This window comes from Hemiscyllium ocellatum, chromosome 15 (genome assembly GCF_020745735.1).
Source record: "Hemiscyllium ocellatum isolate sHemOce1 chromosome 15, sHemOce1.pat.X.cur, whole genome shotgun sequence".
Classification (NCBI taxonomy): Eukaryota; Metazoa; Chordata; class Chondrichthyes; order Orectolobiformes; family Hemiscylliidae; genus Hemiscyllium; species Hemiscyllium ocellatum.
In genome coordinates this window covers 9,539,608-9,645,497 of record NC_083415.1, presented here as the reverse complement: position 1 = coordinate 9,645,497, position 105,890 = coordinate 9,539,608, and the positions used below count along the sequence as shown (strand labels likewise).

The 105,890-nt window shown below is 42.7% G+C and overlaps 1 protein-coding gene across 6 annotated transcripts; it reads right to left on the bottom strand.

Annotated features, from left to right (window-relative positions):
• Nucleotides 1–16,109: 16,109 nt before the first annotated feature.
• LOC132822696 (bactericidal permeability-increasing protein-like) lies at nucleotides 16,110–76,120 on the bottom strand. Of its 6 annotated transcripts, none has more exons than XM_060835950.1 (17): nucleotides 75,947–76,120; nucleotides 75,385–75,485; nucleotides 74,673–74,839; nucleotides 72,641–72,755; nucleotides 61,539–61,667; nucleotides 43,580–43,735; nucleotides 41,168–41,231; nucleotides 40,984–41,044; nucleotides 39,823–39,914; nucleotides 38,685–38,861; nucleotides 36,736–36,795; nucleotides 36,416–36,583; nucleotides 36,256–36,323; nucleotides 27,849–27,891; nucleotides 24,581–24,644; nucleotides 20,688–20,764; nucleotides 16,110–16,526 (listed from the first exon to the last, which is right to left on the bottom strand). In XM_060835950.1, the coding sequence occupies exons 1-17, from the start codon at nucleotides 75,956–75,958 to the stop codon at nucleotides 16,485–16,487; spliced, it is 1,596 nt and encodes a 531-aa protein (XP_060691933.1). In that variant the 5' UTR covers nucleotides 75,959–76,120; the 3' UTR covers nucleotides 16,110–16,484. The 6 variants fall into 6 exon arrangements, with proteins under 6 accessions (XP_060691933.1, XP_060691934.1, XP_060691937.1 ...); XM_060835951.1 differs by having other exon boundaries at nucleotides 74,673–74,834; nucleotides 75,437–75,485; nucleotides 75,947–76,119; XM_060835954.1 differs by lacking the exon at nucleotides 75,385–75,485 and having other exon boundaries at nucleotides 75,947–76,116.
• Between the last annotated feature and the right edge of the window lie 29,770 nt (nucleotides 76,121–105,890).

Below are 105,890 nucleotides of genomic sequence, written 5' to 3'. Positions count from 1 at the left end.
GGCCTCCCAAGCCTTTTCTGGCAGTGAATTCCGTAGATTCACCACTCTCTGGCTGAAGAAGTTTCTCTTTATTCTCTGTTCTAAAAGTTCTTTCTTTTACTCTAAGGTTGTGCCCTCAGGTCCTAGCTTCTTCTACCAATAGAAACATCTTCCCAACATCCACTCTGGCCATTCTGTATTCTGCAGGTTTCAATTAGGTTCCTTCCCCCTGCCAATCATTTTAAACTCCATCACAGACCAGAGTCCTTAAACATTCCTCGTATGTTCAGCAGTTCATTCCTGACATCATTCTCGGGAATCTCCTCTGAACATGCTTCAAGGCCAGTACATCCTTCCTGAGATATGGGGTTCAAAGCTGTGCACAAAACTCCAAATGTGGCCTGACCAGAGCCTTAGAAGTATATCCCTGCTTTTATATTCAAGTCCTCTCAAAATAAATGCCATCATTGCATTTGCCTTCCTAACTACTGGCTCTACCTGCAAGTTTACCTTGAGAGGATCAAAGAATATTACAGCACAGGGACAGGGACAGGCCCTTCAGCCCTCCAAGCCTGCGCTGATCCAGATCCTCGATCTAAACTGGTCACCTATTTTTCAAGGATGTGTATCCCTCTGCTCCAGGCCCATTAATGTATGTCTAGATACATCTTAAATGATGCTATCGTGCCCATCTCTACCATCTCCGCTGGCAATGCGTTCCATGTATCCACCACCCTCTGTGTAAAGACCTTTTCACGCATATCTCCATTAAAGTATTCCCCCCTCACCTTGAACTTGTGACCCCTAGCAATTGAGTTCCCCACTTAGGGAAAAAAGCTTCTTGCTATCCACCCTGTCTATAACTCTGATTTTGTAGCCCTCAGTCAGGGCCCCCTCAACCTCCGTTTTTCTAATGAAAATAATCCTAATCTACTCAACCTCTCTCCATAGCTAGTGCCCTCCTCTGCACCCGCTCCAAAGTATCCACACCCTTTTGGTAACATGGCAACCAGTCTCTACGCAGTATTCTAAATGTGGCTGAACCAAAGTCCTATACAACTGTAACATGGCCTGCCAACTCTTGTACTCAATACCCTGCCCGATGGAGGAAAGCATGCTGTATACTTTCTTGATTACTCTATCAACCTGCATTGCCATCTTCAGGGTACAATGGACCTGAACACCCAGATCTCTACACATCAATTTTCCCCAGGGCTTTTCCATTTATAGTATAGTTCGCTCTCGAATTGGATCTTCCAAAATGCATCACTTTGCATTGGTCTGGATTGAACTCCATCTGCCATTTCGCTGTCCAACTCTCCAATGCTGCAAACATATATGTTAAGGCCCCAGCTATTTCCTCTCTGGTTTCCCTCATTAACCTGGGATAGATCCCATCTGGAACTGGGACTTGTGCACCTTAATGCCTTTTAGAATATACAACACTTCCTCCCTCCTTATGCTGACTTGACCTAGAGCAATCAAACATCTATCCCTAACCTCAGCATCTATCCTGGACCTCTCCTCAGTGAATAGTGATGCAAAGTACTCATTAAGAATCTCAACCATTTTCTCTGACTTCCCCCATAACTTTCTTCCTTTGTCCTTGAGTGGGCCAACACTTTCTCTAGTTAACTTCTTGCTTGTTGTGGTTCTGTTCGACGAGCTGGAAGTTTTTGTTGCAAACGTTTCGTCCCCTGGCTAGGAGACATCATCAGTGCTCTGGAGCCTCCTGCGAAGCGCTTCTTTGATGTTTCTTCCGGTATTTATAGTGGTCTGTCCTTGCCGCTTCCGGGTGTCAGTTTCAGCTGTCCGCTGTAGTGGTTGGTATATTGGGTCCAGGTCGATGTGTTTGTTGATGGAGTTTGTGGATGAATGCCATGCCTCTAGGAATTCCCTGGCTGTTCTCTGTCTGGCTTAACCTATGATAGTAGTGTTTTCCCAGTCGAATTCATGTTGCTTGTTGTCTGAGTGTGTGGCTACTAGGGATAGCTGGTCGTGTCGTTTCGTGGCTAGTTGATGTTCATGTATGCGGATTGTTAGCTGTCTGAAGGATTCTGACCCCACACCACAACTCACCAATAGAATAAATAACACATTAAGGAATCTACAAAAAAACGGACAGATAACCAAAGCTGACCTAGGAAGAATGAAACCGGAAAGCAACAACACCCCCAGATTCTATGGACTACCCAAAGTACACAAACCAGACATCCCACTCAGACCCATAGTATCACTAACAGGGACACCAGCATACAAACTGGCCAAAGAACTACAACAGAAACTGAAACACCTGGTCAGCGGATCCAAACACTCCATACAATCAACACAGGAATTCTTGGACACCATCAGGAATACACACATAGACAAAGAAGAAACCATGATCTCATTCGACGTGACAGCACTGTTCACTTCGATTGACAAAACCCTAGCCAGTGAAACAATAGCCAACCTACTGGACATGCAGAACAGAAAACAGGAGGCGGAACCTATCAACAAAGACAGCATACTTAAACTACTGGACTTGTGCCTCACTACACACTTTACATTCAACAATCAGATATCCGAACAAATCAACGGAACACCCATGGGATCACCAATCTCGGGACTCATAGCAGAGGCAGGACTCATAGCAGAGGCAGTTATGCAAAGGTTAGAACAAACAGCCCTACCACAAATTCAACCCAAACTCTGGGTCAGATATGTCGATGACACGTTTGTAATCATCAAAAACACGGAAATAGAAAAAACACCGGATCATCAACGCCACACTCACAGGAATCCGATTCACGAGAGAAGAAGAAAAGGATAGCCAACTCCCATTCCTAGACGTGATAGTACAGAGAACACCGAACGGAGAATTCACCACAAGGGTACACAGGAAAACAACACACACAGACCAAGTCCTAAACTATGAAAGTAACCACCCCAACACACACAAACGAAGCTGCATCAGGACACTATTCAAAAGAGCCACAACACACTGCAGTACACCAGAACTGCGAAAAGAGGAAGAGGAACACCTATACAAGGTATTCGCCAAAAACGGATACCCGAGCAACTTTATCAACAGATGCCTAAGAGATAGACCACGGAACGAGGACATGCCACAACCAAAAAGACTAGCCACACTACCATACATCAGGAGCATTTCAAAACTGACAGCCAGACTACTGCGACCCTTAGGACTCATAACGGCACACAAACCAACAGCCACGCTCAGACAACAACTTACTAGAACAAAAGAGCCAATACCCAACATGAGCAAAACTAATGTAGTTTACAAAATACCATGCAAGGACTGTACAAAATACTATATAGGACAAACAGGAAGACAGCTAACAATCCTCACCCCTTTTACCTCCCTCTCTTTCCCACCTGAAGCATTTAATATCCTGGGATATTTAGTTCCCAATCATGCCCTTCCCTCAACCAAGTCTCAGTAATAGCAATAACATCACACTCCCAGGTACTAATCCAAGCCCTAAGTTCATCTGCCTTACCTATTTCACTTCTCGCATTAAAACAAATGCACTTCAAACCACCTGTCCCCTTGCATTAATCATCTGCTCCCTGCCTGCTCTTCCCCTTAGCCACACTGACTTCATTAACTAATTCCTTTCAGGCTTTAGTTACTAACTCCTTACTGTCCACTAACCTCCTCATTTGGTTCCATCTCCCTGCCATATTAGTTTAAACCCTCCCCAACAGTGTTAACAAAAGCTACCCCAAGGACATTGGTTTGAGTCCGGACCAGGTGTAGACCGTCCAATTTGTATTAGTCTGACCTCCCCCAGAACCGGTCCCAGTGTCCCAAAAATCTGAACCCTTCTGTCTCTCAAGCCATGCAAGCATCCTGCCAATCTTTCATTTCTACTCTGGCTAGCACGTGGCACTGGTAGCAATTTTGAGATTACTACCTCTCTGAGGTCCTACTTTTTACCTTGGTTTCTAACTCTCTAAATTCTACTTGTACGACCTCATCCCATTTCTTACCAATATCTTTGGTGCCTACATGCACCACGACAACTGGCTGTTCACCCTCTCCATTCAGAATGCCCTGCAGCTGAACTGAGATATCCCTGACCCGTGCACCTGGGAGGCAACATACCGTTCGGGAGTCTTATTTTTGACTACAAAACCGTCTATCTACTCCCCTTACAATTGAATTTCCTATGACTATAGTCCTTCCATTCTTTATTCCACCCTTCCGTACAGCAGAGCCAGCCATGGTGCCAAGAAACTGGCTACTGCTGCCTTCCCCAGGTGAGCCATTTTCCCCAATAGATTCCAAAACGGTATACCTGTTTTGGAGGGAGATGACCATAGGGACACATGCACTGTCTTCCTGCTCTTTCTCTGACTTTTAGTCACCCCTTCCCTTTCTTCTTCAGCAATCCTAATCTGCAGTGTGACCAATTTGCTAAACGTGCTACCCATGACCTCCTTAGCATTCTCCAAAGTGAGAACAACCACAGCTCCAGAGTGGTCTAACAAGAGCTGCAACTGGACACAGTTCCTGCATGTGAAGGAGTCATGGACGTCAGCTGCGTCCCTGAACTCCCACATTGAGCAAGAGGAGCATAACACAGCTCTGAGATCTCCTGCCATTTTAAATCTTAAGCTTAAATTAGTCCAACTATAATATCAAATGATAGATAAATGAAAAAAGGAAAAAAAGAACATTTTTTACCGATCACAGAAAAGAAATAGAAACATCCTGGACTAGAACTCTCAAGTTCCTTTGCACTTCAGACTTCTGAATTTTCTTCCCATTTGGAGAATAGTCTGTACCTCTATTCTTCTTACCAAAGTGCATGAGCTCACATTTTCCCACATTGCACTCCATCTGACACTTCTTTGCCCACTCTCCTAACCTGTCCAAATCCTTCTGCAGCCTCCCCGCCTCCTCAATGCTTCCTGTCCCTCTACCTCTCTTTGTATCATCTGCAAATGTAGCCAGAATGCCCTCAGTTCCTTCATCTAGATTGTTAATGTATGAAGTGAAAAGATGTGGTCCCAACACTGAGCCTTGCGAAACACCACTTCTCACTAGCTGCCATCCTGAGAAAGACCCTTATATCCCCACTCTGTGCTTTCTGCCAGACAGTGAAGCTTCTATCCATGCTAGCACCTCACCTCTAACACCATGGGCCCTTATCTTACTCAGTAACCTTCTGTGTGGCACCTTGTCATGTCTCAATTACATTTTCATATTCTGTGATGAGAAACAAGACATGAACTCTGTTATTCCACAAAATTTTTTTACATTCTGAATTTTTACACATGGACAGTTTTGTGTAGCTTTTTCCAGAGTGTTTTTCTATTGTTTTTCTAACAAAAGAATGACTTAAAATTCCTTTTAAATAATTACAGATGCAAAGAAAATATAGAAATGGCAATGGGTCTTCACCAGCTTGAAATAATCAGCTTCATATGGTAGTGCCAAATTTGAGTATTACTGAAAAGAGAATGTTTTTTATTCATTCATGGGACATGGGTGTTGCTGGTTATTGCCCATCCCCATCCCCACCTGTCCTTGAGAAGATGATGGTGAGCTGCCTTCTTGAACCACTGCAGTCTACATGCTGGAGGAAGAACCACAATTCCCTTTGGGAGGGAATTCCAGGACTTTGATCCGGTGAGAGTGAAAGATTGGCCTTATGGTTCCAAGCCTGGATAATGAATAATTTGGAGGGGAACTTGCAGGTGATGGTGATCCCAAGTATGTGCTGTTCTTCTCCTTCCAGATCAAAATGGTTGTGGGTTTGAAAGATGCTGTCTTGAGTGAATTTCTGCAGAGCATCTTAGTCTGTCCAATTCTACTTGAAACATCCTTGCTACTTTCTCACAACTTACATTCCCAACTATTTCGTGTGGTCAGCACATTTGGATGTGTTACATTTTATTCCCATATCTAATCATTTATATAAGTGGTGAACAAGTGTGGCCCTAACACTGTTCCTTGTGGTAACTCATGAATATCAGCCTGACATCCTGAAAGTGAGCTGTTTATTCTGGTTGTCTACTTTCTGTCTGTTTACTAATTCTCTATCCATATTAGTCCTGTATATTCCCCCAAATCCATGGTGTGGTATTATCTATTATCTCTCGCTCATTGAATTGTGGGATTAGTGGAATTGCAGGAAACATGTTTCCGCTGATGGGTGAGTGCTGAACCAGAGGACACAGCTTAAAAATACGGGGTAGACTATTTAGGACAGAGATGAGGAGAAACTTCTTCACCTGGAGAGTGGTGGCTGTGTGGAATGCTGCCCCAGAGGACAGTGGAGGCCCAGTCTCTGGATTCATTTAAGAAAGAGGTGGATAGAGCTCTCAAAGATAGTGGAATCAAGGGTTATGGAGATAAGGCAGGGAGCGGATACTGATTAGGACTGATCAGCCATGATCATATTGAATGGCGGTGCAGGCTCGAGGGGCTGAATGGCCTACTCCTGCACCTGTTGTCTATTGTCTCTTGTCTATTACATTTTCTACTTTCCCACCTGCAGGAATATTTTTCTGAATCTAGAATTTTGAAAGATGAGCACAAATCCATCCACTAGTCCTATGGACACCACCAAGTCCTCTGGTCCAGGTGAGTTATCAACCTTTAAACCAGTTAACTTTTCAAGAACTATTTCTTTACTAATACTAATTACTTCTGGTTCCTTGGTTACCAAGTATTTCTGGGAGACTTTCTGTACCTCCCTTAATGTTGCTGAAACTTTTCATCTTGTGTTCATCAGGACATACTCAAGAATGTTAACTATGAATTGATCACAACAATTTATCAGATTAGCGGTGAGAAAGCAACAGGAAACATAGGCTCCCCAGTCCAAAGCAGGGAGCAAAAAAAAAACAGTTGCCTGTTCCTGAACAACTAAAAGGAATACTGTAGTTCTTTCAGTTTCAGTAATTGGATGGTGTATATAAGTGGCATGGTGGCTCAGTGGTTAGCACTGCTACCTCATAGTACCAGGGACCTGGGTTCAATTCCTGCCTTGGGTGATTGTCTGTGTGGAGTTTACACATTCTCCCTGTGTCTGTGTGGGGTTTGTTCTGGTTTTCTCCCACAATCCAAAGGTGTGCAGGTCAGGTGAATTGGCCATGCTAAATTGCCCATAGTGATAGGTGCATTAGTCAGGGGTAAATATAGGCTAGGAGAATGGGTTTGGGTGGGTTACTGTTCGGAATGTCGGTGTGGACTTGTTGGGCCATCTAATCTAATCTTGTCCCAATCTTGGGATTGAGATCTCTGGTCTAATAACCTGAAGTGAATTGGGTGCTCACAGTGCTTTTAAACTGAAAAGAAAACCTTCAAGTTTCACTGAAAGAAGACATGTGTGGGAGTACTGGGGTGGATAAAGTGATTTTTAAGAAAGAAGAAAGACAGCTTCCACCTGCTTCTAGACTGGTTTGGTCAATAGGACAGCTGATATAGTTTAGACATCAGGTTTTCAGTTTTGTTACACCCTATTCTTTGTATTTTCCAGGTTTTCAGTTTATAGTCGATCACACTATGATTGCTTTGCTGAGTTTCAAAGAGTCAAGATCAATAAGGCACTGTTTGGATTCTTTGATTAACAGGTTAAGAGATTATTAAAGGACTAGGTTAGTAAAACAAACGTTTTTACAACAAATGCACCAATTGAGTGGATTTATTTTTCTGCAAAATTATCTTTAGGTATGCAGTATGTTTGAATTGGAGTAGATCGTTAGAAGTTTGCTTTTCTTTAATAATGACTATTTTAAAGACGGGAGCAAGAAGAGTCATGGGAGATGTATGGCAAGAACATGGGGATTTAAAAGAGCATGAAAATGGACATGGGTGTGTGTAAGGGTTTGAGGGCCTGATATTTGTCATTAATATTGGTCCAGTGCCCCAGTGAAGAAAGGTTAGGTTCTCAATCCTCCTGAGAGAAAGTAGGATCACGGATACTGTAAAGTCAGTTGAAAAGTGTGGTGCTGGAAAAGCACCGCAGGTCAGTCGACATTTTAGGCATAAGCCCTTAGAGGAGGAAGGGGGCTCAGAGATAAATGGGTGGGTGTTGGGGTGGGGCTGAGGGAAGGGAGGTGGGAAGGCAATAGGTGGATGAAGATGGGGTGGGAAGGTGACAGGTCAGAATTACCTCCCACCTGCATTCACGTATTGCCTCCCCCCGCTCCATTTATCTCTCAGCCACCTTCCCCTTCCACATTCCTGATGAAGTGCTTATACCCAAAATGTTGACTCTTCTGCTCGTCAAATGCTGCCTGACCTGCTGTACTTTTCCAGCACCACACCTTTCAACTCTCAACACTCCTGGAATAGCTATGCAACTATCAGATTGGTCCTCTGATAATTGTTAGAGGCATTCCAGGTACTTCAACACTTGGATTATATCAATTGACTCCCAGTGACCTAAAAAGTCCAATTAGCTGAATAGGATGGTAATTTTGAGATGATGGACAATACTCCTGCATAGGCAACTGTGATGATAGAGAACATTTACATTGTATCTGTGTCCTGAGTACTACTTGCTGTCCTGCCTATTATTACTTTTTTCTTGCCAGCAGCTGGCACTAAGCCTGAGATTAAGATTCAAATGATCTCTGAATTGTGGAGACATTCTAATCTCAAGTTTCGAGAGAGAGAGCAGTAGAGAATGATAAACCAGCCCAAGCACACCCAGTCAGGAAGCCAAAACTACTAAAGGAGAGTGTGATTAGATCAAGGACAATTGTCTGAACTTGCTTCTGCCAGTTTGAAAAAAATATCCACCAGGCCAGACCTCTCGTGAGGTAGAGGAAATGGTAATCTAACAAGAAAAGTGTATAATTTATTGCATGATGGCAATTAAGTATAAATTACATTGGATGTTATTACTGAGATTGACGGAGAACTTAATGCTGGGTCTTTATTCCTTCAAGATCCAAAGTTGCTCCCACAGCCATGTTCATGTGGCAGCATTATAGTGGGTGGTGCTTAAGGCACTCCTGAGTATTAACCCTTTCTAATACGGGAAGCAATGCTTCCATCTTACTGCTTTTTTGCAGCTGAGACAAAAAAAAGTAATAAGGCTTAAAAGCCAAATTTAGAAACTTTCAATGAGAGACTTAACTCAATCTGAAAGACTCTATTTTAGGAAGTTTGGTAGAAGGAACACTGTTAATTACATAGAGTAGCTGAAAGCCAGCATGATAGGTTTAATAATATAGCTTAAAAAGCATTAAAGTGAAACATAAAGGCTATAGTATGAATGCGTTTGGAAATGACAGGTCAAAGGACAACCATATTTGATGAAAAATAATCTCCCAGGGTAGCTTGACCTAATGGAAGCGGTGTTCTAGCCCCATGTCCTGAATCTTCACCCCATGCTGCACAAAAATTGCACCTTTGGTTTCCACGCTTGTTAGATATGTGGGTCACTTAGTAACACAGCTTATCAATACTGTTTTTGAATTCCCAAACCATCTTTTATTCACAAACACAGATAAAACTCTTTCTTCTCTCTGCATATGATACAGAACAAACTGGGATGCTTGATTATTTTCTTTGGCTTAAACCAATGTTAGAATATTTTATAACATATTCCATTCCAACAAATGGGCTCCTTGGGATTTCCTTGAGCAAGTCTACTGTGCCAACTTTCACCCAGGGAGGAAATATTTGCCTGTTAATAGATGATTGTTGTTATTATTACGAAAGCTACATAATTTATTGAGACAGGATACCAGTTTATTATAAATAAAGGATCATAACGTAACTGGGAAAGTTGCTCATGCTATTATAATTGCTGCTTTTAAATTTGCTCTTTCAAATCCATCAATTCTGAACTTACAAAAATTGTCAACACCTGAATCCAGCTGAAGTTCTGGCCTATATTCTTAAATTAGCAATGTTTTTCACGCTGTCTTCCTAAGTTTACAGTTAATTTATTATTTTCTCGCCTTTGGTTAGTTAGTTTGTTAGTGCAAATTATAACTTAATTGGAGTTTTCTGGAGATTTGAGGGAGGGATGATTTTCAATGTGAACTTAACTGGTAAATGCTGGAGGAATGGTAAAATCAATTATTTTTAGAATTAAAGTAGTATTTGACTCAAATTAGCACCAACAGTCCCAGCAAATTAGGTTGACTATGGGAAGCAGGGAATCTCTACAGTGGCTGAAGTTGAAGCTGAAGCAAGGAAAATGTCGATGATTGTAGGGAACAAATCATCACAATTCCACAAGTATCATTCCAAGGGTTCCTCTGGTCGGCCTCCTTATCTCTACCTTCTTCCATTGTTTCATTGACAAACTTTAACAGAACTATCATCGATAAGCCTTTACAATTGGCTTCCTAGATGAACTGAGCTATCACTAAGCAAAGCCTTAACCATCTGTTTGCAAACCCAGCAGGGTTGGGTATGCCTCAAGACTTCTCTACAATCTAGAAGGTTCGCATGAGGAATATGATGGATTATTTGCCACCAATGTGGATGGGTGTAGCTACTAAAACGTAGAAGTCATAGAAGCCCTAAAGTGTATTCAGCTCACCGTGTCTGCACTGACCCTCTGAAGAGCATCCCATCTTATTCCTGTCATTTAACGTGGCTAATCCCCCTAGCCTGCACATCCCTAGGCACTATGGGATAGTTTTGCATGGCCAGTCCACCTCGTCTGCACTTCTTTGGACTGTGGGAGAAAACAAGAGTATCCAGCAGAAACCCACACGGACACAAAGAATATGCAAACTTCAGCAGCAACCCAAGACTAGAATTGAACCCATGTCCCTGGCATTGCAAGGCGGCATTGCTCACACTTAGCCACTATGCCACCCACATTCATGAAGCTTAAAAGGATCCGGATAAAAGAGTTCCTTCGATCTATCTTAACGAAAGAAGGTATGTGTGGAGTTAGGTTGGGGATAGTCATAACCTTATCAAATGGTGGAACAGGCTCAAGGGGCTGAATAGCCTACTTCTGCTTTTATGTTCTCTGTTGGTCTTGGACAAAAGGCTCTGAGAGTGTAGTATATTTGGTGTCAAAATGGACAGGAACTGAATGGGGACTATTTAAATTGATTTATGGGAGGCTCATTACCTATTTAGTTAAAGGCCACTCAGCTTTCAGTTTAAATATCTCAATATTCAGTGGCCCTTTAGAACCAGCTGTCAACATAAAAAAGCTAATTGAGAATCATTGCCAAGTTTTACATTTTAAGTCTTTCTCAGTCTCTCCGTGTTATAACTACTATACAAGTGGAAAAGGGAATTGTAGGCAATCATTGAGGGTGCTACTCTTCCACATTCTGCCTTCTATAAACTAGAGACCATCCAAAAATCTGTTGCTCATATTCAAACTGAAAGCAAGCTTATTTTTCCCATCTCACCCGTGCTTACTGAGTACTTTGGTTTGTAGTTAAGCAACACATTGATTAAAAAATTCTGATTTTTTTTTCAAATCCCCATCCCTAGCTCTATAATCTACTACTTCAGCTAGAAATAAGAATGTGAAAATAAAGAGAGCAATGGTTCAGAGATTATCAACTCGATGGTTCTCAGGAAGGCAATGCAATCTACTACCTATAACTTTAGCAACTAACTGCACAATGGGATGCAGTTGCAAAATGCAATACCTCAATATTTATCTAAAATAAACTCAACCTGTTGCTCATCAGGCTATTGGCTCATCTGATCAAGGTCTCATTGTACTCTGAGGTAACCTTCGCTGTCCATTACATGTCCAATTTTGGTGTCATTTACAAACTTACTAGTCATTCCTCTTATGTTCACTTCCACATCATTTTTATAAACGCTGAAGGCAGTGAACCCAGAACCAAACCTTGTGGCACACTGCTGGACACAGGCCACCAGTCTGAAAAGCAACCCTCCACCAACAGCCTCTGTCTTCTACCTTCAAGCCAGTTCTCTATCCAAATGGCTAGTTCTCCTTGTCAAACACCTTACTGAAGTCCATATAGATCACGTAAACCATTCTGCCTTCTTCAATCCTCTTTGTTACTTCTTCAAAAAACTCAATCAAGCTAGTGAGACAATTTCCCATGCACAAAGCCATGTTGACTATCCCTAATCTGCTTTTGCTTTTCCAAATACATGTATAACCCATCCCTCAGGAAGCCCTCCAACACGGAATTACAGGGAAGATATTTAAAGGAATTAGAGAACACAATATATGATTGTTTAGATAGATAGAGAGACATATTACATAAGAGGGCCTGATAAAAAGTCCATATTTTACAAACTTAATTGTAATTTTCTGAGAAACGTATGAAAATGGTTAATGAGAGAAGCCAAATAGTTATTGTTTAGTTGGACATTTAAAAACATTTTTGATAAGGTACCTAAAAAGATTTCACTAGAAGATGAAAGCTTTGGAATTGGTGGAAATTAATAGTGCTGGGTTGAGAACTAGCGAGAAGACACAGGGAGAAAGTGACTGATCTCCAGTAGAGTGACATTGACAGAATCTACACATTCAAGGTTTGTGCGAAGATTTGTAGCTCGGGTGCTCGTTGTTGTGGTTCTGTTTGCCGAGCTGGAAGTTTTTGTTGCAAACGTTTCATCCCCTGGCTAGGAGACATCACCAGTGCTCTGGAGCCTCCTGCGAAGCGCTTCTTTGATGTTTCTTCCGGTATTTATAGTGGTCTGTCCTCGCCGCTTCCGGGTGTCAGTTTCAGCTGTCCGCTGTAGTGGTTGGTATATTGGGTCCAGGTCGATGTGTTTGTTGATGGAGTTTGTGGATGAATGCCATGCCTCTAGGAATTCCCTGGCTGTTCTCTGTCTGGCTTGCCCTATGATAGTAGTGTTTTCCCAGTCGAATTCATGTTGCTTGTTGTCTGAGTGTGTGGCTACTAGGGATAGCTGGTTGTGTCATTTCGTGGCTAGTTGATGTTCATGTATGCGGATTGTTAGCTGTCTTCCTGTTTGTCCTATATAGTGTTTTGTGCAGTCCTTGCATGGTATTTTGTAAACTATATTAGTTTTGCTCATGTTGGGTATCGGGTCCTTTGTTCTAGTGAGTTGTTGTCTGAGCGTGGCTGTTGGTTTGTGTGCCGTTATGAGTCCTAAGGGTCGCAGTAGTCTGGCTGTCAGTTCTGAAACGCTCCTGATGTATGATAGTGTGGCTAGTCCTTTTGGTTGTGGCATGTCCTCGTTCCGTGGTCTATCTCTTGGGCATCTGTTGATAAAGTTGCACGGGTATCCGTTTTTGGCGAATACCTTGTATAGGTGTTCCTCTTCCTCTTTTCGCAGTTCTGGTGTACTGCAGTGTGTTGTGGCTCTTTTGAATAGTGTCCTGATGCAGCTTCGTTTGTGTGTGTGTTGGGGTGGTTACTTTCATAGTTTAGGACTTGGTCTGTGTGTGTTGTTTTCCTGTGTACCCTTGTGGTGAATTCTCCATTCGGTGTTCTCTGTACTATCACGTCTAGGAATGGGAGTTGGCTATCCTTTTCTTCTTCTCTCGTGAATCGGATTCCTGTGAGTGAATCTACACATCTGCAGATGACAGTAAGTTCTGTATGAATGCTTCAGGTCTACTTCATCAGCCTTATGTTACTGTGAGTGAGAGAGTGTGAGAGAGAGCAAGCGAGAGAGAGAGAGAGACAGAGAGCGGATGTGGAGAAGCAATAGCTATTGCTGGGAAGAGTGGGGTGAATTGTTTTTTTGAGTTGACAACTAGTGAAAGTTCTTGTAAAAGTTGATTTTCTGTTTGAAAGGAAGAGGGCAGGACTGACGAAGTTTCAGAAATTTAAGAAGCAAGGAATCACCAGGGTGGGCCTTTCTGTTGAAAGTTGATCTAGAATATCAGACTGAGTGGAAAGATTTTCAAATGACACTGGGAACTTTGACGTGGTAGGGCAATGTGAAGTGAGCCTGCCTGAAAATTTGGATAAATTTGGCATTTGATCTTGTATTGCATACCATAAAGCAAAAACTATCACATTAGCATAATTAGATTGTATTAATTAGCTTATACAAAAGTACATTTTCCTTCTTTAATTGTATTAATTGCCAGTTAACTAAGATTTAACTATGTTGCTCTCAGTACATTTGTCACAGTAACAGTCTTAACGTGAAATTATTTCCTCAGGCACTTCCTCAGCAATCATCAGCTCACTGGCACGCAGTTTGGGGTCAATCAGAATCACTTGGCTCCTGATCTCATTACAGCCTTGGTCTTAGTATCAGCAAAACAGATGAATTCCTGTTGTGAGGTGACAGTGCAAATTGACATATTAAGTTTTTTTCAAATGAGGACCTGTATCTGGTAGGGGGAAAATACCGCTTCTTAGAAAACATAGGCGCATCAAGGAATGCAGGGTCAGAGAAATCTGCTGGTCACCTACAACTGCCTAGCTGGTTAAGAGAGGAATTGCGCAGATTTGTTTTAACCCAGTTTGCCCTTCCAGCAAATCACATGGGTCACAGCTGTATGGAATGGGTTGAGTTGACCAGGTGGTCTTTGTGCCTTTGAAATTGTTGAGATGTTTTAATCATCGTTAAGTTTTGCCAAGATCCAAGCCAATGCTGAAATAATTGGTGATATACCATTACCTAGACTGATCACAGTTTGCCAATGTATTTCTGACAAATGTTGCCTGTTGTGCAGGGTTTTAAAGATAAATGGAGGATGAAAGAGCTTTAGAAGCGGCTAAGCTTGTTGAAGGCATTTGAAGGCTGGTGGCTCAGTGTTTAGCACTGAGCCTAACAGTGCCAGGGGCCTGAGTTTGATTCCAGCCTTGGGTGACTATGTGGTATTTGTGAATTCTTCCTATTTCTTTGTGGCTTTCCTCCAGATGCTCTGGTTTCCTCCACAGTCCAGAGGTGTGCAGGTTAGGTGGATTGGCTGTGCTAAATTGACGGCAGTGTTCAAGGATGTGCAGGCTAGGTAGATCAGTATTAGGAAATGCAGAGTTACAGGAAAAGGGTGGGGGGGGCGGGGAGGTGGTGGACGCTCTTCGGTGGATGGTATGGGTCGAATGGTCTGCTTCCACCACTGTATGGATTCCATGATTAATACACACCTACTGTTATATCAGTAACACTAGGGGAGATAATGTTCCTTTTGTCTCAGAACAATTGCTGCAAATGTTTATTATGTTGGACAGAACAGCTCACCTTAAATTTCAGATGTAAAATATTTTCATGCAGTGTGCATTTGCTCTGTCACAATTCTTTTTTGTATCACTTTCCATTTTTAAATTTGTTCTCAGGATACAAACATCGCTGACAAACCAGCGTTTATTATCCAGCTGTTGTTGCATTGAGAAGTTAGTGATGGGTCACAGCATGACTTGCTGCATTATGACAGTACACCCACAACATTATTACGTGGGGAGATCCTGTAATATATATCCCACGCAGAATGAAAGAGATTATGAAGGCGATTTGCCTGCTCCAATGCATCCTTCAAACCTTGCATCCTGCTAAACTTTGATTACAAAACCTCTTAAAAGGATAGCATACTTAATCACTAAATAAACGCCATGGGAAACCTATTAGTAAGCAATTAAATCATGCTATGTTTAATACAGTGTGATAAAGTACTCCAACATTTTACTGATGCTTTTCATCAGCAAATTTATGTTTTGAACTTTGGCAGAACAGCATCACAAATATCTTGAGCAATGAACTCCAATGAGTATTTTTATAATAACATAGCCTTTGATAACGTGATAGTTAATAGTTTGTGTTCATTGTATTTTTGTAAATAAGCTTCACAAGAAACAGTAGATGAAAGGTTGAAGGAAATTATGTTCTGCATGTGTTAAGTTAACTTTTCAAATCTAGTGCTCTTCCATATGTGTATGGAGAAAGTTTTATAAACTGGCTCACACAGATTCCAGTAAAAGGTGAGGTCTGCAGATGCTGGAGATCAGAGCTGAAAATGTGTTGCTGGTTAAAGCGCAGCAGGTCAGGCAGCATCCAAGGAACAGGAAATTCGACGTTTCGGGCACAAGCCCTTCATCAGGAATCCTGATGAAGGGCTTGTGCCCGAAACGTCGAATTTCCTGTTCCTTGGATGCTGCCTGACCTGCTGCGCTCACACAGATTCCAATCTATATTTGTTAGAGACCGAATTTCCCCCCTTCACAAACATACTTAGCAAATCAGCCATTTACAAGCTTAGAGAGAGAGTAAATGCTATTTGGAAACAGTTTATTTACCCTGAAAAGTACTGTATCCTACTCCTGCAATGGGACGTAATCTGTTCAAAAGAAGGTGGCTCCCCAGCAACGTCCCCTAGTCAGCAACGTCCACACCCCATGAATGTATACAAAATTGTGGCTTTGTTTTATCTCTTACTTCTGATGACAAAACAACAATGACTGGAATTAGTTTTACTTTTTTGCTTTTTTTTTCCATTGTTTGTCTTGCTTAATGAAAAGCATCAAGTTAGAAATTTAGCAGAAAATGTGCAAAATACTATAAGCAGTTCTCAGTGTAAGAAATGATCGAGTTGTTCCACGTCTGGTCTTGTTTCCATCATTCTGTGTTTGCAGTAAACAGCGGCTGGCTAAGAACCATAATGGATGTCAGTTGCAATCACCAGAACATCCTGAAAAGAAACAGCAACATGACAACGTTATAAATTATCTCCTTTCTCTCGGAGTACACCACTACTGCATGCTTTGAAACATGGCTTCAATGTTTAATTCGAATATCCTAGCTGCATACATTTCCATAGGTTGCCATATACATATTCTCTTTAGTTCCCTTAGCACTGAATGAAAGGGACAGAATCATAATGTCATGCAGTGCCAGAGGCCGCCATTTGGTTCACTGTCCTTCTTTGAAAGAGCTTTCCAATTAGTCCCATTCCGCTGCTCTTTCCTCCTGTTGTTTTTACCCTTTACAAATAGTTATTCAGTTCTCCTTGGAAGTTACCATTCAATCTTCTTCCACTCCATTTTCTAGCATTCCATTTCAGATTGCAACTCAGGATATAAAGTAATTTATCTTCATTGCCCCCAGAGCTTCTGTCAATTATCTTAGATGTGTGAACATTAGATACGATCCATTCTGTCACTGGAAACAGTTTCTCTTTACCTACTCTACCTAACTCACTCATAATTTTGACAAAGTCTAATGAATCTCTGCTTATCCGCCTCTGTTCGAAGGAGAACAATCACAACTTCTCTAGCCCCTGCACATAACTCAAGTGTCTTGTTCCTGGTACTGTTACAGTAAATTCCCTCTTAGATAAATTTAAATTGTGATTAAACTAAGGCATTAGCATAGCAGAAACAGAACTGAGTCAGGCTTCAAAAGTGACTGCAGTTAAAGAAAGACAACACCGAGTTCATGTGGTTTCCACACTCAGATCTCCGAGTGCACAGGCAATTTGAGGAATACTCTAAATTGGGAAAAGCATTGGAAGGTCACCCTTTTTTTTCAAAATTCACTCATGAAACATTGGAGTCACTGACTGCACTAGCATTTATAGCCCATCTTTAGTTGCCTTCAAGAAGATGGTCATGAGTTGCCTTCTTTAATTCATACACTGTATATTGATGCACAATGCCCTTAGGGAAGGAACTCCAGGATTTTAAGCCAGCAACAATGAAGGAGTGGCGATATACTTCCAAGTCAGGATAGTGAGTGGCTTGGAAGGGAACTTGCAGTTTGTGGTGTTCTTATGTATCTGCTATACTTGTCCTTCTAAATGGAAATGGTCATAGGTTTAGAAGGTGCTGTCTAAGGATCTGTGGTGAATTTCTGCAGTGCATTTTGTAGATAGTACAGACTGCTACCATTGAGCATCAGTGGTGAAGGGTGTGGATGTTTGTGGATGTGGTGCCAATCAGGGCTGCTTTGTTCTGGTTGGTGTCTAACTTTTCAAATATTGATGGAGCTGCACTCATCCAGGCAAGTGGGGAGCATTCCATCACACTCTTGACTTGTGCCTTGTAGATGGTGGACAGGTTTTGGGGAGTTAGAAGATGAGTTACACGCTGCAGGATTTCTAGCCTCTGATTAGATCTTATAGCCACTGAATTTTTGTGGTGAGTCCAAATGAGTTTCTGGTCAAGGTAACCCAAGAATGTTCATATCATTGAATATCATGGGCTGGTGATTAGATTGTCTCTTGTTGGTGATGGTCATTGCCTGAATGTTACTTGCCACTTGTCAGCCCAAGCCTGGATATTGTCCACACCTTGTTTCATTTGAACATAGACTGCTTCAGTATCTGAGGAGTTGCAAATGGTGCTGAATATTGTGCAATCATTGGCGAACATCCCGATCTTACATTGGAGGGAAAGTCATTGATGAAGCAGGTGAAGATGGTTGGGCCTAAGACACTAACCTGATGAACTCCTGCAGAAATGTCCTGGAGTTGAGATGACTGACCTCCAACATCCACAACCATCTTCCATGTGCTAAGTATGAGTCCAAACCACAGAGAGAGTTTGCTGCACCCCCCTCTGGATTCACATTGATTCCAGTTTTTCTCTGTCTCCTTGATACCAAACTCGGTTGAATGCAGGCTTGATGGCAAGGGCTGTCACTCTCACCTCACCTCTGCAATTCAGCTGTTTTATCCATGTTTGGACCAAGGCTATAATGAGGTCAGGAGCTGAGTGGCCCTGGCGGAACCCAAACTGGGTGTCACTGAGCAGGTTCTGTTTGATAGCACTGTTGATGACACCTTCCATCACTTTACTGATGATGGAGAGTAGACTGATGGGGTGGGAATTGGCTGGGTTGGATTTGTCTTGCTTTTTGTGTACAGAACATACTTGGGCAATTTTTCACATTGTTGGCAGATGCCAGTATTGTAACTATACCAGAAGAGCTTGGCTAGGCGGGTGGCAAGTTCTAGAGCACAAGTCTTCAGAACTATTGTCAGAATGTTGTCAGGGCCCATAGCCTCTGCAATATCCAATGTCTCCATCCATTTCTCATTGTCATGTGGAGTGAATCAAATTGTCTGAAAGCTAGTATCTGTAACAGTGGGCACCACTGGAATACGCTGAAATGGATCATCCACTTGGCACTTCTAGTTGAATACTTCTGGGAATGTTTGAGCCTTATGTTTTGTTACTTATGCTATTTAGCATGCAAGTAGTCCTTTTTGTATCTTCAGCCAGCAGATTGGTAAGGATGAGGTCCAGTATGTTTTTCCCTTTTGTTTTTCTCTCATCACCTGCCATAGACCCAGTCTAGCAGTTATGTTCTTTAGATTAGATTACTTACAGTGTGGAAACAGGCCCTTCGGCCCAACAAGTCCACACCGACCCACCGAAGTGTACCCCACCCATACCCCTACATTTACCCCTTACCTAACACTACGGACAATTTAGCATGGCCAATTCACCTGACCCGCACATCTTTGGAATGTGGGAGGAAACCGGAGCACCCGGAGGAAACCCACGCAGACACGGGGAGAATGTGCAAACTCCACACAGTCAGTCGCCTGAGGCGGGAAATGAACCCGGGTCTCTGGCGCTGTGAGGCAGCAGTGCTAACCACTATGCCACCGTGCCGCCCACCGCTTTAGGACCTGACCAGTTTGAATAGTACTACTGCTGAACCAGTCTTGGTGGTGGACATTGAAATCCAACCAACCCGAGTACGTTGTGTGCCCTTGCCACCCTCAGTGCTTCCTCCAAGTGATGTTCAACATGGAGGAGCACTGATTCGTCTGCTGAGAGAGGATGGTATGTGATAATCAGCAGGAGGTTTCCTTGCCCACGTTTAACCTGAAGCCTTGAGATTTCATGCGGTCCAGAGTCACTGTTGACAACTCTCAGGGCAACTGCCTCCCAACTGTATTTAATCTGTTGCCATCTCTGCTGTGTCTGTCCTGCCGATGGGATAGGTCATTGCCAGGGATAGTGATAGTGCCTAGGACATTGTCTGTAAGGTATGATTCCGTGATATGTCATGCTGTCGCAGGGTCAACAGGGCTGTTTCTGCCATGGTCTTTTCTGATGCCTTGTTCAATGCTAGGTGGTCCTGCCGGTTTCATTTCGTTGTTCAGGCTTTGTAACAATTGATACAACTGAGGGGCTTGAGAGGCCATCTCAGAGGCCAGACAGGAGTTAACCACATTTCTGTGGGTCTGGAGTCACATGTAGTCCAGACCAGCTGAGGATGGCAGATTATCTTACCTGGAGGACATTAGTGACTCAAATGGCATTTTCTGATGGTTACAGTCATCATTAGATACTTAATTCCAAATTTTTAAAAATAGAATTCCATTCCACCGTCTGCCACGGCAGCATTCAAACCTGGATCCCCAAAATATCAGCTGAGTTTCTGGATTAACAGTCTAGCAATAATATCACTAGGACATCACCTTCCCCCATCTGCTAGTCTGAACGCCTGACCTGTTTTGCAGATGGGAATTGCTTTGATGTTGAACCATTTAAACAGACCACAAATACTCCAGGATGGAGTGATTATCAGCCCAACTCATTAAAAAAATTCTGTCATCTTTATTGCTATTTGATTTGATTTTGCCCAGTTTATACCAATATCTGGCTGCAAATAAGACAGTGTCTACACACCAGAATGTCATATGCTCATGAAAAAAGTTAGCCATAGACAGCATCCCAAGATGAGACAAGAAAGAAAAACCACATGAGTCTCTCTCATTTGTTTTTTTCAAGAGATGTCTCCTTGTGTATTCCTCCTGTTAGATACATTATTTAACTTTGGTATGTCAAATGTTATGACTGCCACTTTGAAGATCTTGTATCCTGCAGTTACTCACCTGGTTCACCTTAATAAGTGGATTTACGAAGCTTAAGTGATCCACATTGGGTAGTGGAAATCCAGTGGCCAATCTTTCTGTAAAGAAACACAAACAATTTTGTACATCATTCACAGAATTAAGTGTATCTGAGAAAAAGACACTTTTCCAATGCTTGTGATCTTGCACTCATCAGGACAATTTGCAAAAAATATCAAAGGAAAAACAATATTTGTACTGCATGAGAGGAGTGCAGATTGGCTAGGAATTGGACTCTGATTGGTTAAGACATCGCTATAGCGATTGCAATAGTTAATGATGATTGACACGCAACCGTCAAGCTTTGTTTATATGTTAAATCAGGCAGCTTGACCCTGATTGGTCAAGGTAATGCCTTGAGAAATGAATCCGAGAATGGCTGTTACCGATTTTGTTGAGTTGAGACAGGTTCAATGTTTGTACAAATTATTTTTGTCTACAAAAACAAGGCTGAGTTTCAGTATGTGGAGCTAATAGTTATGCAAGTATTTCACAATGTGAGCCCTGACATCCTTTCTTTATAGGGCTAAAGTGAGGACTGCAGATGCTAGAAACTAGAGTTTAGATCAGAGTGGTGCTGGAAAAGCACAGCAGGTCAGGCGCAGGAAAATTGATGTTTCAGGCAAAAGCCCTTCATCAGGCATAGAGCTCCACTCTGATCCTTTCTTTACAGACAACTTGCCACCAAGTCTCCTGTCAGACAGTATAAATGTTGTTTTCCCTTTAGCATTTTTTATGAAGGGTCCTGATGAGTGCAAGGTGAAAAGCTTTGACAAATAATGTCTTTTTTCAGCTTTCACATAAATCCCATCCAGTCACATTCCGAAACTCTTTCAACATTCCACTACACCCGGGTACTGATTTATTATGTTACAAGGGTGAAAGATACAAACAAAAACTTTGGGGTAAAGGAAATTGAGAATATAAGCTTGGTTAAAACTGGAAAGTTGTCGTTAATAATAAAAAACAAGGAAGTAAATATTATATGAGCTTATATCCCATGTGTACTGCAGGCAGGGCCTTGTACAAAAGGTATATAATATATGCATCAGTATCAGTCTGCAAGCCACATGGAGAAATTGGTTGGGTGAAGATTTTGCATTGAGTCGAAATTGTGATTATTTTAAACTGGTAGGAACCAGAAGGTATAACAGTTATGGACTTGGTTCCCAGTCCAGAACCTGAGCAAAATAAGTAAAGATGGAATGATGCCTTGACAAAACAGTGACCTTTTGATTAAGCTCATTTAGCTGTGTGTATGAGATTCCATGGCACTATTTTAAGAAATGCAGGCAGTTTGACTGATATTCTTCACTCAACGTGAACTGGTCACTTAAGTTTGAAGTTCAATTCGGCAAATTGACATCGGCATTTGCTTATGTAACAACAGTAACTTTACTTCAAAAGTAATTCATTGGTTGTGAAGCACTTTGAAATGTAATGAGGATGTAACAAGTCAGAAGTCACATGACACCAGGTTATAGTCCAACAAGTTTATTTGAAATCACAAGCTTTCACCTGACAAAGGAACAGCACTCTGAAAACTTGTAATTTCAAATAAATTTGTTGGACTTTAACCTGGTGTCATGTGACTTCCAACTTTGTCCACTCCAGTCCAATTTAGGCACCTTCACATCTCGAAGATGTAAGCCCTCATGTTTTTGATTTATCCCTTTAATGGGATGTGGGCTTCAATGGCAAGGACAGAACGTGTTGCCACTTCTAATTACCCTTGATTTGAGTTTGCTTGGCCATTTGTGAGAGCACTTAAGAGTCAATCATATGGATCTGGAGTCACGTATAGGTCAGATGAGGTAAAGACGGTAGATTTGCTTCATCCACATTAATGAATCAGATGCTTTTCCTTGGCCCAATAATCAATGATAGTTTCATTGTTGCCATTACTGAAATTAGTGTCTTCAGGCTGGAGTCAAACCCGAGTCCCTGGCGCTGTGAGGCAACAGTATTAACCACTGAGCCACCATGCTGCCCCATGGTGAATGGGTATAGCAATTTTCTATTAGTGATCTTCTATGGCACAATTTTCTAGCAGTTTTCCAAAGTGGGACTTTCTCTAGCATGAGATCGCAGAGGAACATAACTGTCACGTTATAGCAGAACATCCTATAATCAACAAAGAAACTGAAACACTTTGAGGACTATTGTGACCAAATCTGTACATTGGGTTATTGATTGCATGCTAGGTAACCCCTTCCTGATCTTTGATCCCATTTTAATCGGCGAAATGTAAGATTACACCAGCACAGTATAGAATTGATGTGCTCTCTGATCTTGTATGTTTCCCACTTCAAATGTTAAACTAAAATCATTCCCAAAGTAAGTCATCAAAATCTACAACACAATCTATAACAAAACTTTTGCGAGATACAGTCTCTGAAATGGAACACTGACCTCTGCAACAGAGCCAGTCGTATAATGTGTATCTCTCTAGATTTGGATACAGAAGATAGAAGACTGAGGGTGGTGGTGGAGGGTTGTTTTTCAGACTGGAGGCCTGTGACCAGTGGAATGCCACAAGGATCGGTGCTGGGTCCACTACTTTTGTCATTTATATAAATGATTTGGATGTGAGCATAAGAGGTATAGTTAATAAGTTTACAGATGACATCAAAATTGGAGGTGTAGTGGACAGCAAAGAAGGTTACCTCAGATTTCAACAGGATCTTGATCAGATGGGCCAAGGGCCAAGAAGTGGCAGATGGAGTTTAATTCAGATAAATGTGAGGTGCTGCAGTTTGGGAAAGCAAATCTGAGCAGGACTTATACACTTAATGGTAAGGACATAGGGAGTGTTGCTGAACAAAGAGACCTTGGAGTGCAGGTTCTTAGCTCCTTGAAAGTGGAGTCACAGGTAGATAGGATAGTGAAAGTGGCGTTTGGTATGCTTTCCTTTATTGGTCAGAGTATTGAGTATAGGAGTTGGGAGGTCATGTTGCGGCTGTACAGAACATTGGTTAGGCCACTGTTGAAATATTGTGTGCAGTTCTGGTCTCCTTCTTATCAGAATGATGTTGTGAAACTTGAAAGGGTTCAGAAAAGACTTACAAGGATATTGCCAGGGTTGGAGGATTTGAGCAAGAGGGAAAGGTTGACTAGGCTGGGGCTGTTTTCCCTGGGGCTATGGAGGCCGAGGGGAGACCTTATCGGTGTTTATAAAATCAGGAGGGACATGGATAGGGTAAATAGACAAAGTTTCTTCCCTGGAGTAGGGGAGTCTGGAACTAGAGGGCATAGGTTTAGGGTGAGAGGGGAAAGATATAAAAGAGATCTAAGGGGCAACTGTTTTACTCAGAGGGTGGTATGTGTATGAAATGAGCTCCCAGAGGATGTGGTGGAGGCTGGTACAATTGCAACATTTAAAAGGCATTTGGATGGTTAAATGAATAGGAAGGGTTTGGAGGGATTGGGCCAGGTGCTGGCATTGGGTTGGGATATCTGGTTGGCATAGATGGGCTACTCTGAAGGGTTTGTTTCCTTCTATACATCTCTATGACTCGGTGTCAGCCTATGAGTTTAATCCTATGGAGACATTGAATTCTAATTAATGACGCGCTTAGTACTGTCTACTTTCACCTTCGATTTTTTTTTCATTCATGAGTTGAGGGCATTACTAGCTAGGCAGCATTTATTGTCCATCCCTTATTGCCCAGAGGCAGTTAAGAGTCAACTAATGGACAATAATGAACTAAGTACGTTTTCCCAGCAATCGACAATAGATTCATGGTTATCATTAGACTCATAATTCCACCGTCTGCCGAGGCAGGTCTGGAAGTGGGGTCCCAAGAACATTGTCTGGGTCTCTGGATTAACAGTTCACCAAGAATACCTATAAGCCATCTTTGCCTCAAACTTACCATTGATTTTCGGTAACACCACTGCCTTTACTGCAAAGTTCAATAGACCCTGTAGAATAGTCACCTTCAATAAGAAAGGACAGATAATAAATTTAAACTTATTAGATTGGTTATTTTAACAGTTTTCTCTCTTTCAAATTGCTTGTAGAGTATTGTAGTGTGAAATTCATGACTAAATACAGCAGCACATGCTACAAGTAGAGAGCAGAGAGCCAGCACGAAGTTGGGTGAATAAGGTGCAAGTCTTATGGAGTTGCCTGTTTACATAGCCTCAGCCATGTGAATTGATTGAAATAAAGGCAATACACATTCCAAATAAAAACAAACATTTTTGAAAAGAAACTCAGTTCCATTGAAAATGCTATGCTAAAACCCATGAATAAACCAACTTTCTGTTATGTGTGTGGAGAGAAACTTTGACATGGCTCTGTATCTAAGGTTCCTGAAATGTCAGATACTTATTTTCATGAGTAGGGTTCTAGGATTTCTGTGGTTTGATCTGATTAAAAAAAAAAATTAAGGCCACAGATTTAAATAGAATCAATTAAATTCTGTTTTCATGGCATGCAACTTGAATTGTAAATTACTGTTTTCAGATCGGGTCCTTGATTCATCAATTCTTGCTTGAAACGATTATTAACTGTGCTACAATGAAGGCCAACACACGTCTTTTCCACCTCCACCAAATTTGGCAGTGTTTGACACCTCAAGTCACTGAAATCAAATCTGTGTGACGTCTTCTTAAGACGTATGTGAATTATCTCCACAACCATGGATTGGGATTAAGTGTTGATTTCACAGGTTTGTGCACTAGTGAATCTCACTAACAACTACAGCAGTGGTAGAGAGAGTTTACTTCATCCCAAATCTTGACCAGATTTTGTCTTTGTTTGGAATCGAGTGGTGTGGAGTGACACTGACATTTAACAGTGAGGAGTTCAGTAAGATCACAAACTGTGTGTTTCACTCATCAAAAAACTGCATCCCAATGACCTAAAGCTAATAGAGAGGTTTGCAGATTTATGTGTATCTTGAAAAAGAACTGATATCTGCAGTTACAGCTGAGAGCAAGTCCTGGAAGAAACAGCATTATTGCTTTCTTTACAGAGTAATCCCTCACTAACTTACTAGAAAACCTACAGCTACATTCATCTGTGTAAATGCAGGCCCAGGCTCAAAGACAGAAGTCACAGGCCCTGGTGCTGTTCCTGACCATGACTTGAACAAAGTTGCTCTAACCCGATTCGACTACAGCAGTCCTCCGAAGATCTTAGTAGTTGGGTTCTGATGGATGCCCTTGTCCCAGGCCCTCCCCTTCATGAGATATCCTGTGCAGTTTGTGATCAACATGCTTATAAACATGATTGAGCCCAGAGGGATTGCATCCGAGTAAAGACGGAAGAGAACAAGAAATTTACAGCCACACCACTCAAATCAGGAAATAAAATGTGTGGGAAAAGTGATGTTGATGTTTGAATGGACACAACTTTCTTATGACATCCAATCATTTAGTATTACAAAAAAAATCATTTTGCCTTATGGGAGATTCTAAGTCCAAAGGTATTGTCTCAGAGAAAGGAGATTTAAAACAGAGATGAGGTGGAATTACTCCTCTGAGTGAGTAGAGAATCTCTAGAATTCTTTACCATGGAGGGCTGTAGAGGCTGGGTCATTAGTATACACAATGCTGAGATAGACAGAATAAATAACTGAGTATATTAGTGAATTGATACAGAAGTTAAAATATGGAAGAATTTGAATGGTTAAGACATTGTTCAGCTTACTGTTTAGAATTTGGACATGAATGATTGAAACATTCAATGTCTCATTTATTAATCCTACTGGACCATCAGGCTGCTCTGTCATCAGAGAGAGACAGTTTGTGGTGGTTTCTCCTGAGGGTCACTACACTCCAGGTGAAGGGAGGGGTTAAGGAGCAGAGGGGTTAAGGAGCAGAGGGCTTTATGGTAACCTTTGCCAGTGTAGGAATTGAGCCCAGACTGTTGGAATTAATCTGCATTGTTAACTTGTCATGCAGTCAACTGAACTAATCAGTCCCCTGCTCATTTACTAAGAAGGGGAGAGGTTTATTTTGTACTCTTTTGAAATCACAGCTGTTAAATTAAAGCTGCCATGAAGAATAACACCAGTAGATGGAGCTGTAAGAAAAAGCAGCAAAAAGCATGGAATTAATTTTTTGTAAAAGCAGACTTTAGGTCATAAGACAATATGAAAGAGGAGTAGAATTAGGCCATTTGGCCCGTTGAGTCTGCTCCACTATTCAATCATGGCTGACATGTTTCTCAACCCCATTCTCCTGCCTTCTTTCCATAACCTTTGACCCCCTTACTAATCAAAAACCTATCTATCTCTGTCGTAAATACATTCAATGACTTGGTGTCCACAGCCCTCTGCGGCAATGAGTTCCACAGATTAACTACCCTCTGGCTGAAGAAATTCCTCCTCATCTCTGTTCTAAATGATCGTCCCTTCACACGGAGGCCGTGCCCTGAATCCTAGTCTCTCCTGTTAGCGGAAATATTTTCTCCACATCCACCCTATCCAGGCTTCTCAGTATCCTGTAAGTTTCAATCAGGTTCCCCCTCATCCTTCTAAACTCCATCGAGTGCAGATTCAGAGTCTTCCACCATTCCTCACATGACAAGCCCTACATCCCTGGGATCATTCTTGTGAACCTCCTCTGGATCCACTCCAATGCCAGCACATCCTTCCTTGGATACGGGGCCCAAGACTACTCACAATGTTCCAAAAGCATCTGACCAGAGCCTTATACAGCTTCAGCAGTACATCTCTGCTCTTGTACTTGAGCTACTTCAAAATGAATGCTAACATTGCATTCACTTTACTATCTTCTGGTTTATAAGCAGCTGTTTCTGCGTAGCTGCCAAGAACCCCATGTTCAGCTGAAATCCCCATGGACCCCTACTCATTTTCAAGTAGCAAAGCATGAGAGTGAGCAATTCAGTTCTAATCGGATGAATGACAGAAGCTGCTATGTTGAACAGTTGCAATACTTGAGTTTGTGATACCACCACGATCAGACTTCGGTCTCAGTGTGTTTACAGTCATAGACATCTCCACATACAAGTGAAATTAGTGGGTTGTTATGGCGCAGTCTGCCTACCTCTGAACCAAGGAGGCCAGTGTTCGAGTCCCACCTGATGTGCAACACCATCTTTGAACACATTGTTTAGAAAATACCTTCAAGTGAAATTTAGTGTAAGACCTTTTAATAAGTTGCACTTACCTTAAAAGGACCAACGTCAGAATGTTTAAGCGATAGGAGCAGCCTATACAAAAGAAACATAAAAGAATGGGATTCTGAGTCACAAAGGATTGTAAGTGTAGTTTAAAGGAATATTGATTTAATCTAAGCACAATGTACTTTATAACTTCTTCTTTGATGAAGCATCCATTGTGCAGTGGTGAAACGTACCATATTCCACCTCAGATTTAACCTGTGCTGGGCTAGTTACTGGTGAGATTTTTGAAGGATTGGCCTGTAAGGAAACTAGAGACATTTCTATCTATTTTATTCAGTTTTCCAAACAAATTGATTTAAAATGACAGCTGCCTCTCTTTAACACTATTAAACATGGAACTGTGTCTTGTTCAGAGAATAATTAGGTTTTCTTTTCCTTGGCTGTAATAATTTGTTTGGAATAGTAACGTATGCAGATTTACAGATAGCAGAAAAGAACATTCTCTGGATGCAGGACAGTTAGAGAAAATCATCATGGCGACTAAAGCTTACCTGGGCATATACCTTGATTAACTACATGCTTCAATTCATCCACAGTGGCCCACATCCTTGCTCAGACATCAGGCAACATTTGCTGCTGGATGTTCGCCACTAGCTAGTGAACTCGTGGGAGTCCCTTTTGATGCTTCAGCTGGGAACCATCTGATGGAATTAATGGTCATTCACTGCCCAGTACTGGCTGGTCCCTGGGATTTAAGATCCCAGGCAGAGAACCCCACTCCACCCAAAAGAACTGCCAGCCAGTTTTGAGGCCTCCATTACCTGTCAGTGGCCAGTGCTGTCCTCCCGACAGACACTTAAAAACGCTGTGGGACCCAAGCCACAGTTGAGAGAGGGCAAGAAGGGATTTCTGGATGAGAGTGGTGAAGGGAGTGGGTCATTAGCTGGGGGTGAGGGGATCAGAAGGAAGGCTGGGGTTAGGATGGGGGAATAGGTCCTTGAATTCTCACCTAACATGTTGGGGTTCCTTGATTGTAGACACAGTGAATGGGAGACCACTCTCACCCTGAAGCTTGAGCTCCCAACCGGGTGATTCCCAGGTTGTCACTGGGTGAAGTACCAGCTGTGGCAGTGGGAGATGCCAGGGGGCAGGGTGACAGCAGGCACACAGATACACAAGATGGCTGCTGAGCCATCAGTTGGCCATTTGACACACAAGATGGCTGCCAGGCCACAGTATTTGAAAGAGACAGCAGAGCAAATACAGTCACTGGCCGGGGCCACCAGAATGCCAGCACAATGCACACACAACCTGGGTGTGGGAGTACGTTGGGTGGGGGAGAGAATACACATGAGTAGCGTATACTGACCGCTAAAGAGTCTGAGTCCAGCCAACACCTTTGATAGAAATGCTAACAGCCTGATACAGACTCAATACGAAATGCTAATAGCCAAGGCTGCAGTAATCATCCTCCTTAGGAAGAGTGATTAACGCCCATTACTACAGCAATGAACTTTCGACCTGACATTGAAACTGACAAAGGCTGCGTTGGAACTGACACTGCACTGAAACTATCAACGATTCTGCAATGTTTACAATAAATAAACCATGTTACAGAGACAATAACCTCATCACTGACCTATTATTATAAAATGTATAAAAGTATAAATGTATAGTGGGCGGCACGGTGGCACAGTGGTTAGCACTGCTGCCTCACAGCGCCTGAGACCCGGGTTCAATTCCCGACTCAGGCGACTGACTGTGTGGAGTTTGCACGTTCTCCCCGTGTCTGCGTGGGTTTCCTCCGGGTGCTCCGGTTTCCTCCCACAGTCCAAAGATGTGCGGGTCAGGTGAATTGGCCATGCTAAATTGCCCGTAGTGTTAGGTAAGGGGTATGGGTGGGTTGCGCTTCGGCGGGTCGGTGTGGACTTGTTGGGCCGAAGGGCCTGTTTCCACACTGTAAGTAATCTAATCTAATCTATCTTAGAGAAGACTTGCAGCTGACCTCTGTTTTGTTCGTGTCTCTCTCTCTCCCGGAGCTCCGGTATTTCCTTGTACAATAAACTGTGTCATTGAACCCCGACTCTGACTCCGAGGCTGGTGAGTTTCCCCTCAACAAGTCCCTTAAGTGGGCATTTACTGTCTCCTAGGTACAGGCTAGTACCTAGGAGACAGCAGTGTGTCAGTGGCATCACCACATATCTTCCTGACTGATTCAACTTTCTCCCATCTCCAAACCCACTTTGGAGGTTTGGGGGCTTTACATCTCCCTGGACTGGACCATAGCAACTGGGCCCCCTTGGGAGATGATCTGTCTCTGTCAGTCTTCCAAAGACAGCAAAAACTACCCCCACTAAACTCAGAACTACAGAAGAGACTGACGCAAGATTCCTGACCAAAGGCATTGTGGTCTTACGTTCACTGACGATCCAATTGATATCCATTATCCCTCATCCAGTCATAGTTTAGCCATGGCTCAGGGACTATTTAGAGCTGCACAGTTCTTCTGCAGCTCCTGAAAGCTCCCCCAGTAAACTTGTTTGGTCAGTATGAAGGGAGATTGGACCTTTGAAAACTGCCCCTTGTATCCTTTCTTCCAACCCCCTCGACCCCTATCCCATTCCCTTCCATTACACTCTCCTCATAATCCCATTCTGCCCCCACCTACCTTTGGCCTGGTGTCCACTGGCAATTCTGATTGATTTATTGCCAGCTGCTATCAATGCTGGCACTGTCAAACAATGGGGAGAGAGCTGTTGGATTCTGATTGGCCTGTCACCTTCGAGGGAAGTGGGGGTGTGTAGGGGGCAGGATCTTTCACAAGTGGGCTACTGGAAACCCAAGGAAGTACCCACCTTGGTGACTTCGAGGTCATTCAACAGCCCCGTGAATGCTCAGAGTTTTTCTGCTGGATTTCTGACTGCTGGCTGAGACTCTCACCGTGACAATTGAATACAGTTATTGGATTCTCATCACTCCCAGTGGTACCTCATACCCCAAAGAACTGACTTCAAAAGCTCTTGTTTTCATCACAGCCCTCCATGTATTTTTTACTCATCTTCTTTTCCAGGCTTAGACACACCTTCATAAACTTTACACTCTGCTCCTGCCCTTTAGATGACCTCCTCTCACTATCTCCAGCCCGACTATCAATATCAGCAAAATATTCCCCTTCATCAATTGCCTTTGGTCTCCAGTTTAAGTCTTTCCCGTGTCCATCTTTCTCCCCTCTTTTCTGATCTTGTTCTACATCCTTTAGTTGTATAGTATTTTTTTCTTATCTTAAGCATTTCAGGATATTTTCCTGACTGTGAAAATGTAAGTTGTTGTTTGTGCAATCCCATTTCTGAGTCAGTATTTCTGTTTTATTTTCTTTCTCCCAGTTCTTCAATCTTTTCCCTGACTATGCTAGTACAGTGTTCAGTTAATGCCCATTTTTTTGTCTTTCAGACTCAGACAAAGTTTAAGACTTTGATCCTATTTTAAACATGCAGCCTTTGCCATTTACCAAAATAATTGCCTTTCCTTAACTTTGTTCCAAATTCTTCTGAGTTATGACTTCATCAGAAATGGTTTAGCAGAGCAAATTGGGAGCCAGTCTTTGAATTTGATCTTGTAAGATCATAGAGTCATAAAGTTATACAGCATGGAAACAGACCCTTCAGTCCAACTCATCTGTCGACCAGATATCCTAAACTGATCTAGTCCCATTTGCCAGCATTTGGCCCATATCCCTCTAAACCCTTTCTATTCATATACCCATCCAGCCTCCACACTCTCCTCTGGCAGCTCATTCTATACACACACCACCCTCTGTGTGAAAACGTTGCCCCTTAGGTCCCTTTTAAATCTTTCCCAACCCACCTTAAACCTATGTCCTCTAGTTCTGGACTCTGCCACCCTCAGAAAAAGACTTTAAAGTATTCACGTTATCCAAGATCCTCAGGATTTTATAAACCTTTATAAGGTCATCCCTTAGCCTCAGAGACTCCAGGAAAAAAAGCCCCAGCCTATTCAGCCTCTCCCCTTAGCTCAAACCCTCCAACCCTGGCAACATCCCTGTAAATCTTTTATGAACCTTTTCAAGCTTCCCTGTAACAGGAAGACCAGAACTGAATGTAATGTTCCAAAAGTGGCCTCACCAATGTCCTGTACACTGCAGCATGACATCCTAACTCATATAGTCAATGTTATGATAAATAAAGCCAAGCATACCAAATTCCTTCTCACCAACCTGTCTACCTGTAATTCCACTTGTAAAGAATTATGCACCTCCATCTGTAAGTCATCTTGTTTCGCAACACTCCACCAGAGCCTTACCATTAAGTCATAAAGGTCTACCCTGGTTTGCCTTACCAAAAAGCATTTATCTAAATTAAACTCCACCTGCCACTCCTCAGCCCATCTGATCAAGGTCCCATTGTACTGTCAGATAACCTTCTTCAGTGTCCACACCACGGTGGCACAGTGGTTAGCACTGCTGCCTCACAGTGTCAGAGACCCGGCAATTCCCGCCTCAGGCATCTGTCTGTGTGGAGTTTACACATTCTCCCTGTGTCTGCGTGGGTTTCCTCCCACAATCCAAAGATGTACATGTTAGGTGAATTGGCCATGCTAAATTGCCTGTAGTGTTGGGGGAAGGGTTAAATGTAGGGGAATGGGTGTGGGTGAGTTACTCTTCGGAGGGTCGGTGTGGACTTGTTGGGCCGAAGGGCCTGTTTCCATACTGTAAGTAATCTAATCTAATTTATTTTAGTCCCTATATAAGAGTGGAATATGACAACCAAAGAAATTAACACTCCATATGAAGGGACATTGTAGTTACTTTCCAAAATAGGATGTAGCAATGGCATAGGTATTAAAATACCTCTTGCTTTAATTCTCTATTTCTATTCTGGATCCCAATTTGCTTACTTTGTTCTTTCTATTTGACATATTCTTCCTATTTTTCTTCTGTTACACAATAAATATTAATTTTGTTTAATGTCAATAGTAAGTATTTCAGTTCAATCTCTTCTCAGTTCCCCTCTGCTTGTTCTGCTTTTGGAAAATGCTTCTTCATAATATCTAAGGCTTTTTTTACTTTGTACTGTGGTTGCTGAAATTCCCATTTCTGGCAGCATTTCTACACTCTTTCTAATTCAAGTATTTGGTCTTGAGCAAAACAATCTCTCAATCATTGATTAGATTCCCTACAGTGTGGAAACAGGACCTTTGGTCCAACAATTCCACACCGACCCTCCGAAGTGCAACACACCCAGACCCATTCCCCTATACCTACTACTATGGGCAATTTAGCATGGCCAATTCACCTAACCTGCACATCTTTGGACTGTGGGAGGAAACCCACACCGACATGGGGAGAATATGCAAACTCCACACAGACAGTTGCCTGAGGTGGGAATTGAACCCAGATCACTGGCGCTGTGAGGCAGCAGTGCTAACCACTGAGCCACCGTGCCGCTGCTGATTTCAGTTTTTAGTTCTGAGTCTATCTCCTACCCTGTCTAACTTGCATCACCTGTTTCCAATTAAGGCATTTTTGGGCATTTACCTTCTCTGTTGACCATCCTTCCATGTGAACATTTAATTTTAAATAGCTAAAAGAAAGAGGGCACATGACATTTTGCAGCAATTACAAACTTATACTGAAGTAACTATGAAAGGCAGTATCCTGTCAGCAAGTCTCTTTTTTTCACACGTGCATAGTGATTGACACTGATCCAGCTCCCTCAGAGCCAGCTCTCAGTGAACAAACCTCTGACACTCCTGTTTATATCTGTCAGTCAGACCAGATTAACAGCTCCAGTCAGGGAACTTATGTTCTACAATGTCCATCCGGCTGACTTTATTATAATTGCAACATATACCTCCTTTTTAAAATATCAAAAAGAACAGACCTGCTTCTACTGTGCTTATCTTCAACATAAAACCAACACTTGAAACACAATTGCTTATTTCTTAAGCCTCCGGTTGGCCTTACACAATACTACTCCAGCTGATACCTGTAGTACTGGTGTAAGTTCTGTAGCCAAAAGCCAGAAGAGTTCTGACAATGAAGCATTCTGTACCAATGTATCTGATGTGGTTTTCTTCATCCTCATGGAAAGGCTTACCCGAACTCCCACACAAATGGCTGCTGAGGCGCTGGACAGTGCAAGTTCCATTGCCCACACATCTCCACACACATCCCTTCCCCTTGTTCCCAGATTCACAATAAAGTTCTCCCTGCTCTTCATCTTTTAACCCACCATCCTCCAATTTCAAGAGATCATCATTATTTTAATATAAGTAAAGGAAAGCAATCCAATACGATGAAATGAAACACTGGAAGATTGGGGACCAGGCCTTTTGCTGGTGCAGTGGTAGTGTCCCTGTCCCTTGACCTGCAGACCTGTATTTTGAGACCAGAAGTGTGTCATAACATCTCTGAACAGGTTGATTAGAAAAACAGGTTAAGTTTGAAAAAACAGGAAGGTTGGGAACCCTGCCTCAAGGTCACCAGGCCCTTCATGATGTTTTTAGATTGGGTATCTTTCTCTCCTTCTCCCCCTCGGTGTTGTGCCTCTTTTTTTTGTTGGTGGCCGTCCCACCACGAGTTTACATCTTCAGAGGAGCAGGTGATGTGGCCATCATGCAGCTGCCTCTTTCCATGCTGCTGTGAGCCCATGGGGGCCTGGCGAGTTTTCCTCTTCTGGTTATTTCTCACCGGTATCCTCTCCCCTGTGGGAATCAGTTTAGCTCAGTTGGCTGAATTGTTGATTTGCAAAGTAGAGTGATGCCAACAGCGTGGGTTCAATTCCCATCACTGGTTTGAGGTTACCATCAAGGACTCTCCTTCTCAACCTCTTCCCTCGTCTGAGGTCTGGTGGCCCTCAGGCTAAATGCCCACCAGTCGCTTCTCGCTCGAATGAGAGAACAGCCCCTATGGTCTAGTAAGACTATGGTGACACAACAACCTCCCCCCTGCCTCCTTTGTTTCCTCCTCCTTTATTGACTCCATCTGTTCGGGAGGAGGCTGAACTTGGGTACCTTTTCCTTCACTCTGGCCTGTCCCTCCTTCTGGGTGCTTCTAACTTCAGTCCCCTAGTTGGAGGGTGGCATCTTACTGTCCTTTGGAGATCAACGGGCTTGTGCTGGCCATCTGAGCACCCTCCGAATGCCTCATACTTGGAATAACTTCATGTGTGAGCTACATTGTGAAAGCTAGAGATTGATTGTCCTTACCCAAGGTCCACGTTTTTGTCGGAATCATTGAAAAAGAAACATGAGACAGAATCCAGGCAATATATTCTGAGAAAGACAAGACGGAGGTCAATTATCTTTCCTGAACTTATCATGGATCTGTATGCAGAGCCTAGTCCTTCTTGGTCCACGGGACTCAGTACTTGGACCAAGTGCAAAAGCATAATGTGAATTGACAGTGTGTGTGGCAGCTGATTGTCCAAATGCACAGACCGTTCATTAGAAAAATAAAGCTGTTACCAACTGTCATTTACTGTCAAAAAAAAGGATGTTGTCACTGAGACACAGAATGTTGATTCAAGCCTCACTGCAGGGAGCTGAATGAACTGACACCACATTGTAGTATCGAGAGAGTTTCATTGTCAGTTTGAATAAAATGTTAACCTGAGAATATAACTATACCTCAAGCAAGACATATCCAGAATCACTATTCGAAGTGCCCTGTATCCCGATCAATAGCTCATCACCAGAAGTTTCCAACAAGCCCCAAGATGTCACTGGGCTGTTGGTGAGAAGGGCTCTACCTGTGACATCCTTCATGTCTGTGGTGGGGCGGGGGGGGGGGGGGGGTGGGTGGGAATGATGTGCAGATTGTCAGACATCTCCTTGCCTTTGCACACTGAGACAAACGTCGACTGCGCTTGGAGGACCATTGACTCGGTAAACAGAGGCTCTTTGGTTTGCCTGATACTTGTTGGTCTTCCAGAGCAAGGAATCAACCCCGACTGAGTGTTACAGCCTGGCACACTCCAAGGTCCAGGATTATGTGCTGAGGGATGCAGTAAAGCTTGGGGCAGCTGCCGCTAAGGTGCAGTGAGGTAAGATCACCATCTGTGGTCTCTTTGCTAAAGTTAATTGAAGCTCTGTTCAGTTATCAGACCTCCTGATGTCTCAAATAAATGTAAGTATAGTCTGGTGCAAGCAAGAACGGTCTTTGGTTTGTTTGATGGATAGCCAAACTCCAATGTTTGCTTGTTTCTTCTTATGCTGCAGTACAGAACCGAACTGCTTCAGAGATTGTGTGTGTACGTAAAATAAAACGTATCCCTCAACCAATATCATTAGAAGAGGTTATACAATACTGATCCAATTTCTTTATTGTCTATAAATCTTGCTTTAGTAAATTGGTTTCTGTGATTCTCATATATTACACCACAAACTGACTCCATAATAATTGATATATAAATGAAAGTCCTTCTTTCTTACCTGTTGAGTTTCAGGGACCCAATCAGTTTCATCTTAGAGATAGCCACCTGAGCAGACACACTGGCAGACTGTTAACATTTGAAACACAGAATAAGTTTTCTCGCGGCAATTGTCAACATATTAAGAAGTTTCCACAAGATAGGGTTATAATTGTACTCACAATGTCCAGGACAAACAGTGGTGCGAGAGATGAATTAGGGAGGATTGCAAATGTATTGATAGCACCAGATGCCTGAATGGTAATGTTGTTCGGTGTAACCTTCAGAACAGGCTGTTGGTTGGCATGGAAACTCATTAACATCAACATGTTGGGGTAGAGTTTCTCCACCTAAAAACAGGTACAAGCTATTAGTATTTGATTCTCCTTCCTCTTGAGGACAAGGTACAAAGTGTTATCCTTTGAAAACAGTGCCTGAGATGCAGGTTGTAGGGATCCATTAATATCAACTTAAACATATTCAATCCTCAATAAGTGCTTACCTGAGGTATAACAGCTCCGAAAGTTGATGTGTTTAATCTGATAGGAGATTGTTTTGGAATCTGAGAACAACATAAAGTCCATTAACCAAACATGTTCCAGTATTTTATGTGATTATCTTATCAAACATCGTGTAATGGGGACAATACATTAATATTGTGCCATTAAAACACACTACGGTATTAAATCCCTCTTGGCAAGATGTGTAGAAGATGAAACTGAATGTACAGTAAATATATGTTATCTTTCAGATCTTGTAATTCCAATAAGAAATCAAAAGATGTAAGAACACATAAACGCAAGAAACAGGGGCAATCCAAGCCTCTAAATCCTTATTTTATACAGCAATCCCACTTTCCTGCACTATCACTGCATCTTTTGATTCCCTTAAAGTCCAAAAATCCATCCATCACATCCTTTGTTATGCTCAACAACTGTGCATTCACAATTCTCTGGGGTGCACAATTCTGAAGATTCACAACCTTTTGAGAAAGAAACTGCTGTTAATTTCACTCCTGAATAGTTATTCCTTATCCTGAGGCAATAACCCTCCAGCACGAGACTTTACAACACAGAGATACATCTTCTCTGCATCTCTACTGTCAATCCCTCTGAACATTTTACCAAGTTCCAGAGAATTTCGTTCCATCTACTCCATCTCTTCGGACAGAGCAGCCCTCTCGACATAGGAATTTGTTGTACTTCCTTGAAGACAAGGATATTCTTCTTAGGTAAGGACTTGACAACTAGTCTAGGTGCTGTAGCACCAAAGCCCTCAAGATCCCCTCATTCATTGTGCTACAACCCATTGGAGACCATTTTCCTTTGTGACTGTTCGCCTCACCTGCATGGTAACTTCCTGTGATCCGTGTACTGTACGAAGACACCCAAATCAGTTAAAAACCTGGATTTAGTAGGTTTTCAGTTTTAAAAAGAAATTCAGCTTTTCTATTCTTCTAAACAAAGCAGAAAATTGGACATTTTGAATCTTGGAAAATAGGGACAGCTTGATAGTGAATGTTAGAATTCCATTGTGATTCATATAATTGAGAAGCCATCCTAAAACCCATCTCTGGTACTGTATTCTACCTCATATTTGACTGAGCAGACTGTTGTGACAGCAAATGGTGAAATAGTTTGAGACTACTGCTGTTGTCATTTGCTAAATGAAAATCTGGATGAAACGTTAAAGTATTGAAGATTCAAGGCCTAGGTTTGTATGTTTTGTTGATATTTTAAGTTTGCAAAAAAAACCTCATCTTTCATACATCATTAGATGAGACCCAGTTTTAATATTGAAACTCTGCACCCAAATTGGACCATCTAGACTAAATAGAGGTTAATGGCTGACACCTCAGATTCATTTAATATTTTAGACCTTCAGCAGCAGCAAAGAAATGTTCCTCCAATGATGTAACCTTCCAAAGATTGTAAATATTCCATTCCAAGTAACATTATCCAGTCAGTGGGGAAGCAGAGATTGAATGATACCATGGCTGAGGGGTGACCTTATAGAAGTTTATAAAATCATGAGGAGCATCGATAGAATATGTAGCGAAGGTCTTTTTCTCCAGGTAGGAGAGTCCAAAACTACAGGGCATAGGTTTAAGGATGAAAGGGGGAAAATATAAAAGGGACCTGATGGGCAAAATTTTCACACAGAGAGTGATGCATTTATGGAATGAGCTGGTAGATGATGTGGTGGAGGCTGGTATAATCACAACTGTTAAAAGGCATCTGGATGGGTACATGAATTGGAAGGGCTTGGAGGGATGGTGGTCAAATGGGACTCGATTAATATAGGATATCTGGTCAGCATGGATGAGTTGTATTGAAGGGTCTTTCTCCATGCTGTACAACTCTATGAGTCCATGTTGTTCTCTAAACAGGAGAGCAGTACATCAGGAGCTGCCCTGATTGTGAGCACATGGAAAGGATAGTTTGTACCTACCATATCATCAGTGATGTTCATGTTCAAGGCACCAGCTCTATAATAGGCAAATCCTGCTGAATTAGCAAAGAAGTCTGACAGTCCCAAATACATCATGTGATCAGTTTGTTCAGAGAGGGGAACTTGTGGGGGTTTGAAGGGAGGTTCTTCATGCTTTGCCACACTGTAAAATTCACCCTGTTAAAATGATTTAATGCATCAAACTTCACATACATAATACATATTTATCATTGTTCATCATTTAGATAATATGCCACTTATTTATTCTTGTTGCTAAAATGGACAAGTTCAAACTTTCCTATTAAACTAATGTGTCAACTCTTTTTGTAGTCTCTAGCTCCTCTTTACAACTTACTTTCCTACCAATTTTGGTGTTTCCACAATCCATTGTATGTTTATTTAATCAAAAAATTCTAATACATAACTTCCCTTTCAAAAAGCCATGTTGGCTCTGCCTGATCAAATCATGATTTTCCAGGTATCTTGCTTTTCTAGTTTCATCCTTCATAACAGATTCTAGCATTTTCTCTATGACAGACTTAAGGCCAGCTGACCTATAGTTTCCTGCTTTCTATAGTTTGGCTTGTCCTAGGATTTCCTAGCCCCAAACAGAGACACGCACAAGAATTCCTAGAAGTATGGCACTCCAACCAGAACTCTATCAACAAACACATTGACTTAGATCCCATTTACTGCCCCCTGAGAAAAAGAACAGGAAATGACATCACAGAAAATAACATCACCAACCCAAGGAAACCTAAGCACATAAATAGAAATCGGGCCATACCATCAATGCTTCATCCGGAGGCTCACTGTTGATGTTACCTAGTATGGAGTTGAAACATCTGAAAATGAACCTTCCAGCTCAGCGAGCAAACCTCCATCCAGAACCTCAATCTGAACTACAAATTGTCTCAAAACCTGCTAATATAGTTTCTCTCATATACACACGTACAAATGCTTTCACTTACATACACAAACGTACATATACTTTCACACACTACAGAAAAACACATTTACACTCACATATACACATTCATACACTCACAAACAGAGATATACACATACAAACTTACATACATACACAAACATACACACACACAAACACACACGCATACACGCACACAACAGTGGATACCTTAAAATCCAGGTCCATGAATTTGTTAGTGATCGCAATTGGATTAACCAGGGAATATTCAATCACCGCATATTTGTCAACATGGGAGGCAACTTGGAACATAGAGAGAAAGGAACATTGAATATCAGATCAAATTCCATTGAAAGTTTGAAAATTATTGGCTTTGAATAGGAACACATTACCTGATTCTCATGTTGCCATTGTATCTTTTAAGTTTGTGCCTTGTTCTCAAACTTTCACCACTGTTAATAATTTTCCCTATCTACTCTGTCCAAACCCATGACCTGGAACACCTTGATCATAACTCCCCAGAAGCATCACCTTTCCAAGGAAAGCAGTGACAACTTCTCCAATCTATCCACATAACAGAAGTTCCTCCTTCCTAGATTGATTCTATCTAAGGAACTTGGAGTTTTCTACTAAATTGTTTTATAAATTTATGAAATTCTGAACTCTGAAGTCATGGTTTTCCCATCAGTTGTATTATTGTCTGAATAGATAAGGGAGATTCCAACACTATGACAACTGTCAATAAACAATTTTATCTAAGGAGGTTGAGAGGGTGTGTTTGTGTTTGTGCATGCATGTGTGCATCTATGTGTGCCTGTGCTTGTGTGTTGGTGTCTGTGTCTGTTGGTGTGTGTGTGTGTGTGTGTGTGTGTGTGTGTGTGTGTGTGTGTGTGTGTGTGTGTGTGTGTTTGTCTGAATAAGAGTAAATCATTCTAATGGAAGTTTCTCTTTAAAAAAAACCCTTCAACTGATAGGTGGGTCATTCAATTCTGAACTGAGACACAGAGACTACAATGATCTGAGGCTGCGCATTAACTGAACTCATTAACAGTATTACATTTAACAATCCGGAGGAGAAACAACCAAGGTTCAGAAACACAGAAATGTTACAGTGCAGAATGAAGCCATTTGGCCCATCATGTCTGCACCAGCTCTTTTGTTCTAGGTGACTATCCAGTTATTCCAGCTGGATTGAGTTCAAATTTTTGCTGTTTTAGGTCTGTTTTAGTCTTTCTTTATATGCTGACCTAGACGAAGGTGAAAATTTAGCTATTTGGGCATGGTGGTCTAGGACAGCAAACCTGCTACCTGAGCATTTCGAAGACTGTGTGGGGGCTGCTGGAAGAGAATGGGGAAAATAAAGCTGCCTACCCTTCATGTTCCTCAGATGCTCCTCCAGCCCATTGATTGCATTGGACACTTTTGGACAAATCTGTGTCAAAAACAAAGGAAGTAACAATTACAAGATTCACAGATACGTGGTTTGTAGAGTGAATGTTCTCTCACTGTACACAGATAGACAGCTATGTTATCTGATGGGCAACTGGAATTGTACCTGTTGGATAAGAGAGGAGCGAATGGGGTCCTCCAGGGAACTGGAGAAGAGATTGTACAGCCAGCTGTAAATAAATAATTAAAGAGTTACATCCGGTTAAAGTAGAAGGAAAACTTTGTACTGTGTTTTAAGCAGCTTAAACAGTAGGAGGCACTTACAGTAATTCTCAAAAATGCTACCAAACACACATCATTAAGTGAAAATTTACATTTAAAAAATCCACCAAATTGGCTGACAGCCATTCTCTCTAAGTCACCAAGTTTCATTGTTAAATCTAAAGAAACCACAATGACATTAATGTTAACCCATCAATATCAAATAAACACCAATCTCATTGATGACTGCCCGAAACCTTCTCATGTCAGAACTGTTTAAAATGAAAAGTAAGAAACGTACATTGATAAAAGGTGTTATGGCCCCCAGGACATTCCAAAACATTTCATGGTCAATTGAGAATTCAGGAGAGAGGGTGGCATAGAGCTAATGTCACTACGGTTAGAAAACCAGGCACAGAACTAAAGCGTTGGCCGCTGTGGGTTCACATTTCATTGGAACAGCTAGTGCAATTTAAATTCAATTAAGAGCCTATAGAGATGACAATGAAACTAATCTAATGATGTAAAAGCTCTGCTGGTTCACAAATGTCCTGCCTGCTGTCCTTACCAGCTTTGACCCTCCAGACCCACAGCAATGTGGCTGACTCTTAACTGTCCTTCAACTCATCTACATTCAAGTAAGTAGCTCTCCCACCACCTTCAGGGCAGCATGATGGCTCAGTGGTTAGCACTACTGCCTCAGCGCCAGGGACCTGGGTTCGACTCCACACTCGGGTGACTGTCTGTGTAGAGTTTGCACATTCTCCCAGAGTTTCCTCTGGGTGCTCCGGTTTCCTCCCACAGTCCAAAGATGTGCAGGTTAGGTGGATTGATCGTGTTAAATTACCCGTAGTGTCTAAGGATGTATAGGTTAGGTGGGTTAGCCATGGGAAATGTAGGGTTACAGGGATAGGGTAAAGGCATGGGTCTGGGTGGGATGCTCTTTGGAGGGTTGGTGCAGATTTGATGGGTCAAATAGCCTACTTCCACATTGAAGGGATTCGAGGTTACAGACCAAGCCAAAATGATGTCTCACAAACTTGAATCAGTCCACGTCCTATCTGGACAGTGTGGCTGAAAATAAAGATTCTGCACCCTGCCTCTCCACTCCCCCTCCAATCCCCAGAGGATAGTCAACTTTAGGTCACCTTACTGGGCAGCTCCTCAGTAGTGCCATAAAGTCAGTAGTGGGCACTGCTGGTACTGCATGAGGAGGCCCCAGGGAACCTGGCCTCAAGTAAATTCAAGTAGAGGATCAGGGACAGTTGGGAAGCTCCTTGAAGAAGAGGTTGGGGGGAGGGGGGGGGGTGGTGTTCAGGAGCTTGGTTTAGCAGAGCAGGCGGTTGGGAAGGAAGATGAAAGCTTTCTCTGGAAGGTCCCTGACATGCAAAGGGCACTCCCTAAGGACCATACCCACTTCCTTTTGTGGGCAGCATATTATCAGGGTCAATTGAACTTTTAGCAAACTCAATTGCCCCCCTACTTATTTATTTACCATTGGGCTCTGACATGGGCAAGCTCCCACATCTTGTATAATGGGGTTGCGATTTTTGGATGGTTGAGAAAGTGGTGGCTGGGGGCCCAACCAATATCACATGCCCACTGGACTGCTGGGAAGGACATGTAATATTCAACGATTTGTTACTGCAATGTAAGAAGCCTGGTTGCCGAGTTGCACATAGCAAGTTTCCATAAACATGCATGAGATGCATTATCAAGTTCTTTGTAAAATTTTTTAATGAGCCATGTTGGTTGAGGCATAAAGATGGGTGAGAAAACTGGGAGAAGTCTTCAATAAGTCTGGTAGAGCCACCTAAGAGGGCAAGAATTCCATCAAGAGCCTATTGTAGATCAGGTTAGTGCATCGCGGTGCCCTCCATTAAAGGAAGCTTCATCACTATCTAGCCTCAACTATTCATTTCAACAAAGGGCAGAGGGCTTCAGGGTGGGGGATGGGAGGGAGAGGCGAGGAAGGGGCAGAGGGACAGGGATGAGAGAAAGAAGAGAGAAAGCGGAAAGACGGGAAGGAGGGAAGGGAGAGGTGAACAGAGAAAGGGAGTGGAGGGGAGCATGGGAGAAGGAAGTGAGAAGAGAAGGAGGGAGGGGCAACGTAGTGAGGAGAGGGAAGGGGCAGAGTGGGGGAAGAGAAGTTTTAGGAGAGGAGAAGGGAGAGGAGGGGAGCTAGAAGGGGAGGGGGAAGGAGGAGAGGGGCAGAAGGGGAGAGGAAAGAAAGGGGAGAGGAGGGAAGTGGGGGAGAGGATGAGGAGTGCAGTGGGCAATTAATTGCATAATCCCCTTTCAAGTGTTGCACTATTACCTAGCTCCTCCATGAAACTTGATGTCTAAGCTGCCAATATAAGCTGTACAGCCGGCACTGTGCACTGCTGGACGCCCAGTCTCATCCCGAGTCATTCCTATTGCCTCAGATATTGACAGGCCTTTCACCGAGAGGTCAAAGGAACCATGGTCCGATCTGTGGGGAAAAACACACAGGAGTAGTTACAAAACACTTCGAGGAGAGAAGGCCACCCAAATATGACCTAATTAATTAACTGCACTCCTATGTTAGTGCCCCAAATGTATGTGAAGTTTTCCATTCCAACCTGTGAGCAAATAGAGAAATTCGGCTGTAGGCTATGGTTGTGAATTGTATTCACCATTTAGCCATCAGCTCTCAGTCGGTGTTTATGCCCCAGACAAGACTCCTTTTGTCCTTCCTTACCTCACCCTATGAGATGTGACCCAATGGTAATGAAACTGTTAGCTAGTTATAGCAATCGGTCACAATTATTCACTCTATATTGGGAGAACCTTGGGAACCATAACATTAAAATTGCTTGTGTCTCCTGTTATGAAGTCGAAAGAATGTATGGTTACTTTAAGATAGAACATGCTTTTCTGAATTTAAAGTACATCCCCAGCTGCCAGCTAAAGGTCGAGCTGTTCCGAATGAGACAATTGGCTGTTAAATGGCGACCTGAGTTTTGGTTGTTGTTTTGAAAACAAGTCGAATTTAACCAATTAGTTTAAATTATGCTCAGGATACCTAAAGCCCATGGAATTTGAATTTTATTGTTTTGACACCTGGAAACCAATCAAATTATTTGAACTTAATGTGTCATGGTGGGGGGGGGGCATATAAACCCAATAGTTTGAAAGTTAGAGGGAGAGTAACTGCCACTGAACAACAGGATAATGCCGTAGAGCTAACTGCATGTCTAACATCTTGCTCTCAAAGAAATTAGAAAACACTCTCTGTCAATAGGTACTTTTCTCATGTAAAATACACTCACAGTAAAAAGAAAGAAGATGACCCAAGAAGATCAGATGTAAGAATGAAGACAGTGGAGAAGACAGAGACTTAAGATTAAGTTAGTGTAATGTTTAATTATTGTGCTATTGGAACAGCATTTATGGAAAACAAAAAACATGAAAGCATGGGAAGGGTTAAAGCATGAAGACCACTGACAATCTGTGTTCTGTGGAAGGCAGGGTGGGATAACTATAGTGGAACATTCTTACACCAATTGGCAGAGTAAGGTTAAGGCTGAAAGGTCACTATAGCGAGATGAGATAACACAAGTTTCTCTGTTAAGTGTTATTATGATGGGATTGGGACAATAAATGTTTGGGACATGATATTAAAGTATCTAATTAATAGCTAGTGGAGTCAGCTTGAGACAGGAGACTATTGTAACGGGTGGAATAGCTCAATATCTATCATGACAGGTTAGTCTGCAATGAAAGATCACTAGTAGCACAGTTAGCAATAAATATCTAACCGTGACATTAGAATAACATTAAGTTGAGTGTACAACTAAAGAGATAATGGGAACTAACATCACTGGTTTATTGTGTAGCTAGAGTGAGGTACTTTGATTAATATAGTTGGACCTGCTGATAAGCTAACAGAAGCATGATAAAAAAAGATATAAAAATCCACAGACCCTGAGGTTTGTGGGCATTCGAGAATCTGCTTTCTCAGTGTCACGGTTTTTTGTTTGCAAATAAAAGACCTACTTCTTGAAGAACTCTTTGTGACTCCTGGTGGTTCACTATATTATCTCCACAACAAATTTGGCGCTGCGATCAGGGTAGTGCAGAGACCCACCTGGACAGAGGGCGGCAGTAACAGGGCACTTCTTGGTCCAGTGGGGACACTCCCAAAACTGACAGAATAAGGGTACCCAACAAAAAAAAGTTAGCATTTTTGCTGTGAATTTGTACGATATTCTGTTGGCTTCAAGTGGTCCTTGGCGACTCAGAGGTGCGGGAACCTGCCAGAGGGTCTCTTCGATCCAAGATCCAAAGGCGAGGGGGAAATTGCTGCTGAAGGAGACGTGGAGAATTGGTCAAGAAAACTGAGCAGTGGGGTAAGGGGTGAGTAAGAATAGAAAGTAGCAATTGTTGAGTAAAAAATCCACGTGGTGTATGTAAGACCCTATAGACAGATAGGGCAGAAATAAAAGATCTATAAATTGATAGGGTAAAAATATAAGATCCTATAAATAGATAGGGCAGAAAGATAAGACCCTATTGATAGATAGGGCAGAATAAAAAGGGGAAATTATTTTATAAGATCCTCTAGATAGGTAGGGCAGAATAAAAGGGGAAATTGTTTTATAAGACCCTATAGATAGATAGGGCAGAATAAATAAGTGAAATTGTTTTACTAGAAGTGCTGATAGACCTGCTTTGAAAGCCAGCAAATTGGTTTGGATGATTAAAAGTAAAATAGCAGAGAAAAGTCATAGTGTTATAGTGTTACTAGACTGTTAAATGTTTTCGGATCAGGCCTGTAGGATAATAGGATTTTTGGAAATGAAGAAAGGGTCTGTTTAAGTAAGGCTCTGGCTGAGAGAGATTGATTTACGGCTGAGTTCTTGTGTGTGTGAGTGAGAAAGAGAGAGACCGAGCGAGCAGCTGCAGCTTGCAGGATATTTCTGTGTGTGCGTCTGTGTGTGAGAGAGAGAGTTCATAGTTTGATCATTGTGATCTGATTTGTATGCATAATTGTTTGTTGGTGGTTAAATATTTGTGTTTTGTTTACCTGGAGCTCGGGATCCAGGGGTATTTTGATTTTATTTTGCACTGTAAGAATTACAGATAGTTTTTTTTGAGAGAGAAATTTCTCAAGAAACCGTGAGTGATTGATGCATTTTGAAGGTGCAGTGTTAGATTGGTTTAGGTTGAATGAATGAGAAGAGGTTGTTTGTATTAACTAGCTGCAATTGAGGACACTTAGAAATTGATAGATTGGTAAGGGACAATTGCAAGTTATAAAGTCAGGGATTGCTTATACTATTGAACAAGGCACTACCGGACTTGAATGGTATGAGGAAGTGATTTATGAGAGCAAAGATAATACATGAGTTGGACTGAAATATATCATAGGATGGATAAAGGGACTGCAGTTGAGATACTGAGTAAGAAATTTTCAGCGGCAAGAAATGATATTGTAAAAATTTCTGAAAAATGGGAGAAAAGAACTAAGGACTTATTGACTAAATGGCCAAAAGAAGACCTTTGATATACATGTGTGCAATGAGATGGAAGGATTAATTAAGAACTATGAGCTGAAAGATAAATCTAAAAATAGAAACCAAAAAAGGGATCAGAAGATGGAAATACTGAAACTTTTCAGGAAAGAGGGTGAGGAACTGAAGGTAGCTTGTTAGGTACCTGTGGTGAGTAGGAAAGCTGCAAAAGAACAAGCTGAGCTGTTACAGGAAACAGGAAAACAAGAATCAGCTCCTCCCGCCTCACCCCCTCTATACCCAGATGTGGAGGAGTTGAATAGACCTCCTCCCTACTCGAATGAAGAGGCATTGAAGAAGTGCCCAGTAATAAAGGGAACAGTAGAAATAGAGGGACAGTTAGAATGGGATGGAGGTGTGGAAGACAAAAATGAATTGAGGGAAAGGAGAAAAAGAGAGAAAAGGGACATGCAGAAGCAAATAGAAACTATATGATGAGAGCAACAAAAGCTGAAACATGAGATTAGTGTGCTGCGTGGGCTAAGGGAACAAAAAGCAATTGAGGAATACTCATTGTGATACAAACGTAGAGCTGAAGAGAAACGCAGTGAAAGTGACGCAGAGCAAGTAGAAAGGGATGATGAGCAACAAGGAAAGAGAAAGGCCCCAGTACCTAAAGAATGTGAGGAATTAGAAATAGCATTGGACTCAGAGCCCGAGGGGGATTTATTGAGAAGTAGTGTCAATAAAGGGAGAAAGGGCCAACAGGGAAGGATGCTCCCACTCCTTATAAAAGAGGGGAGAAACCCACAATATACATTCCTGGGGAACTCAGGATCTGGGAGAGCTGAAGAATGTGCTGCCCAGTTTACATGAGGGAGCGGGAAAGTGGATCAGGGCTTTTGAAGATGAAATCACAGGGCAATTGCTGGCTATAGGAGACTTGAAGGCACGGCTGGTGAGGTTGGTAGGGCTCCCAATGTTAAAGGAAATAATGGTCCGAGCCAGTTTGAAAAATGCAGCAGACAGTCCAATGATTGATGGGGTCGGGTTTGATCGAATGAGACAGAATGTATGGCAGGCCTTAAGAGAATGTTATCCACCCAAAATGGACCCCCAGACCCTGCAAGGGGATCCACTGGGAAAAAGTGAAAACCCGGCTGCTTATTTGGAGAAAGAGTTAAAGAAGTGGAAGCTGGAAACAGAGTAAGACATAGATACTAATCAGTTGCTGACCACAATGTTCTGAAATTCCATCGTTGAGGCAATGCCCTCCCAAGTCAGGTCAAGACTGTTGAGTCTGACATCATCGATGAGCCACCAGGAATTTAAAGATCATGTGGCTCATGCAGTTGAAAGGTTTCGAAAAGACAAAGAGAAACTGTCTGAACAGCAGGAGGAGGTGCAAAGGAAATTGGTGCAAATGCAACTCGAAGAGCTTAAAAAGAAAGATAAAGAGAAGGCTAAAAAGGTGTTGCCAGTAAGAACCAACACAGTAATCAACACTGGCGTGAACCAAGTGCTGGCGCAAGGGGGGTCCTATCAGGTAGCCAGACAGGGGCCAGAAAGTCCTATGCCAGCAATGGAGGTTTTTAGAGAAGCTTTCCCGCAGGTGACGTATCTGGGGCAGGACAGATTTAAATAGCAGCCTAAACAGAACTGGGATCCCCAAGGACAGGGATGTAGGAATGGGGGACTAAGGTACATGATAAATAATCAGGCTCAAGGGGGGCCAGAAATGATGTGCTGGGGATGCCATCAACCAGGCCACTTTAGGAGGAATCGCCCTTATTGGACCGGGCCCTCTCTGCCCTACAGCAGGCCTAGATGGTGGGAATCTCCAGTGGCCACTTCCCAGACACCTATAGGCCGAGCAGGACCTGTTAACCTGTATGGGATGTGTCAGGGATGCCCTGAGAACCTGGGTGGGAAGGGGCACTACCCTATTGTAGCATGGGAGGCTGATCAAGAACCAGTAATACAAGTTAATGTAGAAGGGCCGCAGACACCGGTGATGCTAGATACTGGAGCTACATACACTTGTGTACAGCCACGGTATGCCTCTCACCTTCCCATGTCAAGTAAATTTGTTAAAACTGTAGGGTTCTCGGGGAAATCACAGTTAACCCGATTTACAGCTCCAGTAAGATTAGATTAGATTAGATTACTTACATTAGAAATAGAAGGTAGGGAGATAGTTCTGCCAATATCAGTGTCTAAAAAGACGCCAATTAACTTGTTAGGTAGGGATGCTTTACTACAGTTAGAGGTAAGATTGGAGTTCACACAGCAGGGCTTGGTCATAGAAAAGGCGAATATATAATTACTGATGCAAGAAGTTAAAGATGTTAATGTTTATCGGATAGGGGATATAGCAAGTGATATACATGACATTTGGGGGATGTGGGAAGCAGAAGTGTTGATGATGTTGACTAAAGCAAGACCACCTAAGTCTGAGTTGCACTGTACAGTGATATTTGATGAGTCTCAGGATGAGGAGTTAGAGAGACAGTGGCAGTAGAAAGTCACTGCTCTGCAACATTTGAGATGTGGAGCAATAGCATTAGGGGAGCAGGGAGTGATCCTGCAAATAGAGAGAAATGTGATCCTAGAAAAGTGGTATAGAGTACCAGGTGCCGCACCACATGTAACCTTACTGGTAAATAAGGGATATCAGTCTACAGACTTAGGACCTATGAGCAGGCATGTAGAAACAGTTAGGAAATGGCATATGCTCACAACAGGGGTTTGGGAATCCGGGGATGGCGGCTATATTAAAATCCTAGCATGCTGCACCTTGACAGGGAATCCGAAGGAAGTCAAGGTAACACCCCAGTGGAGCATGTCAGTGACAGTGGAGGAAGATGATCAATATGGTAATGAGCAATTGGATGCTTTACCAGTCACTTTGTGGTCACAGCGTGATACAGATGGGGGGAGTGACATCAGCGAGCCTAGTAGAAATAAGGTTGAAACCAGGAGCTGGGACATTAGTGAAATTACTGATGAATAAAATTATCCCAAGGTTTGGTATACCGTCAGAAATTAGTTCAGACAATGGGTCTGTCTTCATTCAGAAAGTAGTTAAGTTGGTGCTGCAGTCTTTGAGAATCAAACAGAGGTTTGGGTGTGTGCATCATCCCCGGTCACAGGGTATGGTGGAAAGGATTAATGGAACATTGAAAGCCAAATTAAACAAGATCTGCACAAGCACCAACCTTAATTGGGTTGATGCGCTGCTGCTGCCGCTAATGAGTTATCGCATGCAGTCTAATGGCATGACCGATCTAACACCACATGAGATGCCCAGGTGGAGAGGCCCATACAAAGGGCCTGGCTTGGGGCGGTTAAGCTTGGAACTTAAGCAATATATGCAGCAGCTAACTATGACACATGAGACTATCCACCTGCAGGAAAGACAAAGGGAACCACCACCTGTTAACAAGGAAGGACCTATTAAACCTGGGGATTAGGTGTATGTACAGGTTTTTCGAAGACACTGGAATGAGCCGAGGACAGAGGGACCTTTCGTAGTGGCTCAGGCGTCACCTACCGCCATCCAGGTGGAAGGACGATAATATGGTACCACCTTAATCATCATACTAAAGCTCCCCCACCAGCACAAACTAACTCTAACACTGAGTTAAGTGGAGCTGAGGCTGAGGAGCTTGGAGACGGGCAGGTCACACAGGAGGCTAGTATCCCTCAGTCAGGTTCCGAACAAGGTACAGGTGACGTTCTTAGGGATACTGATCATTCCAGAAATGATTGGGATGGAGATGTGGAGCACAGTACTCCTGGCAGCGGGAATGGGGAATGATCCTGATACCCCCCCACCTCTCTGATGCCAGGCCCGCATACTCTGACTTGGAGACCATTAACTTGGCAGATCTGGACTGGTAATGCCAGGGTCGCTCATGCTGGGAGGCAAAGACGTATTAGAAGTGCAGACCTTGCTGCCCTAACATGGGTACGCCCCCGTGACAATCACTGGTATCAGTGGGCAAATTATATGGCTGTAATGATGGTTAGACAGGACGGTTTCTTGTGTACTAAGGCAACACCCTCATACTATGTTGTCCCTATGCCTTATAACTCGACCACCTGTACTCAATGGCATTTGCAGCACTCTAGCTGACCTCTTAATCTGGATGATTCATCAACTACAGGCAATCCCATTGCCCATTTTGGTGCCTCCTACTTCAGGCCTCTACATTCGATCAGCAGGATGATGTGGGCAGGCAGCAACTCCAACGGTGGTGTGGCTATAGTACCCTGTGGTCTACCAGTCAGACACATTCCCCGTGGCTGCTGTCAGGATACGGGAAGGGTTGAGTTTGAATGCTTTAAGTGAAATGGCTCCACACCAGTCGGCTATTTTAAGGGTCTGTCCGGGAATACGATTGAACTCGAGGAGGACGGCACATTTAGGGCTGTTTTAAATTCTCAACATGTCCCACTGGCAGACACAATGGCTGTGTGGTAAGAAAGGAGGGTTGCGCCCGATGCTGCCCGCTGACTAGAGTGGCGGCTGTGCCCGTGTAATGCTCCTATATGAGGTAGTTATATCACCACACACGTAGCTTGACGCTATGTCACAGTCAGCTTTGCGCCGAACTAAGCAACAGTATGTCCCTGATCTGATAATTCAGATTGATAGCATAGGACAGCCAAGAGGTATTCCTAAAGAGTTTAAAGCCTGCAATGAGATTGCCGTGGGCTGGGAGGCTCTCATCCCAGTGATAGGGGTTAGCAAGAATGTTGAATGGATTAATTACATTTATTACAACCAGCAGAGATTTATCAATTATACTGACGATGCACTTGTGGCCTTGGGAGAACAATTGGATGCTACTATCAAAATGACACGGCAAAACAGACAGGCCTTAGATTGGATACTGGCAGAAAAAGGCAGGGTTTATGTGATGTTTGGGGAACATTGCTGTACGTTTATATGTAATAACATTAGCCCTGGGGGATCTTTTACTTAAGCAATGGAAAAACTAAAGAATCTAAGACAGGAGCGAAAAAACGATGCAGGGTTTGTCATCAGGCTTTTGATTGGCTGGATAGTACATTAGGGTCTTGGGGAGCATGGTTTGTCAGGATTAGTCTTATTATAGGTAAGGTTATGCTTGTTGTTGCCTTCATCTTTTGTTGTGCTTTACTTTTTATTAAGTCCTTTTTCGTTCACATCACTACACGGCAACTTGTGATCATTTCAGCTACCCCAGGAAGTGCTTACTCCTCGGATGGAACCCCACCGCTCTATTATTATGATCTAACAACTGCCATGGTGCAAGGAATATGTCCACGTGGGGACGTCAATGATACTCTGAAGAACGCTTGGGTCCTAGATTGTGAGGGATCTTGGGTCTTTTTTCCTGTTCTAGTTATTGGAGGACAGGTTTTTGGCCCAAGGGACCACAGGAATGGAGGAAGAACCCTTTAGGTCTCAGACTCTGAAAATTATTTAGTCCGTGTAGGGACCTAAATTGTTTTATTGGGCATAAGAGAGGCTGAGCTTATTGTCTTCTTTCTCTGGGTGAGACCAGTAGGTCTCAAAGTAGGGAATATGGAATATAAACAACATGAGAGCGTGGGAGGGGTTAAAGCATGAAGACCACTGACAATCTGTGTTCTGTGGAAGGCAGGATGGGATAACCATAGTGGACCATTCTTTCACCAATTGGCAGAGTAGGGTTAAGGCTGAAAGGTCACTATGGCGAGATGGGATAACACAAGTGATAAAGCAAGTGTCTCTGTTAAGTGTTATTATGACAGGATTAGGACAATAAAGATTTGGGACATGACATTAAAATATCTAATTAATAGCTAGTAGAGCCAGATTGAGACAGGAGACTATTGTAACGGGTGGAATAGCTCAATATCTATCATGACAGGTTAGTCTGCAATGAAAGATCACTGTAGCACAGTTAGCAATAAATATCTAACCGTGACATTAGAATAACATTGAGTTGAATGTACAACTAAAGCGATAATAGGAACTAATATCACTGGTTTATTGTGTAGCTAGAGTGAGGTACTTTAGTTGGACATGCTGATAAACTAACAGAAACATGATAAAGGATTGCAGGTTAGGAAGGTGGTGCTGAGTTCGAGGGATTTGACTGAGACAAGGTGGGGGGAGGGGAAATGAGGAAACTGGAGAAATCTATGTTCATCCCTTGTGGTTGGAGGGTTCCTAGGCGGAAGATGAGGCGCTCTTCCTCCAGCCGTCGTGTTGCTATGGTCTGGCGATGGAGGAGTCCAAGGACCTGCATGACCTTGGTGGAGCGGGAGGGGGAGTTGAAGTGTTGAGCCACGGGGTGGTTGGGTTGGTTGGTCCTTGTGTCCCAGAGGTGTTCCCAAAAACATTCCACAAATAGGTGGCTTGTCTCCCCAATATAGAGGAGGCCACATCGGGTGCAGCAGATGCAGTAAATGATGTGTGTGGAGGTGCAGGTGAATTTGTGGCGGATATGGAAAGATCCCTTGGGGCCTTGGAGGGAAGTAAAGGGGGAGGTGTGGCGCAAGTTTTGCATTTCTTGCTGTTGCAGGGGAAGGTGCCGGGAGTGGAGGTTGAGTTGGTGGGGGGTATGGACCTGACGAGGGAGTCACAGAGGGAGTGGTCTTTTCGGAACGCTGATAGGGGAGGGGAGGGAAATATATCTCTGGTGGTGGGGTCCGTTTGGAGGTGGCGGAAATGACAACGGATGATACGATGTATGTGGAGGTTGGTAGGGTGGTAGGTGAGGACCAGTGGGGTTCTGTCCTGGTGGCGGTTGGAGGGGCGGGGCTCAAGGGCGGAGGAGTGGGAAGTGGAGGAGATGTGGTGGAGGGCATCGTCGATCACGTCTGGGGGAAATTGCGGTGTTTGAAGAAGGAGGCCATTTGGGTTGTATGGTATTGGAACTGGTCCTCCTGGGAGCAGATGCAGCGGAGACAAAGGAATTGGGAGTATGGGATGGCGTTTTTACATGGGGCAGGGTGGGAGGAGGTGTAGTCTAGGTAGCTGTGGGAGTCGGTCGGTTTGTAGTAAATGTCCGTGTTGATTTGGTCGCCCGAGATAGAAATGGAAAGGTCTAGGAAGGGGAGGGAGGAGTCTGAGACAGTCCAGGTAAATTTGAGGTCGGGGTGGAAGGTGTTGGTAAAGTGGATGAACTGTTCAACCTCCTCGTGGGAGCACAAGGCAGTGCCGATACAGTCATCGATGTAGCGGAGGAAAAGGTGGGGGGTGGTGCCAGTGTAGCTGCGGAAAATGGACTGTTCCACATATCCTACGAAGAGACAGGCATAGCTGGGGCCCATGCGGGTGCCCATGGCTACTCCTTTGGTTTGGAGGAAGTGGGAGGATTGGAAAGAGAAGTTGTTCAGGGTGAGGACCAGTTCAGTCAGTCGAAGGAGGGTGTCAGTGGAAGGGTACTGGTTGGTACGGCGGGAAAGGAAGAAGCGGAAGGCTTTGAGTCCTTCGTGCTGGGGGATGGAGGTGTACAGGGACTGGATATCCATGGTGAAGATAAGGCATTGGGGACCGGGGAAGCGAAAATCATGGAGCAGGTGGAGGGCACGGGTGGTGTCCCGAACATAAGTGGGGAGTTCTTGGACTAAGGGGTCAGGACCGTGTCGAGGTATGCAGAGATGAGTTCTGTGGGGCAGGAGCAGGCTGAGACAATCAGATAGTAAGTAGTTAAGAAAAAGGCGGACTTGGATTTGTGCATAGTTTTTGTTTAGTGTTCACTATTAGAGTTAGGAAAATAAATTTTTATTTTCTTCTAACAGTGGAACTTAGGAGTTCTCTGTCACTCCCTCACATTTTAAGGTGAGACAAGCTTTTCTGGGTGTTCGGTTTTAATTAACAGAGAGGCTTGACCTTTGTGTTGTAACACTCTCAAGCATCATACTGTCACCATAAGTAAAGACTCAAATTACTCATATATACAATCCCAACCAAGTTATTTTCTTCAAGCAGTCTAATTTGCATTTATCATAGAGTCACAGAGATGTACAGCATGGAAACAGACCCATCAGTCCAACTCATCCATGCTGACCAGATATCCTAAATTAATCTTAGTCCTATTTGCCAGCATTTGGCCTATATCCCTGTAAACTTTGCATATTCATATGCCCATACCCAGCACTGCTTGTGAGCCAGGATTGTTGCTCTTCTCAGAGTTTGAGCTATAGGGAGGAGCTGGGGCTATTTTCCCTGGAGCATTGGAGGCTGAGGGGTGACCTTATAGAGGTTTATAAAATCATGAGGGTCATGGATAGGATGAATAGACAAGGTCTTTTCCCTGGGGTAAGGGAGTCCAAATTAGAGGGCATAGGTTTAAGGGAAGAGGGGACAGATTTAAAAAGAATCTAAGGGGCAATGTTTTCACACAGAGGGTGCTGTCAGGAGGTGGGTACAATTACAACATTGAAAAGGCACAGCCACACTTCAGGAGCAGTGATGACCAACATCGGAAGGGGATGGACCTGAGAGGACAGAGAGGAACAACACTCCCGGCCCACAAGCAGTGCTGGATAGGCACTTAACCTGATCTTGTTGGGTTACCCTAAGGCCTGGGATCTCTAGGGGTTCAACCTGAACATCAGATGACTGCAAGAGGCTGCTTGCCTCATTAAAATACTTAAACTGTCGTCCTCAGCCTCAGAGCGTGTGGAGGTCTGGCCCAGCTCCTGTTTCTGTTAAAGCAGAGGAGGTTGGTGTAATGATTGTAACAAGGTCAGCCAGGTGAATCTCATAGAATATGAGTTCCCTGATTGGAGCAGTTAATCTGGTCCAATCATTGAGCCCTGGCTGATATATAAAATGGGGAGATCCTGATACTGTGATAGCTGACTCTGAATGAGGCAATACTGAATTCAAGGACAGATTGTGTGTAAACCAAGGGTGACTGGGTGACTGGGTGACTGGGTGACTGGGTGACTGGGTGACTGGGTGACTGGGTGACTGAGTGACTGGGTGACTGATACTGGCCTCTGTGAAGTTATTTCAGGTGAGCTGACTACATGCTGAAAAAAAAATTTATTTTTAAATATAAGTGTTTTGTTCAACATATCTAATTAATAAACCAAGGCACTTAGGGAACTAAAATCACATGCAATGTGCCTTAATGACTACTGCCCAGTAGCTCTGATCTCAATGATCATGAAGTGTTTTGAGAGGCTGGTCATGGCCCACATCAACTTCAGTCTCCCAGCCTGTTCTCGATCTCCTACAATTTGCCTACTGTTGTAACAGGTCCACAGTGGATGTCTTTTCCCTAGCCCTGCACTCATCCCTGGAACATCTGAACAACAAGGGCACCTACATCAGACTCCTTGTTTATCAGCTGCAGTTCTGCCTTCAACAGCATTACAGTATTCCCTTCAGACTGATCTCAAAACTCTGTGACCTCGATCTCTGTTCCACCCTCTGCAAATGGATCCTCAGCTTCCTGAACCATAGACCATAGTCAGTGTAGATAGACAACTGCACCTCCTCCATGATAACTCTCAATACTGGAGCCTCCCCAAGGGTGCATCCTCAGCCCCTACTGCACCCTCGGCTGTATTGCCAAATTCAGAACGAACACCATCTATAAGTTTGCTGATGACACCACCTCAGTTGGACAGATATGAAACAATGATGAGTCAGAATACAGGAAGGAGATAGAGGGCTTGGTGACATGGTGCAAAGGGAATAATCTCTCTCTCAATGTCAGCAAACTATAGACTGATCATTGACTTCAAAAAGAAAGGAGGACAACATACTTAGATACTCATCATCAACCTGAGCTACAAATCTCAAAAATCGCGAACCCTCACCAACTTTTACAGATGCACCATAGAAAGCATACTGTCCAGGTGCATAACAACCTCGTACGGCAACTGCTCTGCTCAGGACCGTAAGAAACTACAGAAGGTTGTGTGCATAGCCCAGACCATCACAGAAGCCAATCTCCCATCCACAGACGCCATTTACACTTCCCATTGTAGCAGAAAGACTGCCAACATCATTAAACACCCATCACACTCCAGTAATGCTTTCGTACAACCTCTTCCGAACGGGCATAAGATACTGAAGCTTGAACACACGCACCAACAGGTTCAAGAACAGCTTCTTCCCTGCCGTTATTAGACTGATGAATGGACTTTAACTTCAAATAATGCTGTCCTTGTCTCACGTGTATCCTGTGTGGTGTAATCTGAATGCCTACTTCACCTTATGATCCGTATGTTCCTGCTTACAATGATCTGCCTATACCGCTTGCAAAACTTTTCACTGTACTTAGGTACATGTCACAATAAATCAAATCAAAATCAATGTAAAATACAGTATATGGTTCTTGTTTAAAATAAAGTTTCATGCTCAGTTTGAGCTGCTGCATTCAATTACCTTTTGCTTATTTCTTTAAGCAGATCTCTAATTGTTCAAAGTTCAATTAAAATAGATACAATTGCCTGAAGCCAGATTTTTCATTACCTTTGAATGATCTTTAGGTCATCAATAACCATACAGCTGCTTTACTTGTTAATTATCTCACCACAGAAACTCTAAACTAAGAAAGATAACAAAGACAAATTCTTGAAATGTTCCTTCAAACCAATATAGAAGCTTACAAATACCTTTGAGATGTTTTTATGGTGATTAAATTCCTCCCATTGTTCCCACCCTTTTGTTTTGAGTTTATTTCCTTTTGAATGCCGGCTGTGTTGCTGCCAGAGCCAAGAAAAGAAAATCATAAGAAGCAATGTAAAACTAACACCTAATACATGGCACTGTGTTAACAACACCTCTGTCTACATCAATGGAGCTGAGGTGGAGATGGTCAAGAGGGTCAAGTTCCTAAGAATGACTATCACTAACAATCTGCCCTGATTCACACACATTAATGCAAAGGTAAAGAAAGCACAACAATGCCTCTAATTCCTCAGGAGGACAGGGACATTTGGCATGTCTATGAAGACTCTTACCAATTTTTATAGATGTACCATAGAAAACATTCTACCTGGATATATCACAGCTTGATATGGCAACTGCTCTGCCCAGGACCATAAAAAACTGTGAACACAGCCCAGTCTATCATGCAAACTAACCTTCCAACCATTGACTCTATCTGCATTTCTCACTCCCTTGGAAAGACAGCCAACAGAAGTAAAGACTTTCCCACCTGGTAATAATCTCTTCCAACCTCTTCTGTTGGGCAGAAGATACAAAAGCTTAATCACACGGACCAACAGATTCAAGTACAGTTCTTCCCCACTGTTATTAGACTTCTGAATGAACTTCTCAAATTTCACCTTCTCTCCAGCCGTATCATTGTATTCCTCACTCTGGTCTAATACCCTAATGCACTTTGTGTGGTATGATGTGCCTGTACTGCATGCAAAACAAAACTCTTCACTGTACTCAGCTATATGTGACAATAATAAATCAAATCAAATTTAAAAAAAAACAAATGATAGGGACTAGTCAGGCTTATGTCTCTTAAGTTGATTGGAATTAAAATAAAAGTTGAGGGCAGGGCTGATGCAAATGTGAGATTTTGATAAAATTATGAATTTGTCAGCTTTCATATTGGTTTGAAGGAACATTTTAAGAAATTATCTTAGCTATCTTCTTAAACGGCTTGCCTTAGACTTTCTGTGATGAGACAATTGACAATTAACAAGCTGCTTGCATGAAACTGGATGTTGATGATCTAAAGATCATACAGAGGTGCTGAAAAGTTTGGCTTCAAGTAGTTGTACTTAAAATTTGTGCAATTAGAGACCTGTTTAAAGAGACAAGCAAAAGGTTTAAGTGCAGCAGCCCAAACTGAGCATGAAACTTTATCTTAAACAACACCACCATACCCTTTCAATTCGTTTTAGTTTCTGAAGTGCCTTGGTTTATTAACTAGATCTGTTGAACAGAACACCAATATTTTACAAATAGACACTTCTTTCCTGACATTACCTTAGTATTGTTGAGTTGAATTGTTTCGTTCGTTATATCGATAAGAGAAGGCAGCATTGTTTGTACTTCAACACTGTATCTATAAGGATGTGTTTCACTCAATTGAATGTAATTTCTGTGACCACAAAGAAACATAGATGGTCATTTGTTTTTAGATTACTTACAGTGAGGAAACAGGCCCTTCGGCCCAACAAATCCACACCGACCTGCCGAAGCGCGACCTGCCGAAGCGCAACCCGCCCATACCCCTATATTTATCCCTTTTCACCTAACACTAGGGGCAATTTAGCATGGCCAATTCACCTAACCTGCATATCTTTGGACTGTGGGAGGAAACCAGAGCAAACCCACGCAGACACATGGAGAATGTGCAAACTCCACACAGACAGTCGCCTGAGGTGGGAATTGAACCCGGGTCTCTGGCACTGTGAGGCAGCAGTGCTAACCACTGTGCCACCGTGCCGCCTAGCCGACTGAAGTTACAGAGGTGTGGGGACCCCAGATCACCCTTACCTTAAGCTATTGGAAAAGGTTAATTTGGATTATTTCCAAGAGATATGGAATTAGGGACAAGAGTAGAAAGCTCAATGTCTTTGCTAGGAGTTAGTATAGCTTCTGTAGCATTATTCTTCAGTGACGCAGTTAAATGTAATATTTCAAAGACAGGAGAGGAAAGGCATCATATGGGTCAGCAATATTCAACAAAGCCTGATCTCTGAATGGGTTGATTAGAAAAATAGATTAAATGAAAAAAAAATCCATGTTGTCTTTATTGCTATTAAAAAGATCAATAATAACTTGCTTAATAAATTCGACTTGATTCATAAATGTTGGTTGTTTTACCTCATTTTGCCAGGCACAACTGAGGACCTTATTGTTATAAATTGTGAATTCGGACCTTATGTATTTTAAATAAAAGAGTTTTATACCTAAAAACTCTAAAAAACCTTAAATGGTTAACAGTTTGGGGAGAGTGGTAAGGGGATTGGGGGCGTAGGCAGGTAGTGAGGAGCTGAGTGAAGGAGCAAAACAACAAATTCATCAAACTGATAAACAAATAGGCTTCAATATAGAGTCAGAGAGTCATAGAGAGATGCAGCACGGAAACAGATATTTTGGTCCAACTTATCTATACCAACCAGATATCCTAAACTAATCTAGTCCCATTTGCCAGGACTTGGCCCATATCCTTTCAAACCCTTCCTATTCATATACCTATCCAGATGCCTTTTAAATGTTGTAATTGTACCAGCCTCCACTACTTCCTCTGGCAGCTCATTCCATACATGCAACACTCTCTGCATGAAAAAGTCGCCCCTTACATCCCTTTTTAAATTTTGCTCTTCACCCTAAATCTATGGCCTCTAGTTCCCCCATCGTAGGGAAAAGACTTTGCATATTTACCCTATCCATGCCTCTCATGATTTTATAAGCCTTTAAGGTCAGCCCTCAACCTCTGATGCTCCAGGGAAAACTGCCCCAGCCTATTCAGCCTCTCCCTGTAGCTCAAATTCTCCAACCATGCCAACATCCTTTTAAATCTTTTCTGAACCCATTCAAATTTCACAACATCCTCCCTACAGGAGGAAGACCAGAATTGCACACAAAAGTGGCCTAACCAATGTCCTGTACAACCACAACATGACCTCCCAACTTCTATACTCAATGCTCTGATCAATAAAGGAAAGCATAACAAATGCCTTCTTTCAAGAAGTTATGAACCTGCACTCTAAGGTCTCGTTGTTCAGCAACACTCCCTCGGACCTTACCATTAAGTGTATAAGTCCTGCTCTGATTTACTTTTCCAAAAACGCAGCACCTCACATTTATCTAAATTAAACTCCGTCTGCCACTCCTCAGCCAATTAGCTCATCTGATCAAGATCACATTGTACTCTGAGGTAACCTTCTTCGCTGTCCACTACATCTCCAATTTTGGTGTCATCTGCAAATTACTAATTGTACCTCCTATGTTCACATCCAAATCATTTATATAAATAATGGAAAAGAAATGTCAAAATCTAATATCTGAGCTACATACAGATTTCCACATTGCAGTTTCTTTGAACATTATATTCCTTATTCTGTATATGTGATAGTTATACAAATTTATACACCTTCATGGTGATTCCAAAGCTGTGAGTCAACAAATAATATCAAAGAATATAACTTAATCGAACCGGCTCTATCGTAATGATCATTGGTTGTGAAAATTGTCTGTGAAATTGTCTTGGAACTTGTGGGAGCACTGTCTAACATTATGTGAGCTGTGTATTATAATGTGTATTCCTTCTGATACATCATACATTCCTGTGAAAAATATAGAACAATAAGAATGTACAATCAGGATTATTATATTCTCCTTTTCCGTGTAAAATAAATCTGCAATTATAAATTCAGAATTTGTATTCATATTAATGCACTATATTCATTTTTAAATCAGTTTGGGGAGGGTAGGCACAATAAGACTGAAGGTTTACACATGAGGGATGTAAAATAGGCTACATTATTTTACAAGTATTGCCACAAAACCAAGAGCCAGCCCACACTTTGTAACTGTACTTTCTAATATAGTTCTGAACATTACACACTGGAAAAGTCCAAAATCCCGGTCAGCCCTGGGTTAAGTGGTGGGAGCTGGGCAGTCTGAGGATGATTAAATCTGGGCTCTTGTGTGCCCCAGAGGGTTTCACTCCTGATCAATGTCCAATGCTCAGGGCTCAGGCCCAATGAAAAACGGGGAGCTTTCGGATGAGGTACCAAAGGGCTGACTGCACCATGGAACAATTCAGACTTTTCAGGAGGGAGAAGAAGGAAAGGGATAGAGAAAAACCAAGAGGAAACACTCACATAAAAAGATACTTCACTCTCCAGTTTCCATTTATGTGAATATAGGCATTACTGATGGAAAGTTTAATGCCAGTGCCAGCATAGAATCCAATTGCAGACTGAGGCAGGCCGAAGTCATTGATGTGCATTCTGTAAAAGACATTTAAACAATAGGTTATTGTCTTATTCTCATCTCAGCTGTGGACAGGCACTGGATAAAGTAATATAAATAACATGAAATACAAATCTTTTATAAGTTACTTCCAGAGATATGCTCTGAAAAGTAAGCACACTTGAGCAGTAAAACACATCCTAATTTGGTCAATGCCACAAGTTCCCACCAAATTCTGTTCCTTCTCAGGAAATACTCCATGGCAGGATTAGGCTGAACATCAACACTTAATACACAGTATTTTCCCTAATGCAGAAATAGTATAAATGTCCTCATATACTTTACTGTATAGTTTTGTTTTTCCGATACAGATCGGGGTGAGTGAACACACAAACATAGGAAATAGGAGGAGGTGTAGACTACACGGCACTCTGAGTCTTCTCCAACCATTCACTATGATCACAGCTGATACCCCACTCCACTTCCCTGACAGCTGTTCATATCCCATATTCCCTGAGAAACCAAAAGTCTGGTTATCCCAACATTAAATATATTAGGTGATGGAACATACACAAATCTCTGGGATAAAGAATGCCAGAGACGTACAAACTTCTGAGATAAATAATTTCTCCTTATCTCAGTCCTAAATGACTGGCCCTTCACCCTAATACTTCCAGGCTTGAGATTTCCCAGTGAGGGGAAACAGCCTCCCATTGTCTGCCCTGTCAAGCCCCTCAGAGCCTTGTACAGTATATTTCAATCACATCATACTCCATTCTTCGAAACATTAACCAGTTTCAGCTCATTGTCACAACTCACTGGGGTAGTGCATTGGAAATCAATCCCAATATTTCACTAGCATGAAAAGGTTTAGTCAAATTATCCAATAGCAATTTGCCTGACTAATAAACTCAGGTTAAAATAATTCACTCACAAGTTGTTTGTATTGAACGAAAAGCTCACTGTTTACTACAAACAAGTTGTCTTTAATCAACAGCACTTGGAAAAAATGAAATGCTAACTCATAACTCTACAACTTTAACTTTACTCTTTTTAAATTCCACCTTCAAAAACAGACACACTGAGATAGATAAGACAGGTATCTTAATGGTGTCAATGGTGGTAAAAAAATGGAAACAGTTCGATAACACAGTCTGGACTGTAGGATTCGACCAGTTCCTTTCTACCTTTTCCATTAATTCCTTTCTTTTTGTTTGCAGTTGTCACAAGGTTGCTTGCACACTGATGTTCTCTTTTATTCACTGGTTGAGAATTTGTTGTTAAAAGTGATTTATTCCACCCTTGATATATGGTATGGTGGCTCAGTGGTTAGCACTGTTGTCTCGCAGTGTCAGGGAGCCAGTTCAATTCCATCTTCAGGTGACTGTCTGTTTGTACATTCTCCCTGTCTCTGCATGGGTTTGCTCTGGCTTCCTTCCACAATCCAAAGATGCAAAATTGTCCGTAGAGCTCAGGGATGTGCAGGTGGGATGGGTGTAGGTGTGATCCTCTTTGCAGGGTCATTATGGGCTGAATGGCCTGCTTCCACACTGTAGGGATTCTATGATTGCAGAGAAGGTGAGAAGGAGACAGCTAGCTGTTACAAGAGACTTTCTGATCCCTCAACACCAGACAGAAAAAACAGGGAGAGATGTTCTGACACTCTCTCTTTGCAGACTGGGGGTCCTCTGATGTTTCTTTTTATTACACGTTGCGCAGGGATAGGGACACTATCACTGTACCACAAAGACCCTAAATGTTCTTAGCTGCTCTGGCCCCACATCAGCCAATCAGACCATTACATCGCTGGTGTCTGCTTCTGCTCTTCTTGTTCCTGGAAAGTGAAGCTTTGGCCTGGATTTACCATTGGCCAGAGCCATTATTCCATTGTGGATGGGAGCTGCACATGGGGATCTTGTGGAATCCTCATCATAGCACTGTGTAAAGAAATTAACCAGGAAATTGAATTTTCCGCTGACATTTCCTCTATTTTGGAACCTTCCAAAAGTCTCCATTAAAATCAGAAAATTTGGAGGGTTCCAACTAAATTAAGTAAAATAGTTCCTAGAAACAAGTAACATTATAAAATATACAGTCCTGATGGGCTATTTAACAGAACAAATATTTAGCTCACCTTTAAACTGAAGAATATTTCAGCTGACAACTGTGAAAAGAGGCTGTCATTTGTCTTCCTCTGATAGTTCTGTGCTACATATATCACACACCCCAACCAACACTTTTCCCAGTCTACACACACCCCCAGACTGGACATCTCTGGGACCTGACACCTTTGCCCCCTCTTGAGACACCGTGTCTCCTTCCCAATTCTGCCCACCTTCCCCACAAATCATGCCTGACCCCCTTCCTGCTCTGCGTCCGATATCTGATACCCTCCTCCCCCAACTTCCTCAGCTGCCAGATCTGACCCCCTTCTGTCCCTCTGCACTCAGCCTTCCCTCCCTGATGCCTAACCTGGAACATGCCCCCACCATCGGACCCTACTACTCAACCTCTCATACCCAGCATCCACCCCCACATCCCTATCCTGATCACCCCACCCACCCTGACCTACTGTAACTACTGCATCAGATACCTTGGTCCTTGCCACCTTGCACCATGGCAGAACACCCACTGGGCACCTTGTCAACTCACACCTGGCACTCAACTCCCTGATACCTTAATCCCCATCCAGCTGGCATCCTATGTACTTGGTACTGCACCCTCGACCCATTTGGCATTCCTACCCTCCTGGCACCCTAACATCATACTTAGTATTTGACAGCAGCTGTCAAAAAGGCTGCCAGAATGTTTAAACTAAAGAATATTTCAGATGACAGCTGTGGAGAGAGGCTGTGATTTGTCTTCCTCTGATAGTACAGATGTTAGAATGGAAGTATGGTTCTGCATTTCTGAAGGAGCCCTGGTTGGACTCTCTTGCATCCACAGTACTGATGTGGTGAACCCTTGTGTACTGCTTCAGTGCAGGTTTACTGTTCTTTAAGTGTGGAAACAAAAACTGCACGCAGTTTTCAAGGTGCCGTCTCACAACTTCCTGTTCATTTGTAGCAAGGCTTCCTTCAAATCTTCCTGCATTAAAGGTCAATGTTTCCTTTCTTTTCTGAAGTTGCACTGCACCTGGAAGTTAACTTTCTCTATTCATTGTGTGTACGTGATCCAGACAAACTGCATGCCTTTTAAGACTTATCCTGCTCTTCTATTCCTATGATCAGATTAATTAACTTATGAACATATGAACAGGGAGAAGTAGGTTATTCAACCCTTTAGGCCAACACTACCGTGCAACATAGTTGCACCCCCCCCTCTTTTGTTTTACAAAAATCGATCCATCTCTGCCTTAAAAATATTCACCTATCAAGGTCTCTCAGGATCTTAAACGTTTCAATCAAGTCACCTCATACATTTCCTAACTCCAGCGTTTGCAAGCTTAGCCTGTCTAACCTTTCATTATAAGGCAGCACAAGCATTCCACGTATAGGTCTGGTACACGTCTCTGAAATGCCTCCGACATGCAGACCTTCCTTAAATAAGGTGCCCAATACTGGACACAGTACTCTGGATATGGTCTGTGTGACTGAAACATAACCTTCTTACTTTTCTACGTATTAAGTTCCTCTTGAGATAAATGATAACATTTTATTACCTTACTTAGTTATTTGCTGTACCTGCCAATGAACCTTTTTGATTCATGGACGAGGGCACTTAGATTCCTCTGCATCCCATCTTTAAGATAATATGCCTTTTTTTAATTCTTCCAATCAATGTGGACATTTTCACATTTCTCACATCTTTGCACATTCACTTAATTTATCTGAAGAAGAGTCATATCAAAATATTAATAGTTTGTCTGCCCACAGATGCTGCCAATTGTTCTTTGGGTTTGTTTCAGCATCTACAATATTTTTCTTTTAACCAATATATATATTTTTGAAGTCTCCTTATGTTCTGTTCATAACTTAATTTCTCACTGATCGTTGAGTCATTAACAGATTTGGTGCCTCTACCTATTGTTCCTTTGTGTAGAACTTATAAAGAGTTGAGATCCTAGCACCAATTCCTGTAGCACCCCACTCATTGCCAATTGCCAAATGAGAAAAGACTCATTGATGCCTAATCTCTGCTTCCTGTTGGATAACCAATCTTCAATTCATATAATAGGCTACTCTCTGCACCTTAAGCCTTCTCTTCTGCAAACACTTTAGATGTGGCATTCTATCAAATGACTTCTGATAGTCTAAGTATCAGATATCCACGAGTTTTCCATTATTCACAGCATCCATGACCTCCTCAGAGACCTCCAACAGATCGTTCAAACATCTTTCACAAAAACATGCTGGCTCTTACTGAATAATTAGAACTTTTCTAATTGTTCTGCAACAACATGTTTAATAATAGTCTTTGACATTCTCTCTATGACAGATGTTAAACTTACTGGCCTGTTTGGTTCTAGCTTCCAGCCTCATTTCCTTTTTGAATAAAAGAATTACATTTGCAATCTTCTGATCTAATGTGTCAGTCCCCAAATCAAAGCAGGTTTAGAAAATCAAATGTCCATCAGGACCCAAGCACTTGTTTGCAGGCAGTTCTAACATTTTACCCAGTTCCTCGTTTCGAGAGATTGTGATTTTCCTCAATTCCTCCTTCATTTCCACTTCCTGATTTATCAAAGCTTCTGCAATATTACTTTCCTCCTCTATCGTGAAGACTAATACAAAATACCTTTTCAATTCTTCTGCTATTTCCTTACTTTCCATTGTGAATTCTCCAATCAGACTTTCTATAGAACCAGCACTCACTGTCAACTCTTTTCTTTTCTAAATATTTGCAGAAATGCTTACTACCTGGCTTGATATTTCTCATTAGCTTTATCTTGTACTCTTACCTTGCCCCCCTTTAGTAATGTTTTGATCATTATTTGCTGTTGTTTTTGTTTTAGAACATAGAACATAGAAAGGTAGAGCACAGAACAGGTCCTTGGCCCATGATGTTGTGGTGAGGATTATTCATAATGTAAAACAAAATAACCTAACCTATGCACCCCTCAATTCACTGCTGTCCATGTTCATGTCCCTAATGACTCTACTTCCACCACCACCGCTGGCAATGCATTCCATGTATACACACCATGGGCAGCACGGTGGCTCAGTGGTTAGCACTGCTGGCTCACAGCACTATGGACTCAGGTTCGATTCTAGCCTTGGGTAACTATCTGTGTGGAGTTTGTACATTCTCCCCGTATCTGCGTGGGATTCCTACCGAGTGCTCCAGTTTCCTCCCACAATCCAAAGATTTGCAGGCCAGGTGAATTGTCAGTGCTAAATTGCCCATAGTGTTAGATGCATTAGTCAGAGGGGAATGGGTCTGGGTGGGTTACCCTTCAGAGGGTCGGTGTGGACTTGTTGGGCCGAAAGACCTGATTCCTGTAGGGATTCTAATCTAAACTCTGCATAAAGAACCTATCTCTGATGTCTTCTCTATACCTTCCTCCCAACCTTCTGCCCTGCTACCTGTTTGCACTTGTATATACTCCTGCTTTATGTTTGATACTGTCTTTAACAGATAAGATGGATCCCTTGGAATTTTTCTTACTCTTTGGAAAGTATATATTCTATGTGTCCTTAAATATGTCTCACTGTATCCCAATGAACTATCTTTTATCCCAGTCATATTTGCTAGCTGTACTTTCATACCGTCCTAATTGTCTTTATTTAAATTGTGAAATGCTCTCAGACCCACTCTTCACTTCCTCATATTCTGGTCACTAACCTCTCACATCCCATACTATATTCCATCTGCTACCTTGTAGGCAGCTCATTTAAACTCTTCATTTCTCTCAGGAATTGCTTTGTGTTCTCCTCACAGTTGACATTCCCACCTCAATTTGCATCATCAGCAATTTCGATGCAGTATTCTCTGTCTTGTCATTTATGCCATTAAATACTATGCACATAGCTAAGAGTCCAGAACTGATCCTGTGGCCACTTACTAGTCACAGCTTGCATAATAATCTTTTGTGTGGCACTTTATTGATTGCATTTTGGACATCAAAGCACTTCATAGAATCCCTATAGTGTATAAACAGGCCATTTAGCCCAACAAGTGCATACTGACCCTCCGAAGAGTCACCCTCCCAGACCCATTCCCCTAACCTATTACTCTACATTTAGCCCTGATTAATGCACCTAATCTACACATCCCTGAACACGATGGGCAATTTAGCATGGCCAATTCCCTAACCTGCACATCTATGGAATTTGGGAGGAAACCCACACAGACATGGGGAGAATACGCAAACTCTGACACAGACAGTAGCCTGAAGCTGGAAGCGAACCCAAGTTCCTGGTGCTGTAAGGCAGCACTGCTAACCACTGAGCCACTGTCCCATCCACATTACATCTATTGGTTTTGCTTTAACCATGCTATTAGCTATATCTTCAAAAAATCTCCAATAGATTTGTCAACAATTTCCCTTTTTTGCAAATTCATGTTGATTTTATCTGAACGTACTATGTTTTTTAAATTGTATTGGCTTCCTTAATGATTGATTTGAGTATTTTCACAATGATAATGTAATGTCAACTTTAACCAGTAGTTTCTTATTTTCTCCTTCTCTTCTTTCTTGAAAAACAGTGTTAACTTTGTTAACTTCCACTGGGCTTCTAAGAGCAGCACAGTGGCCCAGTGGATAGCACTGCTGCCACACAGCACCAGGGATCCAGATTTGATTCCACCTCAGGTGACCGTTGGTGTGGAGTTTGCACATCTTCCCTGTGTCTGCATGGGTTTTCTCCAGGTGCACCAGTTTCCGCCCACACTCCAAAGATGTGCAGGTTAGGTGGATTAGCCATGGGAAATGTAGGGTTACAGGGATAGGGTAGAAGATTGGGTCTGGATGAGATGGTCTTTGAAGGGTTGGTGTGGACTCATTGGGCTGAATGACCTACTTCCACACTGTAGGGATTCTATTCTATGATTATCAAATCTAGAATCTATGAAGTCCATGGGAACAATTATGCAGGGTGAACAGTGGAAGAAACTATACAATAGAACACAGCTTTAAGGTTCACAATGAATTATAGTTAGTATAGCAATTATTTCAAGGTGTCATATTGTCATACAGCAAGGTAACAGACCCTTCGGTCCATGCCGACCAGATATCTGAACCCAATCTAGTCCCATCTGCCAGTACCCGGCCCATGTCCCTCCAAACCCTTCCTATTCATATACCCATCCAAATGCCTTTTAAATGTTGCAATTGTACCAGCCTCCACCACTTCCTCTGGCAGCTCATTCCATACCTCTATGTGAAAACATTGCCCCTTAGGTCTCTTTTATAACTTTCCCCTCTCACTCTAAACCTATGCCCTCCAGTTCTGGATTCCCCGACCCCAGGGAAAAGATTCTGCCCATCTACCCTATCCATGCCCCTCATAATTTTGTAAACTTCTATAAGGTCACCCCTCAGCCTCCGATGCTCCAGGGAAAACAGCCCCAGCCTGTTCAGCCTCTCCCTAAAGCTCAAATCCTCCAACCCTGGCAACATCCTTGTAAATCTTTTCTGAACCCTTTCAAGTTTCAAATCTTTCCGATAGGAAGGAGACCATAATTGCATGCAATATTCCAATAGTGGCCTAACCAATGTCCTGTACAGCTGTAACATGACCTCCCAACTCCTGTACTCACTACTCTGACCAATAAAAGAAAGCATACCAAACGCCTTCTTCACTATCCTATCTATCTGCGGCTCCACTTCCAAGGAGCTACGAACCTGTACTCCATGGTCTCTTCATTCAGTAAAACTCCCTAAGACCTTACCATTAAGTGTATAAGTCCTGCTAAGATTTGCTTTACCAAAATGCAGCACCTCACATTTATCTGAATTAAACTCCATCTGCTACTTCTCAGCCCATTGGCCCATCTGATCAAGATCCTGTTGTAATCTGAGGTAATCCTCTTCGCTGTCCACTACACCTCTAATTTTGGTGTCATCTGCAAACTTACTAACTATACCTCTTATGCTCGTATCCAAATCATTTATGTAAATGACAAAAAGTAGAGGACACAGCACCAATCCTTGTGGCACTCCACTGGTCACAGGCCTCCAGTCTGAAAAATAACCCTCCACCACCATCCTCTGTCTTCTACCTTTGAGCCAGTTCTGTATCCAAATGCTAGTTCTCCTTGTATTCCGTGAGATCTAACCTTGCTAATCAGTGTCCCATGGGGAACCTTGTCGAATGCCTTACTGAAGTCCATATAGATCACATCTACCGCTCTGCCTTCATTAATCCTCTTTGTTATTTCTTCAAAATACTCAATCAAGTTTGTGAGACATGATTTCCCACGCACAAAGCCATGTTGACTATCCCTAATCAGTCCTTGCCTTTCCAAATACATGCACATTCTGTAGACTGAAAACTGAGATTGGTGAATAACATTTTAATTGAGGGACTGGGGGATTATTCTGCCTTAATGACAACACTGTCCTATTAAAATACCAGGCTTTTCCTGCTTCTACAGAAAAGATGTGCTTTTATATTGCACCTTTCACGACCTCTAGCTGTTCCCAATGCTTTTTAGCCGATGAAATACTTTGGATATATGGCCCCTGTTTCAGTAGGAAAAACATTAGAGAATTTATGTACTGCAGGATTTCATAAACACAGCCTGATAATCTCTTACTATTCGTTTTTAGTGCCATGTAATCTTTTACATCTGCTTGAGGTGGGCATGTAGCCTTAGTTTAGCGTCTCATCTGAAAAACAGCTCCTCTGAGAGTATAGTTCTCCCTCGATATTATACTGGACTATCAGCCCTCACTTTGTGTTGGTCTCTTGAACTTTTAACTTTGTGCATCTTTGCACTTTTTAACATCTTTAACAAGTTTGGAAAAGGTCCAAAAGAGATCTGCGTGTGACTATTTCAGATCACCACAGTCTGATCTCCACAAGCCAGGAGGATAGGTAAGGAAGGCATTCAGCCTCTAGAGTCTGGACCAGCTATTCTATCAGACCCTGATCGATATGTATCAGAGCATCCTACCCAGACCCATTCCGCTATCCCTGTAACCCTACATTTCCCATGGCTCATCCACCTAGCCTGCACATCCCTGGACTGTGGGAGAAAACCAGAGCACCTGGAGGAAACCCACACAGACTTGTGTTTCTGTATAAAATAGCAAATTGATAGGACGGTTTAATCCTGAGTCTGCCATTTAAAGTTTAACCATGAATGCAGGCCAAACACAACTGTAAACAGATAACAGGCAAAGTGAGAACTGATATTAACAAGATTTACAACAATTTGTAGCACATGTAACATTTTAATGTGCTTCGCAGATGTAATTATCAAACAGAATTAGACACCAAATCCCATGAGGAGAATGGGCAATCAAAAGTTTGAAAAGAGAGCAGTTTTAAGATGTATCAATGAGGAGAGGGGAGTGGACTGTCAGAAGGGTGTACAGATGGGGAATTGTGAAGTTTTGGGTCTAGGCAGCTGAAGATACAGCTGACAGTCAGGAAGAAAGGAAATTGGGGCTATGCAAAAGGAGTGCAGGGATCTTATCGAGTTGCAGAATTAGAGACATGGGCATGGACTTCACAAAATAAGAGGGCCAAGTACATGGAATGGTTCACTCAGCATGACCCAGGAGGCCTAGCATACCCCACAGGTATTTAGTCAGATTTGGTTTGCCTGGACCAGGTTTGAGATGCTGTGTAATTTACTGCTACAGTCATTTGTCTTTCTTCTTTTGATCATTCCTGGGATGTGACTGTCACTGACAAGGCCAGAACTTGTTGCCATCCCTAATTGCATTTGTGCTAAGTGGTTTGATGCAGTGGCTTTTTCATTGGCCATTTAAGACTCAATCACATGGGTGTGAGTCTAGAGTCACATGTAGGCCAGACCAGGTATGGGCGCAGTGAACTGGGTAGATTTTTACAACAATTGACAGCAGTTACCTGGTCACATACAATTACTAGGTACGTATCTTTTTCAAAACATTCTTCATTTTTTAAAATTTTAATCCAAATTTCACCACCTACAATGGTGGGATTCAAAGACATATCCTTTGGAGCCTGGGGCTCTGGATTGCTATGCTAGAGACATTGCCACTACCACCTGCAGCTCCCTATTTGGCATAAGCTGTGGTGGTAGGACTGTAGGTTTCTACAAAAGAGTAAGCTAGATAGCCCAAATGGCTTCTTCCTTTTTGTTTTGGTTCACTCTTGAGACATGGGGATCGCTTGCTGGGTAGACATTGATTCCCCATCCCTAGTCACCCTCGAGAAGATGGTGGGCAGCTGCCTTCTGGAACCACTGCCATCAGTGTGCTATACCTAGACAGTAAAGATCTACAAAAGGCTAGTTCCATTTTATATCATTCCTCTCTTCACACACATGAAAGTTAGACACAAACATTTTCCTAGTGGGAACAGGTTCGATGGCAGCTTTCAACAGGGAATTGGATAAGTATTTTAAAGGGAGGATTATGGAGTGAAGACCAAGAGGAGTGGAATTAATTGGATTGTTCTTTCATAGAGCTGTTACAGGTATCATGGGCCTAGTCTGACTGCTTTATATGTTGTGGGATTCTTTCATTTCTTGTTGAACTTTGTTTTATATTGAAAGCACCTTAGTTGCATGAACAGAGGACCTGATGTGAGGCACACGTTTAGGGAAATGATTCTTTTAATCACATCCGAGTAAGTTATCTAGTTCAGTTTAGCAAATCTAGTCAGCATGAACAAGTTGGGCCAAAGAGCCTGTTTCCGTGCTGTATACCTCTGTGACTCTATGTGGTGGATGATACAGTTCCAGCTGGAAATTTGCAGCTCCAATCCTACATGGTCACTTGGCACTTGAGAAACCATGCAACCTAACTCCATTTCAAGGTCATTCAAAATGGGCGAGGGGTGGGGGAGGGGAGTGGTTAATATGAAACAAATTATCCTTGTATGTTTTCCTGAAGAACATTCCACACACTCACCCTGTGACTTGATATTTGACGTGGCCAATCACAGGCAGGTGGGTTTCTCCGCTGACATCTGGAATCTGAATCTGCCTCAGTTTCTGCCGTAACACCTGGACTCCGACCTGTCGACCTGAGTGACAAATCAGATGTTAGGCAATACCAGAGCCTTCCAGTGCACATTGGAAGACAGACTTGTGAAGCCCATGCATTCAGCTACACACCAGACTTCTCCTCCATTAATGGTTACTACTATGGACTGCTACACTTGACCCAACTCACACTATCTGTTCCACTGAGAACTCTGTATACTCTATAGTCACTGGCCTTGCCAGATATTGCCTTGATGCTAAGCTGCTTATAGCCTCTTGAAGGGGAAAGAAAATGCAGAGATATGTTTTGATGAACATTATCACTGAATCTCTTTGATGCACAACATTAACACAAGAACTCAAGCTGCACATTATAATTCTAATGACATTTCTGGTTAGTAAATAAACAGTGAATCACGGATATGTTGTACAGTGATCTCAATATCCATATTCTCATAGACTGTGCATTTCTGCTTTAAATATTCAGAACATTTGTTGGTAAAATGTAAAGCAGAGTGTTTCTTTTTAATAATTATGAGTGATACTTCCTTGGTTACTGAATGTTGCTGGGTATTTCAGTCAACATGCATATGTTATGTTGTAAACACTGAAAATGCTAGCAACTGGTGAAGTTGACGGCCCTTCGACACAGCATCAACATCGACTTCACTAGTTTCCAAATCTCCTCTCCCCCACCTCATCGCAGATCCAGCCCTCCATCTCGGCACTGCCCTGTTGACCTGTCCTACTATCCATCGCCCTTCCCACCTATCCACTCCCTCCTCGCCTCTGACCTATCACCATCCTAGCTCCTTTCCCCCCAGCCTCACCCCCACCCTCCTATTAATGTCTCAGCCCCCTTCCCCCTGCACATTCCTGATGAAGGGTTTATACCTAAAACACCGACTCTCCTTGCTCCTAGGATGCTGCCTGACCTGCGTTTCCAGCACTACAGTTTTCAACTACGATCCTTACTTTTGAACTCAATCCATAGTGCTGGTAGGAAGGTGGTTCCAGGATTCTGACCCAGTGACAATGAACGCGATGTGGTTTTGAGTCAGGATGGTGTGTGACTTGGTGGGGAACGTGGAGGTGTTAGTGCTCCGTGCATCTTTTGTTCTTGTTCATCTAGGAACTAGAAGTTGGGAGGTTGGAAAGTACTGTTGAAGGAATTATGATTTGTAGACGCCGGTGTTGGACTGGGGTGGACAAAGTTAAAAATTGCACAATACCAGGTTATAGTCCAACAGGTTTATTTGAAAGCATTAGTTTTGGGAGCGCTGCTCCTTCATCAGGTGGTTGTGGAGAATAAGATTATTCTTATTCTTTGTTGAAGGAGTCTTGGTGATTTACTGCAGTCCACTTGTAGATGGTAGATACTGCATTGTGGTGGAAGGAATGAATCTTGAAGATGGTGGATGGAGTGCCAATCGAGTAGACTGATCATTGGAGCCGCCGCACACATTCAGACAAGTGGGGGATAGTCCATCACATTTTGACTTGTACCTTGTAGATGATGGACATGCTTTGGGGAGACAGGAGATGAGTTACATACACTTCCTAGCTTCTGACCTGCTTTTCTAGTAATTGTATAAGACTGATGTAGGTTGAGACTAGTGAATTATTTTTTTTAAAATCTGAAATCCCAGTCATTCATGGAAAGAATAAAGTCACAAGGCTCCACAGTTTGAAAAAAAAATTGTTGTAAAACAGCCAAATAAAACAAACAATAAATCCAAGAAGTGCAAGAAGAGTTGACATTCGAACAAAAACCATAGAATTATTTTTTACAAAACAATTAACATTTCTAAGCTCAACTATTTGAGACTCAGATTAATCTACACATGGACAAGTGTAACAGTTGAACATAAACACTCCACAAATGCTCAGAGACTGTCTGCACTTTCACAAGCGCACCCACAGTGATCAGACTACCAGGCTGGGTTAGGGAGACTTACCATAATCTAAGGCTTTCTGAGTTACTCTCACTTTCAATCCCGGGTTGGTGCAGAGCGTGTGTGAAGAAAGAAGTAGAAGGCTGACAGTCACAAGCCACACCATTTTCCCAATCTTCTCAATCTGTCCTACGCTGTGAGATGGGCTCTTAAGGTTTTTCTTATCTGTTCTGAACAAGACACAATTAATACGGAAGCAACACAGAGATGTTAGTTTCATTTTTAGTCACTGAGGAGGTTGGTTCATTTGCTCAGCATGAATGCTCCCAGTGGTGTTTCCAACCGCACATAATCTCTATTGGAAAGGCTGCATCTACCACCTTCTCTGGTCTCTACACATCTATTACTGAAACCCTTGCTGGTCAATTTGTCAATGCAGTACCAGACTCATTTCTTCCAACAATCTCTTGCTGGTCTTTTAACCTCCACTCTGTCTGAACTTCAGCTCTTGCATTTATTCACTGCTCCTGCTCTCTGTGACAATGTTTCATGTTTAAAATTCTAATTTATGCTTTCACAGTCTCCATGGTTTCCCAGCCTCAATAAATACTGAGAGACCTGCAATATCCACCCGCTGGTCCTCTCTCCCTAATGCTTCTAACATTGAGTCTTTTGCAAACCCACCTCGCAGTTGCTTTGTGACCTTCAGTCCTACTTTGCTGAAGCTTCTCCACCAACCCCCAACTCCTCTTTGAAAGCTTCCCTTGAAACTCACCTCTTTGAACAGGCCCCCCCCAATTTCTCCTTCTTTGGCTCAACCTCTGTACCTTCCAAGCCTCTGTCAAGCTTCTTGCAAACGTCTTCCAGATTGAGGTCCTAAAAGAAATGCTGTTGTTATTGGTGAATGAGGCACACTTTCATTGCCTGGGGGAGGTTGTGTATTCTGCAGTCTCGTCTGACTGAACCAGCCCTATTTCTTGTTATTTTAAATTGGGAAACACAGGTGAAGGGCTGTAGCTTAAACGCAGTAATCATCGCTGAAAAGGGAGGATCGGTTAAATACAGATACAGTCACTAAGTGATGCCGAGTGTAGGTTTTCGAAGCTTGCAAAAGATCACAGAGATAAACAAGGAGGCCAGACATGCTGAAGTCTTGGAAAAGTAATGAGCAAACTAGGAAATATGATGGGTCTTAATTGAATCAGATAGATTGTGTTTGAGAGGAAAATGATAGTTCACAGCAAGAGTGACCATAATTACATCAATAAAATCAAAAGAGCACAAAGGTCATAAGAGAGAGGCAACCTTGTATATAGTATTACAGTAGCTGAACAAACCAGTTCTGTCATCGCCTGAGATGAATTAATGCAATGCTTCCTGAAGAATCAGTTGCCACATTCTCTGAGGCGGCCTCCTCCAGTCTTTCTTTCAATCCAAACCCAGCCAATTAAGCAATCTGCAGGCTCTGCAGACTCGTCTCAAGTTGTTCAGTGTGTGTTTTCGAAAAAAGCTAAATCAATCTCTGAAACTTCCGCCCAACCTAGTGACTAATCTGAACAGCATTGTTGAAGAAAAGGATATGCAATAATAAAAATACTTAAATCAGGAGCTGAAACAAAAGCTTGTAAGTGGCTGGAATGAGCATGAGCTTTGTGAAACGCCTCACTAGTTATACAAGGGATAGATCAACATTGTGCATTATCTGAAGTCAAGTAGGGAAGCTGTGTTAATGATCAGTGCCCCACACCCATGCCTCAGGATAGAGGGTCATGTTTGGTTTTATGACTGTCTGCATTGTGCCTGTATGTCACAATATCTCCCAGACTTCGCTCAATAGACGATTGCAGAAAGGGTGCTGTGAAGAGAAAGATAATTGCAGTCTCCATGGTGATGATTAAAGGTGTTGGCTGTGTGGTTTTCACTACTGATGACATGGCACAACCTCCAGGGTGTGATTTGGGGTGGTACAGTGGTTAGCACTGCTACCTCACAGCGCCACGGGCCTGGGTTCGATTCCAGCCTCAGGCGACTGTCTGTATGGAGTTTGCACATTGTCTTTGTGGGTTTCCTGCTACAGTACAAAGCTGTGCAAGTTAGGCGGATTGGCCATGCTAAATGGCCCCAGAATGTGTGGGCTAGGTAGATTAGAATTTGGGATATGCAAGATTACAAGGATGGGGGTGGCTCTGGAGGAGATGCCCTTCAGAGTGTTGGTATGGACTCAGTGGACCAAATGGCTTGCTTCCACACTGGAGGGATTCTTTGATTTGTTGACTTTGAGATGTGCATGAAAGAGAGTTGAACATTTTATTTATGCTGCCTGGCTGTCCAATGCAGCCCACATACTGCTGCTACTTCCTTAAAATATTTAAGTGTTACCCATTTTATATTTACCTTAAGGAATTGGCCAGGGAGTAGCTGGAGGATACCACTTGCTCTGGTGGAGATGTATTGAGCATAACCTTATATTTAGAGCTGAAATTCTCGAGGTTACTGTCAAGATGCATTTCTTTACACAAAACCTACAGGAAATCTAGAATCCTTTCCCCCTCCCCCATAAAAAAAGAAAATCTCTACAGGCCAAGGGTCAATTGAAAATGTCACCATTGATTTTAAAACCTTGTATTACCTTTTCTGAATCATTGCCTCAATGATGGTGACTGCAGTAAACTCCATCCAACTTGATAGTGTGGGTCAGGGTGAACCGAAAGTCCAGCTCTTGATCCTGTTAGGTCAGACGTGTCATCTCACTCTCCTGATGGTCTTATTGCGTCTAACTCGGTAATGCAAATTGTATCAGTGCTATCATAGAACATAGAAAAATACAGCGCAGTACAGGCCCTTTGGCCCTTGATGTTGCGCCGACCGAAGCCTACCGAACCTACACTAGCCCAATAACCTCCATATGCTTGTCCAATGCCTGCTTGAGTGACCATAAAGAGGGAGAGTCCACCACTGATACTGGCAGGGCATTCCATTAACTCACAACCCGCTGAGTAAAGAATCTACCCCTAACATCTGTCCTATACCAACCCCCCCTTAATTTAAAGCTGTGTCCCCTAGTAACAGCTGACTCCATACGCGGAAAAAGTTTCTCACTGTCAACCCTATCTAAACCCCTAATCTTCTTGTACACCTCTATCGTGCAATAAGCTACGCTTTGCTGTTAAAGCAAGTTCTTCTTCTTGTTAAGACTTACCAGTGGCTCATCCTCTTGTCCAGTTAATTGCAGAAACACTTAGACCAACGATAGATAAACGCTTTGGTGATATCACCCTATCCCATCCACAAGCTGCCAGTGACTGGTTCCACAGATGATCAGCTGTGAGCTCAATTCTTAAATACCTCAAGGTACTAACAGTAAAGCAAATCAATTCATCCCAGGAGAAAATGTTTTCTTAAGACAAGTCAGGCTAAACATTCAGGGACATGAGTGCTTTATGAATACTCATGTATTCAGTCAGCAGTTATAACTGGTTGAGCAAAGAAGCAGGCAGCAGGGCTTGTGGAAGGTTCACTAATGTCCTTTAGGGAAGGAAATCTGCCAACCTTACCTAGTCTGGCCTACACGAGACTCCAGAGCCACAACAATGTAATTGAATCTCAACTGCCCTCTGAGCAATTAGGGATGGGTATTAATGCTGGCCTGGCTGGCAACACACTCATTCGATGAGTGAATTTAAAAAACACCCAAAAAAAATGCTCTAGGCTTAAACCTTCACATCAGGTCTGGTGGGAAGTACAAGGAGGACAGTGCAGGCTCATGGCAGAAGTAAAAGACCAGTCATGCCTTGCAGATAAAAAGTCATAGTCATAGAGATGTTCAGCACAGAAACAATCCCTTTGGTCTAACTTGTCTGTGCCGACCAGATATTCTAACCTAATAGCATGCCACCTGGCCCATAGTCCCTCCAAGCCCTACCTATTCTTATACCCATCCAGATGTTTTTTAAGTGTTGCAATTGTACCAGCCTCCACCACTTCCTCTGGCTGCTCATTCCATACACACACCACTTTCTGCTTTAGAAAGTTGTCCCTTAGGTCTCTCTTAATTTGGCTGTGAAATAGATAATTGAGTTGGTTGCTGTTTTGACAACAGTTTGAATTTAGCCAATCAGTTTACATTATGCTCCAGGATACGAAAACCCAATCATAGAGTCAGAGTCATAGAGATGTACAGCACGGTAACAGACACTTTGGTCCAACTCGTCCATGCCAACCAGATATCCCAACCCAATCAAATCCTACCTGCTAGCACCCGGCCCATATCCCTCCAAACCCTTCCTATTCATATACCCATCCAGATGCCTTTTAAATGTTTCAGTTGTACCAGCCTCCATCATTTCCTCTGGCAGCTCATTCCATACATGTACCACCCTCTGTGTGAAAAAGTTGCCTCTTAGGTCTCTTTTACATCTTTCCCCTCTCACCCTAAACCTATGCCCTCTAGTTCTGGACTTCCCTGACTCATGCAAAAGACCTTGTATATATACACTATCCATGCCCTTCAAGATTTTATGACCCTTTTTAAGGTCACCCCTCAACCTCCAATGCTCCAGGGAAAACACCCCCAGCCTGTTCAGCCTCTCCCTGTAGATCCTCCAATCTTTTCTGAACCCTTTCAAGTTTCACAACATCTTTCTGATAGGAAGGAGACCAGAATTGCACACAATATTCCAGAAGTGACCTAACCAATGTCCTGTACAGCCGCAACATGCCCTCCCAACTCCTGTATTCAATACTCTGACCAATAAAGGAAAGCATACCAACACCTTCTTCACTATCCTATCTCCCTGCGACTCCACTTTCAAGGAGCTATGAACCTGCTCTCCAAGGTCTCTTTGTTCAGCAACACTCCCTCAGACCTTACTATTAAGTGTATAAGCCTTGCTTTGATTTGCCTTTCCAAAATGCAGCACCTCACATTTATCTAAATTAAACTCCATCGGCCACTCCTCAGCCCATTGGCCCAAATAATCAATATCCCATTTTAATCTGAGGTAACCTTCTTCACTGTCCACTACACCTCCAATTTTGGTGTCATGTGCAAACTTACGAACTATACCTCCTCTGTTCACAGCAGTGGGCCCAACATCGATTCTTATGGCACTTGACTGGTCACATGCCTCCAGTCTGAAAAACAACCTTCGACCACCACCCTGTCTTCTACGTCAAGCCAATTCTGTATATGAATGTCTAGTTCTCTCTGTATCCCATATGATCTAACCTTGCTAACCAGTCTACCATGAGGAACTTTGTCGAACACCTTACTGAAGTCCTTATTGAATCATGTGCAGATTTGGTTCCTTACTCAATAAAGATGTTCTTGCTATAGAGGAAGTGTAGCGAAGATTTACCAGATTGATTCCTGTGAGGGTAGGACTGACGTACAGGTTGAATTGGTTCGGACTATACTCACTGGAGTTCAGAAGAATAGGCAAAGGTTAAAGGTTGGGATGCTACTCATTGGAACTTCGAAGAATGAGGTGATCTCATTCAACCACTTAAGATTCTTAAAGGGCTTGACAGAGTTAATCTTGAGAGGATTCCCCCCCTCATGGGAGAATCTAGGATCAGAGAGTATAGTCTCAGAATGAAGGGGCACCAATTTAAGATCATGATAGGAAGAATAGCTTCTTTCAGACAATTAAAAGCATTGGGATCACCTTGCCACACATATGCCAAGTAATGGCCATTTCTAATAGGATAGAATTAACCATCCCTGGTGGACATTCAGCAGCATGACCATCACTGAATCCAACACTATCAACATCCTGGGGATTATCATTGTCCAGAAACTCAACTGGATCATCCAGATAATTACTGTGGCTACAAGAGCAGGTCAGGAGCTTGGAATCCTGCAGCAAACAACTCATCTCCTGACTTTCCAAAGCCTGTCCACCACCTACAAGGCACAAGTCAGGAGTGAGATGGAATACTCCCCCCTTCACTTGGTGAATGCAGTTCCAACAACACTCAAGAAACATGAAACCATCCAGGACAATTCAACCCGCCTGATTGGCACCAAATCCACAAGCATCCACTCCCTACACCACCAATGCTCACTAGCAGCAATGTGTACCATCTACAAGAGGCTCTGCAGCAATTCATCAGGATTCCTCAGACAGTATTTTCCAGCCCCATGCCTGCTACCTTTTACTGAAGAACAATGGCAACAGATACATTGAAACACCACCATCTGCAGGCTCCCCTCGAAGTCACACACCTTCCTGACGTGGAAAGATATTGCCGTTCCTTCACCGTTGCTGGGCCAATACCCTGGGATTCCCTCCCTAAAGGCATTGTGGATCTACCTACAGCTTGTGGACTGCAATCATTCAGAGGCAATTCATTATCACCTTCTCAAGGGCAACAAGGGGTGGGGAATAAATATGGTCTTAGCCAGCGAAGCTTACATCCTGTGAATGAATTTTTAAAAAACCTGTGTATACATGTTGTCTCATTCCTCCTGAAGCAAGTTAGACAACTGTGACCAGAAATGTTGTGAATGAATTTGTCCAGGTGTGTCCCACAGTACTGAAGCAGTCATAGAGATGTACAGTTTGGAAACAGACCCTTCGGTCCAACCCGTCCATACTGACCAGATATCCAACCCAATCTCGTCCCACCTGCCAGCACCCGGCCCATATCCCTCCAAACCCTTCCTATTCATATACCCATCCAAATGTCTCATAAGTGTTGCAATTGTACCAGCCTCCACCACATCGTCTGGCAGCTCATTCTATACACGTACCACCCTCTATGTGAAAAAGTTGCCCCTTAGGTCTCTTTTATATCTTTCCCCTCTCACCCTAAACCTATGCCCTCTAGTTCTGGACTCCCTGACCACAGAGAAAAGACTTTGCCTATTTATTCTATCCATGTCCCTCATAATTTTATAAACCTCTATAAGGTCACCTCTCAGCCTCCGATGCTCCAGAGAAAACAGCCCCGGCCTGTTCAGCCTCTCCCTGTAGCTCAAATCCTCCAACCGTGGCAACATCCTTGTAAATCTTTTCTGAATCCTTTCAAGTTTCACAACATCTTTCTGATAGGAAGGAGACCAGAATTGCACACAATATTCCAACAGTGGCCTAACCAATGTCCTGTACAGCTGCAACATGACCTCCCAACTCCTGTACTCGATACTCTGACCAGTAAAGGAAAGCATACCAAACGCCTTCTTCACTATCCTATCTACCTGCGACTCCACTTTCAAGGAGCTATGAACCTGTACTCCAAGGTCTCTTTGTTCAGCAACACTCCCTCAGACTTTATCATTAAGTGTATAAGTCCTGCTAAGATTTGCTTTCCCAAAACGCAGCACCTCATATTTAACTGAATTAAACTCCATTTGCCACTTCTCAGCCCATTGGCCCATCTGGTCCAGATCCTGTTATAATCTGAGGTAACCCTCTTCGCTGTCCAGTACACCCCCAATTTTGGTGTCATCTGCAAACTTACTAACTGGATCTCTTATGCTCATATCCAAATCATTTATGTAAATAACAAAAAGTAGAGGACCCAGCACCGACCCTTATGACACTCCACTTGTCACAGGCCTCCAGTCTGAAAAACAATCCTCCACCACCACCCTCTGTCTTCTACCTTTGAACTAGTTCTGTATCCAAATGGCCAGTTCTCCCTGTATTCCATGAGATCTAACCTTGCTAATCAGTCTCCCATGGGGAACCTTGTTGAATGCCTTACTGAAGTCCATATAGATCACATCTACCGCTCTGCCCTCATTAATCCTCTTTGTTAATTCTTCAAAAAACTCAATCAAGTTTGTGAGACATGATTTCCCATGCACAAAGCCATGTTGACTATCCCGAATCAGTCCTTGCCTTTCCAAATACATGCACATTCTGTCCCTCAGGATTCCCTCCAACAACTTGCCAACCACCGAGGTCAGGCTCACTGGTCTATAGTTCCCTGGCTTGTCTTTACCGCCCTTCTTAAACAGTGGCACCACGTTTGCCAACCTCCAGTCTTCCGGCACCTCACCTGTGACTATCGATGATACAAATATCTCACCAAGAGGCCCAGCAATCACTTCTCTAGCTTCCCACAGAGTTCTCGGGTACACCTGATTAGGGAGGAGAAAGTGAGGACTGCAGATGCTGGAGATCAGAGCTGAAAATGTGTAGCTGGAAAAGCGCAGCAGGTCAGGCAGCATCCAAGGAGCAGGAGAGTCGACGTTTAGGGCATGAGCCTTCTGAAAAAGGGCTCATGCCCGAAACGTCGATTCGCCTGCCCCTTGGATGCTGCCTGACCTGCTACACCTGATTAGGTCCTGGGGATTTATCCACCTTTAACCATTTCAAGACATCCAGCACTTCCTCCTCTGTAATCTGGACATTTTGCAAGATGTCACCATCTATTTCCCTCCAGTCTATATCTTCCTTTTCCACAGTAAATACTGATGCAAAATATTCATTTAGTATCTCCCCCATTTTCTGTGGCTCCACACAAAGGCCACAGAGGGACCCTATTCTCTCCCTAGTTACCCTTTTGTCCTTAATATATTTGTAAAAATCCTTTGAATTCTCCTTAATTCTATTTGTCAAAGCTATCTCATGTCCCCTTTTTGACCTCCTGATTTCCCTCCTAAGTATATTCCTACTTTCTTTATACTTTTCTAAGAATTCACTCGATCTATCCTGTCTATACCTGACATCTGCTTCCTTCTTTTTCTTAACCAAACCCTCAATTTCTTTAGTCATCCAGCATTCCCTGTACCTACCAGCCTTTCCTTTCATCCTGACAGGAATATACTTTCTCTGGATTCTTGTTATCTGATTTCTGAAAGCTTCCCATTTTCCAGCCGTCCCTTTCCCTGTGAACATCTGCCTCCAATCAGCTTTCAAAAGTTCTTACCTAATACTGTCAAAGTTGGCCTTTCTCCAATTTAGAACTTCAACTTTTATATCTGGTCTATCCTTTTCCAACACTATTTTAAAATGAATAGAATTATGGTCGCTGGCCCCAAAGTGCTCTCCCACTGACATCTCAGGCACCTGCCCTGCCTTATTTCCCAAGAGTTGGTCAAGGTTTGCACCTTCTCTAGTAGGTACATCCACATACTGAATCAAAAAATTGTCTTGTACCCATTTCACAAATTCCTCTCCATCTAAACCTTTAACACTATGGCAGTCCCAGTTGATGTTTGGAAAGTTAAAATCCCCTCCCATAACCAACCTATAGTTCTTACAGATAGCTGAGATCTCCTTACAAGTTTGTTTCTCAATTTCCCTCTGACTATTGGGGGGGTCTATAATACAATCCCAATAATGTGATCATCCCTTTCTTGTTTCTCAGTTTCACCCAAATAACTTCCCTGGATGTATTTCCGGGAATATCCTCCCTCAGCACAGCTGTAATGCTATCCCTTATCAAAAATGCCACTCCCCCTCCTCTCTTGCCTCCTTTTCTATCCTGCCTGTAGTATTTGTATCCTGGAACATTAAGCTGCCAGTCCTGAGCCATGTTTCCATAATTGCTATGATATCCCAGTCCCTTGCTCCTATCCATGCGCTAAGTCCATCTGCCTTCCCTGTTAGGCCCCTTGCATTGAAATAAGTGCAGTTAATTTATTAGTCCTACTTTGTCCCGGCCTGTCCTGACTGTTTGACTCACTTCTGTTCTCAGCTGTACCCATCTCAGATCGATCTCTTTCCTCGCTATCTCCCTGGGTCCCCCCCCCCCCCCTTACTAGTTTAAATCCTCTCAAGCAGTTCTAGCAATTTCCCTGCCAGTATGTTAGTCCTCTTCCAATTTAGGTGCAATCTGTCCTTCTTGTACAGGTGACTTCTACCCCAAAAGAGATTCCAATGATCCAAAAATGTGAATCCTTCTCTCATACACCAGCTCCTCAGCCATGCATTCATCTGCTCTATCCTCCTATTCCTGCCCTCACTAGCTCGTAGCACTGGGAGTAATCCAGATATTACTACCCTTGAGGACCTCCTTTTTAAATTTCTGCCTAACTTTCTGTAATCTCCCTTTACAATCTCAACCCTTTCCCTTCCAATGTCATTGGTTCCAATGTGGACAATGACTTCCTGCTGGCCCCTCTCCCCCGTGAGAACATTCTGCACCCTCTCTGAGACATCCTTGATCCTGGCACCAGGGAAACAACACACCATTCTGCTTTTTCTCTGCTGGCCACAGAAACATCTGTCTGTACCTCTGATTACAGAATCCCCTAACACGATTGATCTCTTGGTAGCTGTCGTACCCCTCGTTGCATGAGAGCCTGTCTCAATACCAGAAACTTGGCTGTTTGTGCAACCAATTCAATCCAAACTCAAGTTGGTACTGATGCAAAACAGGTCCAACTTTATTTGGAAAAAAGTTACCATTGTCTTTAATATTAAACATTATTTCTAATCTTATTCAGCCCATTAAGTTTACAATAGTTCCCTGAGTCTCTTGGAGATTTGCCCAGCCGGTCCCCTCTCTCTCTCTGTGTAGGACTCTGAAGCTGCTTTCTTCCTCTCTCTGCAGACAGCCAGTAGGTCTCTGCCTCTTGCTATGTTATTCTTCATGGAAGGCCTCAGACAATTCAACAGTGACCTTGGTCTGCAGGTGAACCTTGTTTTTGGATTGTTTTCTAGAACTTTCTATAGCTCTGGCCAATCAGGAAGACTCACTTTATAGCTTGAAACATTGTCAATATTTGAATAACAAGCCACTGCTTGTTTCTTTGTGTAGCAGGACCCAGTACCTGTCTGACCGGGCCTTCCTTTGTTTGATGCCTACGTTGTTTGTTTATATCTGTTCAGAATAAATGTTGCCTTTAACATTATGCTAATATCATTCATCTGGCTGGTGTTTGCACTGTGTGTGGTTTTTGTGATTTCAGAGTTTTACTTGGCCAATGTACCCAGCATCCCTTGCATACCCAACATTCCTGATGAAGGGCTTTTGCCTGAAATGTCAATTTTCCTGCTCCTTGGATGCTGCCTGACCTACTGTGATTTTCTAGCACCACGTTCTTGACTCTAATCTCCAGCATCTTCAGTCCTCACTTTCGCCTATCCCTTGCTGTTTGGCCAAGTTAGCAATCTCTGTTTTAGCAGCCAGAAAGCTATTACAGATAGCACCAGGAAGCAGCGATCTGTAGTCCAGACTAATGGTCACAGTCACAAGCGACCTACCAATGTGTCAGAAACAAGAAATCTGATGTGAGATATTATACAAGTGGTGTGTTTTGGGTCCTGCAGCAGTGGGGTATTTTGGGTCCCAGGCAAAAGTTGCTTTATTTTTCCTCAATTTACAAAGGAGTGGTATGGAATTAATAGGGCTATATTTGTACTCTGCATTTAAAATCTTTGAAAAAAGTTACAGCATAATCAGATAGTTTGGATCTATTTTTAACCATTACTTCATTTGTCTTAAACTTCCATTTTATTGTTTAAGCAAAATCTGCAGCATTGTCGGGGAGTCCAGAACTAGAGGGCATAGGCTTAGGGTGAGAGGGGAAAGATATAAAAAGACCTAAGGGACAACTTTTTCACGCAGAGGGTGCTACGTGTATGGAATGAGCTGCCAGAGGAAGTGGTGGAGGCTGGTACAATTGCAACATTTAAAAGGCATTTGGAGGGGTATATGAATAGGAAGGGTTTGGAGGGATATGGGTCAGGTACTGGCAGGTGGGACGAGATTGGGTTGGGATATCTGGTCGGCATGGACTGAAGGGTCTGTTTCCATGCTGTACGTCTCTATGACTCTGTGTTTCAATGAGAGACCCATTCATTAAAACCTAAACAAATCCAAGTCTGACATATCATGCCCTCTGAGTCTGGGATCTGATATGTCCAGTTATAACAGTGGGATGGAATATTTGGGCTCATTGGAATTTTTAAACTAACTGGATTTAAGAGGGATCTTGTTAAACTAACAGCTACACAGTGGAAAAACAGTTCTGTTGTGGTGAAGTTTGTTGCACAGAATTTGAAGATGGTTCAGAATTTTTTTCCACTGGGATGTTGGATAGCACTGGCTGAGCCAGCATTTATTGCTCGTCCCTAACTGACCTTGAGAAGGGGGTAGTGATCTGCCTTCTTGAACCTCTGCAGTCCACATATTGTGGGTAGATCCATAATATTATTCAGACAAGAGCTCTAGGATTATGTCCCAGCGATAGTGAGGCTGGTGAATAGCTCAGTGGGAAACTCGCAAATGCCGGTGTTCCCTGTATCGGCTGCCTTTGTCCTTCTACATGGAGTGGACATGGGTTTGGAAAGTCATAGGAATGTCAAATTCCTGTTTCAAACGTGAAAACTATACTAACAATGGCAAACGTTTTGGCTGCACTGAATTATGTAAAGCCATTTAAATAGGCTGTTGAAGCCAGAATAGGGGCTGTTGAATTGCAAGATTATGAAGTGGGGATTAAATAGCCTGCCAGTGATTTTTTTTAAAGAAACTGACAGCATAGCAACTAAAACACGTAACTGTTAAAAAAGAGACATTGAGTCTTATGCTGCCTCTACACCATCTTGACTTGTACAGCACCAATACTGGAACAAAACTCTTATTTACATTTGGAGATGCCGGTGTTGGACTGGGGTGTACACAGTTAAAAATCACACAACACCGGGTTATAGTCCAACAGGTTTAATTAGAAGCGCACTAGCTTTCAGTTCATCAGGTCATTGTGGAGGGCTTGATCGTAACACAGAATTCTGTGTTACGATTGAGCCCTCCACAATCACCTGATGAAGAAGCGTCGCTCCGAAAGCTAGTGTGCTTCCAATTAAACCTGTTGGACTATAACCTGGTGTTGTCTTATTTACATTGACCACAATCCTTTAATTTTCTGAGACAACTTATGGTTATTTCAATAGAGTTTAATTCTCCAACCGTATAGTATGATGATGTTTGACTTTGGAGCAAATTATTCAGCTCACATTAGAAGCAGAAACCAGGTCACTTCCAAGATAGATCCTGAAAAGAGGACAACAATCTTATCAACAGAATCGATTCACGTTATACGATACAAACACTCTCCAGACTCATGACACAAGCCAATGCAAAGTGTGGGCAAAATAGCAGATGTTAAGGGTCAGTAGCAGTTCTGTGGAACACAGAAGACACAGGCACAAGCAGTTCTCAGCTATGGCAAAACCTCGTTACATCTGTATATCAATAGGTCACTTCCAGATGATGTGCAGAAAAAGAACACAGTTTCAGAGCAGCAAATAGCCAAGTGCTTACTCGTATTAAAAGGTTACTGTAACAATATGTCCGCCATTGGAAAAGACTCCAAAGGCATTCCTAGGGAAAGCTACAGATCAAATAATCCAAGGGGTTTGACAGAATTTAATGTCAATTAACCTTCTATTCATTTTAAGCTTGATACAGGAATGAGTGTCACTGGCTGATCAGTTCAAATACCAGAGCATAAGAAATAAAAGAGATGAAAGTACATGGAGCAGGTGCACTAACTCGAGTAAAGTATGTTACAAGTAACATTGCTAAATTGTAAGAATGTAAGAGAATTGGAAATGTGTACAGAATTCACAATTCTCATTCTCATATTAAATTCATACACTTATCTTGCCCTCAACATCCTTGTGGTTTATGGAGTTCCACAAATTCCAAATGAACAACTGGTTCAGAAACAAGCCGTTGTTGAGCAACTGGTAAAAGAAAAATAGATAGAAGACTCAAGGTGGAACCTTGACTCAAGGTGGAACCTTGACTCAAGGATTCTGGGTAATCCAAGATGGAGGACAGGAAAAATTTCTGGCTGACGATGTTTGACTTTGGAGCAAATTATTCAGCTCACATTAGAAGCAGAAACCAGGTCACTTCCAAGATAGATCCTGAAAAGAGGACAACAATCTTATCAACAGAATCGATTCACGTTTTACGATACAAACACTCTCCAGACTCATGACGCAAGCCAATGCAGAGTGTGGGCAAAATAGCAGATGTTAAGGGTCAGTAGCAGTTCTGTGGAACACTCCTTTTTTGAGGTATTTTAGGTGTTGGAGGTGATATCCTCAAATTCCAAGAGTAGCAATTACTGCATTGATTTGGAACTTAGGAGAAAAATAAAGTCAAAACAACAGCAGTTTTAAAAGGGAGAAAAACAGACAAAGGAAGCACATGGTGAGATCAGTGCAGGAGAGAGAGAGAAGAAAAAACTGACACCACAGTGAACCTGCACAGTTCCAGCCTTTGCTGTTTGAATTCATGTATCGCTGGACATTGGAGTGCATCTGGGAAAATTAACAAACGGTGAAATTCACAACTGACCTTGGAGGAACTGTTTGGGTGAAGTTCACAGCACAGAAACAGATAAGTGAATTGTTTTAGTGTGACCTTCAGAAAGTCTGCAGTGGTGATTAGAGCGGGTTCTTTCTTGAGTATATGTTTTTTGAGATATGTTTCCTTGATTAAACTTACAATATAAGCCATAACTATTAATTTAACCTGTGGCAGTATTTTGCAGAGGAATAAGACTGTGTTATTTTCTGGGTCTGTAGACTGTGCAGGAGCACAACTGGTCTTTAGTTGAGTGATATGTATTTCTTGTCAGATGTGGGAGTTTTAAGGGTTACTGCGGATTATATCTGCAATAAGTGCTGTTGGTTACGAATCCTATCAGATCAAATGGTTTGGTTGGAGAGACAGTCAGAAGCAAAGAGAAATTTGCAATGGCAACAGTATGTGACGGATGGCAGTTATAGGAAGGGGGGAAAAGTCGCAGATACAGTCACATAGATGGGTTAACTCCAGGGAAGGTAAGAGAGGTAGGTAGCTAGTGCAGGTGTGTTCTGTGGCTGTACTCATTTCAAACAAGTATGCTGTTTTGGAAAATGTAGGGGATGATGGATTCTTAGGGGAATGTAACACAGAGAGCCGAGTTTCTGGTATTGAGACTGTCTTTAATGCAATGAGGGGTACATTGAATAGATGAATGCATGGCTGAGGAGCTGGTGTATGAGAGAAGGATTCACATTTTTGGATCATTGGAATCTCTTTTGGGGTAGAAGTCACCTGTAAAAGAAGGATGGATTGCACCAAAATTGGAAGGGAACTAATATACTGGCAGGGAAATTTGCTAGAGCTGCTCGGGAGGATTTAAACTAGTAAGGTGGTGGCTGGCACCCAAGGAGCTGGTGAGGAAAGAGCTCAATCCGAGACCGGTACAGTTGAGAACAGAAGTGAGTCAAACCGTCAGGGACAAGGTAGGACTAATAAATTAATCTGCATTTATTTCAATGCAAGGGGCCTAACAGGGAAGGCAGATGAACTCAGGGCATGGTTAGGAACATGGGATTGGGATATCATAGCAATTACAGAAACATGGCTCAGGGATGGGCAGGACTGGCAGCTTAATGTTCCAGGATACAAATGCTACAGGAAGGATAGAAAAGGAGGCAAGAGAGGAGGGGGAGTGGTGTTTTTGATAGGGGATAGCATTACAGCTGTGCTGAGGGAGGATATTCCCAGAAATACATCCAGGGAAGTTATTTGGATGAAACTGAGAAATAAGAAAGAAATGATCACCTTATTGGGATTGTATTATAGACCCCCCAATAGTCAGAAGGAAATTGAGAAACAAACTTGTAAGGAGATCTCAGCTATCTGTAAGAATAATAGGGTGGTTAAGGTAGGGGATTTTAACTTTCAAAACGTAGACTGGGACTAGTGTTAAGGGTTTAGATGGAGAGGAATTTGTTAGGTGTGTACAAGAAAAGTTTCTGATTCAATATGTGGATGTACCTACTAGAGAAGGTGCAAACCTTTATCTACTCTTGGGAAATAAGGCAGGGCAGGTGACTGAGATGTCAGTGGGGGAGCACTTTGGGGCCAGCTACCATAATTCTATTTGATTTAAAATAATGATGGAAAAGGATAGACCAGATATAAAAGTTGAAGTTCTAAATTGAATGAAGGCTAATTTTGATGGTATTAGGCAAAAACTTTCAAAAGCTGATTGGAGGCAGATGTTCGCAGGTAAAAGGATGGCTGGAAATGGGAAGCCTTCAGAAATGAGATAACAAGATTCCAGAGAAAGTATATTCCTGTTTGGGTGAAAGGAATGGCTGGTAGGTACAGGGAATGCTGGATGACTAAAGAAATTCAGGGTTTAGTTAAGAAAAAGAAGGAATCATATGTCAGGTACAGACAGGATAGATTGAGTGAATCCTTAGAAGAGTATAAAGGAAGTAGGAGTATACTTAAGAGGGGAATCAGGAAGGCAAAACAGGGACATGAGATAGCTTTGGCAAATAGGATTCAGGAGAATCCAAATGGTTTTTACAATTATATTAAGGACAAAAGGGTAACTAGGGAGAGAATAGGGCCCCTCAAAGATCAGCAAGGCGGTTTTTGTGTGGAGCCACAGAAATTGGGGGAGATACTAAATGAGAATTTTGCATCAGTGTTTACTGTGGAAAAGTATATGGAAGATATAGACTGTAGGGAAATAGATCGTCACTTGAGAAATCTCCATATTACAGAGGAGGAAGTGCTGGATGTCTTGAAACGGGTAAAGGTGGATAAATCCCCAGGACCTGATCAGGTGTACCCTAGAACTCTGTGGGAAGCTAGAGAAGTGATTGCTGGACCTCTTGCTGAGATGTTTGTATTATCGATAGTCACAGATGATGTGCCGGAAGACTGGAGGTTGGCTAACCTGCTGCCACTGTTTAAGAAGGATGGTAAGGACAAGCTAGGAAACTATAGACCGGTGAGCCTGACATCAGTGGTGGACAAGTTGTTGGAGGGAATCCTGAGGGACAGGATGTACATGTATTTGGAAAGACAAAGATTGATTCGGGATAGTCAACATGGCTTTGTGCGTGGGAAATCATGTCTCACAAACTTGATTGAGTTTTTTGAAGAAGTAACAAAGAGGATTGTTGAGGGCAGAGCAGTAGATGTGATCTATATGGACTTCAGTAAGGCGTTCATCAAGGTTCCCCATGGGAGACTGGTTAGCAAGGTTAGATCTCATGGATTACAGGGAGAACTAGCCATTTGGATACAGAACTGGCTCAAAGGTAGAAGACAGAGGGTGGTGGTGCAGGGTTGATTTTCAGACTGGAGGCCTGTGACCAGTGGAGTGCCATAAGGATCGGTGCTGGATCCTCTATTTTTTGCCATTTACATAAATGATTTGGATGCGACCATAAGAGGTATAGTTAGTAAGTTTGCAGATGACACCAAAATTGGAGGTGTAGTGGACAGTGAAGAAGATCTATGGGCAGCACGGTGGCACAGTGGTTAGCACTGCTGCCTCACAGCACCTGAGACCCGGGTTCAATTCCCGACTCAGGCGACAGACTGTGTGGAGTTTGCACGTTCTCCCCGTGTCTGCTTGGGTTTCCTCCGGGTGCTCCGGTTTCCTCCCACAGTCCAAAGATGTGCGGGTCAGGTGAATTGGCCATGCTAAATTGTCCGTAGTGTTAGGTAAGGGGTAAATGTAGGGGTATGGGTGGGTTGCGCTTCGGTGGGTCGGTGTGGACTTGTTGGGCCGAAGGCTCTGTTTCCACACTGTAAGTAATCTAATCTAATCTAATCTAATTACCTCAGATTACAACGGGATCTTGATCAGATGGGCCAATGGGCTGAGAAGGAGGTGCTGCATTTTGGGAAAGCAAATCTGAGCAGGAACTATGCACTTATTGGTAAGGTCCGAGGGAGTGTTGCTGAACAAAGAGACCTTGAAGTGCAGGTTCATAGCTCTTTGAAAGTGGAGTTGCAGGTAGATAGGATAGTGAAGAGGCGTTTGGTATGCTTTCCTTTATTGGTCAGAGTATTGAGTACAGGAGTTGGGAGGTCATGATATGGCTGTACAGGACATTGGTTAGGCTACTGTTGGAATATTGCGTGCAACTCTGGTCTCCTTCCTATTGGAAAGATATTGTGAAACTTGAAAGGGTTCAGAAAAGATTAACAAGGATATTGTCAGTTTGAGAATTTGAGCTATAGGGGGAGGCTGAACAGGTTGGAGCATCGGAGGCTGAGGGATGACCTTATAGAGGTTTATAAAATCATGAGAGGGCATGGATAGGATAAATAGACACAGTATTTTCCCTGGGGTCGGGGAGTCCAGAACTAGAGGGCATAGGTTTAAGGTGAGAGGGGAAAGATATAAAAGAGACCTAAGGGGCAACTGTTTCACGCAGAGAGTTGTACATGTGTGGAATGAGCTGCCAGAGAAGTGGTGGAAGCTGGTACAATTGCAACATTTAAAAGGCATTTGGATGGGTATATGAATAGGAAGGGTTTGGAGGGATATGGGCCGGGTGCTGGCAGGTGGGACTAGATTGGGTTGGGATATCTGGTCGGTGTGGATGGGTTGGACCGAAGGGTCTGTTTCCATGCTGTACATCTCTATGACTCTTAGAATCTATGGAGATTTCTAAGATGGCATAAAAAAAATTACATCCTGTCAGTTGGAAGGAAGGCAGTGACATTTACAGACATTGTAGATAACAAAAACGTCAGCCAGATGGAGCAAATGCTGAAAACAAGAAAGAGCATTGCAACCCAGTTGAGCCCAGTGTGGAACCTTGAACTGAAATTGTTTAGCCAGTTAAAAAAACTCATGAAAATTAGATTAGATTAGATTAGATTACTTACAGTGTGGAAACAGGCCCTTCGGCCCAACAAGTCCACACCGACCCACCGAAGCGCAACCCACCCATACCCCTACACATACCCCTTACCTTACACTACGGGCAATTTAGCATGGCCAATTCACCTGACCCGCACATCTTTGGACTGTGGGAGGAAACCGGAGCACCCGGAGGAAACCCACGCAGACACGGGGAGAATGTGCAAACTCCACACAGTCAGTCGCCTGAGTCGGGAATTGAACCCAGGTCCCTGGCGCTGTGAGGCAGCAGTGCTAACCACTGTGCCACCGTGCCGCCCTCTGAGCATTGATACAGCTAATTCAACCTTGTTCTCAGATTCTGAAGCAACATAAGCTCAAGGATAACATTTCAATCCTTGGTGTTTGAAGAATTATCAGTACCATTGACAGATAATGCTAAATAAGCAAAGTCCTCTATTGAGGATGTGAAAATGTTTAGTTCACCACGATCATATCCACAGAGGGGGAATTAAGACATCCAATACTCAGCAAGTTGAAGTAAGGGATTCACATACTTTCAACTCTGATGTATCAGTAGTTTGAGAGTAAGGATTTACTTAAATAAAATGGAGATGAGCTCCATGGATGAAAATGTGTTGCTGGTTAAAGCACAGCAGGTTAGGCAGCATCCAAGGAACAGGAAATTCGATGTTTCGGGCATAAGCCCTTCATCAGGAATTCACCATGGAAACCAGCTCAATTAGCCATAGATTCACAACAGAGTCAAAAGAAATGCCTGGTCTGAACATCCAGGATACTTCAAGAAGAAAATGTTAGAACAAAGCAACTGTCTTCAGTGAAGGAACACTAAAGATCCTTCACATGATATTATGGATAATTATCTGAGATAATCAGAGAGCCTGCTTCTCAAAGGGTGAGGGAGATGGTACGTAAGTTAATGGTTCTGAATGGATTACTCCTGGAGACTGTTTCAGGCTTCACTCAATCTGATAGTCTAACACAATTCTAGGTACAGAATTGGAGAATCCAGTGCAAGATCTTAATGAGCTCAGACTGTTGTCGCTGGCTCCATGTCTTTTTAAAATTGATCCATGGATTGTGGGCATCATTGGCTGGGACAATATTTCTTACCCATCCTGACATGTGCTTGAGAAAGTGGAGGTGAGCTGCCTTCTTGAACTCCTGCTCCAGTTGGTGTAGGTACACTCACAATGCCATTCTCATCTTTGTAATTATGTCTAACTAGACAAATTGCAACTATTTCTATAACACAATTAATTCCACTTTGTTGTTAAGACAAGTGCCTCTTGTTAAGACTTAAAATTGCTAACTGCTGCAACTGAATAGACCCTTACACCCCAGTATAGAAAGAAGAATGAAGGGTTATTGTGGTGCAATATTAATTATCACCTTATTTCTTTAATTTTTAGCTGTTCTATGAAGCTAATGCTTATCTTTTTAACTCTGTTTCTCTTACTATTTTGTACTTACCTTTTTTAAATACCTAGATACCTTTGAACCTAAAATAGCATCATCTATACTTCCATACTTGAGTATGTGACAATAAAAAAAATCTAAAGTCTAAATCAATGGTAGTGTCCTGAGCTCTAAGCCAGGAGGCCTGGATTCAAGTCCTATTTGCTTCAGCAGTGAGTAAGTGACATCTTTGAGCAGATTGGCTAAAACTAAGGAAGTTTTCTGTCTCAATGTTCCACCAGGACAGGTCACAGTTGTGGCTGTAAGTGTAGGGAGGTGGATTGGTGGCTGCACTCCCATAAGCTGCCAGTGGGTGTTTCCACAGGCATGCAGGATAGATTCTTGTAAGGCAAGAGTGAGCAAGGGGAGCTGGAACTAAGGTCGAGTTGATACAGACCAGCCACGATCTCATTCAACGATGGGAGAAATTCAAAGGGCTGAATGGCTTCCTTCTGTTTCCATGTCTAGTTTTCATTGGCGGTAGTGCCAGACAGAACAATTGATGAGAATAAGCCAATCCACTTCTACAAGGAACCACATTCAGATCTAAGCTATGCTGCAGGTCTCTTTAATAGTCTGTGTTCACTCCATACTCGGCTGGTTGTCTCGTCCACACCCAGCCTGTTTCAACCAGCTTCATGGAAGAATTGCTAACACTCACATGACTTTTAGCTGTGGCTTCTGTTCAGAACCAAACCTGATGAGTAAGCGACAAAATCTGTATCAGCGTAGAGTGTTTAAGCAGTAACCAGCAACTGTTTGGAAACTACAACCAGGAATGGAGCAACAGTAATTTCTGAATCTGTACAAGTCACTTATTTCCTCGGTGTTCTTTGGTTCAAATGGATGTGAGATTTTTAAAACAATAATTGACTCTGAAGAGTGCTGTTCCTGGCAACTTGAAAGGATCAGGACAGAGGATCTGATACTTTTGCAAAAAATTAAATGCATTGCACAACCTATTGTGAAACAGTGGGGGTTAGTGAGCTTCTGCATACAGCACTGTACAAACTAGACTGTCCCAGTGTTAAGACATGGCAGTGAACCCTTCTGTTAATTAAACCAAACAGCTAAAAAAGCTCACCTCACCTCATAATCTGTTAACATATGAGTGACAAAATTCCCAAATTCCACTATTTCAAGAAAATAAATCAATTTATTCCTTAACTCTAAAAGGGAACATTAAACAATAACTATTCATACCTCTAAGCCCCTTTTCTCTTAACTGCTTGTTATCTGCTTCCAATTCTATAACAATATACTGTTTCAAAAAAATACACCCTTATTAAATCACATCAACATAAGTTCAAAACCATACAGCAGCTGTCATTGTTGGTGTCTGCCTTCTTTCAGCTACAGATCTCCCTGGGTCACTTTCTGTCTTTTTGCTGTAAAGATGTTTCATATGAAAAAAGTTACCTTTTGATAGAGTGGTTTTGAATGGCAGCTTTTGCAATGGCAGTTGGTCTATCTGACTTTCAAAATGCCTTAGTGTTTCATATTACAAACATCAGATCATCTCATTTGTTTAAGGTTGGCCAAACAATAAATACAAACTCAATTGGTAGGGTGGTTATGGTAGGGGATTTTAACTTTCCAAACACAGACTGGGACTGCCATAGTGTTCAAGGTTTAGATCGAGAGGAATTTGTTAAGCATGTACAAGAAAATTTTCTTATTCAGTATGTGGATGTACCCAGTAGAGAAAGTGCAAATCTTGACCTGGTCTTGGGAAATGGGGAGCACTCTGGGGCAGAGACCAAATTCTATTCGTTTTAAAATACTGATGGAAAAGATAGACCCGATCTAAAAGTTGAAGTTCTAAATTGGAGAAAGGCCAATTTTGACGGTATTAGGCAAGAAATTTCAAAAGCTGATTGGGGGCAGATGTTCGCAGGTAAAGGGATAGCTGGACAATGGGAAGCCTTCAGAAATGAGATAGCAAGAATCCAGAGAAAGTATATTCCTGTCAGGGTGAACGGAAAGGCTGGTAGGTATAAGGACTGCTGGATGACTAAAGAAATGGAAGGTTTGGTTAAGAAAAAGAAGGAAGTATATGTCAGATATAGACAGGATAGATCGAGTAAATCTTTAGAGTATAACGGCAGTAGGAGTGTACTTAAGAGGGAAATCAGGAGGGCACAAAGGGGACATGAGATAGCTTTGGCAAATAGGGTTAAGGAGAATCCAAAGGGTTTTTACAAATACATTAAGGACAAAAGGGTAACTAGGGAGAGAATAGGGCCCCTCAAAGATCAGCAAAGCGGCCTTTGTGTGGAGCCACAGAAAATGGGGAGATACGAAATGAATATTTTGCATCAGTATTTACTGTGGAAAAGTATATGGAAGATATAGACTGTAGGGAAATAGATGGAGACATCTTGCAAAATGTCCAGATTACAGAGGAGGAAGTGCTGGATATTTTGAAACGTATAAAAGTGGATAAATCCCCAGGACCTGATCTGGTGTACCCTAGCACTCTGTGGAAAGCTAGAGAAGTGATTGCTGGGCCCCTTGCTGAGATATTTGTATCATCGATAGTCACAGGTGAGGTGCTGGAAGACTGGAGGTTGGCTAATGTGGTGCCACTGTTAAGAAGGGCAGTAAGGACAGGCCAGGGAACTATAGACCAGTGAGCCTGAAGTTGGTGGTAGGCAAGTTGTTGGAGGGAATGCTGAGGGATAGGATGTACATGTATTTGGAAAGGCAAGGACTGATTGGGGATAGTCAACGTGGCTTTTTGAAGAAGTAACAAAGAGGATTGATGAGAGCAGAGTGGTAGAAGTAATTTATATGGACTTCAGTAAGGTATTCAACAAGGTTCCCCATGGGAGAATGGTTAGCAAGGTTAGATCTCATGTAATACAGTGAGAACTAGCCATTTGGATACAGAACTGGCTCAAAGGTAGAAGACAGACGGTGGTGGGGAAGGTTGTTTTTCAGACTGGAGGCCTGTGACCAGTCGAGTCCCACAAAGATCGGTGCTGGGTCCTCTACTTTTCGTCATGCTCACATCCAAATCGTTTATATAAATAAGAGGTGCAGTTAGTATGTTTGCAGATGACACCAAAATTGGAGATGTAGTGGACAGCGAAGAAGGTTACTTCAGATTACAACTGGATCTTGATCAGATGGGCCAATGCGCTGAGAAGTGGCAGATGGAGTTTAATTCAGATAAATGCGAGGTGCTGCATTTGGGGAAAGCCAAATCTTAGCAGGATTTATACACTTAATGGTAAGGCCCTTGGAGTGCAGCTTCATAGCTCCTTGAACGTAGCGTTGCAGTTAGATAGGATAGTGAGGGTGGTGTTTAGTACGCTTTTGTTTATTGGTCAGAATATTGAGCACAGGATTTGGGAGGTCAAGTTGCAGCTGTGCAGGACATTGGTTAGGCCATTTTTGAAATATTGCGTGAAATTTTGATGTCCTTCCCATCAGAAAGATGTCGTGAAATTTGGAAGGGTTGGAAAAGGATTTACAAGGATTTAAGGTATAGGGAGAGCTTCGTTAGGCTAGGGCTGTTTTCCCTGGAGTGTCGGAGGCTGAGGGGTGACCGTATAGAGGCTTATAAAATCATGAGTGGGCATGGATAGGGTAAATCAACAATGTCTTTTCCTTGGTGGGGGCGTCCAGAACTAGAGGACAAGAGAGGAAAGATATAAAAGAGACCTAAGGGGCAATTGTTTCACACATGGGGTGGTGCGTGTGTGGAATGGGCTGCCAGAGGAAGTGGTGGATGCTAGTATAATTGCAACATTTAAAAGGCATCTGGATGGGTATATGAATAGGTAGGGTTTGGAGGTATATGGGCCGGATGCTGGCAGGTAGGACTAGATTGGGTTGGGATATTTGGTTGGTTTGGATGAGTTGGACTGAAGTATCTGTTTTCATGCTGTACATCTCTGCCACCCAGGTAAATAGTGCTGTGAGGAAGGCATATGGTGTACTGGGCTTTATTGGTAGAGGAATTGAGTTCCGGAGTCCTGAGGTCATGTTGCAACTGTATAAGACTCTGGTGCGGCCTCATCTGGAGTATTGTGTGCAGTTTTGGTCGCCATACTATAGGAAGGATGTGGAGGCATTGGAATGAGTGCAGAGGAGGTTTACCAGGATGTTGCCTGGAATGGTAGGAAAATCTTATGAGGAAAGGCTGAGGCACTTGGGGCTGTTCTCATTGGAGAAGAGAAGGTTTAGGGGAGATTTGATAGAGGTGTATAAGATGATTAGGGGTTTAGATAGGGTTGACAGTGAGAACCTTTTACCGCTAATGGAGTCAGGTGTTACTAGGGGACACAGCTTTAAATTAAGGGGTGGTAGGTATAGGACAGATGTTAGGGGTAGATTCTTTACACAGCGGGTTGTGAGTTCATGGAATGCCCTGCCAGTAGCAGTGGTGAACTCTCCTTCTTTATGGTCATTTAAGCGGGCATTGGATAGGCATTTGGAAGTTATTGGGCTAGTGTAGGTTAGGTAGGATTCGGTCGGCGCAACATCGAGGGCCGAAGGGCCTGTACTGCGCTGTATCTTTCTATGTTCTATGTTCTATGACTCTGACTGTATGATTGGAGCATAATTTAAACTGATTGACTAAATTCAAATTGTCAAAACAGCAACCAACTCAGGTATCTATTTCACAGCCAAATGTTACATATTTTCAATATTCCAGTGTATTTGGGACTACTAGTTAGTCATATGACAGGTGCTTGTCAGCTGTCAGTGCAAAACAGCATTCACTCTCTCAAACACAGGCTCTTCAACTTCATAACACCCAGGTACCAGGAGAAAGAGAATACATCAACCAAAGGAAATCCTGCAACAAACACAGAAAATGCGAGAGAAACTCTGGTCTGGCAGTGCCTGCGTTGAGAGAAACAGAGTTAATGTTTCAAATCCAATTTAATGGACAAGTGTTTTATACAGAAGGTGGTTCGCGTGTGGAATGAACTTCCTGAGGAAGTGGTGGATATGGGTACAATTACAACATTTAAAAGACACTTAGATCAATGTGAATAGGAAAAGTTTTGAGGGATATGGGCCAAGCTCAGGCAGGGGTGCCTAGTTTAGTTAGAATTTTGCTTGGCGTGCACTGGTTGGATCGAAAGGTCTGTTTCCGTGCTGTATGACACTATGACTCTGACTCGTTTTCAGAATACTCTTCACTTGATGTTTTTTAAAGGAAATCCCACCGAGTACCAGCGCATGTATGTTATAAATTACAGCTTTCAAGTGTTTTGGCATATTATAAATGATCATGTCTGCTGCAGCACAGTGGTATAGCCCGAGTCTGACTGATTTAACATAGAAAACTACAGCACAGACCAGACCCTTTGACCCATGATGTTGTGCCGAGATTTAATCCTAATGTAAAATATAGCACCCTATGCACCCCTCAACTCACTGCTATCCATGTACATGTCCAAAAGTCACTTAAATGTCCCCAGTGACTTCACTTCCACTACCACAGCTGGCAATGCCTTCCATGCATTCACAACTCTGCGTAAAGAACCTACCCCTGACATCTCCTTTATACCTTCCTCCTAATATCTTCAAACAATGACTTCTCATACCAGTCAGTCCTGTCCTGGGGAAAAGTCTCTGGCTATTGACGCTATCTATTCCTCTCATTATTTTGTACACCTCGATCAGGTCTCCTCTCTTCCTCCTTCTCTCCAGACAGAAAAGCCATACTTTAATCTCACTCCAGAGATCTATCCACATAATTGAATCCGACACAGCAACACAGAAAATTAGAACAGCTTTAGGCCATTTGACCCTTTCAGCCTGCCACTTTCTGTAGCAGTGAATCCAACAGACTTCCTACTCTCTGGATGAAAAAAAACTTCTCATTTCAGTCCTAAAAGTTTCATCCCTTCTGCTAAAACCATTTCCTCTGGTTCTGGACTGCCCATCATCAGGAACAATCTTTCTGCCATCTACCCTGTCCAGTCCAATTGTATAGGTTTCTATGAGATCCCACCACCATTCTCCCCCACCCCCCCCAATCTTCTAAACTTCAGTGAGTACAATCCTAACCAACTCGCTCTCTCCTCACACATCAGTCCCGCCTTTCAGCTATCTTACCAAATGCTGCCCTTCCTCTATAGCAAGGGCATCCTTCCTCAGGTAAGAGGACTGAAACTGCACACAATACTCCAGGTGTGGTCTCACCGAAGGCCTGGAGGATTGTAAGACGACATCCTTGAATCATCTACAAAAGCTGACACGTGGCAGCTGCCTGTTTACCTTCAGCAACAGGTGCACAAAGACACCCAAATCTCACTGAACATTCCCCTCTGTCAATTTACATCCAATTAATAATCTGCCTTCCTATTTTTACTACCAAAGTGGATAACCTCACATTTATCCACATTATACTGCATCTTCCATGCAGTTGCTCACTCAAATTTGGCTGTCCAAATTATACTGACATCTCTCCATAGTCCTCACAGTTCCCCCTCCCACCCAACTTTGTGGCAAATCTTGAGATATTTGATTTAGTTTCTTCATCTGAATCATTAACGTAAGTTGTGAATAGCTGGTGTCCTAGTACTGATCCCTGAGGTAACTCTCTAGTTACTGCCTAGCACTCAGAAAATGACCTATCATTGTTTCCTGTTTGCTCAACAAGTTTCTAACCATCTTAGTACAATTCCCCCAATCCCATGTGCTTTCATGTTATGCATCCATCCTTTATGTGGGACTTTGTCAGAAGCCTTCTGATAGTCCAAACAAACCTTGAAGACTTCCAGTAGGTTTGTCAAGCATAATTTCCCTTTTGTAAATCTTTTCTAACTCTGTCCAATCTAGTCACTGTTTTGCTGAAAAATCCTTGATAATGGACTCTTGGCCCACTACTGATACCAGACTGACGGGTCTGTAATTCCTCGTTTTCTCTCAACCTACCTTTTTTGATGAGGTAGGGGAGCTGGTATTGGACTGGGGTAGACACAGTTAAAAATCACACAACACCAGGTTATGGACCAACACATTTATTTGGAAGTACAAGCTTTTGGAACACTGCTCCTACCTGATGAAGGAGCGGCGCTCCAAAAGCTAATGCTTCCAAATAAACACGTTGGCCTATAACCTGGTGTTGTGTGATTTTTTTAAACTTTGTCTTTTTAAAATAATGGGGTTACACCAGCGATCCTCCAATCTGGAGGAACTGTTCCAGAGTTTAAAGAATCTTGGAAGATGACCATCTACTGTTTCGGGGCCACTTCCTTTAGCACTCTGGGATTATCAGGTTCTGGGGAATTATCTGCCTTCAATCCCATCAATCTCTCCAACATCATTATTTCTTGAATAAATTACTTCAGTTCCTCCCTCTCGCTAAACCCTGGGTTAACCATCATTTCGGATACATTATTTGTGTCCACCGTTGTGAAGGCAGAAGCAAAAAGATGAACGTAGGTCATCCGCCATTTTATTGTTCTCAAGTATCAATTTTCCAACAGGACTTACACTATATTTTACGAATCTTTTTATATACCTACAGAAACTTTTAGAGTCAGAACCTAAATTCCTAACAAGCTTATTCTATACTCTTTCACCTTCTTAATCCATCCCTAATTCTCCTTTGCTGATCTAAACTGTTCCCAATTCTTAGAATATATTAGAAACAAAAAATGACCTATGTAATACTATCTCTAACTTCCTTCATAAGCCATGGTTTGGCTGCTGTTCTCTTTGCACTCTCGCACCAGGCAGGATTAAATGATTTTGTAGTTCACCCATTTGCTCTTTGAATGTTTGCCATTGCCCTATCCACTGTAATTCCTTTCAGTAACATTTCCCAATCCATCATAGCCAACTCCTACTTTGTACTGTCATAGATTCCTTATTAAGATTCAGGAGCCTAGCCTCAGAATTGCCTGCCTCATTTTTCATCTTGGTGAAGACTTTTATCCTGTTATGGTCATTCATCCTCAAGTGAACTCTCACAATTACCAATTAATTCTTTCCCATTACATGGTAGCCAGTCTCGGATGTCCTCTGGTTAGTTCGTCAATGTGTTGGTCCTCTGAAAAGGACAGTGACAATAAATTTTGTAACATTTTCAAAAGAGAATTGGAAAAACACTTGAAGAAGGAAAGAGATTTCTTGAAAATGGCAAAAAGTGGGATTAATTTGTTCATTTTTTCCAAGAGGCACGATTACTTGAACTCATTACAGCCTTGGTTCAAGCACAGACAAAAGAGCTGCATTCCAGAGGTGAGGTGAGGAGAGGATGAGAGTCCTTGACACTAAGGCCACATTCAACTGAGTATGGCATCAAGGAGTTCCCACAAAACCGGAATCAATGAGTATCGGAGGGCAACCCCCCCCCCCCCCCCCCCACTGATTGGAGTTATACCTGGCACAGAGGAAGAGATTGTGGCTGTTGGAGGTCAGTCATCTCAGCTCAAACATCTCTGCACCAAAGCATCTCTGCAGGAGTTTCAGGACTGAAAAGGGTGTGGTGCTGGAAAAGCACAGACAGTCAAGCAGCAGCTGAGGAGTAGGATAGTTGATGTTTTGAGCATAAGCTGTTCATTCCCAATCTATTCCCTAACGACGGCCTGGGGAACTCACCTCCCGTCTATTCCCCTAGCAACGGCCTGTCAGTATAACCAGGGTGGGAGGGGGTTCTTTGATTAATTTGGCTGCTTTCCAAAGGCAGCAGGAAGTGTAGATGGAGTCAATGGAAGGAAGGCTGGTTTTCATGATGGACTGGGCTACATTCACAGCTCTCTGTAATTCCTTGCAGTCTTGGGCAGAGCAATTGTCGTACCAAGCTGTGGTGCATCTGGATAGAATGCTTTCTGTGATGTATCTATAAAGGTTGGTCAGTCATCATGGCCATGGTGAATTTCTTTAGCCTGCTGAGGAAGTAGAAACATTGGTGCACTTTCTTGACTGTAGTATTGAAGTGGATGAACCAGGACAGCGCCTCCTAGGAATTTGAAGCTCTCGAATACCTCCACTCAGCACCATTTATACAAAACAGGGGTGTGCCCTCCACTCCACTTCCCAAAGTTGACAACCAGCTGAATGTAACCATTGACCCTTGATATTCAATGGAATTGTCATCAGCAAATCCTTCACTATCAAAATCCTCAGGGTTACCATTGACCAGAAACTCAACTGGACTTGTCATACAAACACAGTGGTCCAACAACAGGTCAAAATTTACGAATTTTGCAGCAAGTAACTAATCAGCTGACTCCCCAAAGCTTGTCCACCTTCTACAAGGCACAAGTCAGGAGTGTGATGGAACACTCCTCACTTTCCTGAATGAAAGCAACTCTAATAACACACATGAAGCCTGACACCATCCATCCTGATTGACTGGCACCAGATCCAGGCGAAAGTGAGACTGAAGATGCTAGAGACTAGAGTCAAGAGCGTGGTGCTGGAAAAACAAAGCAGGTCAGGCAGCATTCGAGGAGCAGGAAAGAGATCTCTCCACCAAGATCTTTCCATTCCGAGGCTCACCGCCTCTTTCCTAATGAAGGGCTTTTGCCCGAAACGTCAATTTTCCTGCTCTTTGGATGCAGCCTGACCCGCTGTGCTTTTCCAGCGCCACTTTCTCGACTGGCACCAGATCCAGCACCACCAACATTCACTACTCCCACCATTAACATGCAGCAGCAGCAGCAGCAGTGTATTCCATTTACAAGATGCACTGCAGTAATTCACCTTTCAAATCTGCGACAAGGGCAGAAGATATACAGAAACACCATCACCTAATTTCCATGTTACATACATGACATGCAACTGTACACTGTTCCTTCAGTATTGCCAGGTCAAAATCCTGGATCTTCCTCCCTAATAGCACTGTGGCTCAAGAAAGCAGCTCACCACCACTGCCTTAAGATCTATAGGACCAAGCCAGATACACCCACACCCCATGAAAGAATAAATAAGAAAGACTGACTTCACTGTATAAAGCAATGGGCCTCTGGATGGGTTACACTAATTCGCTGTTTCCTTTCTCATACCAGGCTCTGAATTCACAGGAAGCAATTCCTCTGGTTGATGTATTTCTGGCCCAGACTAGGGGAAGGAAAGTGGATGAGGGTTCAGGGAGACAGTCAATTCTCTAGCTGAAAGTGAAAATAAGAAAGGCTAGGTCACCTCGGCCTCTGAAGGAAGTCCTGACTCAGGAAGTTGATACTATCATAGATTTCTTTCACAAACACACTGCAAATGAAGACAGATTTTCAGTCCATCATTGTCTTTTCTTGTTAAATCGCTCCCTGTCTGAACTTTCTCCTGACAGTTTACTGAAATGACATTCCCAGTGTTTCACACAGGACTTTATCAGACAGTCACTGAATTTATATCTGAATTTTATTCTTCTGTTACAGTCGTCCTTTTTGTTAAAGAAAATACATTCTAGAACTGAAAATAAAAATACATTATAAATTTTTAACGTTTCCAATCTGTCATCTTAACACATCTCATGTAGGCCAAGTGAAAAAGTCCATTTTCATAGAGTACAAAAAGGAGATTTTTTAAAAAAAATCAAGAACACACCCATGCAAAAACACAAATGCCATTCTTTGACTCAGGACCATTGCTGACAATTTAACCCACCTGAGATTTGAATTCAAACATCCTCCACTCTTCAAAAAGTTGCATTTATATAATGCTTTTTGTGACAGCAGGATTTGTGACTTCAAATGCTTTACAGCAAGTGAAATCATCTTGAAATGTAGTCACCAGTGTGAGACAAACAAAGCACAGTCGCTCACTCCTGTACAAAATCTCTGGATTGAAAAAGGAATATTGAGATCATGGGATCAGCGAGAATACAAGTGGGATGCTGTCAGGTGAATGACAGCAAGATTTTGTTGCTCTATGAGTGGTACTCCAGATTCGTTCTCTGCAGTGATTTACAATCTTCTAAATTGGAAGCAATTATGTTGCCACTGAGCTAAAGCTGAGACAGCACAGTGAAGGGTATTAATAACAGGAGGGAGGGAGTCCAGGCCACTTGTGAACTTGATGGCATTCATCACTATGTGGTGTGTCGGAGTCACATCAAACAATCCCAGGTCTGTGCTAAGTTTGCTGTTGTCATCCAGGGAATAACAGCAATAAAACTACACAGGGTCACGTCTGATGGTTCCATACGGCAACATTCAGGATATTGATCAAATGAAGAAAAAGTTTAGAAAACAAGTTGATTGTGCTAATGGTTCTTTGCTGCCATCTCCTGGCAGTACACT

Excerpts from the sequence above, each read along its gene's own strand:
- LOC132822696 (XM_060835950.1), bottom strand. Across the intron at positions 72,756-74,672 it reads TCAGAAAGCCTTAGATTATG|GTCGACAGGTCGGAGTCCAG; the intron begins GTAAGTCTCCCT and ends TTTGTCACTCAG. Across the intron at positions 41,232-43,579 it reads AAGTTTCATGGAGGAGCTAG|CTGGCTGTACAATCTCTTCT; the intron begins GTAATAGTGCAA and ends ATTTATTTACAG.